Source organism: Pangasianodon hypophthalmus, chromosome 13 (assembly GCF_027358585.1).
Source record: "Pangasianodon hypophthalmus isolate fPanHyp1 chromosome 13, fPanHyp1.pri, whole genome shotgun sequence".
Lineage (NCBI taxonomy): Eukaryota > Metazoa > Chordata > Actinopteri > Siluriformes > Pangasiidae > Pangasianodon > Pangasianodon hypophthalmus.
Window position 1 is genome coordinate 19821576 of NC_069722.1, and position 138435 is coordinate 19960010.

Genomic DNA, 138435 nt, shown 5'->3' on the forward strand with positions numbered 1-138435 from the left:
TTTACATACGCCTGATTCTTAATACTGTGTGTTATCTGGATGATCAACGACCGTTTTTATGTTTTGTGATAGTTGTTCATGAGTCCTTTGTTTGTCCTGAGCAGTTAAACTGCCCACTGTCCTTCAGAAAAATCCTCCAGGTCCTGCACATTCTTTGCTTTTCCAGGATCTTCTGCATATTTGACACCTTTCCTACAGCAGCTATATGATGTTGAGATCCATATTTTCGCACTTAGAACAACTGAGGGACTCATTCACAACTATTACAAAAGGTGCAAACATTCACTGATGCTCAAGAAGGCAACATGATACATTAAGAGCTAGGGGGGTGTAAACTTTTGAACAAGATAATCGGTGTAAATTGTTCTTATTTTGTCTTCTGGGAAACATGTAAATACCTTATGTAGCTTCTGAAGGGCAGTACTAAATGAAAAAAATAAAATCTTTAAACAAAATAATAATAATTTACACCAATCATCCTGTTCAAAAGTTTACATCCCTCCGGCTCTTAATGTATAGTGTTACCTTCTTGAGCATCAGTGAATGTTTGCACCTTTTGTACTAGTTGTGTACGAGTCCCTCAGTTCCACTGATGGAAAGGGGTCAAATATGCTAATAGGTGGGACTTGGCAATGACTAAATTGGGATAAATACGGACCACTTGTAATTAGATTAGCTTTTGTGATACGCAAGACAAAAAGGCATAGAACCACCCTCATCGGTGCATCATGGGTATTGGTGTCACACACCAATCTCAACGTTTTTTTAGGCCACTGTCATGAAAAATGTGTAAATTATTCGGTGCTGCAAAACAGAGAGATTTGTTTCTTCATGTTTGTACAAATTTAAACACTTTTTTGCCACTTCTCATACAGCGGTTTGTCTTTTGGTTGAGCCATAAAAGATAAATGAGAAATACACAGATCAGCCATGACATTAAAACCACCTGCCTAATATTGTGTGGGTCTCCCTTGTGCCACCAAAACAGCTCTGACTTGTCAAGGCACAGACTCCACAAGACCTCTGAATGTGTGCTGTGGTATCTGGCACCAAAATGTTAGCAGCAGATCCTTTAAGTCCTGTAAGTTGTGAGGTGGGGCCTCCATGGATCGGACTTGTTTGTCCAGCACATCCCACAGATGCTCGATCGGATTGAGATCTGGGGAATTTGGAGGCCAAGTCAACACCTTCAACTCTTTGTCATGTTCCTCAAACCATTCCTGAACAATTTTTGCAGTGTGGCAGGGCGCATTATCCTGCTGAAAGAGGCCACTGCCATTAGGGAATACTGTTGCCATGAAGGGGTGTACTTGGTCTGAAACAATGTTTAGGTAGGTGGTACACGTCAAAGTAACATCCACATGAATGCCAGGCTCCAAGGTTTCCCAGCAGAACATTGCCCAGAGCATTACACTGCCTCCACCAGCTTGCCTTCCTCCCATAGTGCATCCTGGTGCCATCTCTTCCCCAGGTAAGCGACGCACACACCCAGCTGTCCAACATGATACAGTGTTGGTATGGTAAGGCATTGTTATCTAGTTAAACATGCCATAAGTTACCTCACCACCTCACGTGGATGTTGTGAAATTAAATTGAGTTTTCATGTGGAATTTTGATGGCATACGCAGAGTTTAAAGTGTGAGCGTATGTCATACCGTGTAGCACACTGCGCATCTACACATCTATAGAACAACTGAAAATTCAATCCTGCACATATCACATTTATATTGTATTATATTTTTAATACAGTTATGGGAAAAAGAAAGTACACCCTCCTTCAATTCTATGGTTTTATTTATCAGGGCCTAAATAACAATTGTGTGGCCCTCACCAACTTCTATATACAAACAAATCACCTCAGGTGACAACAAAAAAACACAACAGATTTCAATATGTAGTTATTATTTTTCCCAAAATGTATCCCAACATTCAGAAACCAGGTGGGAAAAAATAAGTACACCCCTGTAAATCAGTAACATACGTAGAATCACCTTGCAACAATAACTTGAAGTACATGTCTTCTACAGGAATTTATCAGTCTCTCACATCGATTTGGAGAAATGTTTCATTGATGTTTGAGGCTATTCGTTTATGCAATTAAGCTCAATTAAGCTCAATTAAGATCCCACCACAGCATCTCAATGGGGCTATGACTTGGCTGTTCCAACGCCTTGATTTTGTTCTTCTTTAGCCATTCAGATGTCAAATTGCTTGGTGTGCTTGGGATCACTGTCTTGTTGCACGACCCAGAGTTCACGGGATAGGCTCCAGATCCACTATGATCCCGATAAAGCAGGTAAAAATTTGAATGAATGAATTTTCATATATCAAAGATTCACATTTTGAATTTGAACACATCCTGTACATCAGCACCCATTATTACCAGAATTGTTATTAGAGTCTCTGGCAGGAGGTAAAGGCAATTCCAACAATATGAGCGTGAGAGAAAACCAAAATAAACAATAAGCTCTGTAGTGATGGACCACAGGAACTAGAGAAAAGCAGTGACTGTAATTCTCTCTTATAGAATAATCAGAGAGGGAAACATCATTAATTATTTTAAACAGGAAGTTGTTTAATCAGTGATTGAACTTTTTGGAGTGCGTGTGTGTGGGTGTGTGTGGGTGTGTGTGTGTGTGCATTTTATGCTCTGATTACAAGCACAAGAGTTACAGTTCCGAAACCACAACACAATCTCCGAACAAAGGCTGAGGCTATAATTATACTGTGAGTAATGTCCACTCTCTCTCATTCTACTCACTGTGTGTCACTGGCAGGCACAAATAATCGAGCCCAGAGTTCTTGCTCATTGTTCCTGTCTTATGGGATTTGCTCCTGATTTATGTGCTCTTTTAATACTCTCAGACCCCCCTATACTCCAACACCTTCTGCTCAATCCCCCTCAACTGCTATAAAACCCCACCCCTGTGGAGCTTTAACAGGAAGTAGATCAGAAGGAAGTGAGGGCGGTGATTGTGTTCATGTTTCCTGTGCTGTTCTGAATCAATGGACTGTTAAAAAAAAATCCCTGCCAAACTTCATTAACTGCCACACACACACTACAAACACATACACACAACACAGAGTGTGTGCATGTGTGGCCTATTCTATGGCACTATTTCATATCAAATATTAAATAATATTGCTACTAATGTAGTATGCTAATGCTTATATTATACAATCAGTGTTTTAGAAGGCAGCGCTTAGACATCTGTTGTATGCTAAGAGTCAACAACACCAATGCGTTAGTATGTGAATACACCAGCTATTCCTCGCTATAAATAAAATGGCAAGTCAAAAACAATTGCAAATAATTTGTGTCCTCTCTTCCCCATTGTTGCCCACCACCTTTTTTCAGACTGTCGCACAGGAATATGGGATATACACGACAGGGAGGGACGTCCTATGGAAGCCCTGAAGCCTTTAAATAAGTCATTATTCAGATTATTTCGATGTACTATCTAGGAAAAAGCACACAGAATAAGAGTTCTAAGAGAATATTGAATAAATTAGTCTCATTTACAGATTGTATGCTTTTAAATATTAAGTCAAAGGAGCAAGATATGTCAAAAGAGATGGAAATAATGAGAAATTAAAATAATGACATACTATTTAAGGAATAAAACATGCCGTTTTACAAAAATAATCCATGCCACGATGGCATTACTGTCCCAAAGTAATTTATTTTTGTATAACAGCAAGGCCTGAAGTGTGTTATTTACTGACAGTTCCAAAGCACTGACAGTGGAGACTCCTTCCATAAATGTTCATGAAACATCCAATAATCTTTATGGTAGGGTGTCCACTATATAATTCCGTGTGTATGAGCTGTTACTATAGAAACGATAACATATTAGAATGACTGCATTAATATTGGAACATAGGGATCAATGAGGCATCTGCAGGAAGTGTATTAACTGATATGGAAAATTCAAAACACCAGAAATGGTTAATAAAGGTTAATAAAGGTCAATTCATCTCAAACTGGATTGGTTGCCCTTAAACTTAACCTACTCTGAAATCTTAGCAGCTATTGGGCCACTGTATGCATTGGCTTTCATTTTATTGGTTACACTTGGTGGTCATTTTATTGGTTACAGGGTGCTGAATAGAACAAAAATATATTATTAGTAACACATTAAATGTGTAATCCAATGTCTAAAAAAATGTTTTTTAAAGAATAGTTTAATTGTTACCTTTTATAACTTCTGGGTCAGCATTAACAAAACTACTCCTACACAACTCCTGCAGAAGGTGTGTATTCACGGCTTGGTTGTGAGGAGAATTTACCCTGTAAAGAGGAGAACTCAGAAGATGATTATGTGAAATATTGGTATTTAGTGCACGATACCAAAATGTCATTACATAATATTTGTATAAACAGTCTTAACTAGTTCGTGGATCATATTTGTGAGGGATGGTTTCTGAATTGTGGCTTTACCAACTTCTCTAGCTCAAGAGAACTCAGTGAACAGCAACATCTGTTAGCATTTTCCTTTTGGGATTACCACACTCCATCACCTTACTTTTTTTCATATTAAGTTGAATATACTGCAATGGTGATATTATGTGCCCTTTTGAGCCTTTTTGGGTTATTTGTGGACACTTCCTGTGTCCTCTGTTGCAGCATCTCCACTTTTCTTTCGAGCGCCTCTAGACGCTGCAGAGTCTCTTGCTGAAGAGTGGAAAACGCATCCAGCTTGGAAGTCAACTGGTGAAGCATTCTGACCTGAAATCAGTTGCTTTATCAAGTCGTTTGTGCTTATTGAACTCACTGTAGGTTGTTGGTTGTTGGTCCATGTTACCCAGTGGTGTAGAAAATCTATTTCTTCTGCCATTCTAATCTGCTATTGATAACAAAATGAGGAAAAGAGATTTCACACAATGGAGCACAGCGGTGTTTGAAAATGACATCTTTGAAAAAAGAGTTAGAGCATGTTCCATGTGCTGAAGAACCTGCAACTTGACAGTCTTTTCATGGAGTGTAAGTCAAGTGTGATAGCTTCAATTTGTTCGAGGCTGTGTTGTTATTAACGTCATCCTGCCCTGCTACAATCTATGCTCACGTGCTGCTGGTGTAGTTTAATGCATGTGTGATTTGCATGTGTGATGTATGTATGTATGTATATGTGTGTGTTGAACAGATTTTACTCTTAATCATTCTAATTCATAGCAAAAAGTCTGTGTATTTATCACACTACCATATTCATGCTTGTCTAGCGATTTGAATTATGGAATTGTCCTCTGAAAAGGACACCAGAGACACTATGAGTAGTGACAGGCGACTGCTTGAAATATGAACATGGCAGCTGTATTATTAAGTACAGCACCTCAGTTAAAAAAAAAAAAAAAGAGGCAATCACCTTGCTGGTAGAAACCTTAGCCTGGTCTCTCTCTCTCTCTCTCTCTCTCTCACACACACACACACACACACACACACACTTCATTTTCTGCCATTTGTCCAGTATTTTTGTCTTGTGTGACTTTGATCTTTGCAGCCATTTAACTCCCAGAAGACTTTGCTGTCCAGTAATTACCCCTATCAGACACACACACATACACGCACACAGTGTTTTAATGTATGTGACAGAGGTGATGTTCAGCTCTTTTTTCATCTCAGAAGAAAAGTAGAACAAACATGTGAACCCGTGAACCTTACATGCTTATTATGAAATTGTTCATGTTAGCATATGTGAAGAAGAAAGAGGATGTTTGTGGTGTACCATTTTCCACACACACACATACACACACTGGTCATTGAACACCCAAACTTAAAACAGTTAGTGACATTAGTAACATAAAGGAGACAGAGTCAGGTTTTCTGTTTTTATTCAAACCAATATGACAGATAAACCAAAGGGCTAGGCAATACTCAGCGACATGAGGCAGGCAAATGGTCAGGTGATCGTTAAACAGGCATAAAGTAAATGTGAAGCAGGCTATGGTCAAAAAAAAAGAGTCCAGGTTATAGAAAGGGAGGCGCATGATCGTAAACAAGTGAGTTCTATTAGTATTCAGGTGATGTTGGCCCGGGGTTCGGGATTCAGGGGTCGAATCCCATCTCTGCACTTTGTGCGTGGAGTTTGCATGTGCTTCGGGGTTTCCTCCGGTTACTCCAGTTTTCTCCCCCCAGTCCAAAGATATGTGTTGTAGGCTGATTGCCATTTCCAAATTGCCTGTAGTGTGTGAGTGTGTATGCGACCCTGTGTAAGGTACGGAAGCTTGGAGCTTGAGTGGAGGTCATGTGACAGGGTTGTGTGCTGAGGATCATTGATGTTTGAGTCTAACATGAGGGAGGGAGGTTTTGGGACATTAAAGGTAGGGTCAGTGATTTTGGTGGAAGCTTATTGGTTACTCAAATACCACATACAACCCACTAGGACACCTAAATGCATTTTCCTCTGAGCTGACTTTCAAAAAAAAAAATCCCTGACACTGTGCTCATGTACATGTGCAGTACACACAGCCCCATGAAGACGGTTTGTTTTGTTGTCCTGTAGTGTTATCAGTGTAACTGTGAATTAGTGTAAGCTCAAGTCCAGCCAAATGTTCCTGATGATGATGTGATGAATCACGTGATGAACGGCACAGTGATATCGGCAAGCTGTTTGTTTTAGGTAATTACCAGATTGAGGAATGCGGATATGCTGGTGATTACGGACAACAGGAAGTGCATAATCAGATTAGTTTGTGAACAGAGAACAGAAAGTTTAACAAGCAGAAGAGATGGAGAAGGACACTAGTGCACATTCATACCGTGTTTATTATTACATACACACACTTGTTCCCGGGTTAAAAGATGAGCTGGCAGGTGAAAAGAGGGGGGGATCCATAATCATAGAGCAGGTAAACAGAAAAACACTATACCTAGAGAATATGTCCCAGAATCATCAAGCCTTATCACAATCCTCAAATTATTAATTAAATTAAATACAATTTTTCTTCATATAGCACTTTTAATAATATACATTACCACAAATCAGCTTTACTCAAATCTGAGAAAACAAACAAACAAAAAAAAAGCATTAAACCTTTAGTTTTCACTGAGTTAAAAAGGTTCTACTTTACTGATATTTTTGAAAACATATTTTTCATCAACTTCTTTTTTTTATTAATTATTGTCTACATGAACAGCGTTTTCAAAAATACCTCTCAAAAAAAGACAAAAATGATGTGAAAATGCTCACACCAGCACACCAGCCCAGTGATAGTATGTCATAAACTGTTAAGTCGGAGTCGTCGCACATTCATAACACATGCAACACTGAAATTGTCACCTGGAGTTTCACACTCTGACAGTAAACTTTGAAAACCCGGAAACAGTTTTCAGAAACGAGAAATTCAGATGTATCCTGTCTCAATTGTTAATCGCCTGCCAAGCTGCCACTGCTGGGCCCTTGAACAAGGCCCTTAACCCTCAGTTGCTCAGTTGTATAAATGAAATAAATGTACGTTTCTCTGGATAAGGATGTCTGCCATATGCTGTAAATGTAAACGTTGTTTTAAATGTTGTTTTAAATCAAAAAGCAATGACTAAAATATGACTAATGACTAAAATAATCATCACATTTCATAGATCACTGCATTTTTTAAATTATTTTAAAGGCGTAGAACTTTTCCTATATTAATTTAAATTTTTACTACTACTACTATATCTACTATAAAATGACATATTTAAGCTAGAACTACTATATTCTGTACTGTGTATCTAATTAGTGTGAGGAAATACTGCACATTATGATCAACTTTGTGCTAATATAACAGAAAATCCCATGAACACAATAGTCACAATGACTATTATTGGATATAATAGGAGTAACTGGACAAATCAAATCTGCTTATACATATACTGTATACTCATGCTTTACTCTTCAGTGCTAATGAAGGTGTTGTGAGAATTTTTTTTTTTAAATAGTCTTTGCATGCATGGTGTGTAGCAGACTTGAGTGGCAGGAAATGGTCACTGCACAAGGAGACTGCACACATTCACATCATCAGCATTTCTGCAAGAATAGCCTAGATAATGCATCAGACAAACCACGGCGTGTGAAAAAAACCCACACAGCTACATGAGAAATTGCACACAAACACACACACACACACACACACACATTTTTATACGCATGCAATATTACTACATATACAGTATTAATGTTTGTCAGTTTACAATCCCAACACCCTGTGTTTAAATTTCCTAACTTTAGTTCATGACTGTCACAGTTACTAGGTGAACTAAGATTCAGCTGTGAAGCAGGTGTGTGTAGAGGAAACAGAGAACTGAAAACAGCGCACCAGCGTTTGAATCCGGAAAGTACTTTTGGTCAACTAAATTCTGTCTGAACCATATAATAAAAAAAAGTGGTGAATGGTGAATGGCAGTGGCTTTTGCATCCATTGTTTTACAGAGTCTGTTTTGCTATCCAAAAGCAAAGAGGACAATGAGAGACTCTAGTCACCTAAACCACAATCTGTTCTCACTACTGCTCTCAGGCAAACACTACAACAGCCTGAGAACCAACGCTGAGCATTTCATGAACATTTCACAACCTAATACACATGATTAGGGCTCTGAATGAAGCAGCCGTAATTTCCTTTATCTCCGTTTTATGGACACACTCTCACTAACCCATCTGCATCTACACCCATCTGTGTCTTGTGCTTTATGTGCCTTATTTGCACTTTGTGATGTTTGCACAGCTTGGCAACTCGCAATTAAGACTTTCATTGCAAGAATTATGCACCGTATAGCTCTGTGAACGTGACAAATAAAGAACTGAACTTGACCTTGAGCTGTCTTTGAAATTGAGTTTGTCTCTGTCTTATAGCGCTTTTTTCCACAAATTTCTCTGATTAATACCTCCGGCTGAAATTGCTTCCCTGCCAGCACAAAAATCTTTGGAAGGGTAGGGTCAATCTGCAGGGTCTGTCAAAGTTTCTCAAAAGTGTTGGGTATTTTAAATAATGTAATCTGTTTTAAACAGCAATTTAGTTATTGTATAGTTCTTATTATTGCTGTTTAGATTGATTTTACATTTCCTCCCCATGATACATGTAAAATTCTCTATCTTCTAGTCAGGGTAAGTCCTAAATAAATTCCTGTTTATCATCATTATCATCATCATTATTATTATTATTATTGCCCCTTAGTGCCTTTTATGAATAGTGTAGAAATACATTCAGCCTCAAAAAAATGCATGACAGCATTTCTGCTTTTTTTTTTTTTTAAAAAAAACTCCTCTGTATTTTCCCTAAAGATTAACCTATTGTCACGCTTCTGTTTGGTTGATCATTTGGTGAAGAAGCACTATTAGTTATCACTTATAATTAGAATCTCTACTTCATGATAGTGTGCCAGTCAGCCACTTTTAACCTAATTATAACAGCATACTGGTTGCTCTGAATGACTCGTATTAAACTAACATGAGTCTAACAGACATGTGGTAAGTTGGCTAGATGATTTAATTAACACCAGTCACTGTGAGGGCTGTGAAACACGATAACATTTGACATGCAAAGACTAATTTATTCTTGTGTTATTGATGGCTAACATGAGTTTACTAATTATATAGTGTCATTGCTCGTGACTGGTTGCTATATTAGCAACTGGTAAGGCTTAGACACTATATGGCCAAAAGGATGTGGACACCTGACCATAACATTCATATGAGGTTTGGGTCAAATTCATGTCTTTGTATGCTGTAAGTTTACAATTTCTTTCCACTGGAACTGCTGTAAGTGGCCTACTAATGTCCCTGTGCAATAAGTGAGGTCCATAAAGACATGATTTTCCAAGGATGGTGTGGAACTTGAGTGGCCTGCACAGAACCCTGTCCTCAACCCCACTAAACACCTTTGGGGTGAATTGTTATGCGAACATTATACCAGGCCTTCTTGCCAGACATCAATGGGCAAATCCCTACAACCATTGTCCAAAATCTAGCGCAAAGTCTTCTGAGAAGCATGGAGGCAGTTACAGCAGTGAAGGAGGAACAACTCAATATTAATGCAGATGGTTTTGGAATGGGGCGTGCAATGATCAGGTGTTCACATACTTTTGGCCATATAGCGTATCAACATAATGTCCGTGGGCTGGTTTGGGCCCAATAAATATCCTGTGGGCTATAATAATGAAAGAATCGGAAAACAAATACAGCATTTGGCCAGAAGTATGTGGACACCTGACCATGACCCCCATATCTGGGCCTTCCCCAAACATTTGGAGTTGGAGGCATATGATTGTCTTTGTATGCTTTAGCATTATGATTTCACTTCACTGCAGCTAGAGGGCCTACCTCGAACCTGTTCCAGCATAACGATATCCCAAAGCAAGATCCATAAAGACATGGTTTGCCAAGGTTGGTGTGGAATATTGGTCTGTGGCCTGCACAGAGGACTGACTTCAACCCCACTGAACACCTTCGGGATGAGCTGCGTGCTAGGCTTCCTCTCCCGACATCACTGCCTGACCTCACTAATGCTCTTGTGGCTGAATGGACAAATTCCCACAGTCACGTTCCAAAATCTTGTGGAAAGCCTTCCCAGAAGAGTGGAGGCTGTTACAGCAGTAAAGGGGGCATGCGGGGGACGACGATCCATGTTAAAGTAATAGGATGTTCAACATACACATACAGGTGTAATGGTCAGGTGTCCACATACTTTTGGCCACATAGTGTAGCTACATAAATAAACTCATGGCCTCTACTGACAAAACTTATTAATGCTAAGTAATTCTTCTAAAACTGTTTTTTGTTTTGTTTTGTTTGTTTGGCTCACTTGACTAATTCTAATGTGGCTTTTAACCTAAAATGACCCCTGGATTATATTCTGCATCCATAAAAAGAGACTTGTATACAGACACAATCCACTGTTTCAATGCAACAGAAAGAAAACCAAGGGTTTGCTTGACCATCATGTAAGCATTGTTGTATGTACGTATATGATTTGTGTGTGTGGTTGTGTGTGTGGTTGTGTATTGTAGGCTGCACTGAGAAGAAGGGTGCAGACCGAGGGTGAGACTGTGTGACACATGAGCAGAGGCGTCTCTGCTGCCAGGGAAGAGAGTGTTTGTCCTAAGCCTGTATTACATCACACACACACACACACACACACACACACACAGTGTAAAATAAAATAAAACGTGAGATATGGGTGCATGTAATTCAGACAGACAAGAGTAAGCAGTTGCAGAGACAGTGCGTCCACTCACTAACATCCCTAATGGATTCTAGTCGAGGCCATGTCCCTACAGTAATGATGTCACTACCATTCTCTCTGTTTGTGTGTGTGTTTGTGTGTGTGTGTGTGTGCCATTTGAGAGTCCATTATAAGGGGATGTGTTGAATAAGTAAATAAGAGCTGAGCATACAGACTCAAACTTTGTTTCGTAGTTAATCTATCTATAAATAAAAATAGCATTTTTAATAATATATACTGATTAAAGATTGTTCAATTTAACAGCCAGCTGATGATGTCATAAAGGACACTGACCAATCAGGAGCTTCAATTTAACACATATTCCATGGAACTACACACATTAAAACCTACTATATTACTCACATTAATCAAACTCTTTCTTTCTTTCTTTCTTTTCTTTTGCACTATTATTGGACACTGCCTTGCTGCAGTGCATTGTGGGAATGACCACATTGTGTGTGGTCTATGAGAATTTTGAAAGAATGAGCCACATTTCTCTAATAAACTTACCAAAACTGTGTATCTGGCTCCACCTAATGGATACCAGGGGGCATAACACTTGCTGAGGTAATTCAGTACACTGAAATTCCAGGTGTCTTATTATATTAGGACTTTATTAGGAGATTGATATGATATGATATGTGATATGGATCACATAATTGGTGCAGATTTGTCAGCTGCACATTCATGCCACAAATCTCCCATTCTTCCATAGAAGGAAACTGAAATGGTTGTTTGAAATGACTTGTGTGTTGTGACATGGTGCAGGATCATGCTGGAAGTAGCCATTATAAGATGGGTAAACTGTGCCCATAAAGGGATAGGTATTAAGGGGAACAGTGTGTGCCATGAAAGTATTCCCCACACCATTACGCCACCACCACCAGCCTGAACTCTTGACAAGGCAGGTTGGGTCCATGGTGATGTTCTTGATGCCAAATTCTGACCATGTCATCTGCATGTTGCAACAGAAATCAAGATTCATTAGACCAGGCGACACTTTTCCAGTCTTCAACTGTCCAGTTCCAGTAAACTCGTGCATACTGTAGCCTCAGATTCCTGTTCTTCATGGAGCATCCTTAAGGTTTGATGTTGTGTGTTCTGCTCACCACAGCTACAAAGAGTGATTATTTGATTTATTGTACCATTCCTTGTCAGCTTTGAACTAGTCTGGTTCTTTTCCTCTGACCTCTCTCATTAACAAGGCTTTTCCTCCAGCAGAACTGCCACTCACTAGATGTTTTTTTTTTTTTTTTTGCAACTTACTTTACCTTTTGCTGCACGCACAAACATCCCATGGTCAAAATCCCTGAGATCGCATTTTCCCCCATTTTGATGATTGATGTGATTAACTCGAGCTCTCGACCCGTATCTGCATGATTTCATGCATTGTGCTACTGCCACCTGATTGGCCGTGTATATGCGCACACAGACACACAAACGTTAACAATGCTGTGAAACCCTTGGTTTAATCCCTCAACCTGGAGAAGCATATAGGTCACATGAGGCCATTTTGATGCAATGTCTGGAGTGCAGGATTTACATTAAAGCCTTGTGGTTGAATTGATTTCTGCCCAAGGTCAAATCATTGTTGTAAATTGGTCGATATCAGAGTTCTGTGAACCCCAGGGGTCAGATCTCCCCATGGCCACTGGGCAATACGAGTACACTGTGATGCCTTATGGACTGGCCAATGTCCCAGCTGTGTTCCAGTTCCTGTACACCAAGTCTGAGGTGTACCAATTTCACCTCTCAGGTTGAGTGCTGTCACATGCGGTTGCATATGTGTGGAGGAGCTTTAAGTGCATTTACCATCTTCACTGACTGTCTTCACGTACTGTATTTATTCTCTGTGTTCATTACCAGTTTTTCTTCATTCGCGGAGTTCATTCAGTGTGCTTGTTTGCTGTGTTTATTCACTGTTGATTCACTATGTTTATTCACTATCTTTGTTCACTGTGTTGGCTCACTGTGTTTATTCACTCCGTCATCACTGTTTTATACTTTGCAATAACCCTTAACCTTAATGTGCCCTTAGAATTCGGTCCTTAAACAGAATTCCAGCATACACAGTATCTGTCCTACCTAGGCAGCGAATGGACTCGTGTAGAATAGTGCATTTCAAAGCATCCATGATCATAACAATATGGTGCATGTCGAATAACTCATTTTATCAGGGCATGATTATGCTGCCCAAACATGTTGCCTACCTAGTTAACCTTCCACCCAATGGAACACAAGTGCAGCGGCGCCATTTTGAAGTGCTTCCAATAACAATGCATGTATAATGTATGAGTTGTTATACATGTAACAATATATGTGTTAGATTTTGTGATGTGTCATGTGACTGAGCGACACGGCTAACACGCTATTCTGACTTGATTTGTGATAATGATATGGATTCCCATTCAGTTTGTGATTCAAATTCAGGTCTATAATCAGTTGATGATTCAGATTATAATTCATACTATAACTCACACACTTCATTTTGACAGATTTGCACACACACACAAAATTGTGCAAAATAATGACAGTTTAATGACACTTTAATTAAAACACCCAATGAACTAAACACTGTTCACCCGAATGGTATAAAAATATAAAACTATCATTTATGCAATAAAATACTGCTGCAGTTTATTCTTGTCTGATCACGACCATAACTATTTTAATAACCAATACTACAAATAAATTATTAACAAAAGGACTAAAAGTGCTTTAAATGTGACATTTGTTAAATAAAACACAGTTAAAACACAGTTTCATTCATAATAATCATAATAATACTTCACTAAGTATTTCTGGAAAGGTGCCTGTGTGTTGAGAAGTTTGAGGAAAGGTGGTGATTTGAGAAACTACTCCATAGATGCATCTGGTATTAATCAATGCTGGCAGCTTCAGAGTGTCTTCAGCCTTACACACGCGCACGCACACACCACACGCACACACACACACAAACACAGCATGGAGTTTATCGATCAAGAGGTACTCTCTCCCCTTCCCCTCTCTGACTCTCGCTCTTCAGGTCAGCGAAGACCTGTGTGAAGTAGCGTGGGTCAGCATTTAGCTTTAGCATGTTAGCGCTGGTGCAGTGGATGATCTGCAGACACCTATCCCAGAATGCTTCTTTGTCCTGCTGCAACAGAAAGGGCTTGAGTGGGTAGGAGATCTCGCTGCCCATGTAAGAGTAGCTCAAGTATAGGCAGGTGAGCAGTTCTAGGCGCAGCTCGCGTTCACTCCCCACCTCGGCAGAGACCACTGCGCGGCACAGCATGTAGAGGAAGACCACACTTGGCGGCGAGATAAAGGCCTGCTCCTGCCAGCCCTGCAGCAAGAGGGCGCGGTCCACGCCACGCAGCCACAGTGCCGGGTCGCCTGGCGATAGACGCTTAAGTCGGTAACACCGACGGCACAGGAACTCTCCCAGACTGCGCAGCAGCTCGCTGGTTGATGCCTGTACCAAGATCCGCTTCGATGATCTGGAACCTTCTGACCCATCCTGATCCTCGAGGGCGGCGCTCGCAGCAATGTCACTGGTGGTTTTGGAATTTGGAACATTTAGCCCTCCCTCTTGTGCGAACACTGACAGGTTAGCGTAGGACTGGGACTTCTTGAGGTTTAGGTTGCCATCGAGGCTGACACTAACCCTAACGGCGCGCTCCTCCTGACTCCCTCCTCCTGCAGGGAGCTTCTTCGACCCTTTCCGTCTTGCTGAAACAGCTACGATGCGTTTCCATGGTAACACGCCTATCACTGATGAGCGTTTGGTGTTCCTGCTGTTCTGTGCTGCCTCGTCGCACAGCGCCGCCTTCCGGTAGCCTGGTGACACTGACAGCGTCGTTCCCATGATACTCAGCGCTCATACAGTGATGCAGGGGAGTAATATTGTCCCTCACTCCAAGTCACAATGTGACTGCTGAACTCAGTCTGCACCTTAACACGCAAACAAAGGCTGATTAAATTAACTCCCACTGGTCATTAACATTCCAGCAGAAAAATATAGTGCAAAAATATTAATATTAACATTTTTAAAATCAGCAAAGACAAAGAGTAAATATCACCACCTGAAATCCCTGATCCCACTGAATGCTTTCATGTCATTCTTTTAGACTATATTATTTATTATGCAGTCAGTTATAAATAAGTTTGGACTGACTAAACAGTGTGAGACGAACTCAGAATGCACTCCATGACGTCAGTAGCAGTTTTATATAAAGACACGGGCTTTCACGTAAAGTTTCGAAGGAGTGAATTTGCTAAATATGTTAGCAGACTGGACTTGGACCAGAAGTTTGTATCATGTTATGATATAAAAATGATACATACCTAGGGGTGTGTTTGGCACAGAGTGCACCTAAATGCACCAACTGCTACTAGTTTAATCACATTGTAACAAAGCTCCTTCAGTAATATTGAATCTACAAGCGTATTTGTGTATACTTATGAACAGGCAGGGGTGTCGCAAGTGTCACAATAAGACGGCATATGTAACATCTCAATTATACAACTGTAAACTAATTGATGCTTTTAGCTAACATTAGCTATTTTTCCATATGGCATAAAAAAAATGCTGGATGGAAACACCAACCAAAGTAATTCAAATAAAATCTCCAAAATGCGCATAAAAAACGGATGCGCTCAACTGAGGTGGATCATTTTTTTGTTCGATAAGAAGATATGCGCATAAACTACAATGGAAACACATTTACCAAATAAATTCCTTGATGCGCATCAGAAAAGTCATGTGACTTTGCCTCAACAAATCATGTGATTGGATAATTGGCTCTGAAAAGTAAAAATGGCGGTGAGCGAGAGGTATGTTTGGATAGATGACAATTTCAGAACATTTTTGAGCACAATTTTTGAAAACAAAACTGACTTCAATTCGTGATAGAAATCATCAACGTGAATTGTGCAGATTTTCCAAGAAGTGCGAGCAGACATGATCCTTAAAGGATACGAGGAACCTTGGACTATTTTATGAAATAAATGGACAGCCTTAAGTAGTGATATATGACAGATATGTGACGATTTTGTTCTCTTGAACACGTGGGATGGAAATGGTGCTTTATTCGCGTATGTTTTATGCGCTATTCCAAATTTTTGCATAAGTTAAATTCGTAACTTGGATGGAAACATAGCTATTGAAGCTCCTTTACCATACGCTCTGGATGATGCAATTCAAGATACAATCATAAAGCTGTAGACTCTATGTTTGATGACAGACATTTCAATCATCCAACTTGATAGCCACTATGATATATATAAAATCTATCAGCGATTCCCGATACTATCGTCGATCATCTGCAGCCTAATATCGGCACTACTGACAACAATGGCTGTGATCTATCTACTGGCCGAAGTGTAAAGTTGTAGCGTAGGTGAAATATATTAAAGAAAGTAGTAATGGACACAAATAAATTAATAATGTATAAACAAATTTTACTGGATGTACAGTTACTGCATTCCTACCAGTATACTGAGAATACACAAATATAGTTTATATTCCTGTGGGCTAATCTACTTGGTATGAGCTGAATTCATAAATTCAGGGACACACTGAAGGACAGTTGTCCATGTTTGTTTGAAGTGTGTTAGATCCTTAAGGTTGGTAGTGTGATGAATTTGATCCTTGTGAGAGTTAGGGTCTGGGTGTAGCCTCCCCAGGGTGGTGGGGTCTGGATGTGGGGGGTTGAGAGTCACTTACTGACAGCTGCGTCCCCCTGATTTTTTAAAATGGCTGCCACAGCACTGCTAGAAACATTATACTCATAACTATCTTAACTGTGGAAGCCACTGCCAGTTTTACAGTCAGGTGTTTTTATATATATAATTTGACACAATGTGTCAAATCTAAACTTTTGGAAAGTTTAGGGTACAAGTGATAATTACAAGTAAGATTAGCTCTTCCCGCTTTACACACAGGGAGAGAGTGTCATGAAGTAGGCCTGTGGAGATTGAGACACTGAAATTTTGTATCATCAGTTATTTTGTATCACAGACTGTAGCAACAAAACCAAATATTTTTAGGCTTCTTAGGAGAAAGGCTTCATAAGACATGTATAAAATTATAAAACTTCATTCATGGCTAAGCTCAAGTCCCTGATCTGTTAGAGCTAGGCCATATATATACATTACAACAACAACAAAATAATAATAATAATAATAATAATAATAATAGGAAGTGTTGGTAGTATATCAGTCAAGGCTGTCTATTTATACACTAATAACTACAGTAACATCTTTATTTTAAAATATAAATCTGTTAAAACTGTCAGTGATGTGCTAACTTTGCATTCTAGCTAAACAAAACAGCGCTCGCCACTAGCTTAGCTCGCTAGTGCTAACTGGATTTTTTCCACCGAATACTCAAAAATAGAAAGACTTTCATAAACCATTTGTAATAAACACACTGTAAAACAAAAGAAAACAAAGTTAGCTACCGAAACTGTTGCTGCTGCAGCTAGTTAGCATAACCTTGCCTAGCTTATTTGCATTAGCTCGTTTGCTAAACTGATGAAAAACAGCCATGTTGGATTGTAATTATAAGGATAAATGGGATATTAGGTACACTAACATAATATTATTATTATTATTATTATTATTATTAATAATATTAATAATAATAATAGTATCTATACAAACAGTAAACGTCATTGTGGCTATTCTGCACCAGTGGCATTATTTGTACATGACATAGGAATATTAATGCTAGAAAATTATAACACACAATTTCTCTGAATTAAAAAATGAAATCTAATAAGGAAATGTAAATATAACATAATGATTTTAGGCACATGGTGGTTTATTTTCTGACCTACAAACACAAAACAAGCCTAAGTGCATGAACGCTAGCATCGTTGCGCGATTCTTCTCAAAACTTTCGTATATCTACTAATATCCATTATATCTACTAATAATATATTTCTGTACTATCTACTGTATATTTATATACTAATTATTAGTCTACTAAAGTAACTTATAATTGTACTGTAAAACAAACAAAGAAAGAGTTTGCTATCAAAACTGTTGCTGCTGCAGCTAATTAGCATAGCCTTGCCTTGCTCATTTACATTAGCTCGTTTGCTAAACTGATGAAAAACAGCCATGTTGGATTGTAATTATAAGGATAAATGGGATATTAGGTACAACTTATTATTATTATTATTATTATTATGAATAATGGTATCTATACCAACAGTAAACTGCATTATGGCTATTCTGCACCAGCTGCATTATTTGGACTCTAATCTATGGCAGTGTAACACAGGAGCATTAACCCTAGAAAATAATAAAACAGAATTGCTCTGAATTTAAAAGAAAAAAAGTCTTGGGAAATGTAAACATCATATAATGACTTTGGGCACATGGTGGTTTCTTTTCTGACCTACAAACACAAAATGAGCCTAAGTGCATGAACGCTAGCATCATGAATAATTCATAACTTTAATATTGAGGTTTAATCCTACATGGCACACTGTATATGATGCTGAGCAAAACAACAGCAATGATGCAGAAACTCACACTCACCATGCAGGGGGGATTTCCGCGTGCCGTCGATAATATTCACAGTTTACTGCGCGTGCATGTTCCCGGTTGCGTTAAAGCCTCCTCTCAGTGCAGTGCAGCGTCAAATCAGCGATCTGAAACCAGCAAAGCCGTGTGTTAACGTGTGTGTGTATGTGTCTATGTGTGTGTGTGTCCACCGATTGCATTCTGCATTAAAGCTCTGCATGCACGTGTCTCTATTTCTATGCTCTAATACAGGCTATGTTTTTACCTCAGCACGCGCAGGATGCACAAGCATAAATTGTGCATAAAAGCATAAATAAATCCTGCGCACCGTTTACCCATTACCCATCTACATAATGACGACGATGGTGGTGGTGATGATCATCATGCTGTTGATGATGATGATGTTGATGATGATGATTCTGGGGAAAAAAAAAATCCAGAATGCACGCGCTAATAGATAGAGTACTAGAAAGGAGTGAAGGATGTGACTAACAGAGAGAGAGAAAGAGAGAGGGAGATGAGACAGGGAGCAGAGGCAGGGGAGGGAGGAGAGAAAGAGAGGTGATGGAAGGATAGAGAAAAGGGGAGAGGAATAGAGGAAGGGAAACAGGGAAATAAAGCCAGGTGATGTTATGATATGATATTTATGACCAACTACTGTAACAGTTTGTGTATTAATCTCCAAGTTTAAATTCAAATGTGATGCCTCATCATACAACCCCATTGTTGATTATTTTCCTATAACAGCACATCTCTGTGTTTTATTGCTCTTATACCATAGCAGTTTGCCTATCATTACAATTCCTCATTTATTAATGAACAATTCATCATATTTTTTTTCCATTTTTAGTTACATTTAATGTTGTAGTTAGTAGTTAGTTCCTTTGAATGTAAAAAGAAGAAAAAAAAAAACCTAACTACTGTGATATTATATGTAACTAAAAATGGGGGGAAAATACTATATATATATGTGTGTGTGTGTGTGTGTGTATTTTTGTGTACTTACTGTATTTGTAAAAAAAAATACAAATTCAATAAAAAAAGATTTTACATTCAAGAGAACACTCATTCCATCAGCTTCCTCTATTTTTTCTCTCTTTCGAAATGAATAAGACAAAAGAAATTGCAGTGCAGCTTGTCATGTTATTGAGAAAATGCAAATCGCTCAGTTCTCCATACAGAAGTCTCTCCTGCGGTGTAAATCGTACTCACATTATAGCTCTGACTCCTTTCATGAATGTTAAGTAAACTTCTCCTTACAGATCCCCCCATCCCCCCCAATAAAAGTCCCTGAGAATGAGTTGTTACTATAGGTTACTATAGAAGCAATAACATATTAGAACATGTACATTAATATAAACCTGCAATTTCAATTACAGCTGGAACTACTGTCCGAGCTGTAGTTATGTAAAGAATAACACGCAGTAGACAGTGCAGTTATATGAAAATAATCCGCCCCAGGGTGGTGTGATATGGCTCGACACAAAGTGGATTATTTTTGAACCAGACAGCAAGAGACCCATTAAAGTGAATGACAGAATTATATTCATGGTCTGACTGAATGTAGCTCATGATTAAACCCTGATGTAAAAAAGTAACACACACATGCATTTGAGACCAAAGATTTATATCTACACTAAAGACATTTAAACTCAATTTTTCAACTCCACACATTTCATGTTACCATAGATTTCCTGTGTTAAGTCAGTTAGGTTATCGACTTTATTTCCATAAGAGGTCATTTCACAATAATAGCTACGAGACTGATTTATTTCAACTTTTATTTACTATATTAGATTTTCAGTGGGTCAAAGATTTACATACGCTTTGTTAGTATTTAGTGGCGTTGCCTTTAAATTACGTGAACTTGAATCAAATGGTCAGGGTATGCTTCCACAAGCTTCTCACAATATCTTGCCAGAATTTTGCCCATTCATCCTGACAGCACTGGTTTGTGGGCCTCCTTGTTCAGACAAGCTTTTCTAGTTCAGTCCGCAAATTTTCACTTTGTTGTCTTTAAGCCATTTTGTTACAACTTTGGAGGTATGCATAGGCTCGTTGTCCTGATGCAGCCCCAATTACCACCAACTTTCTGGCTGATATCTTGAGGTGTTGCTTCAGTATTTCTAGATAATCCTCCATCATCTGTTTTCTGAAGGGCACCAGTCCCCTTTCCAGCAAGACACACTCACAACATGCTGCCACCCCCATGCTTCACCATTGGGATAGTGATCTTTAGATTAAAAGCCTCATGCTTTTTTCACCATTATGGCCAAACAGATCAATTTTTGTTTCATCTGACCAGAGACTACTCTAAAAGGCTAGGTCTTTGTCCTAGTAATAACCTGCAAACTTCTGTCTGGAGTATGGGGTTCTTCCTTTCAGGCTATGGTGCTATGGGACTCTCTTAATGGTGGATGTACGTACTTTGGTACCTGATGCCTCCAACTCCTTCAACAGGTCCTTTGTTGTTGTCTTGGGGTTCAGTTGAACCTTTCAGACCAAAGTCTGTTCATTTCTGGGAGTTAACTTGTGCCTGCTTCCTGAACAATGTAGTGATTTTTAGATTTGCAAACAATTGTTTGTACAGATGCTTGTCGTACCTTAGCCTAGTATGTAACGTACAGTAAATCAAACATAAATACATTTTTAAAAAAGTGATATGTATAAATCGTACAACTGCTTGTAAGCTATATATTTTGGGTACGACTGTTTCTAATCAGAACTTTTAAAAAAGAGCGAGACAGTGAACCTCATAACCGACTACAGTATTGGTCACTCTGCCCACAGGAGACACAAACGACTTGTCGTGTGCTAGTGAGAATGTAGTGTGATGCTGAAACAGCATCCACAGGACTTGGAAGTGGTGAAATCCTACAGGCAGCTTGAATGGCACCTAGACAACAGACTGGATTGGACACTTAACACTGAGGCAGTCTACAAGAAGGGACAGAGCAGACTCTTTCTTGAGGAAGCTCAAGCCCTTCAATGTACGCAACAGGACGCTATGCATGTTCTACCAGTCAGATGTGGCCGGCACCATCGTAGGCTGGGGTAGTGGCATCAAAGCACTCCGTGGAATCAGTTTTGCAGGACAGGATGCTGGCTAAACTGCTGCTCATCATGAACCTTGTCTCTCACCCCCTCCACAAATACCTAGTCAAGCAGCAGAGCACGTTCAGCTCCAGACTGATCCAGCCACGTTGCAGCAAAGAACGTTACAGGAGGTCCTTCATACCCACAGCTATCAGATTGTACCTCATCCACTCATCCATCCAACTCATCCACTCTGTGTTAGCTGTGTTATCTGCACTCTATTCATTATCATTTACTCTTTTTCTTATGGACATATTCTAATAATGATTCTAATTACCTTATGATCATAAGCTGTTCAGCAACCACTTTAACTTCTTTTGTTCCTACATAGCATTTTATTTTATTCCTATTTACTTAGTTTACTGACGTATGAGCACTGTCATCTGTGTTCGTACAATGTCTGTGTCCTTGTAATTTGTTGCTTATTGCACTGCTGCAACTAAAAATTTCCCTCAGGGATCAATAAAGTACTCTATCTGTCTATCTATCTATCTATCAAAGGGAGTCATGCAATGGACCATGGATGAGGGTTAGCACTAAAAATGGAAATATTCATCTGCTGTATTCATCTAAAGTTTAGACCTTGTAATTTCCAACCTTCTGACCTACTAGGAAAAAACGAAAATGCCCCTCAACTCTGAATTCCTACTCTGGGACTCAGGATGGTCTCCTCAACTTCGAGTTCAGCAAGTGACGTCAAATCAACATGGCTGCTCCCAGCATCAGCAGTAAACAAAGCAGCACTTCTTACCTTTAAATGAGCTGTGTTGTATATACAAATATTTCCTTGAGATCAATCAACATATAGACATATCAGCTTGTTAAAGTGATAACACTGAACATACAGTTCAGCGGAGAGAATGAAGGCACAGATTTAGTGTTATGTACAGTATTTGTGTGTGTGTGTGTGTGTGTGTGTGTGTGTGTGAGAGAGAGAGAGAGAAACCAGTTTTTTACAGTGCCAGATTCACACCTCCTGCTTTGTGCATGCATACTGACCACTCAGATCATTCTGAAGCTGTCTGTGCACGTGCTATCCTGAGAGGACGCCTTCATGACCCCATGACCCGGAAATGCATCGAAGTCCGCCATCTTTAAGGACGTATCAGTTGTCTAAATGAACTCAGACGAATATTAGAGAGTGAGGAAGCACCTGGGTGTCATACATCTAAGTCTTTTTTTTTATTTTAGTGTGTGACGTAAGGACAGCCCCAGGAAACACTCCTAATAAATAATACGATTAAAAAAAAGAAAAACATTGGTCTGTTATATTTTATCTGGCCATATGAGAGAGATATTGTACAATAATGTTTTTATTCAGTGTTAGCGCTCATGCTCCGTGTCCTAGGCTGTTGTTCTGTGATGTTTCACTCTCACTTCCGGGTTTTGTGACGTCATTACGCACCGTCGACTTCTTTCAATGGACTTCAACAACATTCAAACAGTAAAAAAAAAAAACACAGACACACAACACAGCCTTATTTATAACAATTGCCAGGGGGCTAACAAAATAATAATAATAATAATAATAATAATAAATTAAATAATTAATTAAAAAATAATTTATTATTATTATTATTATTTACAGATATGGTAAGATGTCATCAGCAGAAGCACAATTCTATTTGCTTTAGGATGTATGGAATATATTATGGTACTATAAAATTGTTATAGAAATAAAGAAATACATGGTTTTGAATGACCAAATTTACATTTATGAATGTGATACTTTTACTAATAAAAATAAAAGATTAATTATACAATACTTATTTGCTGTCTTTTCTTTCACGGTTATGGAAACCAAATAGCACATGCTGATAAGGAAAAATAAAATCAGATTGTATGCTGGTCTTAATGATATTACAGAGATCATACCAAAAGATTAAAGTGTGATTGTAATTGCGAAATAAATGAAGAGCTGTTTCTGATGAATTGTTACCAAAACAGCATTATTGTCTGTCATTTTTTAATTTTTGAATGAAAATCTTAAAAGAAACCTCTCTTTCTTTGTTAGATAGAAGATACGTCAATGGTAAGGTTCACACCTTTTCCCAGGAGATACTCTCAACCGGTCCTTTTCAATAAGAAATATATGGGACTATGATAAACTGTTCTTGTAATAAAGCCCAAATTGCTCTATTATTTTTGTCTAGGAATGGGCGAGAAGCAAATGTTCATTATAAAAATATTTAAGGAGTGTATCCCAGACAAAGTCAGGGTTCCATTAGTGTGTTTCTTAAAAGCATGCCAGCACCTGAAGGTATAGAATTAAAGACTGCTGAGAAGCGTGGTGTGTTTAGGTGTGGTGTATATTTCAGATTTTGTCAGGAATTCCTTGTAAGACAAAAGAAGCTCTTCAGAATTAAAAAGTTGACTTACCAGTAAAATATCACCCAAATTTCAACCCTGAGACTTTTCTTAATTTATACTTTTTTATTGTGGAATTGATTTACTGTGACTTTAAACTTTATTGGATGAATATTATACTTGGCTTTACTAGCTACTCATTCTGGTGAGCTAAAAAAATGAATACTGTGTGTGTAATGTAATCATATTATTAGCCAAGTATTACATTCACAAATGCAGGGTAGTAAACCTTAAATCCAGGTTTGGTTCTTTTAAAAATGGACTTGGAGTGTTGCTTTAATACAGTGTCTACCTGCACTAATAGGAAGGCTACCAAAACGTGGAACATATACTCCATTTTTGGCATTTGTGCATAAATCTGTGTGATGTTTATTTACTTCAACACCTGGTTAAGTTGACTTGTGCGCCCCCTGGTGTTAGTTAGAAGTATTGTTAGATTGTGTATTGTTATATATGCTTTTATTTTATTTATTCATTTATTTTTCTGCATGTTTATTTGATTAGTAACGATGTTTGTATCATTTTTTATTGCATTTAAAACTAAAATAAAATGAATGGGCTGCTGGAGTGGGTGCAGCTTCATGACTCCTTCTGTTGCTTTTGCATTCTGTGGGTTTATTTATTCCTGCTGTTCATGCTTCCCTCGCCTTTCTTTCCTCAGAGGGAGGAGCTAGGAATCGAGGAAGGTTCGGCGAGGCAAGGAAATGATTACAGAAACGAGACAGAGTGATAAAAATGGCGCATGGGTGACGTCAGCGCCTGTGCTTGCTGAGCGCGTGCAAAGGGAAAGCCTTCTCAGTCTCTCTCTCTCTCTCTCTGTCTCTCATACGCATACACACACACACACACACACCCTCATAAACAATGCATTAAAACAGTGCAGGTCAGGGCAGCACGCACGCTTGTGTCTTGATAAACGGGGCTCGCGCGTGCAGAGGCAGCCTTGGCATCCCGCCTCGCGCTGCAGTTTTGTGTCGCTGTCCGCTCTGCTGGTGCTGAAGAGGCGCGCGCCGCTTCTCCAGCAGAGGCCCCGCCCCTCTCCGCACGCGCCGTGCTCTGATTGGTGAATGTCAGTGTCCTCGTGCGGGAACAGACAGAGCTCGCGCTGGTCTAAATGAAACAGTGTATTCTATTTAGTATATTATATTTACTTTTATATTATAAATCGTGTCAAATATTTAGTGTTAGATTTAATAAATAGACTGCAGTAATGTGAGAAAGTGTATTAAACTGTTTTAAACAAAGTTTAAACAAAAAGAATATGCATATAATAAATCAAATTCTAAACTAATAATAATAATAATAATAAAAACACTCATGCTTCTGTTGTGCTTAATTAATTTCGATGAATAAAGAATCTTTTACGTATATATATAAAACAAAATGCATTTTTATGAATGTAATTGAAAATGATCTGTAATCACATGCTTTGTGTTTTGTGTTTTTTTTTTTTTTTCCAAATACCAAAAAAATCTTTACAAAATCAAACTGGCACTCTATTTTTTCTACCTTAACCTTTTTTTCTTTTTTTTTTTTTTGTATTTACTTTCGACACATTTATATTTGTGTATTATGTAAATACGGTTTCATGCATTTCTGGCCATTCCTCAAACTTGTGTTTTATGAACCTGAGTGAAAGCAATATTTTTGTATTTTTGTATTTTATTTTTTAATATTTTTGTATTTTTAATGATTGTAATTTTTAAATAAATAGAAAAATCAGTATCTTGAGTATTTCAGTCCTGCGTTTAAAATAAATAAATAGATAAATAAAGAAAGAAAGAAAGAAATAATCATATCAGAACAAAAACAGCAAATGAATCCTGACAGCTCAGGGTGACATTCTGCTGCCTCGCGTGCCGCCGCTAACCAATCAGAGCGCCGAGGTGGGCGGGCTGGGGGCGGAGCTATGTCTGAGAAGCGGTGGGAAGTGAAATAGCGCAGTGGCAGCAGAAGCAGCAGCAGCAGAGTCACCAAGCGGAAAGATGGCGACCCGGGTAAGACAGAGCTCACCTCGAAATGTAACAGTCATCACTGTGTGGGTGAAATGTGTTTACACTAATATACTTAGTGTGAGTGTGAGGGGAAGGTCAGTCCTGAGCGCGCAGATGTAGAGGAACGAGATGAGGTGTCATTGTGCAGCTCGGATGATAGTAGCGGAAGTGCGGTCATTAAGTGCACATCAGCACTGTTTGCATGAATGACCTTTTAAAATGGTGTTACTTTGGTGTGGTCATGCTGATAATGCTTAGTGTGTGTGTGTGTGTGTGTGTGTGTCCATCTGCAGCCTAAATCAGGCGATCACACTGCTGCATTATCGTGGCGCGCGCTTGCCATTTTGTGCTGATAACGTCACGTGTTAAGCCTAATTAATAATCATCTATTAGTGATCAATTATTCATTCACAGCTTTGTATTTGATCTGGTTAAATGCATGGCTCTGTCCCAAACTAACGCCCTAAAGTGTGTGTGTCACCTATGATGCACACTATCAGTGGGATTGGGACACAATCTGAGTAAACAAATCCCTCTTATGTAATCATGTTTTACTGAACACTGCTGGTGTGTGTGTGTGTGTGTGTGTGTGTGGGTGTTTAGTAACAGATCAGTAAGTGTGTGTAAGTGTTAAGTGGATTTACCCATCACAGGATTCGAGCCTGTGATTCAAGTCGGTCCCCGGGGACAGAAACTGCCACATAAACACCGATTATTCCTTCATTTCTGAAGGATTTCCATCCATCCATCTATCTATCCATCCGTTCTCTGTACCGCTTATCCTACACGGGGTGATGGTAACCTGGAGGCTTTCCCCCAGGGGGACTCAGGGCACAAGGTGTGGGACACTCTGGAGGGGGTGCCGGCCCATCTCAGGGCACAATTGCACACACACTCACACACTACGGACAATCTGTAGGTCAATTAGCCCACAACGCATGTTTTAGGACTGGGAAGGAAACCGGAGTACCTGGAGGAATCGAGCCCCCAATCCCAGAGGTGTGGCAACAGTGCTAACCCCTTTTGCATTTACATTCTAATTGTAAAATTGGTTTCATTAAATCCTGTGTTACACTGTGCTATTTCACTGTGCAGTTTTTTTTTTTACTTGTCATACTGTATGAGAGCCCAATAAAATTCTATAAGACACTGTGCGATAACGTGCTCACAATGTCAGACTGTGCAGTGAAGATCCTCTGACGATAGACTTACGATTAAAGGAAATGACTACAGTCTCTTTATGTCATCAGTCAGTGTGATCCGGGGTCGCATAAAAAGAAACATTTTTCTGTCCAATAGCATGTTTCGTTTACATGTTGCTATTGTCACATAGTTGTCTTGTGAGTTTTGCATAATTCTACGCTGTCCTCCTATTGGTGGCTTTTAGATGAGTGCTGTAGCAGCGGTCAAATTCTAAGATTTTAGTAAAAAAAAATAAAAGTTGCCTTGCATGCATTGCATCAAACAAAAGGCAAATAAATATAAGTATATCTGAGTTTACACTGTACAACCTTTGGACAAAAATCTCATATTATTAATGAATTCTTTGGTCTTGATTTGTGTTGTGATGTGCTGGTTAATCATAGGTCTATCGTAAGAGGATCTTCCTCGTATAATCTGACATGGAGAACACGCATTATCATTGAGTCTCTTATAGAATTGGGCCAAGATTTTTTTTTTTCTGGGATCAACCCTTACACTGTGACAAATAATAATGTTAGACTGCTGTAATTACACAGTGTAAAATTGGCTTAAAACAATGTCAGGCACCAGATTTAAAGGAATAAAAATGAATTAAAAAAACAGCCTTAAAGAAATCACTGCTTGTGCTCATTGCAAGCCCATGGCTGTTTATGTAGCAATGTGCGTGGGCTGGATGTTTGGACAGCTTGTCAATCAAATAAGCCCTGCCTCTAATTAATGGTGATGTCATGGCACAGGACTTAAGACCAAAGCCATCACACAACTTTTTTTTTTTTTTTTGGGAGATATACTGTTAAAGGAACTTTTGTCTAGACGTAGACATCATCATTTTTTTTTTCAATGGAAAGCCTCCTCCAAATAATTGTGTGTTTGTGTGTGTGTTACAGTAAAAAGCCAAATCATTTCTTTCATACAAACTCTTGGGTTTGTCTCAGCTGATCGATGCACTGTTTCCCATTTCAGCACTTTGTGTGTGTGTGAGTGTGTGTGTGTGTTTGTGTCTGTGTGTGTGTGATAGTCTGGAGAAAGCTGCATGGTGGTTTTTGGAAAAATGCCAAAGCTGTCAGCATTTCTCCTACAGCTCAGACTACGGAATATACACAACAACTATGCAACAACAGAACCATGCAATTACAAAACTGTACAGTTATACAAATTCCCTACTACACAAACACAGAACTACACCAGTACACAAATATAAACTATGCAGCTACACAACCTTCTAGACAATATGGCCAGAAGTATGTTGACACCTGACTATCACACCCATATGTGTTTGTTAAATATCCCATTACAAAACCTTGTGCATTAATATGGAGCTGGTCTCCTTTTGCTGTTGTATTAACCTCCACTCTTCTGCGAAGTCTTTCCACTAGGTTTTGGAGCGTAGCTGTGGGGATTTACCCATTCAGCCACAAGAGCATTAGTGAGGTCGGGTACTGATGTTGGGTGAGGAAGCCTGGAGTGCAGTCAGTGTTCCATTTCATCCCAGAAGTGTTCAGTGAGGTTGAGGTCAGGACTTTGTGCAGGCCACTCGAGTTCTTTCTCACCAACCTTGGCAAAACCATGTCCTTATGGAGCTCGCTTTGTGCACAGGGGCATTGTCATGCTGGTTCTTAGTTCCAGTGAAGGGAAATTGTGATGCTACAGCATACAAAGACATTCTATACAATTATGTGCATCCAATATTTTGGCAAAGGCCACATATGGGTGTGATTTTCAGGTGTCCACAGACTTTTGGCCATATAGTGCATCTACACAACAGTGCAGCTACAGTTCTGTAAGTGAACCTCGACAGTGTCTCTTTTAAAACATAGCTTCATTATACATAATTTTTTTTTACTTGCATTTGCTCACTTGTGTCTCTGTTTCTCTGTTTAGATACACACAGTTTGGCATTTTAGACACATTTACCATTTCATACACATTTAGCTCTTACCGATAAGAACAGTTGTAACTAACGTTTGCTAGATACATTAGATCATTCATAATAACTAGATGTTTTACTTGAATATCACAATATATCATCTTATAAGTTGCATGTTGTGGTCTTTTGAACGTCTTATCTTTTAACAGCACTACATGCTTAATATTATGTATATTATATATTTTAACATATATAATATTAAGCACTACATGCTTAATATTAAATCTATTAAAATAGTCACACTTATTCAGCTATAAAATTAACTAAGTCCCAAATCCTATCCAAAATCTAAATTCTAACCACATATCCTAAACCCTAATTTCAACCCCATCAAAAAATCAACCCCAAACTCAAACACTTGCTCTAAACCAAAATCCTGAAACTAAAACCTAAGCCTAAATTCCTAAAAATCCTAAAATCCTGATCCTAAACTCTCATCTTAACCTCTTACTTTAGAAGATCATAAATTGCAGCCCTTTGGATTGTTTTAGTCCTACAAGACTACAAGTCTGCTTTGGGTTTTTTTTCTGTAAATCCATAGTTCAGTGCGAGAGCAGATGATGTTAAACGATTCAGTCTTATTTAGTGAACAGATACTTCTCATCCCGCATAAATTTCATATGTTCGCACACACACTGTCTATTTCAATCAGATTTACAGTTTTATCACTAAGTTAAGAGCTGCAAGGGAATATTTTATCTTTTAGATCTTTATTACACACATTTATTTAACCATTATAATAGTGACATTTATAAGGATGCATGCTTACAAAACACAGAACTGAATCTGTCATTCTCTGTTCCTCTGGTTTGTTTGCGTTGGTCCTTGAGGTGGTTATATTTTTTAAGGTAAGTATGATTAATTAGGCATTAGTGCTAGTGTTTGAGAATGTAGTGCGTAAACCCAGTTAGCTTGAACCCTGTAGAGACCTGTCCACTGCTGGATTTATCATCTGTTACTGCTGAGAGAGAGAGAGAGAGAGAGAGAGAGGCAGTGTGGGACTTAAATTGTAGTGCATGGGAGTGATAGTGTTATATAGGGATGATAAGGTGGGAGGTGGGTGGAGCTAATAGTGTGGAGCATGGAGTTGATGGGATGGCGTATGGTGCTGATAGGATGACTTGAAATATGTAGCTTATAGGTTGGAGTATGGAGGTGAAAGGAGGGAGTGTAGAAATGATAAGACGGACTATAGGGATGATAGGGAAGGGTATGGCTCTAGTAAGGAGATATGTGGAGCTGATTGGGTGGTGTATAGATCTAATGCGCAAGTCTGGTGCTGATGGGATGGAGTATGGACGTGATGGGGAGGAGTATTGAGCTGATACCTCAGAGTATGGGACTGATAGCATGGACTGTGGAGACGAGTGTGGAGTATGTAAATGACGAGGCAGAATGTGTGACCTGAAATATGTAGCTTGTAGGTTGGCGTATGGAGGAGATAGGATGGAGTGTGATGAAAATAGGGTGGAGTATGGATGTGTTAGAGCAAGAATATGGTGCTGATAGGCTGGAGTAGACTGGGTAAACTGTTGTGGTGATATCACATTGCCAATTTGCAATTGATTGATCAAAATGAGCCTAAATTCGACCCTTGTTGGCCAGCGAAGGCCTGTAAGTCTGGAAACTGGAACGTGTATGAAGTGAGATTTAATGGAGAGATTGGCTGGTTGCCAGTACTGCAGTAATTCCCTCTTCTGGGATTTCTGGCATTGCTGAATTAATGACTTTCGTCTATCTCAGCTCACAAAATATATTTCCATCCATCCAAATGTCACTTGATAAAATAGAGTATATCTAGAGGTGATGAAAGTGCATTTCCATCAACAAGATGGAATCATTAAAAGAGCAACAATCAGACTCAGCCATCACACTCATGTCAAAAACAGTTTCCTTAGAAATTGCTCATTTAGATAAGTTTTCAGACCCTTTATTCAGTACTTTGTAGAAGCACCTTTTGGCAGCAGTTACAGCTTTGAGTCTTCTTGGATCAGTTCCTACAAGCTTTGCATATCTGGATTTGGGCAGATTCTTTCAGTCTTCCTGGCAGATCCTCTCAAGCTCAATCAGGTATCTTCAGGTCTCTCCACAGGGGTTCTATAGGGTTCAAGTCCGAGCTTTGGCTGGGCCACACAGGGACATTCAGGGACTTGACCCAAAGCTAAACCAGCATTGTCTTGGCTGTATGCTTTGTGTTGTTGGTGTGGGGAATGTTGAACCTTCACCCCAGTCTGAGGTTGTGTGCACTCTGGAGCAGGTTTTCTTCAAGGGCCTCTCTGTATTTGACTGCATTTATCCATTCCTGAAATTCTGACCAGTCTCCCTGTCCCTGCCACTGAGAAGCGCCCAAATAGCATGATGCTGCCACCACCATGCTTCACCATAGGGATGGTATTAACAAGTTGCTGAGCAGAACTTGGCATTTGCCAGACATAGCACTTGAAGTTCAGCCCAAAGAGTTACATTTTTGTCTTATCAGTCCAGAGAATCATTTTCCTCATGCACTCACAGTCCTTTAATTGCCTGACTTTTAATCAGCAGTAGTTTCTGTCTAACCACTCTACCACAAAAGTCTGATTGATTGAGTATTTCTGGTTGTCCTTCCAGCATGGTCTTCCATCTCTGCAGAGAACTTCTGAAGCTCTGTTAGAGTGACCATTGGGTTCTTGGTCATTTTTCCACAGGTGGACTCCAGTCAAGTTCTAGAGACGTCTCAAGATAATCAAAGCAGACCGATGCACCTTAGTTCAGTTTGGCATAGCTAAGGATCTGGCTCTCTGGGATTGTTACATTCCAGAAAGTGAGAACTGTTTCCTGAGAAGGTTTTCTACTACAAAGCTGGAATGCAGTGCTGCCACTTGTAAAAATAGGGTCCTTTAAGCAGCATTTCATTATAATGCCTTTGCACAGCACATGGTCTGCATGGGCCATATGGAGTGATGGTTCTATTAATAAAAGCATATTTCTTTTGTGAATTTATGGCCAGTTTGTATAATAATGTAGCTCTTTATATAGAAATATGGTTTTAATTTGTAGCTCAGGAAGGCAGTGTTTAGGTCTGCTACTGGACCAAACCACTGATGACAGACATAGAAAAAATTAAGAGTATGCCTATGATGCTTCCTCGTGGCACAATATTTGTGAGTGGGAGCTAAGAGAAAAAAATTACCTGTGCTATCTGGGTGGGAAAGACGACACACTTTGTCCCCTGTCAGTCACAGTGATACTAGCCAATCGTGAACTAATGTATTCAGAAGAGGGTAGATAGCTCTTTCCTCTGAGTGTGTTACACTGCATGAGAAGTCTCTATAAGTTTGGAGGAAGATGCAGGTTAGCTGTCACCCTCCCCAGTTGTCAGATGATAGGAGAGTAACCAAATTGGGGAGAAGATGGGAGAAAACAGTGCATACCTCCTATTTGTATCTAAGATTCTGTCACATCCCTAGCTTACATGCATAGCAACAAAATGGTGCAGTGTGCTATTTAGTAAACAGGGTGGGGTTTTGGACAGAGCATCAGTTTTGATTTGAATAACAATGAGCCCCTTTTTGCTCATTGAATTAATATTCAATAAAGATAATTACGGTGTGTGGGAAAGTGATGACATTATTATTTTATTACAGATAAAAGATCACCTTCTCACCCCTGCACATCACTCAGTCTCTCTCTTTGTGTCTCTCTCAGACGATGCAAGCGGCTCGATGCCCCACTGATGAGCTGTCATTAACAAACTGCGCAGTGGTGAGTGAGAAGGACCTGCAGTCTGGACAGTGAGTATTACTGTTATATAACATACCATATTTTATTAAACAGAAGACTGATACAGTATTTGGACTGAAGAAGGCATTTAAAAAAATGCCTCATAAAAATGCTGAATTGCATAAGGTTTGAAGAGTCAGACAGTTTATTAAATTTTGAAATTGTTATTCCTAATGACACTGGAAACGCCTTTTAAAAATGCTAAATAAACGTCTCCTTACAGAAGGCTTCACCATATCACTTAAACACATCTATTTAGGTGGAGCACCTGCCAAACTAATCCCTGTGTATGTTGTTACTACAGAAATGAAACATATTTGAATGAGTGAATTAATGCATAAACCAGTGATTTGCCTTACAGCCGAAACTTTTGTCAGAGCATTAACTTTTGTAGAAAGTTAATCAACACCTTCTGACCAATCAGAATTGAGAATGCACCAGCACTGTAGTATAACTGACTTTAATCGTAATCCTGAGCTCATGTCTGTGAATTTTCTGTGCATGTTCTCCACGTGCACATGTGGGTTTCCTCTGGGTTCTCCAGGTTTCCTCCCACATCCCAAAAACATGCCATAGGTGGACTAGTTACGCCAAATTGTTTTTAGGTGTGTGCATGGTGCCAAGGTGTATTCCCGCTTCGTGCCCAGTGTTCCCAGGATCGTCTCTGGATCCACCGCGACCCTGACCGTGAGCAGTTACTAAAGATGAATGAATGAATTAGTGATTGTATAATTCTCATTCTTCTGCAGGCATGTGAGTGTTAAAACCACTCCAAACCACAAGTTTGTGTTCACAGTGAAGAGTCATCACACCGTAACACCTGGAACTATAGCATTCAGCTTACCACAGGTATAAATAAACACACACACTAACATATATTTCCTACAAAACACTCGAATCCACTGGATTCTAGATCACAAGCGTCTGTCAGACAGACAAGCGTCTGTCAGTGGGGTCAACACTTTACTATTGTGCCACTCAAGAGCCCTAGAACGTCATTTATTTTGAGGCTACTTGCCAAATGCTAGGCTTTATCCTTAGTTAGTGTTCTTACTAGTTAATCAGCCATTCTGAGACTCTGTCTTAGATGCTAGACTTCATTCACAGACAGCATTTTCACAAGAATATTAGTCATTTTAAGCCTATGTCCCAATTTTACCTCTAGTTAGTGTTTATTGGCCATTTTAAGTAAGGCTCTGTTCTAAATGCTGACTTCCTTCCTGTCAGATTACAAATGTAACATTCAGATGTTTGTGTAACGAAATAAAGAATAAGAATAATTCTGTGATAACAATCCAAAACATGCTATTACAGTAGAAACGTTATGGTGGTCTCTTTTCAAGCAGCTGTTCTATGTGATAGAGTATGTATGTACACTTAATCACAGCTACACAGGAAACAGCAAGTAGCTGATTAACTCAGACAGTAAATTATGTTCCCGGGGTTGTATTCAGAGTTGATTTTAACATGTATATAGAGGATTTAAATCTGAAATTGAGCATATTCACATTCAGACCTCATTCATAACTACACACAATTAAGCATTATTCAGAACTTACGTAAAAGTTACTCATGTGGGGCGGAGTTTTCCTTAAACAGAGGTGTGTCTCAGTTACACGCAATTCTGACCTTCTGACATTTTTATTGTGCGATATTTGCTTGAGCGGAGCACAGTGTTAAGACCAGCGCCACTGTCTGACAGTTTAATGTAACTACACTATGTCAAAGTAAAACTTATGTTTTAGCCTATATAAGTAAATACACTCAAAAAACTATGAAGTGTTGTTCAAGGCCAACATTAAATACATAAATATGATAATTCATTAATATCATCATCTCTGTAAAGTCCACGAAAAGGACATCAGAGGAGACAGCATCTTAATCAGAGACATATTTCTTTTATTAAAACTATAAACAACACTTGTAAGTGTTGCAGATGAATGCTTGGTCAGCACATCCTTCAAACCGTGGGCACTTTTTCTCTGAGGTGTGAACTACACACAGGTGATTTGCATAATCTGAATGGGGCGCCCAGAAAATTGACTTAAGCAGCTGCATAACCCGACTCTGAATACGAGTAACTTTCCTCACATATTGACTTAACTATTGGACTGAAGTCACTGAACTCTGAATACGGCCCTCACTGTAAACTTTTTACTCTGTTTATATTAAAGCCAAGGGCAGTTACACTGTGCTTTATCTCTCTGACAGAGGAAATGGGCCGGACTCTCAATTGGTCAGGAAGTGGAAGGTATGAATAATAAGAGTGCTAATTTTTCTGCATAATTTATTGAAAGATTCTTGGTTTAGAGCACCTTACATCCATTGATTACATCCATTAAAAGTGATCATTTCTCCCCTGTTTTTAGTATCAAACTATAATTTTGACAAATCGAAGCAGTGTATCGGCGCAATGATGATCGAGATCGACTTCCTGCAAAAGAAAAGCACTGACTCATCCCCATATGATTCAGATAAAATGGCCAGTGAATTCATTCAGCAGTTCAATAACCAGGCCTTCACCGTGGGACAGCAGGTACAAAATATTTTATACAGTATATTTATTATTTTACATAATAAATTCATTATTATATATTTATATATTTAACTCAAATTAGATTATGGTCAAACAGATTTTTGATTGTTTTGAAAAGGATTTTGAATAGTTTCTGTCTCCAAAAACTATATATTATAGCATTTAATTATACCTTTATATTTTTATTCTTATTCTAATAGTTATTTTAATGATTACGATCCATTATTGAGTCACCTTTCAGACTTTAGATTAATTGTTCTAGTGAACATGTGAGTAAATGGGTATCAATTGGACATAATCTCACGGACTCCTTATTAGTTCATATCTGAACTAATAAGACAATAATGAGAAGAAGATGTAAACCATAATCAGAGGAGGACTTTTGGCTCAGATCAATATAGCAACAGTTATCAAGGGCATGTTTAGTGCAGAGCTGTAAATGAAACAGGAAGGTCCTGTGACAGTAATTTCTGGGTGTAGTTTTATTGGACGTACTGTCAAGCATGTAGATTTATTTAAAAATAAATAAGCTGTATGAAGTCATTATTATTATATATTATTATGGGAATGCTTAATGTTAAAGGTGCCTTAACCAACATTATATACTGCATTAGGTAATATCAACAAATTAACAGAGTATCATATGTACTAATTATTGTTTGTTTAAATGGTAATGAAATGCACCTGCATTGACTCGTGTTAATTGCATTCATGACAAAAAAAGCATCAGTTAGCAAAAATTAAATTACAGTAAGTTCCAAAATGTTGATAACTTACTGAACTCTGGTCTCCAGGTGTAAATATTGAAACTTTGCCAGTTAACATTTTGGTTCAGGTTGGTCAATGTGGATTTAATACAATTCACTGATGGTATGAATGATTACTTAACGTAAGTGTTGATTTTTTTTGGTTATTTGGTTAATGGTTTAAAAAAAATCAATTAATACAAGTGTTAATTACTTTGTTAATGTTATTTATAGTGTATTAATGTTGAAGGTCATGGTTTGTTTTTGTTAAGTAATGTGTCAAATAATGTCAGTTAAGGGAACCTCAAAATAAACCAATATATTTACTATTATTATTAGTTTTATTATTATTACAGTTACGTGAACATAAGTCTTTCAGTATTGGACATGCTAATTTGTGTGTGTGTGTGTGTGTGTGTGTGTGTGTGTAGTTGGTGTTTAGTTTCTGTGATAAACTCTTTGGCCTTGTGGTGAAGGACACTGAGGCAATGGATGCGAGCATACTGAAGGGAGAGACAGCCAGTGGAAAAAAACAAAAGGTGTATCTATCTGTCTACTTGTCTGTTTATCACAGTTATAATTTTAACTCTTTGTGTTTTTTGTTGTGTAATAAATAGAAATAAAATATTTAAAAACTCTTAAGTTTCTTACCCTTTAATTTTAAATTTAACAATTTAATAAAACCAGCTATATTATGATATTTGTTAAACCTGAGCAGCAACCTGTTTGTTTAAACCCAGCACAATCACTTCACACCTTTATTTCTGTTTTTTTTTTTTTTTCGTATCTGTACAGATTGAGATTGGTCTGTTGGTGGGAAACAGTCAGGTGATCTTTGAGAAAGCAGAGAATTCCTCCCTTACACTTGTTGGTAGGTTTTGCTTAATGAAAAGGGTTTTAAATGTGTGATTGAATCTCACACACACACTGAAATATTTCTGATTTCTCCATTTCTTGTACATCAGGAAAAGCCAAAACCAAAGAGGCACGTCAGACGATTATTAATCCGGACTGGAACTTTGAGCGCATGGGCATCGGCGGATTGGATAAAGAGTTCTCAGACATCTTCCGGAGAGCATTCGCCTCGCGAGTCTTTCCTCCTGACATAGTGGAACAGATGGGTACAGTCAGTCTTATTACACTCCAGCTCCTCCTGTAGTCTTCACCACATTGCAGCATTCTGTCCCAGTAAGCCTAATAGACAGAACCACTAAAACAGTCATGTCCTGAATCAGTTATTACTTTTCTATGGATTTTTAAAGGTCAGCTAATACAAGTGAAAGCCCTAGTGTAGATACTTTCTTATGAGACGACGAGAAACAGTGATCAGAAGGGTCACGAGTAAGCCATACACCAAAACAACAAAAGATCGGCTCATGGCAATTTTCCCCACGTTGTTTATGTTAGTGAGTAGTGAGTGTGCTTTCTCGGTCTCACTCTCTGCAGGTTGTAAGCATGTTAAAGGCATTCTCCTCTTTGGTCCCCCTGGTTGTGGTAAGACTCTGATGGCGAGACAGATCGGTAAGATGCTGAACGCCCGTGAGCCGAAAGTCGTAAACGGACCAGAGATTCTCAATAAGTATGTCGGCGAGTCTGAGGCCAACATCAGGAAACTGTTCGCTGATGCTGAGGAGGAGCAGAAGAGGGTAAGTAAAAAAAATCATAAACAAATAAACACAAATAAATCACACTCACTCAGTTAACATCCAAGGTTATATCACTGATGGAAGTGTTCTTATTAGAGTTGTTATTTGGGGAAATTTGGAATGGAGCCTTAATCTTTATTCCTTGTCTTTTTGTATTAATAAATCTCTCTCTCTCTTTCTTTCTCTGTGTGTGTGTGTGTGTGTGTGTGTGGTAGTTGGGTGCTAATAGTGGGCTGCACATTATCATTTTTGATGAGTTGGATGCCATCTGTAAGCAGCGTGGTACAGGAGCAAGCAGCACCGGAGTCCATGACACGGTCGTCAATCAATTGCTATCCAAAATTGACGGTGTGGAGCAGCTCAACAATATCCTCGTTATAGGTATACAACACTACACACACCCAGACATACAAACAAACACTACACTACACTACACTACACTACACAACACACCAGTATGTAACAGTGAGCCGCACTCTGATTGTACTCATTCTGTTCCTTGACTTCATTGTACACTGAAGGCAATAAAGGAGCTTTATGTCTGTCTGTACTTTATTGTATGTTATTTTGCAGGATATAACGTCACTGTAGATTAAAACTGATTACGTTTCGCACTTCTCATTTGCGTCTGTTGTTCTTGTACAGGAATGACTAACAGACCTGATCTAATCGACGATGCTCTGATGAGACCTGGCAGATTTGAAGTGAAAATGGAGATTGGTAAGATAAGATAAAATAATAACATCTTTATAATAGTTCCAACGTTTATTATCAGGTAGAACAATTAAAAAAAACAACACACTTTTTCCTTCTGTGATGAATCGCAACAGTTGTCTTTCCTTTGCGGGACCGAGGAACTTCAGATCAATAGCCGGTCACACCATAATCTTAACTAAGGTGGTCTTGACAGTTAAATAGTACACAAGAGAAAAAATTTAGACAGAACTTTACATCCATTTCATCAACCAAGATCATTCCAGGGTGCAACTAGTCCAGGCTGAGGTCAAAAGAAAGGTTTGACTCATTGACCAGTGATGACATGTTGACCTATGTTGACCAAGGGTGTTGGAGATGTGATGCGATATCTTAAGGCCCAAATGTCAGTCAGATCTCTGCAGAGTTGTGTTTTCATCCCCTGGCTAATAAACAGCAAGAAAGCCTGCCTTAGAGACTGACCAGTCTAATCTGTCCCTCCCATAGCGTTTGATTGACAGACTCACTGATGGTGTAAATGGAAATTCGAATGTGCTTCATTTCAGTTAAAGCATGACGATGAAGAAGTGCAATAGCAAATGGAGGGATTGCTATTGCTTTTTAAATATGGCAGAACCATGTTAAATACTGAAAATTCTGATTCAAACACTGTGACTTCACATTCTAATTTTGTTGTTCATGAAAATGCATTTGTAAACATACGTGTTGCAGTTGAATTTGAATTATGTCGTAAATTACGCACACTCACAGGGTGAATGCATGCTTGAATCAGCATTATCTAATTAGCTTTTAAATTTGAACGAAATCCAGAATACTTTTGACTTGGTTATGTTAGGAGATTACTTACAAACCACTCTTCCATACTTCCATCGTATAATCCTACTCACTGCGTCTCCTTCTCTCGTTCCGGTAGGTCTGCCGGATGAGAAGGGTCGTGTCCAGATCCTCAGCATTCACACGGCTAAAATGCGAGAGTTCAACTTGCTCTCGTTGGATGTGGATCTGAAGGAACTGGCAACCGAAACAAAGAACTACAGTGGTGCTGAACTGGAGGGATTAGTGAGAGCTGCGCAATCAACCGCCATGAACCGACACATTAAGGTGAATAACACAGCACAGAGGAACACAACACAGTAACACAATAACATACACAAAGCAAAAACGGAAGCAAAAACAAAGAACTGGAGGGATTAGTAAGAACAGCACGTCTCACAAGAAAGGAATAAAACATGATAAGGTGATGTGATGTGATGTGATGTCAAAGGCCACCCCAACGTTAATTATTTCTCTATAAGAGCACATCCTGAAGTGTTTTATTCTTCTTTTATCACAGGAAACATTTGCCAACACCAATATGTTGTTTAATTACTAAAAAAAAAAGACATGTTGTACACTTTATCCATTTATAGTTACATTTAATTATGTGGAACATCCTTGAAAAAAGTTAGTTCCTGTTTCACTTACATTATAGTGGCTATAAAAGTCATTCCCTCACCAGCCTCTCTTTTTTTCCCCTCTCTTGATGTTAATAAGACTTTCCCTCACTGGAACATTTACCTCTGGCTGTTACAAAGCTCTGACACTGGAGACTCCTTCTAAAAATGCTAAATAAACATCTCCTCACAGAAGAATTCACCATATCAACAATTACACATGTATTTAAAAACCTGTTTACGTGGCATGCCTGACCATACAAGTCCTTGTTCAAGCTGCTACTATAGAAATGATCATATATTCAAACGAATTAATATAAATCTCTCATTTGTCTTGCACCCATAACCGTGGATGGTTGTTTTTGGGAATTTTGGGAATATGTGGCTGCTTACATTTGGGACACATTTGGGCCACAACACTGTATATTGCCATAACTGTTATTTTTTATGTCCAAGCTAAATATTTGCCCAGCAATTGTCTGAAGTGTGAGCCACATTTAAGAGTTGCAAGGCATTTGGGAAAATGTGCAACCAACTATTACCATATGTGCAACAATTCTGGCCCATGCTATGCCTGAGATAATTACTCAGCCGTTGTGGCTGTGTTCATGCCAAAGCTGTACAGTATGCAGGTCAGCTCTGTCTTTCTCAGCTGGTTTCTGGAGTATGTAAAATCTCTGATGAGTCTATATGTGGGTGTGTTTAGGCCACAGCCACAGTGGAAGTAGACCTGGAGAAAGCTGAGAAGCTGCAGGTGTGCAGAGGGGATTTTATGGGAGCGCTAAACAACGATATCAAACCTGTGAGTATGATGTAGCATTACGGCGCCCGCATTTCATCTACATCTGTTTTCCTGTACTCACTGAGCGCATTGTGTTTGTGCGTCTTTTGTGCGATGTTGATTTTGTTTGTTCCAGGCGTTTGGTACGAATCAGGAGGATTACGCGAGCTACATTATGAACGGCATTATTAAATGGGGCGATCCAGTGAGTCACGTGCTGGATGACGGAGAGCTGCTTGTTCAACAAACCAAGAACAGCGACAGAACTCCGCTGGTGGCCGTGCTGCTTGAAGGTTAGATCACATAAATAAAAATATATATATTAAACATATATAGTTAGAAATATTTTTAAAAATCGGATCAGCTAGTATTATTATATGGTCTGTGGAAGAGTTTCGAGTCAAAGTTTCAACAAGACAGTCATTAGCTAGCATTAACTCCTCAGTACAACAAAACAAGCATGGCTCAGTGGTTAAGGTTCCCGCTTACTGTTCAGTAGATTTTGAGTTCAAATTACAAACTGCGAATTGAAAAGCCCTTAACCGACTTTGCTTCATCACCATAGCTTCATCATAGCTGATTGTGCACTCTGACTTCAGCTTGGTAATGAGCTAGGATATGCAAAGATCATCATTTTCCTTCTGCTATACTTAAATGTGATAATAAAGACTGTCTTTCTTTCTTTCTTTCAGATTAGTTCAAGGTAAAGTTCACCCTGAAACACATTAAATATATTTATATTGAAATATTTGTGATCATTTTGGTGATCATTTGTCGGTTGGTGCTGTATTTTCATTATTCACATGGGAAGTTAGTGGTTGTCTGACATGCTGACGATACAGGGCAACGTTGCTAGTGCACTTACAATGCCATTTGATAGAAGAAAAAATTTCAACGATCTCAAACATTTATAATGGTCAGGGGTGTTGTTTTTCTCATGCTACAGAAAAAGAGCTTCTTTTCTCACTCACCATTTTCCAGCAATGTTTAATGTCATATTAATGAGAAATCCAACAGTGAAGTAATGGAGATATTGGTGCAAACGCTGGACTCTGGAGGTTAATGGCGGGATTGGCATGAAAGTTGAAGCTCTGTAATCCTATCTGTCAGATGGCATTGTGGGTAATATAGGAAACCGTTAACCAAAGCGAAATAGACCAATATGTCTATAATTAAGAAAAGTCAACTCAGACTTTGATTAATTCTAAAGATCAATATGCAAATCATTCAGGGTGTATTATCACCTTAGGTAGTGGTTCTTATCCCAGAGGTCTCCCTTGTATATTTTGGAGCTTGACTCGACTCACCGTTCAGGTGTACACCCCATGCACGGAAGGACTACTTTCCCCAGTGATGGACTATTTTTAATTCTGAGACCATGTGTTAGACACACCAGACACAACATGCTGAGACTGACCTCTTCCTTGTATATAAACTCACGATAATAGCTGATCCCAACCACTAACCGTGATTGACACGTGACCTTAATGACATTAAAACTGACAAGCAAAAAATTAAATAAATAAATAAATATAAAACAGCCAATAATGTTTGTTTTAAAGACATGCAGTTCAATATTTTATTTAGTCAACATTTATGCCCTGTACAGATTCACTACTAGACAAAATATTCACAGAAACGTTTGTGTCTGTTGATCTTCAGGTCCTCCTCACAGCGGGAAAACGGCGTTAGCTGCTAAAATCGCCGAAGATTCACAGTTTCCCTTCATTAAGATCTGCAGCCCTGATAAAATGCTCGGCCACTCCGAGATTTCAAAATGTCAAGCCATCAAAAAGGTCTGTTATTATCAGCAATATAATAACTAATATTCAATCATTTAATATACAATTCTTATTGTAGCAAGGAGCTGAAAGTGATTTAGGGATAACATTTATTATTTTTTAAAGGGAGAGAAGGAAAGGTGGAAAGAAAGGGAGAATGTAAGTGCGAAAGTGGGATAAAAAGAAAAAGAATAAAAAAGAAAAGTGTATAGAAGAAGAGAATGAAAGAATTTGAGTTTAGTTTGGCCTATGTCAACTTTTACATGCCTTTATTAAAAGATTAAACACAATTTATTTAATTAGATAAATAAAAAAAATTAAAAAATGAGGCCAAATATCTACAAAACAAAGTTAAACAAAAAAAAAAAACACTTTAGGATTGACACATCACAGAAGTGGTGTCATCTCACACACACAGTTAACACAATCTCAGTCAGGTCCTCACTTCCTACATGGGAACATCAGATCATTCTTTACTGTGTGTGTGTGTGCGTGTGTGTGTGTGTGTGCTTGACTACACAGATTTTTGATGATGCTTATAAGTCCCAGCTCAGCTGTGTGGTGGTGGACGACATTGAGCGCCTGCTGGGTGAGTCTCACACACACTCTGCATGTGTTTGTGTTGCAGTGTTCGTTGCTGAATCATCACAAGTATCTAATTTTCTATACAATGATCCACAGATTACGTTCCCATTGGCCCAAGATTCTCTAACCTCGTCCTCCAAGCACTGCTGGTTTTACTGAAGAAAGCACCACCTCATGTGTGTATCACACTGCTCTTTAATATTTCGTGTGTGTAAGTGTGTATAGGGGGGTCTATAATGTGTATGTGTCCATGTGAATAATGTGTGCAGGGCCGTAAGCTGCTCATCATCGGCACTACGAGTCGTAAAGACGTCCTGCAGGAGATGGAGATGCTCGACGCCTTCAGCACCACCATACACATCCCTAATATCAGCACCGGAGATCACCTGGTGGAGGCGCTAGAGGTCTGTCACTAACCATATCCTGCTCTCTGGGTGGGAGGGATGTGACACTAGCCAGTTGAGGGCATCCGTGAGCGCATGTATATCCAAGAGAGCAAGTCTTCAAAGTCTGTCATGTTGCATGAACACTAGAAAAAAGAGTAGGAGCTGGAATTACCTAGTGGGTGGGAACTGACTAACAGGTATACCAGGTAGGATGATATATAACATGACAATTACATATTAAGTCATTTTGGTGTAAATAATAGTAATAAAATAATATTAATAAATAATAATAATAAATGATCACATCATTTCCAGGTGTAAGCTGCTCCAGGAATTGTAAAGCACTTTACACTTCACAAAGGTGAATCCAATTTAAACAAAACTAAATAAAACAATCCAAAACCAACTAATCCAATTTATTAATCAAAAAATAAATATATCCATTTAACCACTGCTATTGAATCCAATGAATTAACCCCCAATTAATAACCCAATTAAACCCAATTATTCCAATTATTTAAAAAAAATAATCAATTAACCCCAAAACCATTCTAAGCAAAACAATTAACACACAGGAATATTAAAAACACTAATTAACCAAATGAATTAGAGCAATCCACACACACCTTTCTTCAGTGTATTTAATTTTGCACTTTTTCCACTAGTTTTTTGGAATCGGAGTGTGTGTACATGTATTTAACCCTAAAGGATTAACCCTAAGACCCTAAAGGATTAAACAAACTCATAATAGAATTTTGTCAAAAATGTCCTCATAATGATCAAAATAAATCCTGTTTTTTACAAAAACTGCAGCTTTTACTTTAAAAAAAATGAAAAGAGCCATCATACTGAGGTTAAGGTTAGTATTTAGGTGGAAGTATAGCATTGATTTGCTGCACTCTCAGAAAAAAGGGTACTAAAAAGGCTACCATTCCTTGTTACTGGGCTCAAGGATACACCTTTTGTACCTTCAGTGTGTATCTTTTACCTGAATAAGTATATACAGGTGCTGGTCATATAATTAGAATATCATCAAAAAGTTGATTTATTTCACTAATTCCATTCAAAAAGTCAAACTTGTATAATGTATACATTCATTACACACAGACTGATATATTTTAATTGTTTATTTCTTTTCATTTTGATGATTATAACTGACAACTAATGAAAACCCCCAAATTCAGTATCTCAGAAAATTAGAATATTGTGAAAAGGTTCAATATTGAAGACACCCGGTGCCACACTCTAATCAGCTAATTAACTCAAAACACCTGCAAAGACCTTTAAATGGTCTCTCAGTCTAGTTCTGTAGGCTACCCAATCATGGGGAAGACTGCTGACTTGACAGTTGTCCAAAAGACGACCATTGACACCTTGCACAAGGAGGGCAAGACACAAAAGCTCATTGCAAAAGAGGCTGGCTGTTCACAGAGCTCTGTGTCCAAGCACATTAATAGAGAGGCGAAGGGAAGGAAAAGATGTGGTAGAAAAAAGTGTACAAGCAATAGGGATAACCGCACCCTGGAGAGGATTGTGAAACAAAACCCATTCAAAAATGTGGGGGAGATTCACAAAGAGCGGACTGCAGCTGGAGTCAGCGCTTCAAGAACCACTACGCACAGACGTATGCAAGACATGGGTTTCAGCTGTCGCATTCCTTGTGTCAAGCCACTCTTGAACAACAGACAGCGTCAGAAGCGTCTCGCCTGGGCTAAAGACAAAAAGGACTGGACTGCTGCTGAGTGGTCCAAAGTTATGTTCGCTGATGAAAGTAAATTTTGCATTTCCTTTGGAAATCAGGGTCCCAGAGTCTGGAGGAAGAGAGGAGAGGCACAGAATCCACGTTGCTTGAGGTCCAGTGTAAAGTTTCCACAGTCAGTGATGGTTTGGGGTGCCATGTCATCTGCTGGTGTTGCTCCACTGTGTTTTCTGAGGTCCAAGGTCAACGCAGCCGTATACCAGGAAGTTTTAGAGCACTTCATGCTTCCTGCTGCTGACCAACTGTATGGAGATGCAGATTTCATTTTCCAACAGGACTTGGCACCTGCACACTGTGCCAAAGCTACCAGTACCTGGTTTAAGGACCATGGTATCCCTGTACTTAATTGGCCAGCAAACTCGCCTGACCTTAACCCCATAGAAAATGTATGTTGTATTGTGAAGAGGAAGATGCGATATGCCAGACCCAACAATGCAGAAGAGCTGAAGGCCACTATCAGAGCAACCTGGGCTCTCGTAACACCTGAGCAGTGCCACAGACTGATCGACTCCATGCCACGCCGCATTGCTGCAGTAATTCAGGCAAAAGGAGCCCCAGCTAAGTATTGAGTGCTGTACATGCTCATACTTTTCATGTTCATACTTCTCAGTTGGCCAAGATTTCTAAAAATCCTTTCTTTGTATTGGTCTTAAGTAATATTCTAATTTTCTGAGATACTGAATTTGGGGGTTTCATTAGTTGTCAGTTATAATCATCAAAATTAAAAGAAATAAACACTTGAAATATATCAGTCTGTGTGGAATGAATGTATACATTATACAAGTTTGACTTTTTGAATGGAATTAGTGAAATAAATCAACTTTTTGATGATATTCTAATTATATGACCAGCACCTGTATATATACACTACTGTGCAAAAGTCTTAAGCACCATATTTTTTTACAAAGTACACACTTTGTTATAGATTTTTATTTTATGACTTCTACGTTATTGATTCAGTACAAAACATTGCAGATTTCCAAACATTAGTTTTCCAGCACAAAATTAAATGTTATAGAAAAGTGTTTGTATGGCAGTAAAGAAAGCAGCAGATTACACAAGAGACACTTTTCAGACAATAAAACATAATGAAGGCTGCTGCATTTTGCTGTAAAAATAAGAAGCAAGTGCGACAGTCAAAGTCTCCAGAAGAACTGTGGCTGCTTCTGCAAGATGCTCAGTAACACTTACAGCTCATTTCCTTATAAAACTGCACTAATTCTACCTGAGACTACTATTTTTTTTATTTAAAAGCGAAGGATCGTCACACCAAATATTGACTTTGTTTCATTTATTGCTGTTTACTGCTCTTTATAGTATTTTTTAAATGTAGAAACATTTAATTTCATTATTTTTGAAGACATCTTTGCTCTAAAGCATTTCATTGAATGTGCCTAAGACTTTTGCACAGTACTGTATATTGCACCTTTTAAGATATAATTACGGCCCATTCATGTAATGTAATGATTTTTAAAGATGCACTATATCCACATTTCCATTTCCAGAGCAAAAGACATAGAAAGATATAGTTAATATCCTTTTTTTCTGAGAGTGTACAGTAATAGTTATGTCAGTGGAAGATCCTAAGAAGAAAGGTGGTAAAACCACTGTATGTATGTATCTCTGTGTGTGTGTGTGTGTGTGTGTGTGTGTGTGTGTGTGTGTGTGTGTGTGTGTGTGTGTGGGTGTGTGTAGCTGTTGGGCAGTTTCACAGATGCCGAGAGAGCGACTATCGCCCAGCACGTGAAAGGAAAGAGAGTGTGGATTGGAATTAAGAAACTCCTCATGCTCATTGAGATGTCACTGCAGGTAAAATCATCTCTTTATGAATCTTTGATAAACTTGAGTAAGCTGGTATTAATATCCGACAAGCAAACGTTAAGAGCTGAGACTGTACAGAGTTGAAGCTGCAGTGTATCGATAATATACGTGTTTATCTGCAGATGGAACAGGAGTATCGTGTCAGCAAATTCCTCACTCTGCTACGGGATGAGGGAGCGTGAGTACTCTAAACATTTCTATTTCTATATTATTTCAATATAATCCTCTACAGTGTGACCTGAAGAAATGAAGCTACCGTCTCACACACACTCTTATTGTTACATACATAGATTTGGCTTTGACTCTCAGCAGCACAGGAACATCATGTTCTAGAGGATTTTTTTCTCCCCTTGTTTTTTGTTTTTCATTGTTTAAAAAAACCTCAAAAATTGTAGCTTTAAATTTATACCATAATAATCTTAAAGAGAATATTTAAGTAACATTTATTTTTAGAAAAACTGTCATTCGCATTATTGCCATTCAGTGGATCTTCATGTAGTTTCTTCATGTAAGGCTTGTTTAAATTTTTCTGGCCCAGAAATTAGCTCCGCCCCCAGACAGTACAGAGCTCCTCAGCTCTGTCCAGCATTTTTTTTGAAAAAATGACAAACTAGTCCTTTAATGTTGTTGGTTTGTTTTTTTTTTGTAAATGGCATAATCATCAGGCTGGATGAGAGCAATCACATCCGAATTTAACATCTCCATGCCTTCTGGTAAGACATCTAATCACGGAAAAGCTGTGCTTTTAGAGTAGATATACTAGAAATAGAAATAGTAATTAGGTAATAATCTGATTAGTTCTTTTATGCCTGATAAATACTGAACACACTGAGCACTAACTGTAGTGCGATCTGGTAGCTGATTGGCCCGTGTTGCACAGCAGAGGTTTTCAAACTGTGGGAACTGCAGGGGAAGTGCAGGTGAGGAGTGAGATGGAAAATACCAAAATATTGTAAAGGCTGTACCTGCCAATCTGTACGCATTTTGCATGGGAGCTCTCTCCGTCATAACGTGATCCAAAATACGCCAAAAAGCTGTCTTTTTTTCAGAAAAAAAAAGAAAAAAAACATTGAGCCAATCAACATTTGTAAAGGTGTTTTGAACTCTTTGATATTAAGTGACACTCTATGCAAGCCCCGCCCCCTCCCCTCCCCTCCATTTCAGACTAGTAATGTTTTTGACTGTGCTCACGGTGCATGAAGGATGCACTGATGCAGCGCCCTTGCTTTTTGTCAAGGTGAATGGAGAATGTTTTGAAAATTTTGTCCAAAACAGTTTATATAGGCCTGCAACAAAGTGTTAAATGCAACACTGTACAAATGACGTCGATGCAAATGATAACTGGACAGTGAGTTGCTCTCCTGCGATGGTTGGAGAGAAGGTGTAAGCTCTCCAAAAACTGGGAAGTGAACCTCATGAGGGAAAGGTTGAATTTGTCTGGTGTACAAGTTTTTTTTTTTTTTTTTTCAGACCAGCTTGTTGCTTAGATAATCCTTGACTACAGGGTGTCCCAAGAGTCTCCATCCATAGGGGACTATGTATTCCAGCACCACGTCGGTTGTGCCTTCATCAGTGGATGTTCAAAGACGTCCACGTCTCAGCTGGGCTACAAACACTTCCAGTCTTTTTGAATTTGTTAATAAGTTTGGCAATAGTGTCGTGTGTGACGTGCTTGCCATGTTTCCTGTTAAAGTCCATCTCAACCTTGAGACAGCTTCCCAGTCCAGCCATGAGAATGATTTCCATACGTTCTTCTTTTGTCAAAGGCATTCTTAAAGGCTTTTTGATATAAACTAACTATGAAAAATTTTTGGAGGACATTTTGCTAAAAAGTGTTCATTACCCCTACGTATGGAGACTTTTGGGACACCCTGTAGATCAGCAGCTGTTACTGTTACCACCCTGACACTGATTATGTTTCAAAAAGAGCAAAGCGTTTTATTCCTCTTACACCACAGCAATTTGCCAATGTTTACATTTTTAAATTTACAGGACGACATGTCATACCTTTATTCGTTTATAGTTACGTTTAACATTGTGGAATGTCTGCGAAACAAGTTAGGTCTCGCTACAAGTTTCTTTCTAACAGCTAGAAACAGTCGTTTCCTCACCAGCCATTTTTTCTCTCTCTCTTGAAGTGCAGTCCTCTGTCCTGCAGCAGATATAAAACCATAAAACGCCGGCGCTGTCTGAAGTCTTCTTGCATAAGCGGTTAAACGAACGTCACACCAGAGCAACGTCCGTACGTGTTATATTGTTAATCAGAAATAGTTTTTTAATCCACTTATTGTTGTGACCATCCATCCTACAAGTCACTTCAGCAACTTTGTATAGAAACAATAACTGGTGTTGGTGTACACAAGAAATGGCTGGTTATTACCAAGTTGGACAAACACACACTGCTTTGTTTGTAGCCTCACAGCTGTAGTAAACACTGCTAGTCGTGTCTGCAGTAGCACACAATCATGATTTTCGTTAAACAGCTATAAACAAGGACGAACTCAGGAACACAGGAGCCAAAGACACGTTTGATAATGTGTAAATGCGTACGGATAAAATGTAACCCGTGTAGAAATGTGGTCGCACGGGATGACGATTTTTCTTTCTCACACTCTTTCTCTTCAGAGATCGCGGCTTCTAAGAGGAACGGATGGAGCTCCGACTCGCACCTCGTCATTCTGTACCCTTCGTCGTAACCCCCTCACATACACACACGCCACAGTGTGTGTAGCGTCTTGTGTTTTGTGAGCTACTGTTCTGGATATTAAAAAAATAAATAAAACAAAAGATATAAAGATGTACAAACTTATCACTATACACACTATTCTGTATTGTGTGTGAATGTGTCATATATATTTAGAGCTTCTATATCATGCAGGTGTGTGATACGTGAGAAAAATCTTGCAATCTAAGTGAGTAGTCGTGTTGTAACACACACCGACGATGTACTATTACATTTATGACTGAGTGGAGTACAAGTTGTGGTGTACAGTTACAGTGTGATGTGTGTGTGTATGGGTGTGTATGGGTCTGTGTATGTTAGAGCTTTAATCAAGAATGAAATGTTGAACGTGATAACATTCTAGTCACCCCAACCTGGCCTACCACACCAGAGACCGATCTAAACTGATCTTATCTGATCTAATCGGCATAACGAGTCATCCAAAATTGAATTTTAAAATCAAACGCTAGTGTTACAGGAGCACCTCTTAGCATTGACTCCTTCTTCTCATCTTTTACCAGTGTGTGAACCCCCTTGTTCACACATTCAAAATGTTTAATGTACATCTAAAAAAAAATTCACAGATGTTAGTTTGCGCTTTTATTGTTAGTTACTGAAAGAATCATGTGCTAAGCCAGCTAGCCAATTTAGAATCATTAGGTATTCACTAGCTAGCTAATTTTCTCTGCAGACTCTAGCTAGCGATGTTAGTGCACTACATTTGGCTGTTTTATGTGACAAGGTTAATTAGTCTCAGCTCTCTAAACCGTCATGTAACTGAGTAACTGTGTAAACGATGTCGATGTGAAGCGCTAGAGCACATTTCTAGTTAGACTAGACTGAGTAGCGCTTTTAAACAACATTGTCGACCCTCAACAGCTCGCATGGGATAAAGTTATATATGATTTAAATGCATGATTTAAACTCAAATGTGCTCTCTGAGCTTTATTATGGAGCAATCTGTGGGATGTAAAGGATAAAATGCAAGTCAAAATCTGTTAAATCTGTGTGTGTGTTGGTGGTGGGATGGAAAACTTTCAACCTGACAAGTATTTGACGAACGAATGGCTTGAACAGCCAGCTCAAGCTCTAGTGTGTGTGTCCTGAAGCCAGTCTTTATCACCCCAGCATTTTGATGAGTGTATAAAATGAACAATCTGAAGTATAATCTCTCTCTCCAATGTCTTGCTCTATGTCTTTCACTCTAAATCCACTGTTTGTGTGTGTGTGTGTGTGTGTGTGAGTGGGACTGTATGTTGTTTGGTGTGCATTAATATTGTTTAGTAATGATCAATGATGAGATTTATTTGGCTTGTGTACTGCACGGTGATTAGTGCTTGATGTTCACATATGTGATGTCATGAATATTAATGCTGTTTGTGAATATTAATGAGGTATTACTGCAATAAACACACACACACAGACAGAAACCATGGCTCGACTCAGTTATTCTGAAAAATGGATTATCGTGGCCTTTAGGTTATTAAACTTTGAGTGTGTTGGTTAGGAATTCTCCAGATGTAATCTGGGATTAAATAACAGGGTTTATGCCAGGAATGCTGTATTGCCATGTCATGTCCAGTGTTCCAAGGACAGGCACTGGATCCACCACAACCCTGACCAGGATCAAGCGGTTACTGAAGATAAAGGAATGTCTTTTATCCAGTAAAATGTATGGGGAAGTAAGAGTAGGTGTTTAGGGTTACATAAATGAAGTGCTTTATTAATACCAAAAGTCAGAAACCTACAGGAGAAAGAAAGCCATTGCCAAACAGAGACATTATAATATATAATTATAATTATTCATTCAGCGCTTTATCCTGGTCAGGTTCGAGGTGGATCTGGATCCCGGGATCACTGAGTGTGAGGCAGGAATACACTCTGGTCCATCGCAGTCCATTGACACCATTCATTCACATTTAAGGGCAATTTAGCATAGCCAGTACACCTTCTACCATTTTTGGGTAATGGGAAAAACTGGAGAACCCAGAAGGAAACCCACACGAACAATGAGGGGAAAAATGCAAAACTCCACACAGGCAGTAATCTGACCTGAGGATCCACCTGGAACCCTGGAGCTATGACGCAGCAATGCAACCAGCTACGCCGCTGTACCACCCATCCAACAAATAACATTTAAAATATAGCTTTATTTATTACATATTTTAGCTTTTTAAGTTTCCTGGTTGGTTTTATTCTATTTTATCATTTTTTTATTTAAAAAAAAAAAAATCTGGTTGCACCATGATCCTGACCAGGATAAGACTGTGTATGTCTCTTTATGGTATTTACAGTCATTTGAATTTGAATTATTGCTATAGCAAATATAGCATCACAAGGTGAATACGCATGGTATAAAACAGTAAATAAAGTGTAGTTGAAGTCTCTATCAGCCAACCCTTACATGCAGTGTTGATCTGTAAGTTTGATTTTTGGCTAACCTGTAAGCAGACACCTTGTGCTCATTATTACTGAGAGCGATTTACAGTAAACAGCAACAGTCGGGGGAAAAAACATGAACAGACACAACTAGGACATAAATACAAAACACTGACAAAATGTTATAGTTTATTTGTAATTTTTACACTCACACTGAGAGATCAGATTATTATATATATATGAAATCTCAAAGGTGCTCTTTTGTTAATGAGCCCATTTTATAAATGGGCCAGTATAAAAGTCCTGGTGTGCACAATGCCCCACACACACACGCTTGTGTATTAAAGTTCTGAACACGTTTAGTCCGATTTAGCGTCTTAATGGTGTTACAGTCCCATCTGACATCACATCCTGGTGGGAGATGATGTATTTTCAGTTATTAGCTGTCATACCAGTCCAGGAAGAGCAGAGAGAAGGAGCACATGACCAGGAAGAAGAGGATCCAAACACGGAAACCTGCGTTATTCTTAATTGCCTGAAGGACGAAGGGGCAAATTTCATATTAATATACAATACTTCAGAATTGTAATTGGGGCTTTATGTTTATGAAAGTCTAACAAGTGTGTAAGGGTTTATATATAGTATCTTGAATTGAGAGTTTAAGGATGTGAGAAAACAGAGCAATATCCAATAAAATCAAACATTAAGGGCTGTGGAGCGATATCTTAATTATGGAAAGCATGTTCTGTGAAAACTGGTTGAAAATATGGCACTTGCAGTCTGTTACTAACAGAAATTTGCTATGTATTTGAATATGTATGTAACTGTGTGGGAATGTAGCATACTGTAGGGTCTACTAATGTGGCTAGATTTTTTTATTATGTCACATACATATAATCTTTATTCTCACAAATACTAGGTTTAGAATGAATCCTAAACTGTGTTAAGTAGCAGTTAAACTGTGTTAAGTAGCAGATGTGAAAGTGACTAGTCATTTTCTATCAAGTCCCCCACTCATAAAGTCTCAAAAATCAACCTGCTCTGCGTGCAGGGCTTTGACTCTGGTAAGCACGGAAATGTGCTTAGTTTTTTGTATGTTGTTTAACAAGTCCAAGATAACATGATGTATGCCAGATTTACTGGTCACAATAATTCCAAACGCACTAATTCATCTCTTTCTAATTTGTCACCTGTGGACTTCATTCATATAGCCGGACTGAGGTGTATAAGTTGACAGCACTTTCATATTTTGCCCGAAAAGGGCAGAAAAATGGAGATTTGAAATCATAATCAGTCAGTGATTGGCTAATGAACCCTGGAGAAGCCATTAAAAGGTTTCTCTTTTTTTTTTCTTACAAATACTGTTGTGAAGCATGCACAGTTCAGAATAAAGTGGCCATGCGATACTAAATCAGAATAATGAAATCATAATGCTTATGCATTATTTAGCTACTTTATTCATGCTCAATTTGATATTTCACACTAATCTACAATTATGCTTTTGCAATGGTAGGAATTTATCTCACACCCCCATTCTAACACTTTAATTAGAAAATTAAAAATCTCTATCCAAAAGTAGTGGAGACTGCAGCAGTAGATCCTTCTTCAAATAGTGGGCACTTTTGTTTTAGGCTGCAGAACATTTTTAAATTAATTCACAGACTCGCAATAGCAGTTACATGACCTTGACTTAGTAATTGCACAATATATTTACTAACATATCACATGCATGATTTTCTGTATTTAGATAACAATCCTAAAGACATAACTATGTAGTCCTGGTAACAAATCCGACAACAGCTTTGAGGAACGGATCAGGATCAAATCAGCAACAATCAAATCAAGTTAACTCGAGAATCCCAGTACGAAGAACGGGCCCTGTTTTCACACAGCAGGGTTCATCTAGCTACATCTACAGGGTTCAAAGTGCATTGGACAAGTAAGATGGAGTATAACTATTGTTAAGAAAACTGCTTTGTGTCTATATGCTGAGTTTGTGTGTATGAGTGTTTCTCACCTCTCGAATGTCTTCATTGCCTTCTTTAACGTTTTCTGTGGCTCCAACAACCAGCTGATGAATATTATCAATTTCTGTCTCCTACATCACACACAAAAGACACCTTAATTCTAGTACCGTACAACTCATGCACCCACACATGGATACACATACACACACACACACACACCTGCTGCAGAACTTTCTCCGAAAAAATCTCCTGCAGCCGAGAGATCTCCACCACCTTACCTTCAATCTGCCTGTAAACACATACATGTACACACAAGGATTTACTGAGTCTCAGTAAAATATATACTCTTATTCTACACATGCCTTCAATGACATTTGTTTTGGTAACAATTAAGACCTTATATAGAGTTTACCTTAATAAGTCTCTCACTGTTTAGTTTAACATAGCTATCTATTTTATTCACAGCAGGATCAGTGACTGCTCAGCTCAGGCTAGCTATACCTTTCTGAACAAAACAGGAATCTGTGTGGGTAGATTAACCTGGCTCTTGTTCAGATCCTACTCTTGCCATCCTGAGCCTTCAATCCAGATACTACTCTTGCCATCCTGAGCCTTCCATATGGACTCCTGCCATCCAGAATCTACTGCTGCCATTCTGAGTAGTCAATGCAGATCCTACTGCTGCCATCCTGAGCCTTCCTTCCAGATCCTACTGCTGCCATCCTGAGCCTTCCTTCCAGATCCTACTGATGCCATCCTGAGCCTTCCCTTCAGATCCTACTCCTGCCATCCTGAGCCTTCCTTCCAGATCATACTCCTGCAATCCTGAGCCTTCCTTCCAGATCCTACTCCTGCCATCCTGAGCCTTCAATCCAGATTCTACTCTTGCCATCCTGAGCCTTCCTTCCAGATCCTACCCCTGCCATCCTGAGCTTTCAATCCAGATACTACTCCTGCCATAATAAGTCTTCCATATGGACTGTTCAGATCCTGCTTCTACTATCCAGATCTTACTCCTGCTGTCTTGCATCTTTCACACAGTTCCAATTTCTGCCATCCTGAGCCTTCAATCCAGATCCTACTCCTGCCATCCTGAGGCTTCAATCCAGATACTACTCTTACCATCCTGAGCCTTCCATATGGATTGTCCTCCTCCCTAACCTAACTAATGTATGTAAGCCTGCTTTGAAATCATCTGTATAACAAAATGTGCTATAATGGAATATATTCAATTCTTTCATAATAAAATTACTTGGCGCTTCCGCACATTAGCATGTGTGTGTGTCTTACCTTACTTCATCCACCAGACTATTCATCTCACTCACCAGCCTCTGATTCTCCTGCTCAAACTGAACACAGATACAAACATCAATGAACAGGATGAGAGTGACATAAACTGTGTATGTGTGTGTATATATGTGCACGTATACCATCTGAATTTCCTCAGGTGAGAGCTCGTCCTCCACTCTGCTGTCCTCCCACAGATCAACACCACTATCACACGTTGGCTTCTCTACAACCATGAATATTCAAACACACATTATATATTTTAATGCTTTTATTTGGATTTATACCACAGAACTGTTGAATTCTTTATTCTGATTGGTCAGAAGGTGTTGATTAATTTTCTATAACAGCAGAAGCAGCTGTAAATAACAGATTTATATTAATGCACTTGTTCTAATACATTATCATTTCTTTAATAACAGCTAATTGACAGGGAAGCTCTTCATACTCTAAGGCTAATATTCAACAGATTTTTTTTTAAATGCAGTTTTATTCAACAAAGAAAAACATAATCGTAGACTTGGTGGAGCTCTCTCATAGGAGAAGTTTATTAATGTTTATGGAAGGAGTCTCCAGTGTCAGCGCTTTGTAACAGTCAGTAAGTTTTCCACCATGGGAAAGTCTTCTGGGCTTTAGCATCAAAAAGATGCACATTTGTTTTAAATGGATGTGTGCACCTTACCACTGCTTTCCTCTGGTACAGCTTTCTCTGTATCTTCACTCTGAGGTTTTTCCACTTTCATTTTCTGTTCTGGTTCCAGCCGAGACCTGAACACACAAGCGTGAACACACAAGGTTGCAGAATGGTCTCCCCGCCACACAGTATATACAGTAAAGCTGTCGTGAGTGTTACTCACAGTCTCTTCTTATCCACCACTCTCTTCACACGGATCGCTCTTTGCTCCGAGTACACCTTACACACACCTGCAGAAACACACAAACCCACACGCTCATACACAGGATGAAGCTGTGTAAAATGAATAGTTATTCAAAATTTAAAAAAAAAAACAAAGTCTATTACCATATATTACAATAGTAATATAATGTCAAGACTATAAATCATTCTGTAGTGTGTAGGTAAAATATTATATTATACTACATTTTAAAATAATATTGTTATTATTCTTTTTATTCATAGCATTAGTACTGAAATTGAAGGCCACAGAAATAACAGGCTTTTCTTACAGACTATTAAGCAGAGACCATGTGACTGAATACACAGACCAAAGCTTGTGAGCCACAAACGACGGCCCAAGGATAAGAAGTACGAGATATAGTACCCACAGCTGAAAGGCTCAAACAGATAGATTAAGTGCAAACCATATAAACTCCCCAAGGCTGAAAAGAAATTGTTAACCCTAGCCATTCCATAAACAAATTATATGGTGGTTCTGCTGGAGGCTGGGATGGAAGACAAGGACAGGTCCCTGACACCTGATACCTGTTATTTACACTTTCCAATTACTGCATGCCTTAGCTCATGTGTAGTCTTAGAAATACTGTAGTAGATTGTTTAAATGCTATCTTACACTGTGTTGTGGGGACCCCTGGAGGAGAGAACAAGTAAAGGAAGGGGGCAGAGGCCATGATCTCGGAGCCTAATCAAACTAGTAACACATGGACGCTCTGTAAAGTCTCTAAAAAAAACAGCTAACCAATATAAATTTGCTGAGTATTCTTTATGTAACTATGCATGCTGGATAGGCACATGAAGGGGAGGAGCCTCCTCAAATATCTTGGCAATTTCACCTTGGCAATAACTTGCCTAAAACACAAGATGTTCTTCAATAGTGTCACAAATAGCACTTTAGACTTCAGAGGACAAGGAATCCCACAGAAACCTGTGGACATAACTCTGTGCAAAGAAAGACCGCCTGGGTGAGTAATACTTGATGCTTATGGATCCGTAATAGATTAGATTAGGATTTGCTAGTAGGGTACTCTGCCATGTGCTTAAATCTCACATGAACAGGATCCAGGTGGCAACACAACACACACACCCAGAAGGTAAAATTTCCACCCGAGAGGATGAAAGCCTCTCGGCCTCTGAGAACAAGCAACGATGGAAGGCTGAAGGAAGGGACTGCAAAAAATTTGAGAACCAGCAAGGAAGAACATTAGATTGGACAATATCGGGATATACTTAGGTGCAGGAGAGGACACCTACACTGCCATGGGCCCCAACATGGCAGGGAGTGTCGGGCCAGGCTCTAGAGCAGAATGCCTATACCCACCTGAACAATCACAGGGAAGACAAAACACAGAGACTCCCCCAAACAAAAGCCAAATGGGAGAAAGCAACAAGTTTGAACTGTGTTGTGTATCCTCTCCACAAACCCAAGGGTAAGCATCAACCAACCTCTACAGTCAATGAACAACAAGGCGGAGAGGGCTTACACCCAATACATGGAAGCTAAGGCAGACTTGGTGAGGCAAGGTATCTGGAAAACAGCCTGCAGAATAACAGACGCCATTGTCAGGTCAGCCAGGCTGATGGACCTTTGGAATCACAGTGGCCCAGTACATAGTACTGGCCCTTGGGAAACACCTCTGGGTAGAAGTAGGACTAGCGACTGGGCCAAGTCTCTCCAAGACTCTACAGTAGAAAGCAGGCTCAGAAAGGAAAAGTAACAAGGTCTGATACTGACACTGATACTACCCCCAATTACCCAACAAGACTACTTGGACTTGGCGAGTCTACCAATATGAAGGGTACCTTACAACCCAGAACAATTCTACCGCCAGAGAATGCACAAAGACCCAACATGTCAAACTATGACAAATATGGGTTGGCCTCGAGGGGAAGTCCCTCATGACAAAATATCGAGAAGCCCACTAAGATGGGCAGAGACTTTTACAACTACTGCCCCACCACTATGAAAATAGTGCAAATGGGATACGAGAGATGGAGAATACTCCCCTGTGGTAGCCTCAGACTCCCACAGCTAGGTCACTTGGGAAGAGATCCAGGGACATTGGGACGAAGGAACACTACAGCAGCAAATCTTGACCAATCTTAATTAATAACCACTCAAGGTGCCCTAGATGAACCTATGGAGGAAAAATGAGTCTGTGTGGAAGTTGGGCTGACTAACGTGGGACAAGGGTTCACGAGCAGTCTCTCTGGAACTTGGGCAGGCGTGCAGACGTCAGCACAGAGTTTTTCTCCCAACTCAATGAATATTTTAACAATCAAATCCTGTGCACTGTACAGGCTAACATTGGGTCAGACAGGTTTGAGTTCAACACTGGCAATTATGGGCAGGCATGTGAGTGGGTTTGTGCCCACTAATGCATTAGTATTTCATTATATGCATTACATTTCATTTTGTGCCAGAAACAGAGGAGCACGTTATGTTGGAATGACACAAATATAGTATAGTATAGTACAAACTTAGCAGGTTGTTGGAATGTGTTAAAAGCCTACGATTACTCTGCGCTGAAAAAGTTGAAAAGCTCTAAGCGGATGGTGAGGATGCTAAAATAATAATGTATGCAGTAGGTGGCAGTAATGCTCCTAAAGAGTAAGCTGCCATTAAAACAAAGAAGAAGAAGAAGAAGAAAATCTGCTCTGTGTCTATGTTTGTACCTTTAAGGTAGACTTCTATCAGGTCCAGCACAGCCCCACGATGCTCCTTCATCTGAGCAGAGATCACCGTCTTCTCTGCTATAAACACACAAACACACACACACAAAAGACCCCTTTCAATATAAAATAGATATTTACGATTTGAAATGACAAATTAGTGCACTGGCATGTGTGTCTGTGTGTACATGTTTACCTTCAGTTCTCAGCTGTCTGATGGCATCCGAACACGTTCTCATGAAGATCTGAGCATCCTGATCTATCTGGTCTCTCTCACAGTCTGTCATACGAGTCACATCTGAGGAGAGTAAACTACTCACACACACACACACACACACTTTTGTCAATTCTAAATTCCAGACTATGTTGATGCATAGTGTTTTTATCCACACTTCTATTTCACACTTCTGTCTCACTGTGCAGACCCATTTGGTGGCGCCATTCCTGCCATTCCTCTTTGATGCAAGTTCATTTGGGGGAGGAGGGTGGGTATGTTATGAGGAGATTTTCAAGGACTTTAGTGTGCAAAATACACACCAGCCTCAAAGTGCTTGTGTGTTAAATAACTTAATAGGGCACCTAATCGCTAGGGATCATAACTGCTTGAATAATACAATTAACGGGGGGGATGAGGGGGTTAGGGGGAGACAGGGGTGGCATTTGATTGCCTGCGCTGTGTTTCTGATAGCTCTGATGGCGACTTGTGCTGTGTATTTTCAGAAGACGTGCTCTTGAGGAATAACAAATCAGTTACAGGAAGTTCACACCTGCACCTCAAATTTCAGGCTCACCTGCCAGCGTTCACATAGTCCTTTCTGTGCTGCAACAGGAAATCCTTTAGCTTGGTGATGTTGGAGATCTGAAGACAGAGAAAAGGAATGATTAAGTGTTACACTTGAACAAGCCAGTGTTTTAACTTTAAGACTCGATTTTTTTTGTGCTGATAAGGAAAAAAAGCCGCTAACGCAACGCACACACTGTACATACAATGCTCTAGCTCAAATCAGCTATCTAACTAACCTAGTATTCTGTCTAGATTAGATTTATTATTATCAGTAATATAGATGAAATGAATTTGGTTTAACTCTAAAGATGAGGAGGTTGTTTGTCTTCACTGTAGTTTTGCAGGCAGAAAATCTGCATGCAGTCACAGTTAAAGTGTGACGTCACATCGCATACCGTTGAATGTCCCAGTTTAGTCAAGTTGTTATTGGTACTTATATTGCAACATTGGAGCGATGGCAATGAAAATTTTCGATTCATTGCTATTAAGTGTCCCACAACAAGCAGGAAAAACAATGAAGGTGAAATAAGAGTCTGACACTGTTATATGAAAAGATGAAATTGTGATGTAAATCATAGAAAAAAAATCACACAACTGATTCTCCACCCTTGCATAGTGTGCAGTGAAGGTTTATTCAGCTTCCACTGTTGCACACTCACTCACACAAACACACACAAACTCACTCACACAAACACACACACACACACAGATCTATGTTCAGTGAGACCCAGTTTGACAGCTGACAGCAGGATTATTTACAGAGCTCAGCGTGTCAGTGTTTAACAGCCGTAATCACACCGTTTACTGAATTACGGCACCACCTCGATGACTCCAATTACACACTAACACTGAGACTGTGTGTGTGTGTGTGTGTGTGTGTGTGCGTGCGTGCGTGTGTGTGCGTGCGTGTGTCACTCTATATGTCAGCATTCTTAAGGCTTTAAGGTATGTTCTTACAATATCACATTCTCTAACACCTCTAACTAACAATTTTTACAGATTACAGATTCACAATATGGACAAAAAAAATACTGCAATTATATTACACACATTGCAATTGCTACATTTCTCACAACATAGTAAAACAAGCCGCTGAACCTGTGTGACTGTTCAAAGATATATGTTCAACCTATATTCATTTTTTTTTAATAATGCCAATGTCGTCACTTACTTCATTATCTCCATGTCCAATATTGTGATAACGTTTAATAAGTGATATATTATGCAGCTCTGTTAAAGTTTATCACTGAATACAATAATTGTTTACCACACCGCTGCTGAATTCTCAATTCTGATTGGTCTGATTGCTGAAGTACAGTGGATATGAAATACACACCCCTGTTAATAATTGTGGGTTTTTTGTGGTGTAAAAAAAATTTAAACCAGTAATGTGATATAGCATTCAACACAAATGAAGTGACAAAAAAATTTTAGGGGGAAAAAAAATAAAATAAATTTACAGTTACCTGGTTGCATAAGTGTGCACCCCTTAACTAATACTTTGTTAAAGCACCTTTTGCTTGTAATACAGCATTCACTCTTTTAGAGAAAGAGTCAACCAACTCAACACATCTTGATTAGGCAATTTTATTCCACTCTTCCTTGCAAAAAAAGGCTCCAGATCTATCAGATTGCGAGGGGATCCTCTGTGCAAGTCAGTCCACAGGTTTTTTTGATCAGATTTAGATCTGGACTCTGACTGGGCCTTTCTAAAATGTAGTTCTCTTTCTTCTGAAGCCAATCCTTTGTTGACTTGGATTTGTGCTTTAAGTCATTATTGTACTGGAAGGTGAAATCTTTCATCTTCAGCTGTTTAGCAGTTCTAGCTGAAGAGAAGCAGTGTCATACCATGATGCTGCCACCACCATGCTTCACCACGGGTATGGTGATCTTTGGGTGATAAGATGACTTGTCTTTGCACCAATATATGAATTATGTTTAAAAAAAAAAGTTCAGCTATGTCTCATCAGACCATACCACATTTTGCCACATGGTTTGGAGTAAATCAAGCAAACCTGGATGTTCTTTTTTTTTTTTTTGTGAGAAAGGGCTTTTTTCTAGCCAGCATACCTCATAGCCTAGACATGTGAAGAATATAAGATATTGCTGTCACATGCTGCGAGGGAGCAACACTTGCCAGATCTTCCTGCAGTTCATTTAATGTTCCTGTAGGTCTCTTGGCAGTCTCCCTGATCAGTTTTCTTCTTGTTCTTTAATATTGTTGGTTGTCATTTCACACTAAAGGTGGAAAAAGTTCTGACATGATTTCTTTTGGGGGTTTTTTTTGGACTAAAACCTTCTATTTAACAGGTGTGTGTAGATCTTTTATATACACGGTATATAAAAGGTCAATAGGTTTTGCACCTGGACAACTGTAACTGAGAATATAATAATAGGAGTTTTTGTCAAAAAAAGGAGGAGACAATGGAAAGATGTTAGGGAAGAAGGAACAAGAAGGAACAGCGGAACAAGGGTGTGAGACAGCAAGCTAAGAAAGGCAGCAAAAAGGAAAAGAGCAAGGGAATGAGGGAATAAGAAGGCAAAGACGAAAGGCAGACAGAGAGGGTAAGGAGGCAGAAAGGAAAGGAGGTAGAGACTTAAAAACACAGACTCAGAAAATGGTTGTGTGTTAAATAACTAAACATGGGGTCTAATCGCTAGGGGCTCTAACTGCTTCAATAACACAATTAGAGAGAATAATCTTAGTGTTAATTGTGCGCACAGACACACAGGATTAAAAAAAACAATATTAAATGTTCATATTACAATAATTGCCTTTTTCATCACAGCTTATGATGGGGAGTCATGGGATTTTAATCCTGTGACAGCACCCCATGTTTCCCACAATCTCAGTGAACAATATTATGGGATTGCATTCTGTGAAAAGACCACATTTCTTCACATTTGTCCAAAATAAGATACACACTTGTCTTTATGTTTCCTTCTGAATGTGACAGATTTGAGCTCTCCCCACATTGGCAGCCTCGTCCTGAATGGAAGGGAGAGTGAGGGCATTTCATAACATCCACAAGAAGAATACTGTGTGTGTCACATACAGCAACATGTCATACAAACCATTTACTAGCTCTTTTAGTACTGTCTAAACTTATAGAACAATCCTGACAGAAAAGTGCATCTCTCTCTCTCTCTCTCTCTCACACACACACACACACACACACACACACACACACTTGTCTTACCGTCCTAATGAGGACTTTTCATAATTATTAATACAAGTAATTAATGCTATGCTACACCCAAATCTAACCCTAACATTAACCTCAGTAACCAAAAAAAACTTTTCTGGCTTTTAGTTGTTTCTTTTTAATTAAAAAATAAAAAGCAGTTTTCCTGTAAATCAACTAAATGTCTCCACAAGGTCAAAACTGTTAATCTTGTGGGGACATTTGGTTGACAAAAACATGCCCACACACACAAACACACAGAGTGTGGCAGCTCAGACTCGTGGGCGTCTTGTCCCCTGTGTCTGTGTGTGTGTGTGTGTGTGTGTGTGTGTCTGATTCCCACAGCTCAGCGTGAGGTCATAGGGATCAATTGCACCAGTAATTTAAGTCTCTAAAGAGCAAAGTAATACTAAACAGACTGTGTGTGTGTGTGTGTGCGCGTGTGTGTGTGTGTGTGTGTGTGTGTGTGTGTTGGGGGGCCGAAGGAGACAGTCTGCCTGGCTGCATTTAATCTCATCATCAGGGACCCCCACTTTACCTCTCGGCCTCTCTCTCTCTCACACTCACACACACACACACACACACACACACACAAGATTTTATCTTTACATGAAAAACAAATGTGCTGAAACAATTTTGCTTGACAGACAGGAGGTTTTACACACAAACACACAGCCTCTCTCTGTTTCTGTCTCTCTCTCAATTCAAATTTAGTGATTTAGTTATTAGCTTATTTACTACAGAATCTCTTTGTGTCTCTCTGTCTGTATTTTTTCCTCCACTTGTTTCTATACAACTGTGTCTCTCTGTCTGTCTTTCCCCAACTGTCTCCCTCTCTGTCTCTCTCCAGATGTCTCAGAAACAGAAGGCAGATGCCCCCGATGCCTTGCTGCCTATGCTGTCTCATTAATCCGCTGTCCCAGAAGGCAGTGTTGTGATAGCGTTGAGCAGTGACGGGAGAGTTACAATCAAAAAAATAAATAAATATATATATCACGACAATGAAACTATTAGGGTTGCTGATGGCATAATATGAATGACCACTTCTCTCTCTCACACACGCACACACACACACACACACACACACCCCCACACACCCCCACACACTCGTCAAGGCAGACTGATCGGCAACTGCATTCGTGATATCACTAATGTCGCGTCTCCTCTGAATACCAAACATGTTAAACACTGGCTTGAATGGTTTCATTCAATCCAAACAAAAAAATTTATGGCTCCGTCATCTGTCATTCTGCGGAATTTGTACCTTGACTGCACAATGTGTGCATAGTCTATCTACATCTACTTTCTCCTCCAAAGGCATTTTAGAGGGAAAAAAAAAAAAAAGATGACAGAGTAAATAATCCACTTCATTCAGGTTCAATACACTAACGACTAGGGTTTCACGATACCACAATTCTGACTTTGATACCAAACCTTTAGTATCACGAGGTTTGATATTACTATGATACTATTTTCAAAAATGATGCTTTACAAGTTTCCAGCTCTTTATCTGTTTATTGCACTGGTTAGATATACAACTGAACATTTCTAGGAGGAAAAAATTACAACTTAAAATTATTCATTTAATTATGTAATTCAACCATTCATACTTTTGTCCACCCCATCAGTGTCTCCCAGAGTCTCGCTTTCTCCAAGTCAAGTCAAGTGGCTTTTATTGTCATTTACCATAAACAGCTAGTTAGTACACAGTGAAACGAAACAACGTTCCTCCAGGACCATGGTGCTATGTAATACAACACAGAACTACAGGAGCCTACATATATTTACATAAAGTGCATGTGCAGACGTGTAAACAGAACAAGACAGTACAAAACTACCAAAACAAGACAATGGGCACAGTAAGAGACAGTGCAGCACCAACACGTACACAGTTCTGGTATAAAGTGAATCAGATGACACTAGTGCAAAAGAATAACAATATAAGTTGCTGTAAATGTAAATATAAGGAGTAGCAGCCAGGTAGACAGTAGCAGAAATTGAATACGGAGATGTTTTAAGATTGCAAGGAGGATGGGGTGATGTTCAGTTGTGTGTGTGTGTGTGTTTTCAGTCCAGTTTCTGTCCACCTGACACTCTCTCTACATGAATCTCCATCTCTCTGTCTCCTTTCTCAATCTGTCTCCATTTAACTCCTTCTTTTTCCTCTGTCTGATTCTCTCTTTCCACCTGTCTCTGTCTCTATCTCTCTCTCTCTCTGTGTGTAATTTATTAGCCTGTTCTTTAAACACAGAAGAAATGAGAAAGGAAGAAAATAAAAGAAAGAAATAACACATGCGACTCATTATGTGTCCGTGGAAGTCCCCTGGTGCGATTTATATCATGGTATAGAATAAAACTATAACAAAACAAAAAGCAGTCATACAAAAGCACACATTGTGGAATATAAATTGAAATAAAATTCAGAGCATATATAGAAAGTGTGTGATTTTGTACAGTTTAATTGGAAAACACTAATGACAATAATAACACATGCACTTAGTTAGTGTACTGGAACACACACTAAAGGTGTTTTCTCATTCATGAAGTGGTATCTCATTTATGATTCAGCATTATTTGTGCATTATTTGTGCAAATGAACTCAGAACCTTCTCAAATGTCCCACAAGCAAACCGTCCACCTCTAGAGACACTCAGTTCATAGAGCGCAGATCATTTGGGGGTCACGTTTTGGGAAAACAAAGTGGTCCCTGTCTGCATCATGTCTTGTTAAATGGTTAAACAGCGTGTAGTCTATATGCAGGTGCGGTTTCCTGTCACCTTGCAGATGAAAACCAAATGGGAAAAAATGACTGTAATGGCTGTCCGTGGGGGCGTTTTGTCCAACAATACAGTAAGCAGTGCTGGGTTGGAGCAGGACAGATTATTCCAGGCTAGAAATTATGCTTGTGAGCCTAGTAAGGTAGTTCAGCATCAGTAATAATAATAATAAGAAGAAGAAGAAGAAGAGTTTCTGTACATTAATATTTTAATATCTGTCATGTATGCATGTATTTCGTCTTTGCCAACTATTTACATGTGAGTCAAAAGCAGATCTACGGCATGAAGCATGAGACCTTCATCCCTGTGCAACAAAATCCCTTCTCCTGGTTCCTTTCTTTTTTCCAGGATGCTTTTATTATTTCAGTTCAATTCTGCTTTTTTTAATCATTTGAATGCTATTAGCTACATTCATTATGTAGGGTTTGAGGTTTAAAGAAGCTGTGGTGTGGACATCAAGTGGTGTGTGAGCTCACAACTGGGAAATGCTCCATTTTAGAGCTAGTGTCCTTGCAAATGCACTTTAACATGACTGTGTGTTTCATTTAAGAGCTATGAAAGATGAAAACACCTTTAGAAGTCACACTTAGCTCATGTTTTTGCGTGTAGTACTAAACGTCAAGCAAGCAAACACAAATAAACAACAATAAAAGGCATAAATAAAGAGAAGCACTGTCATGCTGTCATTATTTCAGACCAGGGTTAATGCTGTTCTGGCTTCCTCCAGCAAGGCTAAGCTAGTTAGCATTTAGCACAACAAACTCCTCACCACTTCCTTGGCTTTGCTGGAGAAGCTGTTTTTTGGTCTGTTTCTCCGCACGAGCTCATCCTTTGCACTCTCTGGTCCCACACCGATCGCCTTGTTGCGCGTCTTCACCGTTTTCACGCTCGCCTTGAACAGTAGAGTGATATCCACCGCCATTACTGCTCCACACATCAACACAGACACGTCATCCGCGCCGACACGTCGCTGCGCTTACGTCATACTGCTGCGACAAGCAGGCAGCTCTGCGCTGATAATAGACCGGGCTAAAGAATAAGGTAAGCAAAAGAATTGCGGAAACTAAAGATATAATAATAATTAACACATAATTCATTATTTTTTATTGTTGTAGATGACATTATAAAGCCGCAGTGAGTACAACAGATATATGGATATGTTTCCTAAATGCAATGTCAACAAGCGGCCACTAGAGGTCGCATTTCAACCCTGTCTTTACCCTCGTTGAGGCCCCTTAAAAAGCCACAGCAATTAAAATGGAACAAAAACTGAAACTTTATCTCTTATTTTGATTATGTCTATACTATTTCTTTACCAGACAATGTCCCAAAAAAAAGGTTGAGCTAGTGTTAGTCTTAAAGGAAAGCTCCACACATCAAATACGTTTATTTATTTATGACTACATCCGTAAAGTGCTTAGTGATCTCAGTGCTAATTTGTTAGCTGATGCTGCATTGTCTTTATTCTTGTGAGAAGTTAGAGATTGTGTCCCGTCGTGACGTCACAGGGGGATGTTGTTAGCACAGAGAGAATAGCATTTAATCATTTCAAACAAGCGTAACAGTCAAGTCCAAGAGCTACTTTTCTCACTCGCCATTTTCAGTGTCAAATTGCTGAGAAATCTGATGTAGAAATAGTGGAGAAAGTAAAGGTTGGGCTTGAAGTTCCAGAATGCAATGCAGCTATACAACACTAGCAGCTAGTTAGCGAGCTACGAGATGCCAAGCACAATGGCGTTGATGATTGATTAGCATGAAATTTGAAGCTTTGGTAGCTGATCTGGTCAAGAAGAAATCTATGGCAGTTGAACAGCATTGTGGGTAATTAAGCCAACTGCTAGCTAATGTGAAAATAGACCAACATGTTGATGAAAGAAGTTTAATCCCAAAAAAGTAGACTCAGAATTTCATTACAAAATAGTTTTTCTTTTAAGTTTTGTCAAAGGACACAAACAATTAGCTATCGAGGTTGAGGTAAAATCCCTTACTTTGGATTTTCAGTACTCAAGTACTTGCTCATTTTCTCTTGATTTAAAATAATGATACTCTAGTAATAACTCATCCATCAATCCATCCATTTTCTGTACTGCTTATCCTACACAGGGTTGCTTTGGCCTGGAGCCTATCACAGGGGCTCGGGGCACAAGACAGGGGACACCCTGGACGGGGTGCCAATCTATCACAGGTCACAATCGCACACACACTCGCTACGGACAATTTAGAGATGCCAATCAGCCTATAACGCATGTCTTTGGACTAGGGGAGGAAACCGGAGGACCCGGAGGAAACCCCTAAAGCACAGGGATAGCATGCAAAATCCACGCACGCAGGGCGAAGGCAGGATTCGAACCCACAACCCCATAGATGCGAAGCAACTGTGCTAATCACGAAGCCACCGTGCCCCCTGAGTAATAATTCACTTGAGTAAAAATGAAAGTAGTGATCAAGAAAATTAAAAGTAAGAGTAAACAAGTCGTCTTGTGAAAAAAAAGTTCTTACGTAATTCCTTTACAAATGACTTTTATTTGCGTCTACAATTCACTCAACAAATCCAAAAACGTTCTATTTCTAAGGAATGCATTTTTGAGAAATTACATTAACTAACCAAGTGAGCTATGCTGAACTGAACACCATCTCAATTATCAATAGCATATATATATATATCACAGGGGCTCGGGGCACAAGACAGGGGACACCCTGGACGGGGTGTTTTTAAGGCTTAATTACCCACAATGCTGTTCAACTGCCATAGATTTCTTCTTGACCAGATCAGCTACTAAAGCTTCAAATTTCACGCTAATCAATCATCAACGCCATTGTGCTTGGCATCTCGTAGCTCGCTAACTAGCTGCTAGTGTTGTATAGCTGCATTGCATTCTGGAACTTCAAGCCCAACCTTTACTTTCTCCATATATATATATATATATATATATATATATATATATATATATATTACACTTCTGTTGGTGGCATGTTATGTCTAGTGGATACCATTAAGGACCAATATTGGTAATGGTTTTAATGGTTAGCTGATGGTTTTTAATGGTATCTATAGTGGAAACCATTAGAATTTCTGTGATGGTTTCCATTGGTATCCAAGTAACATCTTAAGTTTAATCCAGAGCTTTCATACTGCAAAACACCAAAAGATCTGGTTAGCTAGTCTAGCTAGTCACGCCGCTAGCTAATGGCTTGCCTGTACATGTTTCCATAGCTGTGAAATGCTGATTTGTCCACTGGGTTTGGATGGCTGTTTCCTTTGAAGCGTTTAAAACTGAAGAAACCTGATTGGGCCAGGTATGTGTATCTGTCTTCACTGTCTCAGACATTGCTGCTTCACACTAAGCATTTGGCGCATGTAGACTTTCAGCAGGAAATGGTTTTGTTTTTATTCTGCCTTGAATTATTGAATTATTTCAGATGTGCACATACTGTCTTTTAATTGTCTTTCCAGGATTCAGTGCATTATTATGTATATTATTTTCTCTGTAAGGTATAAAAATATAAAAAGAGCATGAACCAGGTACTCAAGTAGCATAACAAGAGTACATTTCATTACTTTTCAAAGAATTATGACCAATGGGGCATGATAACAGGTCGCTGGAGTTCCTCTTAATTTGCTCCTGTGTAGAGGAGACAGTATACAATCTGTACACCACACACACACACACACACACACACACACACACACACACACACTGTGTCTCTCAGTCTCTAGTGAATTCTGAAAGGCCTGTTTAACAAGGTACTGTCACAGACCGTGTGTTTATGTTTACACACACACACACACACACACACACTTAACATGCCGTTGAAATGGAGTTGGAGCAGATCAGATTTCACTGATAAACCATCAATACACTCATTCAGGCCTCACACACAAATACACACATGACAAGGGTTTCTGCTTCTACCTCAGAGCAGGCCTGTCCATAATCTAATCAAACACCGTGTGTGTGTGCGTGCGTGTGTGTGCGTGTGTGTGCCTGTGTTAATGAAGTGTACCTGAAGTGTTTTTTAAAAGTTTGCTGCCTCATTAGCGTGTCACGGCAGTGAGTAGAAAAACATTTACACAGCCACCCACTAAGTCAGCACACGTACACACACACACACACACACACACAGGCTGTTGTTACAATAATTAGGCTAAATCCAGCAGGTTGACTTTTGGACACAAGTGTGTTAGCGTTAGCATTAGTGTGAATTAGCACGGCGCTGTTTCAAAGTCGGCTGAACATCTGACACAACGTCAAATAATGTGTTCTTTTATAATCCGGATCAGCTGATGAAGAGGTCTTGTTAGAACAGATTCTGTGTGTTGTAGTACTTGGAATGACCTAGAAAGAATGCTAACTATTATTATTATTCTTCATTTGTTTTTAAATTATTTTACAAGATCAGTATTACTATTATTTTAAATATTATTATTAAATAGTAGTATTAAATATTAAATTAAATATGTTGTTTATTAAATATGTTATTTATTAATAACATATTACTATACATCATTACTATTTTATATATAACTACACCCATAACTACACATGAATATACATCCCTGCTTACATGTTTTCACATCCATACCCAAAAAAGGGAAATGTGTCCTTGTGTGTGTGTGTGTGTGTGTTTGTAAGGAGAGGACTAGAATTTGAGTCTCATTGCTCTCTCTCATTAAATCGGAGTCTGTTTCTAGTCTAAAATTTCCTTAAAACTCACATACACTTCAGTAAGAACAAAAGAATCAGCTATTATTTCTTTATACCATTCTCAAATCTGATTGGTCAGAAGGTGTTGATGATTTTTTTTTAACCGCAGTTGTTATAGTATAGTAGTTCTGGCTGTAAGGCAGATCACAGGTTTATATTAATGCCTTATCGTTTCTATAGTAACAGCTCATTCACAGGGATGTGTGTTTTTTTTTTACAAATGGATAAAAAAAACGTTATTTAAAAAAGAAAAACGTTATATAATATAATCGTTGATGTGGTAGTTTTTGTAAGGAGAAACATTGAGTGAGCGACAGGTTTTTTTAAGTTGTTCAAGCTGCCAGGAAGGATATAGTAACTCAAATAATCACTCTTTACAACCGTGGTGAGCAGAAAAGCATCTCAATGCACAAAACATCGAACCTTGAGGTGGATGAGCTACAACAATACATTTATATTCCAAATCCTCTGTCTGAATAATAACTTAAAATACGTATATAAAATAGTTACTTACTAGTTAATGCTTAAAAATGTAGCGTTACACTACTGACTCAATTGCTCAGTTTAGAAGTTAGTGTTACACTGCACTTCATTTTAGTAGACTCTGAGTTTCTGAGCAGCATTTATGAAATATATTTGTGATGGCTCCATGGAATCGAAGCATTAATTTTTTTTTTCTCTGTCACATAAATTATTTCATTTAAATGAAAGCCTAAAAAGTACATGAGAAAATGTCATGGTCTCTGGTGATGTCAAAATACTTCTAGGATTCTAGGATAAATGCCATATTATCAGGACATTAATTGCTATGGTATTTTGAAAATCCCACATATTCTGAATAGATTAAAGAAGGAATAAAACACAGCGGAGCATGCTGTTATAGGAAAATAAGCAACGACATGGTGGAGTGATACAGCCCAATGTTGACTATTATGTATTATGTCGTATAACAGCACACCCCAAAGTGGTTTATTCCTCAAATTCCGATTATAATTTTTTTATTCAATCGATTATATATTTTTATTAATTAAAGAAGAACACGTCATACATCATTTTATCAGTTTATAGTTACATTTAATATGTGCCTTATGGTATAGCCAGGTGTGAAGGATACTAGAGTAATTGTACTTTCCTATACTTAGGTATTATTTGGAGGATATTTATACTTTACTAGAATATTATACAAATTGAATACTTGTACTCTTACTTAATTATATTTTCAAGAAAAATCATACTTTTTACTCCTTACATTTGTATTTAGATCTTTAAAAGTAATCATAATTGGCTGTGGGCGGCATGTCAAATTCTATCTAAGGGTAAATATTGGTCATTTACAGCTTATTTTACTTCTGATTAATTTCTGTATCAGGAGGATTAGAGGCAGTGATGGTTTCCTCCACCTCCTTGTCAATTTCTAAATGTCTAATCCCACAATAAAAGTTACTTTTCATATGAAAACATGACATTACTCAAGTTCATCAGTTAAAAACATTCACTTTTTAATAGTTCAGTACCTTTCACTTTCACTTGAGTCCACCTTTGGCTAGATTTTTTCCACTTCCACATGCACAGTGAATAATTTTCCAGCTAAATGTTATTAGCTGGGGTTTAAGAATCTTACAATATTTACTGCTGAAGTCCTTCAGCAAACTTTCCACAGCCATTAAACATAAAAAAACAAGCAAGGCAGTTGGCCTACCTAATATGCTGCTTATGTTGTGTATCATGCTGTAATATTTAATGTAGGTCATCTTCCCATGCTTGTTTTATTCCACAATCTGGCATACAAACATCAGCATCCATTTAATCCTGAGTAGAAGCGCAGCAACACACTGAGATCCGAAACACAATTCTGTACAAAATGGAGACGAATGGAATTCCATCAGTGGATTTAAATGACTAAGTTTAATGCGAAACATGCAGTACGATTTTGACATGTTGTCTATACTTTCATTTAAATATAATTTCTCAGTACTTTTTCCACTCCTGGTTATAGCAGCCGTTCCCTCACTAGCCTCTGTTTGTTTTTTTTTTTCCTTTCTTTCGAAGTTAGTAAGTTTAAAAAAAATGCATCTTGTCATATTACCAAGAAACCATAAAATGCAAAATCCTGTGTCCTGAAGTCTTTCCTGTGGTGGAAAAATGACTGAGGGGAAAATTCCTAGTACGATAATTGTCCGACCCAAAATGGTGGTCTTCAGTACATTATGGTATTTGCTTATATTTTTCCATCTGACACAGGAGACCATTAAACACTGTATAACACTGCAGTTTTCTACGCTGCTTCAGCCCAATATTAAGCATAGAACTATTTAAATATCACTACAGATATATCATCACAGACAGACTAATCGCCAGCGACTCTGTGTGTGTGTGTGTGTGTGTGTGTGTCTGTCTTATGGTCATTACTGATGGCGCTAATAGGAGTGTTTACGGCAGATTAAACTGCCATGTCCGTGATGAAAGCTCTGTCCAAACATACAGGACGCTTCACTGCTGGTTCCCATTTACATGTTCCCCTACCTTCAACACACACACACACACACACACACACATACACACTCGCACACAGATGTAAATCATATGAAGGGGTAGTGGTGTGTTTGGCGCCAGCTGGGACTGCACTGAGTAACCAGATCCACTTTATCACAGTGCTGCATGTCACTGCTGACAGAGAAACAAAGAGATGGAGAGACCAAGAGAGAGAGAGAGAGAGAAAGAGAGAGTGTTTAAAATAGTGCTTTATGCCCTATTCCCTGCAAATGGGAAAAGTGCGTCTGTAACCACTCGGCTGCATGGTTTAGATGAGCTGCTTTGGGCCCACAGTCATACAGGGAGTCCCAGGAAGCAGACATCAAACTGAAATTGATATAAAGTTGTTTTACAGTTGAAGTTGTTGTAGAGTCTATACTATTAATAGCCCAATAAATCATTTTTATTCCACAGTTCTTCAGAAGGTGTTGATTAATTTTCTATAATAGCAGCTCTGACCGTAGTTCCAGCTGCAAGGTAAATCACACGTTTATATTAACATGCTCATTCTAAAATGTTATCATTTCTATAAAAACAACTAATACAGAGATTGTATGGTGAACGCTCCACATAAAAATGATTTTTAAGTGTTTAATTGTGATATGTTGAATATTTTAGAACAGCTAAGACTCACACTTATTGGAATATTCTAGAACTGAGGATCACACTTATTGCAACTTTCTATAACAACAGAGTCTTACCTACTGGAACATTCTAGAAGAGCTGAGCCTCACAATTATTGGTGCATCTTGGAACCAAGACTCACACTTATTTGAACATTCTAGTACAGCTGAGCCTCACATTTATTAAAGCATTCTAGAACAGCTGAGCCTCACACTTATTAAAACATTCTAGAACAGCTGAGCCTCATACTTGTTAGAGCATTCTAGAACAGCTGAGCCTCATATTTATTAAAGCATTCTAGAACAGCTGAGCCTCACACTTATTATAGCATTCTAGAACAGCTGAGCCTCACACTTATTATAGCATTCTAGAACAGCTGAGCCTCACACTTATTAAAGCATTCTAGAACAGCTGAGCCTCACACTTATTAAAGCATTCTAGAACAGCTGAGCCTCACACTTATTAAAACATTCTAGAACAGCTGAGCCTCACACTTATTAAAGCATTCTAGAACAGCTGAGCCTCACACTTATTAAAGCATTCTAGAACAGCTGAGCCTCACATTTATTAGAGCATTCTAGAACAGCTGAGCCTCACACTTATTAAAGCATTCTAGAACAGCTGAGCCTCACACTTATTATAGCATTCTAGAACAGCTGAGCCTCACACTTATTAAAGCATTCTAGAACAGCTGAGCCTCACACTTATTAAAACATTCTAGAACAGCTGAGCCTCACATTTATTAAAGCATTCTAGAACAGCTGAGCCTCACATTTATTAAAGCATTCTAGAACAGCTGAGCCTCACACTTATTAAAACATTCTAGAACAGCTGAGCCTCACATTTATTAGAGCATTCTAGAACAGCTGAGCCTCACACTTATTAAAGCATTCTAGAACAGCTGAGCCTCACACTTATTAAAGCATTCTAGAACAGCTGAGCCTCACATTTATTAAAGCATTCTAGAACAGCTGAGCCTCACACTTATTATAGCATTCTAGAACAGCTGAGCCTCACATTTATTAGAGCATTCTAGAACAGTTGAGCCTCACATTTATTAAAGCATTCTAGAACAGCTGAGCCTCACACTTATTATAGCATTCTAGAACAGCTGAGCCTCACATTTATTAAAGCATTCTAGAACAGCTGAGCCTCACACTTATTATAGCATTCTAGAACAGTTGAGCCTCACATTTATTAAAGCATTCTAGAACAGCTGGGCCTCACACTTATTAAAGCATTCTAGAACAGTTGAGCCTCACATTTATTAAAGCATTCTAGTACAGCTGAGCCTCACACTTATTAAAGCATTCTAGAACAGTTGAGCCTCACATTTATTAAAGCATTCTAGAACAGCTGAGCCTCACACTTATTAAAACATTCTAGAACAGCTGAGCCTCACATTTATTAAAGCATTCTAGAACAGCTGAGCCTCACATTTATTAAAGCATTCTAGAACAGCTGAGCCTCACACTTATTAAAGCATTCTAGAACAGCTGAGCCTCACACTTATTAAAGCATTCTAGAACAGCTGAGCCTCACATTTATTAAAGCATTCTAGAACAGCTGAGCCTCACATTTATTAAAGCATTCTAGAACAGCTGAGCCTCACACTTATTAAAGCATTCTAGAACAGCTGAGCCTCACACTTATTAAAGCATTCTAGAACAGCTGAGCCTCACATTTATTAGAGCATTCTAGAACAGTTGAGCCTCACATTTATTAAAGCATTCTAGAACTGAGACTCACATTTATTGCAATATTCTAGAACACTTGAGACAAACTTGGGACAGCTGAGCATCACCCTTATTGGACATTCTAGAACAACTGAGACTCACACACTGTTCGAAATGTTTCTCTCTAAATGCTCCCTACACTGGATAACCAACAGCACACACCCTATTCACTGTATAGGACACATAAACACAATTACATAATAATTGTCTCACAGTCATCAGTCCACTATGGATCTGTCCCAAACCACACACTAATTACAGTATAAGCTACACAAATATTATCACAGATGCCCAACTGTCATCAGTTCACAATCTTATTGTGTTTTTGTGTGTGTGTGTTATCCATAGTAATTTTCAGCTGTATGAAATTCTGCAGAAACACTGGCAAAATCACCACACACACACACACACACACACTTCTCTCCAGCTTATCTCAGCTCTTCATATGGCCTCATATGAGTCCACCAATCAAGGCAAACTGTAAATCTGTCCCTGTATCTCACACACCCTCCCACACAGTTGTGTGTGGTTTCTATCATAAAGCTCAGTAATCCTACTGCAGACTAATAAAAATCACACACACACATACAGAATATATTCAACACACAATATTATAGTCATGGACCCCTCATTTCATCTCCTGTGTTCCCTAGGTAGGCAGCATGTTTAAAAGATAACTTCAGCCATCTTCTAAGGGTCCTTACTTTGGATGAATGTAAACCTCCTACTGCATTATTTCAGCAGGTAAGTTGTGCTTAAATCCTGTTATATAGTAGTAGTGCTAAGTAAGTTGATAACATGGATGGGATAAAAGCAAATAGCACTGCGTCAACAACTAAGTAAGAATAAAACACAAGGGGGCGTCCTGTTATATGGAAATAATCAGTGATGGGGTGGTGTGATAGCATTTTCATCATGTGACTACCCTGAAGTTTGTTGTCCTATAACAGCATGTCATGAACTCTTTTATTCCTCTTATACTACATTGATTTGCAAACAATAACAATTTTTATTTTGTAAACAAGAATTCCTACTTTTTTTTTAATCAATTTATAGTTACATTTATCATTGTGGAATGTCCACGAAACAAATTCGAATGGTAATACCACTTTCATTCTTTTTTCTCTCTCTCTCTGTGGAATGTTAATAAGAGAATAATAATAATTGTCACATAACTGAGAAACCTCATATGCAAAGTCTTCCACCCTGAAGACTTTGCCTGTGGCAGAAACCTTAAAAGAACAGCTTTACTCTTAAAGTCTTCACCCTGGCTGAAGTCCTGTTTCAAAAATGTTTAATAAATGTCTTGACCTATAAGACAACAATACTTTTTTAAAGTGTAAATTATGCGAGCATCGCCATAGACATATTAAAACGAGCAAATTAATATAATCCTGTAATTTGCAGCTAAGGGTCCCTGGAGGACTAGTGGTTAGGCCACAGTGCTCTCACCACTGTGGCCCAGGTTCGATTCGCGGCCAGGAAACCAACCTCAGCCACTGGGGTTGCGTGCAACAGTGCGCTCTCAGTGCTGGTCCCAAGCCCAGATAAAATTGGGGAGGGTTGCATCAGGAAAGGCATCTGGCGTAAAAGCTGTGCCAAATCAAATACACAGACCAACGATCCACTGTGGCGACCCCTAACAAGAGCAGCCGAAAGAGAAACAACAATTTATTTGCAACTGGCAGTACATCATAGCCATGTGATTATAGAAAATTAATCAACACTTTCTGACTAATTTGAGAATTCAACATTGCTGTGGTATAAACTGGATTAAAGCCTGTGGTAGCAAACTATTGTAAAGTTAACTGCTAACAGGACTGGGATTACAATTCAAGCTAACATAACACTGGTATGTTAACAGGTTGACTGAATTAATGTTTAGTCTGCATATGTGGGTTACTGAGTTAACTGGATTAACTGAAACCTGCCCAGGAACAGCTTTATTCAAAAAAGCAGTTTTAGAGTTGGTCTGTGTTAAAGCCTCAGTCTCTCCATTCCTTTATGAGCAACGAAAATAATTATGCATTCTATATATCTGCTACTTGAGAAGAAGTATACTTTCTTTCTCAATTATCATTATCCATGTTATTGACTTGATGTCTTGTTTTTTGAGGCTATACAACTTAACACAGCTGCGATAAGTTCTCACAGGAGTTTGAAGAAGGAAATAAGCCCATTTGGAATGATCGTGATTAGTAAATCTAACATATTTTTATTTCTGATTTGTTAAGTGACATAGAAAGAATAGTGCCTTAATTGTAATTCAACACAAAGCTAGTATTAACACTATGCTATGTCAGCAGTTATACTGAAATTAAATTCTGAACTAGCATAGTGCAAGTGCTAATTCAACAGCTATACTGAAATTAAACTCTGAGCTAGCATAGTGCTGGTGCTTAGTCCACAGCTACACTGAAATTAAACCCAGTGATAACATAGCATGAGTGCTAAATGAACCACTAACCAGGTTCTAACCAGGTATTAAACTCATTCCTAGCATAACAGTAGTGTTAATGACCACTATGTAGGTGCAGCTTCCCTGCTGCAGCGATGAAAACGCTGTTCTTTTCATTGAAATACCATCATCATTACTGTTTCATCAATCAGTTTTATACACAATAGAACAATACAGCTCCTTATTCTACATACAAAGCTGTCTGTCTCACTCTGTCTCTCTTTCTGTCTCTCTCTCCCTTCCTTTTGTCACCTGTCTTTTCACCTGATTATTCACATTTACCTTTCACCCTGCTCTTATTCCTTTTTCATGGTCGTTCTGTTCTTCTCTATGTGTGTCCCCTGCTTTTTGTTCCTCCTCTTTCTCCCTAACACTGGTAATGATGCAGAAACCTGAAGAGAATGATGTGTGTGTGTGTGTGTATGTGTGTGTGTGTGTATGTGTGGGTGGGTGGGTGTATGGGTGCATGCTTTATGTCAGGTGTAGCAGACTCAAGTATGTCCTCACAACCTTATATGCACACACACATAGTGCAAGTGATGCATGCTAGTGACTTGTCTAGACTAATTTTAGAAGGGGGCCACAAGAGTGGTCCTGGACTATCAATAAATTATAAAATTTGGATTTCCATATTGGTTATATGACAAGGTTACATAACTTTTCAAGCAGTCTGAAATACAGAATTCATGATCTGCACCGTAGCATTGGACAAGATGCAGCCAATGCATCCATCAGGACAATCGTCATCAGGGACAAAATCAGAAGGATATATTAACTGCATATAAGTTCCAGAGTGTTGGCTTTACATTGGTTGGGAGGAATACAGCATTGCTTTACCAAAAAAACCCAGGTAATGTTTGTCCTGTCCCTGTTCTTGTTAGTATTCCATGGTACCATTGGTATTCTATTGTGGCCTTTTCTATGGTCTCCTGCCAAAACCAAATCAAAACCAAGTATTGGCAGAGTTTAAAATGCAGAGCAAAATATATAGATGACATTTAAAAAGACTTCTGGTGGCTTTATGCAAGTTACTGACTTCCTAGAACAGGTGTAGTCTACATATTATTGGCATCCATTAATGATCAAGCACAACTCGCATGGCCACAAGCCCTAGAACCCCTAGAACAAGGGGTAATAATAAAGGGCAAAGCAATCAGTTTACATTAAAGATTTATTCATACATTCATTTTCCTTCCACTTTTCCTTGTGGGGTTTCGCAGTGGCAACAGGCTGAGAAGATCAGTCCCATCTATCTCCAGCCACAGACTGCAGCTCTTCCTGGGGATCCCCAGACATTCCCAAGCCAACTGTGAGATAAAGTCTCTCAAGCAGGTCCTGGGTCTGCCATGTGGGTCTTCATCCAATGGGGCAGGCTTTATACATCTCTAATATGAGCTGACCAGGGGACAGCCTTGTAAGGTACCCAAACCCCCTCAACTGATTCCTCTCAATTCAGAAAATCAGCAGCTCTACTGTGAATTATGAAGCTCCTCATCCTATCACAGAGAATAGGCCCAGCAATTGTATGCTGTCATTTTCCATCATTCATGAATAAGATCCCAAGAACCTCCTCTGCCAGGGGCAAGATCTCTCCTCTCACCTGAACGGTGCACCCCGCCTTTTTCTGAAAGAGAACCGAAGCACATGGAATTAGCCATAATTCAAACATCATATCCCATCTGAATAGTACTTAACTTTCACACTACCAAACATTACCAAAAAGTTTAAAAATAAAGAGACAAAACAGAAAATTCCCAATCCAATAACCTTGTCACAATGTCATCGCCCCAGCCTTTCTGGGAGTGGACACCCACCCTTACGTGATCCTGTTATACCAGTCTTCACATTTTATCATATTTCTGCCTATGCTAATCCAGTGTCTTACTCTTCAACTCTTATTTCAGAAGCTTTATTTTCCCTCTCATCTCAGTCTCCATTTTTATCCTCCCAAACCCCCCTTCACACATCCCAACCCTTCCATCACTCATCACAATTCCTTCACTTTTCATCCAAACTTCTTTCCTTTCATCCCAACCTCTCCCATTCAATTCTAACCCCTCCACTATTCATCCCATCAACATCTCCCCATTAATCCCAACCCCTCCCCCTTCAGCCTCATCTTGCACTCATTCATCCTGCATCCTTGGCATGAGTCCTTCCACAACCAGCCTCTAAAGAAGCCAAGTTCACCCTCTCCACCACTTGGCCACAAGTCTCAACCAGCATTGCTTCCTCTAGTACTCTTTTGCCTAGAAGACAGGGTAATGTCTTCTGAGGTGCAGACATTACCCTCCCCTCTCTATACCACCCCTCTACTGGCCCTGTCACTCCTCACACTTACTTCAGCAGCTTCTTGTATCAAGAAAGTGGACCAAGCACTGAACCTTGTGGGACACCAAAGAGAGTCCTTATAGAGCTGATGTGGACCTATATACCCAGGTAGGAATTGAATCACCACCATGCTTGGCTAATTCTCTGCTCTACTGGCTGTAGGCTAAACATGGCACAATAATTTCTGTTTTACTATTTAAGTGCTTCAATAAAGAGGTAGACCCTAATTAATCTCATATCTCTGTGCCTCGGCATATCTTATTATTAGTGTATGAGTTAGGGGTTGCATAGACTAGTCAGCTGATACATTCACTAGTTGCCGGTGTGTTAGGGGGAAAAAACAGACAAATGCTAAAGAAATGCAGCAAAGTGTACTTTGTTATTCTAAAAATTTTGTGTCAGTCCCATCCATTCCCAAAGGAATTCTTCTACCAGTTATATTTGCTGTCCTTTTAAGCTAAATAAAATTTAAATAAAATCGACTGAAATAAATTGCACTACTGAATAGTGAATTCCATCATCAACTGCGCTGTGTGAAAGACCACAGTCGTTGCCGCAGGTTTAATGTCACTATCCAATCCTATTCGGCTAGTTTAAAGCCTGTCAGCCAATTCAGAATTGTTTTTTTGGACTGCAGCCGGGGAGGTGAAAATGGTGGTTCTACTCATGAGACATTATCAGCCTGGAAAAACCTTCCAGATGCTGCTCTAGGCATACCATAGCATCCTCCATCCAAGGAATGCCGCTGATCTATAAAGAGGGCTTATAGCTGACAGACATGAGCTCGCTGTACATGCTGCACAGATCCAGAATCAATGATTTTAGCTTCCAGGGCATCCACCACAGTGCATTAAACAGTGTCATATGATACACAGACTTATTATTTTGCAAACTTATTGCTCTGATTCATTTTCATCATTAACACTATAGCTGTTAAACTGTGTAAACTGGTTGTTTCCTCCTCTGACCAGAGATTCATGGTTACTTTTAATTTAGTAATTTTGTTCACTTTGCGCCTGTCAGATTGTGCACAATTGTTGTCTATGGCAATGTGTTTGTGCTGTGTATAAATGCTGTGTGTATAAAAGATTCATCTATTTCACCCCATATGTTCGGAAACAGCACATTTACCCTCAGACTGGTGAAAACGTAATGAATTGCCAAAGAAAACTGATCTCAGAGAGTATGCACACATATCTGAGTGAACACACACATCAGCAAACTGAGTGTGACAGAGGTCAGAGGTCACTGTGACTGTGGGTGAAGCAGTAGGGGGGATCAGTGGGAGAGCTGAAAACACTGCAGCAGTAATCAAGCAGAGCAGAGCCCGAAGCCATGACATCATGACATCACACATCATGCTGTGGGGCATGCTAAAGAGTTTCAAAGAACAGAAACGCTACACACAAACAGCTTTTTCTCTGTCTGTGTGTGTGTGTGTGTGTGTGTGTGTGTGTGTGTGCATGTGTACAAAACAGAATCGCACTCAGCACAATGACATTATGACATCATACATCATGTTTCACTATGAGGCAAAACATCTAAAATGCATACATGTGTTCACATAAAAGCCTTGGACAACAAGATGCATGCATTAGCAAAAAGCAATTTTTTTTAAAAAATTCAAAAAGCAAAAAATAAATAAATAAAAAGCAATTTAATAGAAAAACTTGTGCAAAGGTGTTTGATGATCGTAAAAAAAATTGTGGTAAAAGAATCATTTTTATGGCACCGATCCTTGGAAAAAGCAAGCAGAAATTCCATAGATAAGTTTGTATTTATTTTAATGCTAGAAAGACAGTGGAAGTGAAATCACTCCATGTACGAGCCAAACCAAAACCCAGACTCACTCACAGGTCACAAAGCTGCGGCTCACACTCAGTTCAGTCTGACTGTCTCTGACTATTATACGGATGGTTCTTTGTGTCTTTGCTGTAAATACATGACTACTAGACCCAAACCTGAGAATAACTAATGTCATTTGCTCAGTTAATGCCCATGTTAGTCCATACTGTTGAAAGTAATTGTTAGTATCCTTACACAAGGGGAAATCTCTGGTGTTTAAAGTATTTTATTTGACTAACAACCTAAATACTACACACTAGGGACCTGTCAACAAAATATTATCTACATTGTGTTATTTACCTTGCACTCAGAATTTTCCTATGCTACCATCTCTCCCTCTTTCATTCACAGCTATCCTCCTTCTTGGATGCATGATTTGGACTGGCAAAGTTCTGCCTGCCTGAACTTTTGCTTACAAAAGACTTTATAAGGATGCAGATTTTCATTTCTCTCTGATATTAGCCTTACTTTTTGAATCATTTTTCCAATTAGTAACAATCATATCTTTTTTTGTTTTGCTTGATGGATAGCTTGCTAAACTAGGCAACTAGCTAGAAAAACATTTCCCAATATTAGCAAGGTTATTAAATTACCCATGAACAGTGATATATGTTAATTTTACTTTTAGTTAGCTAGCTACCACTGAGCTGATGTACTTTAACAAGTACATCTAATACCATATTATTAGCTTAGTGAACTGCTATGCTAATAATATGGTGCTATTTAGCCAAATGGGGGCAGTAAGGTAGCATATATACTTGCAGGATGACATGAAGATACCTCTATGCTTCATCAAGTCCGTTTCAATAATTGTTCCTCAGAGTTCGTTGACTGAACTATTATCCACATATTTAACAAATTTAAACAGACAGTTTTTCTCTTTCAACATACGGCTAGAAAATACTGTAGGTTTGGTAGCCTATATGTGCTGAGGTACATTGTGTTTTCTCGAAATTCAATTTAAATTCTGAGCCAATATGTTCTCTTGCTTATTAAAAATTGGTCAGAAGCACTGCCATCCCATCAGCATTGTTTATTTTATTTCAGTATGTGTGAGTTATATTTTTATTTTCTTAGGCATGATTTGCAATGTATCTTATGAAGTCCAAGATATCGTCCTGGAACACAGTGGATTTTGATAGTCTTTTTAGGGGGCCAAGCACTCTCCTAGGGATTCCAAGCACAAGGAATATATATATATATATATATATATATATATATATATATATATATATATATATATATATATATATACATACAAACACAGACACACACACACACACATACATATATATATATATATATATGTGTGTGTGTGTGTGTGTTTTGTTTTGTTTTTTGTATTCCACATTTGTAGTGTATGTGTTGGACAATAATTTCAGATTTTATATGTGCTTACCAAGAATTCCACAAGAAACTGGTTTCGTGCATGCACTAGTCTGTATTTCTGCTTAGCTTATGGATATGTTAAATAGTTGCAATTGTTGCAGTATTATTGAAAATAAGAGTTAAGGGTATTACAAATGAAAACAATAATTGTAAAACTGGCCTAATTAGTGTAGAACTAGACCTAATTGTCTTTTTTATTGCTATAATATAACTTATTTGCTGTGTTGTGATAATAATTAGAATGGCAATAACTTACTTATGCAGTATGCTGTTAAATGTTACACAATGTAAGTTACTATGTAATATTTGTTATTGTTTCCTAGAGTTTATCCATGTCAGTGTACCACCTGGTAAATTGCTGTAGAATAATATTAATTGTTGCTGTTTTTAACAGTGAAGTTGCTGTGTGTGTGTGTGTGTGTGCGTGTGTGTTGCATGTGCAGTTTCAAGCTTCACTTCAGTAAGAGCCATGAACATCAGCACAGTTCAACAAGCTCAACTCTAATTGGTCAAGAGACACATCTCACGTGCAGTCACGCACAGAGTGGGTGAGGTCGCGCGCGCGCCAGCTGAAATGTCAGTGCAATATATAACAATAAGAATTTGTCCCAATGACTTTCACCATTAGGTCGTAATAGTAATCTACGGCCGAGCGCGAGGCCCTATCATGGTCGCACTGGGACCGGGAAAGCGCGCGGTTTAAATCCTGGCGTGATAAATCTGTCGCACAAATTAAACAATAAAGAGCTGTCCGATCAGGGGTTAATTATGAGGCGCGCGGGGCCGGAGGGGCGGGGCGGCACAGCCATCCGTCAGCGCGCGAGGCGGGACGAAGCGGCGCGCGCCACATGTGCTGAGCGACTGATAAGAGCGCTCGCGCCGATCAGCAGATTCTCGCGCCTCATAAATCTGATCTAGTAACACGCTGAACCGAAATCAATAGAGCCTTAACGGACTAATTAACTCACATTCACTCTGTGTGTGTGTGTGTGTGCGTGTGTGTGTATGAGAGAGAGAGAGAGAGGTGTGCTTTTTCTAAAGTAAGTTGAGGGGCGTGGTCAGCATCTTAGACGCTAGTAGTTTTCCTTACAGCAATGTTATTCAGTCAGCAAGCCTGGTTTATAACCTACTTCCGGGTGCACGTATTTGCTCTTTTAAGAGGAAAGTATGCATGCCTATAAAGTAGCTATTAGTCTCCGGATTACGTCATAATATAATTAGCATATTCTTTCAATCGTCATAATTATTTGCATATCAAACCATGTTACATGAAGAATAGAATAGAGATTTATTAGAATAGGTGATAATAATAGATTATTGCCTCACACCTCTGGGGTTGGGGGTTCGATTGCCGGCTCCGCCCTGTGTGCACAGAGTTTGCATGTTCTCCATGTGCTTCAGGGGTTTCCTCCAGGTACTCTGGTTTCCTCCCCCAGTCCAAAGACATGCATTGTAGGCTGACTGGCATTTCCCAAATGTCCATAGTGTGTGTGATTGTGCCCTGCGATGTGTTGGCACCTTGTCCAAAGTGTCCCCAGCCTTGTGCCCCGAGTCCCCTGGGACAGGCTCCAGGCTCCCCGTGACCCTGTGTAGGAAAAGCAGTACAGAAAATGGATGGATGGATGGATGAAGGTCTTACGTTTCACTGCAGAATGGATGGAGCAGCAGAAGCTGATCAATACTACGCACTTCCAGGTTCTAAATCACAGATTAGGATTGTGCTGCATTATTGGAAAATTCCATTTTGTAAGGGTTCATTTTTTTCCGTGCTACAAACACCTTCAGGCACACTGAGAGAGCGTAAAAAGATGTTTTATTGTGTTTTTTGGATTTAGGATGCTTAAATGCAATTCAAAGGAGAAGGGGTTGTATGCTAAGCAAGTTGTTAAAAGTTGATGGTGTGGATAGAGACAAACTACCAACAGAGTGGAGACATCAGGATAAGCCTGATTTACATTTCCAGACATCATTTCATATCTGGTATGTGGCTTGAGTACCTATACTTTGAAGCAATTAAAAAGTTTCAAGTCGCCTGAAGCCTATGTACAGTGTACAGAGCACAGGACCTGTAGAGCTACAAGAAGCCAAAATGGGATAACTAGTCAATTTCGACCAGTGTATGCAGCTAAAGTTACACGTCTCCACAGCCATTTTATTAATGTTTGCATTACACATGATATGCTGTTAGGATTTTGGAAGTGTGCATTTCAGCCTGTCCATGCTACACTTACCCATAAACCCCCTGTCTGTGTCAAAGCACGAGCCAGCCCTTAATCAGCATTCAAGCTTCATATCTGGCAGCATGAGAGTAAAACCTCCTGCTCCCACACTTTGTTGGATCCCAGTACTGACGCACTGCTCTAATTCACGGTGCTGCTCAAGTGTGTGTGTGTGTGTGTGAGATTTGTTACTATTGCTCATTAAGTTCTATTCAGCACACGAGGCTATAACGGCACTCCCTTATTGAGCAGATATAAACCCTATATTTTCCCCCCGACTTCACTTAATTAGTGTAATTAGATTAATGACAAAGTGTGAGCTGCAAAATTAAGATAATTCAGCGTTCGGACTCCTCTAATTTAAAAAAAAAATCCTGGAGTGTCAAACAGAGGTCAGTTCCCTCCGGTGTAAAGGCGTGCAGCGACTTCCTGCAAGGTTTAAAGACACACACACACACACACACACACACACACACACAGTGCCAAATATAATCTTTAGAATGACTTTAATGTTACATACATACATGCATGTATATATACATGTACATTTATTGTACATTTATATATATCATAAATCATAAAGCTGGGCAAGCTTAAAGGCTTATTATTATTATTATTATTATTATTATTATTATTATTAGGCAGTAATTCACCCCTCATAACAATCATCACAAGTCATCAGATATAAATATTTGTTTATACACTTTAATGAATACAAATTTAGTTTAGTCTCCAGAACCTCCACAGTTGCTTTTTAATAATTTTTTTTTTTTTTTTTTTTTACACTTTTTTTACACTTTTTTTACATTACATTTGCTGCCTTTGCGCACATGTAAAATCCTTGTCACCATTCACGAGCTTTCAGTTCAGTAGACACAGGTTGTTGTCGGGTAAGGGATATAAAGATTAAAATATACTATGAATCACAATCAGGGCAATAATAAGAAAGTTTAAAAAATTTTATGCATCTGCATACTGCCTCTTCAACCTTGTAACACACATGATGCCATGTCTGTATATACAGTATAACTCTAAATCAAGAGATTAAAATATTCTATATCTATACATCCTCCCTACTTAGACAGCTTCTTCATGAATGATACGCAGGAAGACTAAGGACATGATGAAGTGACTTTAATAACGGTAGTCTATAGGCTAGCCACACACTGACATGCGCTTCTGAATTCAAAACTATCTATCTATCAGTCACTGATGTCTTCTTACGTGAGAGAAGAAGCTCTACAGCTAGATCTGTAATGAAAAAGCAATATAATAAATAAACATGTCTGGAATGTCAGAGTGCACAAGATTCACATCAACCCAGAACGTTCAGTGTAGGCTTATATTAAAAGGCCATATATAGCAGTAAGTGTGTGTGTGTGTGTGTGTGTGTGTGTGTTAAATAGCCGCAAGGACTACGTAAAAGTGGCTCTTTACGCCTGATTGAGCTAACTGCTTTGAAATAGGAGACATTATCCGTAATTACAGAGATCTTCGGGACGGGCCTTTCATCTGAAGCGCGCGCATCAGAGACGCTGCTATCACATTAATTAGGGCCGCTACATTCCACCCATTAGACACACACACACACACACACACACACCCATACACACACACAAAACAGTTGAGTTTTAAACCTAAATGTTGTCCTAGCTCATAATCACAGAAACAAAGACTGGTATTGTACACACACACGCAGACACACACACACACACACACACACACACATCCGCACACACTTTAATCGGAGCCATGTGTCCTGGGACGCTGAATCATTCCCGTTTTACTACACTACCGAGGGCAAACAGTTCCCAGCAGCGGTCTTTGATATCCGGGCGCTCTTTTAAAGTCCGAATGGAGGGACTTGTGCGTGAAAAGGGTTAAGACAGCTCGGCGCGAGGACGACAAAGGGTCTTTGTCACTGCTGTCCCTAGCCTCCTTTCCCCGATTAAAGGAGGAGTTTAGAAAGTCAAACAAAGCCTGAATTAGTCATTTATGGTGGTTATTGTGCAGCAGTTCAGCCCTCATTTGTCGCTTTGAGATTAAAAAAAAATGCACCACCACAGTAATAGCCAATGACTCTGAGTTTCTGACATCACAACACTTAAAAAAATAGAATATGTAGTCTAGAAAGCATACTTTTACTGGACTAGAATGCCTCAGACAGCGTACTCTGAGCTGGAGAAACTTCAAAACAGTCATGCAGATCCCATCACTTCAAAGTGCTACACACACACACACACACACACACACACACACACTCATTTTGCTCTAATGGGCCTGCAGTGTCCCCACACAATGTAATTGCAGATTTTATCCCCCTTAAGTACCGGATGTGAGGTGGAGGAAATGCTAAATTAAGCGCTTTGCGTGTAATTTTATCAGCTACAAGTGATTAGTGTTTATTGGGAAAAAACTGCAGCCTGGAGTCACAGCGCGAGATTCCCAGTGGAAGTGTATGATACCCAAGATACCCCATCTGCAGTAGTTAAAACCACACGGGGTGGGAATTTTGGGAAATGTACAGCTTCATTAAAGCAGCTGGTTTGTACATTTGCTCTGTAGAGCTCTTTGAGTTGTGTACTACAGATAAAAAAAAAAACCAAAATGAGAAAAAGATGATAAACATGGACTCAATCTGAAAATGGCTTATTTACAAATTAAATTACGTAGCCTAACAGTGTTGTTTGTTGCAAGTAAATAAAGATCTGAGATTCTGGGCAAGATAGACCTCCATTACTTGGTAGTAGAGGTGGGCAATATGGCAAAAATATCATATGACAATATTTGCGGATTTCAATGCATGAATATTTCCGTGATGCATGATATGTATCAGTGTGTATAATTTTGCTGTGGTTTTGCAAACAAAATGCCAACAAGCGCCACTGTAATAGTTTCTAATGGCCAGTCCATTAGTTGTTACTCAGACTTTGGCATACGGGAGAATAAATGCTCCTCTGTGTACACAGAAGAGCTAAGATCATTAACCAGCGCTAACAAGATTTTAGCAAAACTTCTTACCCAACCACATCCCCCACAAAAGACCTGAAATCAGCCTAAAAAATGACGCACGAGAAAAGGTAGACATAATCTACCATCTTCTTCTTTTTCTCAGGCTTTGCATGGGAACCATGGTGCGCACGCATTTCTGATTTACAGACGTTACCCACTCCATAATCCCCTTTCCCTTTTCCCAATCTTTGCACTATACCTTACAATAGTAATGGTTCTGTACATCATAGACACCCTGGCTGCACATACACTTTGCCTCTATTTGTGTGAATTCATTAGATTTAATTCCAATTATTCATTATTTTAAAACTAGATCTATGAAGCTACTGAGGATTTTTAATCTAGCCCAATTTGGTGCAAAAACGCAAACCTGGCAACCCTGTCATTAACTGTCCAGACCGCTGCTCCTACTCCATTGTAAATTTTCATTGCACGAACATGAGGCAGCATGATTCCTGCCCCAATGGGCCTCTACTTCCTGTTTTTGAGCGCTACATGTCTTCACTACTGTAATAGCTCTCAGTAACAATGACACTCACACACACAAAACTCTTCTTCACCTCTAAACACTAATTTTAGTATAAACTCTCATGCCATATTTTTGGAATACTAAGATATAAAATATATACATTTGCAAATCAAATATATACATTTGCAAATCAGTGATTGAAGTGACTGATGATGCAGAGGGTTGGAGGAAACTGTTTTTTTTTGTTTTGTTTTTTTAATCTCACTGAACAAAAATGAAAGGAAGGATCATGAACAGACATTCATATTTTTTTACAAATGGACCAATTCTATTTATCTTATATTCTGTCATATTCTGTTATATCTTAAATATTAGTGTCACTATGTGTATGTTATATAAACTCATTTTCATTCATTCATACATTTATATCAATACTTGGTATATATTTTTGTGGCCAATTATAGTTTGGGGATTTTTTTTTTTCACTTGCAAATGACAAATTACATTGATACACGAAATACATCATGGCACTGTGAATTTGTATGCACTCACACTCCCGTCTCAGTGTGGCATAAAATAACACGGATGGTTGTTGATGTTCATATAGTAAGTACATGCTCTATTTTGAATATTTCAGTTTCTGGGGAAGATTCAGTGTTTTTGTTCATTTTTTGCTCACAGTACACAGATACTGGAAAGAAGGTCTATCATTGTTACAATAAAATACTGTGCTCTGTATGATATGAGAAATATGGGAAAATATTTACTATATTAATATACGTCCTGTAATATTTATTTATACTGTATCTTACCGTACCTTACCATATAGCTAGAGTAACACTGGCATGGTCAGCATAGTAAAACACTCAGTACTCTTATCTTTACTGTAAAACTAAGCATTACAGCAAGCAAAACTCAAGCACAGTAATCTAGTTACAGTTCAACAATTATGATAATAATTATAAGTTGTTTTAAACAAGATCTTTCACCTTGAGATTCAATTTAAAAAGATTTAGCAGTATATGTATATTCAAATCCATAAGATCATATTCTACCTGTTTTTGTAATCTTTTATTGGAGCAGTTTTTTACTGTGTAACTTGATTGTCCAATAGCAAGTTCTTGGGCAATTTGTTATCTTATGTTTATTCTTATGTGAACTGAACTGAAATGATTATTATGCTTTAATAATAATTTAAGCCATTATATAAAGTTCTTTTGTTAGGATTTTGAATCTTTTATATTTATTTAACGTATGGGTTTGGAACAAATGTAAAATTTGCAGGGGTGGTTTTTCAAAGTAATATTAATATATATTAATATATAAATATTAAGCTTTTAATGGTCAAAACAACAAATCATTGGTCAGAAAATGAGCAGGAATTAAACAGATGCGCTCCTGAGAGCTCCTGTGCCACCATTTACTCGTTTGCTTTTGCTGCAGTGAACTGTTTGGGGAAAAGCTAGAAACAGGGGAATTCACTTATATAGACTTCTTGTACAAAAAAGGTAAAATCATGCTAATGATTAAAATGTTTGATGTAAAATTCAAACTAACACATGTCTATGTGTTTCCAAAAAATATCTTCTGGGATGTTTTTTTTTTCTTAAAAGATTAGTCATTTTTTGGTTATATGCCACATATGATGCAGCCCATCAAGGGCCACAAGGCTTAAACATTTAAAGAAATCAAACTGAAAAGCTCCTTTACCTATTTGCCAGGACATTCTTGCTAATTTCCTGTCCACTGATTTGTTGTTAAGATCATTAAAAGCTTAATATTTTGCCATTTTGGACTTGACTAGGAGGGTTTTTTTTTTGTCTAAGAGTGTAGTCAGGTTTGCACTCTTGGCCTATGTAAACATTTCCATAAGAACTGTAAATATTAATTACAGTAACTATGTGGCAGAACTATCAAAGAGTGTCCAGGAACCTTGTCGCAAAGTTTCTTGAAACATTAATTGTTCCTAAAATAATTATAATTTTAAAAAGGTTGCCATGTAAAACTTTTTTTAAAACTTAAAATGCAAAAATGTGCATGCAAAGGGAAATTTAAATGCTCCCTCCCGTGTGATTTTCAGTTCAATTGGATCCTAAATGTGTGTCTTCCGGCCAGTTGCCGCCCCGCCTGTCTGTCTGCCTGCTTGTCTGTCTCTCCCTCACATCATTTTTTACTTTAATTGGTCAGTTAGAGGGGAAACCCGCCGGCCCTGCATGATTACCGTGGTTTCTACACACACACACACACACACACACACACAAATGCTGTGATCTGCTATTTTACTGCTTCCAAACCATGAGCACTGTCCTCCAAATGAAATAATCAGATCAGAATGCCAAAAATATCTGCCATATAAATTTCTAGAATATTTGTTTTTCCACAATTATTCTATCTGACAATTCTATAATTTTAGGATATTAAGCCTAAAAGGTTTCTGATTTTTTTTAACCCTCAATAAGGTCAAAGCAGATACAACTTTTGTGTATATTCATATGCTTTGTAGAAATTTTTTAATACTTATAAGCAATGTTTTGATGTACAACTGATATACTTAGTGGCATATTTATAACTTTAACTCGAAAAAAAAAAAAATAGATAGAACCAACTTAAAGGTCTTACTTTTTTATGGTATGTTCTGGTATCATGGTTGTAGACATCCACCTACTAGTGAAAACCTAAACTACACTTTCAATGGACCCAAATCAGTGAGTGAATGAATGAATGAATGAATGAATGAATTTATCTTCACTTATGCACTAATCCTGGTTGATGATGTGGTTAGGTGTAGCCTGAATTTCATTTGAAACTTTTTAAATCCTTGGCCTAGGCTTCCTCCTACTTATCCTCATCCTTTACCTCTACCTAAACTCTCTATCTCAGCCTCCTTGCATTATATTACTTATAAATTCCATTCTGAAATTTCATTATAGGGGACAGAGAATGAAGGATGCAAAACTGTGCAGAAAATTTCCAGATTTCCAATTGTGCAAGCAGTTGGTTAAAAAAAAAGAAGTGATCTCTGCAACAAAGCATCAAGTATTGTATTGTATTGTTATTGTGTAGTTATTGTTATTGTACTGCACGCTCTCAGACTCTCAGAAACAAAGGTACTAAACCGTATCTTTCTTGTCACTGGGGGTGTATGCTCAAGGGGGCATCTTTTATTTGGAATCTTGCATGTAGTGTAACTTTAAAATATTATTTTAAAAGCTAATTAAAGGCGCAGGACTTGTCCTTAAGGTGCAGTTATGTACATTAAATCGTTTTTAAGTAAAGGCTACATTTGCATTACCGTGTAGTAGTACTGAATGTACAAAAGGTGTATCCTTGAGTAAGAAGCAAAAGTCCTTTTTTGGGGGGGAAGCTATTACTGTCAAAGGGCACGAGCTTTATTGCTGATCCAAAAATGCGACGCACTAATTTACTTTGCTCGGGAGAGTAAATAACACTCCCGCTCGAAATGTCAGTCTGGAGAAGATTCCTGGGAAGATGTAAACCACGCCTACTGCCTCTAAACCACGCCTACCCTCGCGCTACAACTTTCTGAAAGTCTTAAACTCCTCCCACGGCTTAACAAGCTATTCTGCACGCGAGACTGATGGAGGGGAACGGCTGAAGCCACGCCCACGCGCGCTCTGATTGGACGGTTTTGGTTTTTAACTTTAGCCGTCCGGGCGCGCGTGGCTGAAATGAAACCTGGGCGATGCGCTCGCGCTAGGCTCGCGTTCGTACAGAGCGACTGCAACTTTATGGAGCCCCGACCGGCTCGAGCATGAAACGCGAGGACGTCACTTCTTCGCATGACGACATGCAGCGCGTGAAGCCCGGAGCCGCCGTGCTGCCGTTTAGCGTGGAGGCGCTGATGGCGGAGCGGACACCGAGCCGGGCTGACAAAAGCGCCGGGGCGCGCGCGCGCTGCTGCTGCGAGGACGGATCCTCCTTCTCCTTCTCCTGCTCGGTTGCGCGCGACGGAGACGCGTCACTGCAGGCGGAGAGCCCTGAGCGCGCGGACCGGAGCTCGTGGACAGAGAATTCCCGTTTCTCCCCTCCTCCTCTTCCTCCTCCTCCTCCTCCTCCTCCAAGTAAGTCAGAAGAGGAGGTGACCAAGACAGTAAAGCAAGTTAAAAGAAAAAGAGTTAAAATAGTTTTGTCGCAACCAGAGAACATACTAATAATAATAATAATAATACTAGTAATAATAGTAGTAATAATAGTAAGGTGTTTAGTAACTATAACATGAGCACTAGCAGTGTTGATTAAGCTGTACACAGTGCAGCAGTGCTCAGAAACACTTACAGTGACTGTTACTGGGTTATTGCCTGCAGTGTTATGAGCTCTTACAGTGTGTGTTTGTTTTGGCTGGGAGATCCAGCTGTGCACTGTGACAGTAAATCAGATCTGTAGAACTGATTAAAACCCCGGATGTTGTCATTACCATGCGTAGTTATAATTTCGGGTTTGTCCCTTCATCCCTTCATCTGTATCATCTTTAGGGCGCCTCAGTCCTCCTGCATGTCCCCTGAGGAAACACAAGACCAACCGGAAGCCTCGCACCCCGTTCACCACGTCACAGCTGCTGGCGCTGGAGCGGAAGTTCCGGCAGAAGCAGTACCTGTCGATCGCGGAGCGCGCGGAGTTCTCCAGCTCGCTCAGCCTGACGGAGACGCAGGTAAAGATCTGGTTCCAGAACCGGCGCGCGAAGGCCAAGAGGCTGCAGGAGGCTGAGCTCGAGAAGCTGAAGATGGCCGCCAAGCCCATGCTGCCCCCGGGCACTTTCGGGATTTCCTTTCCGCTTGGAGCGCACGTGCCGGCATCGTACGGAGGAGGCGGCGGCGCGCACGCGTTTCAGAGACCTTCCGTGCCCGTTTCACCCGTCGGACTGTACGCAGCCGCGCACATGGGATACAGCATGTATCACCTAGCATGAGGCGCGCGAGGAACTCTCCTTTTCACCCAGGGATTTAGAGGCACGAGCAGAAACACTTCCACTCATGCTCATGCGCCACCGAGGTGCCATTTTTATTCACATAAATCACTGAGCGTGTGGCCATGAAGCACCTAAACACACACACACACACACACACACACACACACACTATTTGTATGCATTCATTGCAATGCGCTAGGAAGATCCAGAGCGGTTTGAGCACGTGCTTTCAACAATGCTACCCTTCGGAAGGGATATGGTGAACTGTAAAATATTGTATATTAGGGGAAAAAAGTTTTTATAATATGATTATATTTGTTGAATAAATTAACAATAAATTGTTTATTACAGCATTTATTTATTTTTATTTTTTAAAGGATTTGCTCTTCTTCGTATATATATATATATATATATATATATATATATATATATATATATATATATATATATATAAACCAAAGGGTCAATGATTTTTTTAATTTAGTTACAGTGGTGGAAGTCACAGGCCACAGTTATTAAAGCTATTATATTATAGGCTATATATTATTTATTTATTATGAGCCTGTTTGACTGGTCACTTGAAAAAGGGTTTAATCCAAACCTCAATATCTGAAACACAACTGGCCTGTAAATAAGTTTGGAAATTTCCAGTAAATACTCCAATACTCCATACTAGTAATTTTATACATTTAAATAATGAGCCAAATATTTTAATATGGATTATTTTCTTTTAAAAAAATCTGTAATGAAGGGGGGCATGGGAGAAAAAAACCCTGCTTTAGAGGATCTAGAAAATATGGAACATAATTGGACCTTAAAGATTCCTCCTTTACATTACTGACGCCTTTAATAAGGACTGTATAAAGTGCACTAGGGTGAATGCTATAGCTGTGTGGAAACTGATGTAATAGATCTTGCATAATACAGCAAATCAGCTCCACCATGCAGAATATGAACACTCATGAGATTTGTCTTTTTCTGATCGAATCTGATCTAATAGCATCATGGAGGTGTCCGACTTCTAGCCTTAAACACGTCATTAAAAGTGTGCCATTTATTTTTGCACAATTTAGTTGCTACTCAGTTGCAGTCAGAAAAAAAATTCGTACTAAACTTTTCCTTGTCACTGAGGTGTTAGGCCTACCTTTAATGCTACATCTTTATGTGCATTCAATATTTTTCATATGCTGGGAAATAAAATTAATTTAGGTACATAAACTGAATAAAGCTTTAAATGTAGGTCTACGCTATATGCACTTACCTTTCTATATAAAGGACAGTGAGATTGAAGTAATCCGTAAAATAACATCAGGTAATTTTAATAAAGAAGATATAAACATCTGGACACACAATAAGCACCTTTCCAAACTGACAGAGAAGAAACTGAGTGTTGAGCAGCCGTGCATTTGAAATTCCAGATGTTTCACAAGTCTCATCTGGCATGCTTGTTGTTATAAACCACTCAGAAGGAGTTATAGTACATAATAATCATTTCATTTGATAAATAAATAACAAATAAATAACAAATAAATAAATAAAAAAATTGATCTGCAAATGAATTGATGGATGAATCGGTTAAATGTTTAAATGCATATCACTGGTTCTTCTTTGGATGGGTTCTATCTATCTATCTATCTATCTATCTATCTATCTATCTATCTATCTATCTATCTATCTATTATTATTATTATTATTATTATTAAGAAATCACTCAATCAGCATTGCTATCTACACTGCTGGTTGCTCAAAAAGTCAAAAATATTATGCATAAAAATCAAAACAATAATTTAAAAAAAAAGGAGAGATTTTTTTTTTAAGGCCCAACATTAGTTAGTCAGTGGATATAAGTGTAAAGAGCTGGAGTGTGTCTTGTCGCGTGACAAATCTGAAAATATTACTACTAAAGAGCTACTGAGAGCTCTTAAGAATTTTTTTTAAACAAATTCTTTTTTTCATTTTTGCTATCACAAATAAAAAAAAATCGCAGACATTGCATATCATATACTGAGAGTATTTCCACGTGTGATTATGGAAATAATATGGGATCACATGCAGAGGTGCATTTCAGCCTGGGAAAACTGCACGTGAATTCAGGTAAACATGTGAATAATATGGGATCACGTGAGATAATAAAAGAATCTGAAAAAAATGATACCACGCATGCAAAATAAATGAATCATCTACGTTTAAAAAAAATCAGAAGTGAAATTAAAAAAAGGCAGTGTGTGTGGAAAAAAATGCACATGTGAAGAAATAAAACATGAAAATAAATGATGCGCGTGAAAATAAAAGAATGGTGTAAAATCACAGGAGGAAATAAACACACTTGTAGTACATGTGGAAAATGTGTGAAACAGAACATGAGAATTGTCTAAGAACCATGTATGCAATTGTTTTTTTTTTTATTTTTATTTTTTTGCATGATTCATTTGTGCAGTTCTTTTGCGGTAAGCTTTGTAGATCAAGCATTAATGTTACTCAGAGTTGCCAGATGAGGAATAAAACAGCTTTAGCTTCTCCAGTCAGCTAGAGTTTATACCCTGCAGCGAGGGAGGTGAATATTTAATCTAGCTACCATTTAAAGCTGCATTATAGATAATGCATCCATACTTACCCTATGTCTGTGTTTTAATTTGCACAAATTTAATTTAATACGCACAAACATTTAATTTGCACAAATATGTGTTCTTGCATTGGTTATGTTATATTTTAGAGCTTATTTGTGTGCACACACTACACACAGGACACACTCCCTCAGCCTGGGTTCTGCACAACGCTTGAGTCGCACTCCAGCTGTGCATGCTCTGTTCAGTGTGGTGTCGCGCGCTTTATGACAAAAACTCCTGTTCATGTTTTCACACCTAATAGAGGAGATTGTAGGATTTGTTCATGGGAGATGAGGGAGGCATTAACAGGGTGGTCTTGTTCAGGCATGAACACGGGATTTGCCAAGCTGTGCATGTGTGATAGGCTCATGCAAATTTTAATATACGAATTAAAGCAGATTTATAATAAGAATTTTTTTAAAAAAAAAAAAGTGCAACCCAGGAATCTGGAAGATCTAACAGTTGTATAATCATTGCCTCTCAAGTTTGTATTTTAAAGGAATGCTTATGCATTCATCATTAAACCAGACTACTTTGAAAAGAATGAAATAAAGTCCTTAGAAACAAAAGCATTATTTTAGGGACAATGCAGCTCTGAGTTTAAAATGTTAATTTGTATTGAATTTTAAATGGATTTTTCTTTTTGCATTAATACTGTTTTGCAAGATTTTTTTCACCTGCTCTCTCTCTCTCTCTCTCTCTCTCTCTCTCTCTCTCTCTGTTTCTTTCAGAGCATGCTGCAGAATCACTCATTAAAAAAAAAAAAAACATGCATCCTGGACTGTAGCATTCATAAAAATTAGTCGTGGACATGAATGAACAATAATTCCTTCATTCTGACTTTATCAAAGCATTTATTCTGTTCCTTTTTTTCTTGACTTCAGAATTGTATTCCTTAGTGTGGCCTCTCTGTGCTTGCTTTAACTCTTTGGGACTGGGAGCTTTGCCAGTGAAGTTTGGCAAGATTAGATATTAGATATTAGATATTGTCATCACTGCATACAATACTGTAACTGAGTGTTGAATTTCCAGTGTACACGTGTGTGACTGATGTGAGTGTGGGTTAATCAGGCCAAAAGACAGCTTGTGTCTTACTGCAGAATCACTCAGTGACGAATCATCCACAATTCATCCACCTCAGAAGATGTCATGCCTCTGTATCTCTCTGCACTCTAGGTAATATAGTCTGCTGATTGCACGTGAGCCTCCCAGAAATTCTCAGAATGAACTGATTTGTGTATTTAAACCTGGCTTGCTTGAACTTGCATAAACACTTCTTGTTTAAGTGCTCTTAAAATACCAGAGGGGCCAGTCACATTTTAAGATTCCTCAGAAATGTAATGGTTCATAAAGGTTGGTTTACCTCTTCATGTGCATTTGTATAGAGAAAAGATATTATACTATATAGATTAATAATGTTTAATAGTTTGATTTGCACTTATAGAGCTGCTTTAGAGCAATTTATAAAACTGCCAAAGACAACTTCTGAGGTTTCTACAGGCAGACATGGAGCCATTTTAGCCCAATTTTTATTGTTCATTGAAATAGATCACAATAGTCCTTAAATAGTCATCTAAATGAAAACAAGTGCGTGTGTGCTGATCTACATGTGCTGTACATAGTATAAGGACTGTAAGACATGCTCTGTTTTTCAGCATTAATATAAAAAACTATGGGCTGTTAAAGCCTAAACATCATAGTCTGAGCTCGTGCTGGAGCAAATCGTGCAGGAGGCTTGGTACATCTCATGTCATACAGCTACAGAATGTTCTCATGTCTCCCAAAAGCATTGCAAACAAATGAGCATTGAATAGCATGAGCATTGCATAATATTTTCTCCAACAGTTATGATCAGGTTTGGATTTTTTTTTGGATATTGAAGGTTCCAATCTTGAAGGGGTTCTACTTGGGCAACAAATCTGCAACAATTATCCCCCCCCCACCCCCCCACCACACACACACACACACACACACACACACACACACACACACACACACACACACACACACACACACGTGAACAGATGTAAAAGGAAAAGGCCTTGACGCCCCCTGGTGGCTGAACAGCAGTAGTGCACACAACACCACCCTTAGAAAATGACAGTGCATCTAATACTAATGGTCATGTAATGAAAGTGAAAATTCATGTCATTTATGGTATATGACATCCATTGAAGAGGTTACTGGCTCCAAACAGACAAATCTATCAGCAAAGCTTCTTTTGATTAGTGACATCAATCAGGATGCAGCTCTGGTGTAGTTAGCTACTTTATCCATGTAGCTTGTAATGTAACTAGCTAGCTATACCTAGCTAAACTTTTCACTTAGCATTGCCTTTTTACATTATTAAGTTCATTGAGATGTGGCCTATGTGTAAATAGATATGTACAAACTCACAATATTGATCTCTTTAACTCAAATCAGATTTATTATAAGTATAAGTATTTACTCTACTTCAGGTTTATATCATCTTTACTTACATCATGACTGTGCATCTAGACATTACATGTAGACTTGCTCCTGGAGTGAGCCAAAGAGAGAAAGAAAGACTAGGAGAGGAAGGTTCCTGTCCTTTGACATTAAACCTGAGCTTCCTATTATTGTACACCTTTCTGGACACAAGCTTCAGAATCTTAAAGGCTGCAGTGTCATAGTGCTGTTCGCTGTATGTGCAGATATGAGCTCCATCTTCTATACAACACTTGAACACTGTGATTCAATGAGCTTTGTGGAGCTAGAGCATCAGACAAAAGTTATACAAGAGGTTTGTTTGAAGAATTTAATGGTTAATGACACAACTGCCCTTAACAGGGCCACTATGACTCGACCAAGGGAGAAGTGGACAAGGGGAAGTTTGGAAAACATCAATGAAACACAGGAAGGTATTAGTGATCACTGTAAAAAAAATGTAAAAAAAAATGTTTTTTTTAAGTGCAATGTTGTATTCCTCCAACAGAGGGCAGCAGTGTATAACATGAGAAACCACCAACTGTGCAGTGTGCATGCTAGTCTGACTGAAATCTGAAATGTAGCAAAAAAAAAACAAAAACAAAAAAAACAAAAATAAAGTTGTTTTTAAAACTGAACTTCACTTCATTCCTGCATTTTACCAAGGCCACATTCAATGCTTCCAACATTTTAACTTTAACTTTATCACTGAAAAAAGACAGAAAAACAGTCTTGATTTTTCCAAATGTACCCATGTGTGAACAATATGAGTATGGGTTATAAAAAAGCAGCTTGTGTCTTACTGCAAAAGTGCTGAGTGATGAATCATTCACCAATTCAGCCACCTCAATAGATGTCATATGTGTATTTTCCTGTAATGTAATATAGTCTTGTGATCGCAGAAGATTTTAGCTTTTTTCTATTCATCTTTTTCAAAAAATCCGAGAGTCTGTCTGTCTGTAAAGACAATAAATACTTCCAGAAAAAGAAAATAGATCTGTGAGCTTAGGTGGGTGTGACTCATGGTGCAGAAAAATCACACAGCCAAAGTTTGCAGAGAATACACTCAGTTTAATACAGCTTACAGCTACAGTAAGTGTACAAATACATGACAGGAGCAATTATTGGTCCATCCATCCATCCATCCATCCATTCTCTGTACCGCTTATCCTACACAGGGTCGCAGGGTAACCTGGAGCCTATCCCAGGGGACTGGGGATGCAAGGTGGGGGACACCCCGGATGGGGTGTGAACCCACTGCAGGGCACAATCGCACACACACTCATTCACACATTATGGACAATTTGGAAATGCCACTCAGCCTACAGCGCATGTCTTTGGACTGGGGGAATAAACCGGAGAACCCAGAGGAAACCCCCAACCATGCACACAGAGGGGGGCAGAAATCAAACCCCCAACCCCGAAGGTACGAGGCAACAGTGTTAACCACTAAGCCACCGTGCCCCCACCCCAATCATTGATCTTATACATAATATACATTATACATATATTTTAAATTACATTATATTAGTGGTGCTCATTTTTACTGAGGGGTCTGAGCATAAGGTCTGCTATCTCCTGCTGTTTAGTTAGCTCTCCAATCTTTTTCCAGTTTTCAATATTTTTAAATTTGAAAAATGTGCAAAACCCAGTAACCACCTAGAGCAAGTCACATTCTGTATGCCGACCCTGTTTCAGTTCATTAGTAACAAACTAAAACATGAACCAGCTTTACAGTAAACAGGATAACATATGTACTAGCATTATATCAAGCAGAGTAACTGATAAACTAGTATTAAACGAGCGAACCAATTAACTACCATTATAGTAAACAGGTTAACTCACAAACTAGATGTATGGTAAACATGCTAAAACATGACCTAGCATTATACTAAACATGCTAACACATCAATGCCTGACTTACATTGGCCCAGTAAATGTATATGTCGTAGGTATACTTTTGGTCTTTTTGGTCAACCCTGCTTTGGTTAATTAATATACATAGTTTTTTTGTTTTTTATTCAGTTTAACATCTTGTATATGACTAAAAAAGAGCTAGCATTGTGGTAAACAGCCTACTGAGATGAACTGTCATCACTATAATTAAACTAAAACCCATAAATAATAAACAGGCTAACACATGAACTACCGTTGAAATGAAACCATTGAAAACCCGTAAAGAAATCACCCATGTTTCTTTTATTTAATAATGTTAATGTGATTGTTGGCAACAAGCCAGAGCAAATTTACAAATCAGCATTAGAGTAAACCTTTAATTTGGTGGTCGTTGTAACTATGAATTAGATTAAAATTAACTTCTTGGTAACAAACTGAAAAAAAACTTTTTTTTGTCCGCCTGCCAAAAAAATTACTACTACTAAAATAACTGTCCATTACAGTTAGCTATAGCTAGCTACAGCGGGCTGGTTAGCATTACACAACAGGGCTGTTATTGGTGTAGTCTACAATCAATAGCTCGAAAGTTAGCATTTTTTTGTAGTTACCTACTGTACATTCATGCTATCAAATAAAGATAAGGTATTAAATAAGCTTGTTATACTGAAAGACTATTCTGGTACAAGTGAAAGTTAAACTGAAGTGTATATGACGAGTGCCTGACCCCTCAGACGAAATGGCGCATGACCTCTGTGGTAAACAAGTAAACAAGGGAAGTAAGCAGCATCGTTATGAAGAGTAAAGCTACATAGGAAAAAAAGAACTCGGAGTGTTCATAACACGGTCTCTGAGGACTGTTACACCATGTACACACAAGCAAGTATGTGAAGTGTGTGTGTGTGTGTGTGTGTGTGTGTGTGTGTGTGCGGCGTTACGGTAAATAAGCCACGCTTTGTGTAAGCGCTCAGCGGCTATTTAAACTGTTTCCTGTGGAAAGTTTTCCTTCGGCTGCTGGAATGTAGTCCCACTCACACACACATACACACAAACTTGCTTTTGTGTGTATAATGGTGTGTGTCTGTGTGTGTGTTGTGTTTACATGTGTATTTGCACATATTTTTGGCTTAAAAGAATTTGCCAATTAACATTTTTTGATTAAAAGTGTATGCGTGTATATGTGTGTGTGTGTGTGTGTGTGTGTGTGGATGTGTGTGTGCCTGTCTGTCTGTCTGTCTTTTTGTCTCAGCTTGTCTCCTCCAGTAGCTGCAGTGTGTATTCTGTGTAGTGTGGGTGCTTGATTCCTGTATCCAGAGCCTCACAGTCATTTGTCAGGTACACCATATCCTAAACACACACACACACACACACACACACACACACCATCTTACGTTAATGGTGGTTTTGTGGTATGAATGATACAGGATAAACCATAAACAAGGCTCGAATTTGTAACAGAGCACTCCTCAGTCTAGGTTAAAAAAAAAAAAAAGAAGAAGGTGGCTTTCCTACTGCTCCACTAGCATGCACTCATTTATTTACATTCAGCATGCACACATCAACACCTTTGCTCTCTGCAGCACAAATTCACGTTGTATAAAAAGCCAAACTGTGTTGCGCTAGCAGTGAGAATGGAATCTGTAATGAGACACAGCTGATCACTGACAACAGCTGCATGTAAACACAATAAAAAAAACTCTTGTGGTAATAAGATTGTGATAATGTAGTCCAAACAGGGTGATCATATCATGCATGATGATATGGCGGTTATAAGCCAATATTACTGTGATGTGGTGATAAAATGGTAATGATTTTGTGATAATGTAATGATAAGGTGGTGATAATTGGGGTGGAAAGAATACAAAACACAATGACTTGATTAAAAGTTCCGCTACTGTAGTAATAATTTACACTAATAAAAGTAATGCTCAAGAAATCACTCAGGTAAGAGAGAATAAATCATCTAGTGAAAAACTACAACTGTTTACAACTGACACAACTAACCCGAAAGTGTTCTATTTTCTATTTTCTTCTTCTGTTAACTAACCAAGTGAGCTATGCTGAAGTGAACACCACCTTGATGATCAACAGTGTATACAGAAAATTAAAGATAGCTGGCTACCTAACCACGCCAAATGCTCTGGAGTTTCAGAAACTTGCTAGGTTCTTCTAGGTTAGCTAGCTACCTAGCTCATGTTAATTCATAAATGTTTCTAGCTTCGTAGTTAGCAAGCCATCATATATGCCACTTACACATTAGCCTGAGTGTTACATATAGGCTGTTGCCTCACTTAAGATATATTTAACACAAGAGGCAATCGTTACCAATGTAACACTGAAGCAACATCTAAAGTTTAGTACACAGCTTTCATACTGAAAAATGATTAAAAAAACCAATGTTATTTATATAAGCACATTCGTTTTCATATATTTATAATGCAGCTCAAAGTGCTTTATAGAGATCCATCCATCCATCCACTGTACCACTTTTCCTACACAGGGTCACGGCGTAACCTGGAGCCTGTCCCAGGGGAGGTGGGGGACACCTCTGGACTCATCGCAGGGCACAATCACACACACACTCCCACATTACGGACAATTTAGAGATGCCAATCAGCCTACGACGCATGTCTTTGGACTGGGGGAGGAAACCGGAGTACCTGGAGGAAACCCCCGAGGCACGGCGAGAACATGCAAACCCCATACACACAGTGCGGAGATGGGACTCGAACCCTCAACCCTGGAGGTGCGAGGCAACAGTGCTAACCACTACACTCTATAGAGATAATGAAACTAAAGGTAGTCAAAAAATAAATGAAATAGTACAATAGGTAGGTAATAATGCAATACATAATAGCAGTGACAGAAAAAAGAATAAATGAACAATAATTAAAATAATAATTAAACTAATGTAAAAGTAAGGCAAATAATAAGAGCTAGTTAAAAGCTGATGTGAAAAAAATGTTTTTAGCTGTTTTTTTAATCAGATATAGATGGAACTTATCAAATATTTAATAGTAACATGCACCCGATCTTTTAGACCATAAAAATAAAAGGCTGTTTCACCACTCTTTGTAATTTCCATACATGGAATACAGAGAAGGGTAGCACAAGATGATCATAAGGCACAATTTTGAACGTAGTCTATCAGGCATTTTCGAAATGCACAAAGGTGCTTTTAAAACCATTAAAAACAAGTAATAAAAATTTTATATGCATTTCTAAAGGAAACAGTGGAGGCAGCCAGTGGAGTGATGCTAAAACTGGTCCAATATGATCTCATTTTCTAGTATGTGTTAATATCCCTGCTGCTGCGTTTTGCACAAGTTGTAGTTTTTTGTTGTTGTTGTTGTTGTTGTTTAGCAGGAGGAGTTGTAGTTGTAGGGTTGTAGGATCAAAAGATCTGGCTAAGTAGTCCAGCTCACTCACTTAGCTAATGCCTTACCCATACATGTTTCCACAGTTTGATGATCAGTTGTGAAATGCTGGTATCTCCACAGGCTTTGGCCCGTAGTATGTGCAGATCATTATCACGCATTATCTGTTGAAGCACTTAAAACTCTCCACTGCTGCTGTCTAAACAGTCTGCTCCTGAAGTGTAGTGTTTCGGCATGGAACTTAAAAGTCTTCTGTAAATACTTTTTTTTTTAAAACTCTGTAACTGTGATTAAAAATAGGCTAAATGTAGCAAAGTTGACTACATTATTTTTAAAAAGCTGAGGTAAAAGTACTATGATTTAATTTGAATGATTTAATTGTACCATTACAGTGAAACATGTAATCAAGTACAGTAACAAAACTACATGTACACTACTGTGCAAAAGTCTTAGCCACCCTGTTTTTTTGTAGTACAAACTTTTATTTTGTAAGATTTTTAGTTTATGACTTCTACATTATTGATTCAGTACAAAAACCTTTCAGATTTCCAAACATTAGTTTTCCAGCACAAAATTAAATGTTACAGAAAAATGTTCCTTATAAAACTGCACACACTGTACCTGAGACTACTATTTTTTTTTTTAAAAGCAAAGGATCGTCACACCAAATATTGACTTTGTTTCATTTATTACTGTTTACTGCTCTTTATAGTATTTTTTTAAATGTAGAAACATTTAATTTCATTATTTTTGAAGGCATCTTTGCTCTAAAGCATTTCATTGAATGTGCCTAAGACTTTTGCACAGTACTGTAGTTTGTTACTTTCCATCCCAGTGACAATACGAACACAATATGCTGACTTTACTGTGATAATATAGGTATAATATGTGCACATAGGTATAATATGTTAACTATACTAGGATTATACTGTATGGTGATAATAGAGTGGTAATGTGATGACAGTGAGGTGTGATAAAAGTACCATACCCGGTAGCACACACGGCCTATGATGTAGTAGAGTGTTTGGATTTTGCGTTTCAACGAGACGATACGAGGTCGCACCCTGCAATGTTCCACTGGTAGATTCTCCAGCACATACAGGAAGTCTCGCAGTTTAGCCGTCACACAGGAATTCTGGGTAAAATATTCACATAAAGCATTCTGTGATAATAACATACTAGATGGACACTTGCAGAAAGAAAAACTCTGCTCTGGCAAATTGTTAAAGCTTTTGTGTTAAAAGCAGAAGGGTTTGAGAATTTAAAAATGAATCTAAAAATATATATAGCCTGGGGACCTGTTTCTACAATTCCTATGGAGCATATATAGTCAGGTCTATTATTATTTGGACATTGAAAAGGTTATTGTTATTTTAGCTGTTCTACCACAGTATATTGGAGTTGAACTAAAATAATGAATGCGTGAACATTTTTTTAGCTTTAATTTAATTACAGCACTTTTCATATGTGGTCTTCCTCTTCCTATTTTCTTCCTCTAACCAAATCCTGCAGGTTTTTGTGCCAAAATAGTCTGGTATTTGGAGCTTTCCATGATTCCATGATCTTGACTAGATCCCCAGTCCCAGCTATAGAGAAGCAGCCCCATAGATGCTGCCACCACCATGCTTCACCACAGGTATAGTGTTGTTTGGGTATTGAGCTGTTTTGTTTTTGCTCCAAACATATCTTTTAGAATTATGCCCAAAATGTTCTACATTGGTCTCATCAGACCATTTTGCCACATGGTTTGGGGTGATTTAGGTGGACTTGGATGTCTTTTTTTTGTGAGAAAAGGCTTCTGTGTAGCCAGCATACCCCATAGCCTGGATATGTGAAGAATACGAGAGATTCTTGTCACATGCAGGGAGTGACCAGTACTTGCCAGAAGTTCCTGCAGCTCTTTTAATGTTGCCATAGGTTTCTTGGCAGCCTCCCTGATAAATATTATTCTTGTCCTTTCATCAACTTTAGAGGAATGTGCTGTTCTTGGTAATGTCACTGTGGTGCGCCATTTTTCCCACCTGTTGACAATGGCCTTGACAGTGTTCCATGGTACAGCTAATGTTTTGGAAATTCTCCTGATCGAAACGTTTCCACAGTGAGATTCCGTACATTCTTTGTAAGCTCTTTGTGGACCACGGCTTCAGCAGTAGGATGAAACCAAGAAGATGTTAAGAAAATCCTATGGAAAATGCTGTTCTTTGGGGTTGTTTGGGGTTAATCAGAATCACTTAATACATGACAGGTGTATGACAATTACTTTTGAACACTAAAATGTGACTGGTTAATTCTGAGCACAGTTTATCACACCAGGTTACTGTACTGTAAGTGTTGTTTCCCCCCAAACTATTTGAATTTTCTATTTGTTTCTATTTGAATTTTGTCAGTTGTTATATCACATTAAAGATCTGATTTATCACATTATAGAACTGATTTATTATTTTCATCCCCAAAAACCTGCAACATACATGTATAATATTAGATAGATGTATGTTGCAGGTTTTTGGGGATGAAAATAATAAATCAGTTCTTTAATGTGATAAATGTGATAGAGCTTTCCTGGGTTATAGAGCATTATTGACTTTGAGTGACAAAAATATTAGAATGGCATATAGTCTTCATTTTTTCCAATATTTTTCAGACATAAAAGGTTTTTTAAAATTCTGAGACCCTTCCTGTAATGTCTAACATCAGTTTTCACAAGAACCCCACAACCACTAGCTGCAAAACAGCCCAGTGTATCTCTGCCAGAATTTGCAATGGGTGTTAGTGTTTGTTTGTTTTTTTCCCATGTAGTCCCCTTTCCCCTGAATGTGTCAGTGGTGTGCATGGCCAAAACACACAATCCCAATTGTAGTTCTAATGACATCTGATGAAATTCAGGCCATGTGCTTTGTGATATGCTGCCAGGACGAATAGCTTAGATCATGTGGTTTTTTTATGGTTTGGAACAAAGTGGGAAAGAGTTTTGGGAGGAATAATAACAATAATTCATCCATTCTCTGTACTGCTTATCCTACACAGGGTCACAGGGGAGCCTGGAGCCTATCCCAGGGGACTTGGGGCACAAGGTGGGGGACACCCTGGACAGGGTGCCAATCCATCGCACGGCACAATCGCACACTACAGACAATTTGGAAATGCCAATCAGCCTGCATGTTTTTGGACTGGGGAGGAAACCCGAGTACCCGGAGGAAACCCCTGAAGCACAGGGAGAACATGGAAGCTTCATGCACATAGGGTGGAGGTGGGATTCGAACCCTCAACCCTGGAGGTGCCAGGTAACAGTGCCAACCACTAAAACAATAAAGCCCCCCTCATAAGAATAATTGCAATATGTTATTATTATTATTATTATTATTTAAATATTATAAAAGCTTATTTTAAATGATGTAATTGCTGGGTATGACATACTTACGTGAACGTCCAGAAACATTTTTGGGAAAATCTTGGCGCATTCGTTCTGTAAACACAAAATGAAAAACAAACAACAGGAGTGTGAGACGTGTGTGTATGTGTGTATGTCTGTGTGTGTGTGTGTGTGTGTGTGTGTGTCGCTCACCGTGCGCGGAGACCTGTGCGTCTTCTCCAACACGTCCATGATCTCCTTACTGAGTTGGAGAGCGCGTGAGTAACAGGTCGGGGGCGTGCATTTTCCCACCCGCACTACACTCCAGAAGACGAGTACAAAGAAGATGAAAAAGCAGCGAGCGCGTGCCGAGCTCATTGCAGCGGGGTTTTCAGTGTGCGCGCGCGCTGGACCTTTGCGCAAGCAGCTTCAGTCTGCAGGAAAAATGCGCCGCTTTGGTTTATAAGGGACCGTTCTGACGTCACACGACGGAGGCGCGTGCATCTAAAACCTCTGAAGCCAAACACCATGAATACCAAAACACTAGCACCTCATTAATGTTTAGTGGTGAAGTGTGCATTAATGTTTAGTGGTGAAGTGTGCACTTCTTTTGGCCCCCCTTGCTAGTTCTAATAGTTAGCTTAATCGAATTTTTTTATCTTCTCTAAGTTCACACCACCATGTGAAATGCAATGCATGAAATTCCTGCAGAGCTACAAGATTTGGCACAATCACAGCAATTACACACTGTCACACCTACATGACTGATGTATGCCTAATAATTCCCGACAGTGTGTGTGTGTGTGTGTGTGTGTGTGTGTGTTGCCATCTAGCGGCAATTCAGCACAAACTCTCTCTCTCTCCCCAAATTTGTGTGGGTGGAGAGAGAGAGAGAGAGAGAGAGAGAGAGAGAGAGAGAGATTTCTGCAATATAGAGAGCACTGGTTTCAAGACTCAGGGGAGAATCCTTAGGTGAATAAAATCCTGCAAATACAGGTCTTCAGTTAATGTTCACATGGGTTGTTGGTTGTTAGTGCCAGAAGTGTTGATCTGAGTATTTCAGAAACAGCTCATCTCCATGTTGTGGGATTTTCACACGCAACAGATTCACAACAGTTTACCCAGAATAATGTGAAAAACATGCGGTGAGCAGCAGTTCTGCTTTCAGGAATGCCTTGCTCATGAGAGTAGGTCAGTGGAGAATGGCCGGACTGCTCAGAGCTGACAGGAAGTCTACAGTACCTCAAATAACTACTCTTTACATCTGTGGTGTGCTGAAAAGCATCTCAGAATAGAGAACGCACTGAACCTTAAGGCAGATGGGCTACAGCAGAAGAAGACCACGTCAGGGTTCCACTTCTGTCAGCCAAGCACAGGAATCCGAGGCTAAAGTGGGTACAGGCTCACCAAACACTGGATAGCTATAGCTGTTAAGGGAGATTCGTTAGTGTGGCATGGAAGGGTGAGGTGGGTTGTTCCTTGACTACATAGTTTTGAGCTGTGAGAACCCGACAGATTTCACTGAAACCTTCTGATTCCAAGTTATTAACAAAGTCTTCTGTTATGAAGACAGATTGGGGAATGTAGGTGCAGATTTTGGCTTTTATTTAAAAAAAATAGCCAAGGTAAACAAACCAAAAGGGCTAGGTAATACTCAAAATGATAAACAGGCAATGAATCAGGTGTTCAGCAATATAGGTATGAATCAGTCTTGGGTAAGTGGGTAAACAAACTAGCTTAGAAAGAAATGAACAAAAGGCTTAGTAATGTCAAAAAGCCAGAAATGCAGGAGCACTACTAAGAAGAACATGGAAGTGTTTGTGCAATGAGCCCTTTGGAGTTCGCTTGACAGGATGTTAGAGGCGCAAAAATGACTGTAATCAAATAATCTCATCTCTAGAAACCTGAATATTTCTCATAAAAATTAAGTTAATGTTTAACTGTATAACAAAGATTTCCGTTTAAATGCTCGTCCTATATTCACTAGTTCTATGAGTAATGTATTTGATGTATTTAATGGAATATAGCACTTTGTTTTTAAAAAATGATATGCAGTGAGGGAAAACTTGACATGTGACATAACATGCAGTAACAAAAGATTTTAGTATGTGAACAAGTGATGGTGTTATGGGTCATGAAGCATGTGCAGAAAACCAAGCTCTAGTCATAAAAGCTAATAAAGATAATTGTTTATATGCTCCTGGCATATATATATACTCACTCCCTTCCCCCTTCCTTTCTGTTTCTCTAGTCTTTCCCCACCCCTGGCTCTTCCTCTTTCTGACTCATCCTGTAAACCCTCTCTCTCTCTCTCTCTCTCTCTCTCTCTCTCTCTGAGTGAAGGCAGGTTTCTCTCAGAGTGTAAATGTCCAGTGCAAGCAGCAGTTCGCTCTGTAATGGATCTATAATGGATGTGTGATGGCTGTATGATGACTGTATGATGAAAGTATGATGGCTGTATGACTGATGTGTGAATACGATGCAGATGTGATGTAAATGTTGTCCTGCACCGTGGGATGTTGGTTCCCACCGTAAGGGAAGTCCTGCGCATGGGCTGAATGCACCAGAATATGGGCGTGAGTCAGACACGCGAGTTGCCGGTGTTTGATCAAGATGAAGACGGTAAGGAGCTAGACTGACCACATGCACATACATACACACACACACACACACATCACTACTAATTTGAGGAGGTACTGTGATGTGACTGTAATGTTAGAGCAGCATCACTCTGTAGGGAGCCTGAGTGGAGTCAGTTAAGTTATAGGAACCAGTTACAACTGTTTGTGTTTGTGTGTGTGTGTGTGTGTGTGTGTGTCACAGAGAGAGAGAGAGAGAGAGAGAGAGAGAGATTCACTGTACATGTTTTCTCTGTTATTGTAGTCTCTGACTTGTTTATTTTCCTTTAATATTTCAGATACAGAGTTAGAAAAATAAATAGAGAATTAGAAAGAGAAACATATATAACATAAACATATATAAATTGTATTTCCCCATTGTGAATGCAAAAGTGTATGCCCACTGAGTGAGCATGTGTGTGTGTGTGTGTGTGTGTGTGTGTGTGTGTGTGTGTGTGAGGGCTGACTGGCTCTGACTGAAAGCTGATGAACCACGCTCTACCTTGATTTTGTCATACCAGCTCTCATGCCCTGACATTTACTTGCACCCAAACACAAACACACACACACACACACACACAGAGCTTTCCACTTTTCCACGCATCCGTGTGTCCAACTGAATAGATCAGTGTGACCTGATGACAATAGTTACAGGGATACAAACTCCAATTCTGCTCAACTTCCCTGGGGCTCAGAGATTTGTCAGTATTACACATCAACCAGGTTGTCACTCTGATACAAAATGTTTGTTACTCCTTACGGCTACCTTTCAGGAGCCTTTAACAAAGTCAGTCACAAGACGCTGTCCATCCTCATGAGGCTTGGTATTAGTGGTAGAGCATGGCAGTGATTTGCTACATCTGCTCCATGCAGACTCTCCACTGGTGGCCCAAAAGGATCAGTACTGGGCTTTCTTCTGTTCTCTCTCTATACCCACTCTTTCAGTGAGGTAATATCTTTTGAAAATATCTTTTAAAATCCCCATATCTTTTGATTTTTTGATCCGGACAACTCTTGGCTCACACCATCTGGCAACACACGCAACCTTGGGGTAGTTCTGGACAACCAGCTATACTTCTCTCCTCATACTGCTAACCTCACTAGGTCATATTATACAACATCAGGAGGATCCAGCCATTTCTAGCTAACGTGGCCACTGAGGCACTTGTTAAGTCTGTGGTCATTTTGAGATTGGACTACTGCAACTCACTCCTGGCTGGTCTGCCCCTGCCTGCCATCTGACCCTCCATAATCTAACTGCACCTCCCCAGGTCCTCCCAAACCACCCCATTGCAATGCTTGCTCCACTGGCTTCCTGTAGCCCACATTAGATTTAAAACACTGATGTGAACCAGCACCAACTTACCTTAATGCACCTATCACACCCCATTATGCACAACATGCCCTCCGACCCTCTAGCATGGCTCAACTAGAAACACTATTTCACAAGGTAAGGAAGAGATGCATCAAGGCTCTTCTCTGTCATGGCACCCAGGTGGTGGAATGAACTCCCCTGGTTTTCTGAACAGCTGAGTCACTGGCTGTTTTCAAACGAAGACTAAAGACCACTTCACCAAGCACTTGAATTAGCTCTATGTTAATCTATTTTTTTAATCATCCTTGTCTCGTGTTGTCTTTTTATACTATACTAACCTCCCCAATTCAGATTTATTTAGGCTGATGGTACACGTAGTCCCTGACCTAGTGAACTAGCCTGAGGATCTGTTTTTGCTAGAGACTACAAAGCACTTCTGTAAGTCACTCTGGATAAGGACATCTGCTAAATGCTATAAATGTAAATGTTTATTCCCTCTTGGATAGAAGTATGGTAAATGTAAACCCAATGGTTCAGAACGAAGGGTTCTACTTACTTTACATACTTTCTTGTTCAGACGGACAGAAGTTTCTGCCTAAGTCTAGGACTAAATTGGTTCCTAAAAGCCTTCTCTTTCCATATACTAAGCCACAGAACTAGATCACGTCCACTGATCTGGGCAACTCCTACTTCCATGTGAATCAATCAAAAAATAGAAGACTGCAAGCTAGCAGTCCAGGAAACACTACTGAATGCAAGAGTGGGTCTTATATGCCATTTGGTGTATTTGGTTGCTGACTGGACATGATACACTGCTCAGTTCCCAAAATACTAACTTCCTGGTAGCATCCTACTGTACTATATAGATTGGACAGCAGTCATCCTCAGACATACTATTCTGCTGACAGGGAGGAAAGATATGAGAGGCTGTCTTATCCAAACAGAGATTGGCCAGCTAGGTGGTGGATGCCCAGCCCCTACTGTGGCATACCACTCTACAAAGAGTGTCCCCTCCTCGTGGGCATTACTTAGAGGTATGCCACACCAGGTTGTTACTTCACCACTGCTACCAGGGTATCACCATGCAGGTTCTTCAGGTTCCACAAAATTAACCTCACCCCTATGGACATCATCTCTGCATACCATTCCAGCTTGCCCTAAGATGTGTCAGTTCCTCATATAATTGTGCCATGTATATAATTGTGGCATGATTCTCATGATCACACTGGCAGTTAGAAAGGGTGAAACTGAATGCTAGTGCTGTATGTAACTGTTGAACCTGGTGAGAGAGGTTTGTAGGGAAATATCATACATGACTTTGTGACTTTGTTGGACAGTCTTGGCATGCTTGCGTATGTGCACAAGAAGGTATCTCTGTGAATTGTGCCGCTCCTGGTGGTTATCCGACATTCATAGAACCACAGTTATATATGTAACTAGCTTTCCTCCAGTTTGAGAGGCCACAACCCACTCTTTTGTTTCTGTAGGAAAAGAAATTTCTTTTTTGCCTAGAGCTTCTTTTCAGATTCACTGAACTGAACTGACTTTTTCACCTAGCACCTTTTTATTTGCTTTTTTTCTGACTGCTGCTTTAATCATTTCTGCATGGCTGCGTGTCAGACAGACCATCACCACCCATGCAGGCAAACAAGAACCACTCACTCTCCAACATTATCAACCGCTGCAAGCTTGCCTGGTAACCTTCCATAACTCTCTGGCCAAGATCATCCTCCAAGGCACAGTAGAGGGAAAGTGCTGCAGGGGCTGCCAGCACAAATACTGGCAGGACAATACCAAAGAATGGACTGGCCAAAGTCCAACTGCCCTTCTACCAGCTGCCAAAGACAGGGTACATCAGAGAGTCTTGATTGCCACTTCCATCCTGGCACACCCACAACAACGGTCAACTGACTGATGATGATGATGATGATGATGATGGCTGCATGATATGAAATATTAACTAAAATATTGTTTTGTGATTTTTTTACTAAAAAATTTTGTGATAATTTTTGCTGCATCTAGCAATTATTTTTGGTTTTTTTGTGCTCCGTAGTATTCAGATTTTATTTATTTTATTATTTTTTAAATTATTCATTTATTTTAATGACTATATTTAAACTTTAACAGTTTTGTTAATTGTAATAAGGAACATTTTTATATGTACATAATAATGTGCCCATTGTTATGTTAATACGTTTTGATTATTTTTATTGTGATACATATTATCACATATACACAAATGAAAGAAAAAATATATATATATGAATTGTCTTACTAAGGTGTTCGGCCAACACAAGCCACCAGAAGAGCTTCAATGCACCTTGGCATTGATTTTACAAGCCTCTGTAACCATATTGGAGGAACGAACTCCATCGTTCCTCAAACATCATTGATGATGATGAAGTTGGTGGTGGTGGTGATGGTGGTGGTCTAACACATTACTCCAAACTCTCCCATAGGTGTTCAGTTTGGTTGAGCCCTGGTGACTGTAGAGACTATAGCACCAGATTTACATCATTTCCTTCCTCATCAAACCATCCAGTGTGCCCTCATGCCCTGTAGATGGGGGCTGGGTCATCCTGGAAGAGACCACTTCCATCAGAATAGAAATCTTTCATTATAGGATAAAGATGATCAGTCAGAAATGTATTGCAATGATATTCAGTGACCCTTCCCTTTAACAAGTGTACCTGAACCATGCCAGCAAAATGTCCCCTACAGAATAACAGAGCCACCTTTATTTCTTTCATTTGTCATACGTCTGTATGTGTTAATGGTGTGGTCTTTGTTATTTGGAGCAAGACTGAGAGCATGTTTTGGGACTGGTTAAAGGTTCATTGCATCTTACATGTAGAATATTTATACATTTGCATATTAATTTTGTCTTCTGCCTGATCAGGCTGTCAGATATCATGATTAATAAAAATTCATTTTTATTGTGTTGGTTACTCACCGTCTCTCTTCAAGCTGCCCCTCCCTGTATCTCTCTCTCTCTCTCTCTCTCTCTCTCTCTCACGCACACACACACCCTCTGTCTTTCCCTCTCTGTGTCTGTCTTTCTCATTTTGTTACTTAGTGTCACTCTTTTCCTCTCGCTCTATCCTGTTCCTTCTCTCTTGCTTATCTCGGTCTCTTTCTCTCCTGCTTTTTTGTCCTTTTTGGTGTGCTCCTTTCATCCTGTCTCAGGGGTTGGAGCTTTTGTGCTGAACTGCTCACAGAGCACATCTAAGCTTAAATCACATTAATTATTCACACACACACACACACGCACGCACACACACACGGACAAGGAGCTGTTTATCGTTCATAAATATTAGATTTCCATTTTCCTTTTTCTCTCTGACCTTTGGACTGTTTAATAATGTATACAGTATATTCTTATGTAAAACATATGCGTGCCTGTCCCATCATAGTGGGGTGTGTTCCAAAAGCATGTGCTGAAGGGTTTGTCCACAAAGTCTTATCTTGTTATTTTATTATTTGTTTAACTGTGAGCCTGCTGGTCTATGACTGGACACTATAATTGAAAGTGCTGGACACTAAAATATATTACAGTGTATCATTATTATTATTATTATTATTATTATTATTATTATTATTATTATTATTAAGGTACAGTTTAGTATCCTTTTCACTGAGAATGTAGAGTCTTAGAGAGTGTCCCACCCTCTCCACCAACAGACACAATCCCTGGAAAACCTTGAATGGAATAAATGGGAAGAATCGGCTTTCCAGATATGAACTATAGTGCTCAGCAGACTGGTCCAGAGGTTAATGACCACTTTCTACTTCATCAGACCTGAGGAAATATGTTTTTGAGAGGTTCTGACTTGTCAACCGATGGCATGGGCAAGCTGCCAGACAAAACCTGGTTGACCCAAACATGCAGGATGACTCTGTCTGGAATCATTTCAGCTCCCACTTCTAAGAAAGCTTCTCTCGTGTCTTGGAGGAGAGAAGATACATGGAGTCCGAACAGAGCGGAAAAAAAAGAAGACCCAAGCTAGTGAAACTCTTGACTAGAAACCCTACATTCCAGAAGAAAATGCAAAATCCAGAATAGTGGACCATAGGGAGCATGAATGGTTGCTAATCCAGTGTACTGAGCTTGGAGAGGGTTCATAATCATGTCTGCCAAAGTATTCAGTTGGAGGTGCTTCAGGAATAAGAGGTGTCAGGGCCACAACTTCAAGGATGTACACTTAATAATGTGGATTACATATGGCCAAAATATTTTTTTTCTGTAGGGTGGCTGGAAATATTCTCTGTGATACAGGGAGGAGCTCAACAATCCTGAAGGAGCTCAGGTAGAGCTTGTGGTTCTCTGCAATGATAGGAGCCAAGTGAGGCATCTGATAAGCATGGGTGTCATTAAGGGTATAAGGTGTTGGCTGCTAGATAAGTGTGAACTAAATGATAAGCGTGAAATAAATGATGAGGGTATATATTTACCAGTGCTTTAGCTAAATCTAGCTATCTAAATGCAGCGCAGTATCATCAATTCACTGCATAAAACATTAATGTTGAAAATGTGATTGTGTAAACCCCCTGCCAGTGCAGAGACGAGGCTGCATGAAGTGTATAACAAACACTATAACAAGCCTTTAACTTTAGCTGGATAAAGATAGGGGCTGCTTCTGCATGTTCAAGAATGTGAATTTGTCAGGGTTATGTAGTGAATTTGTGGGACTCACTTAAGAAATGATACCACTGCAAATAAGGATTGCACCTACAGCTAGAGATTTACCTGTCAGGACAGGACACTGGTAGGAGACCCTGGTATCAGCCCAGGATTTGCTGTAGGGGTTATATCTCCTGGCTGACCTGGGAATGCCCAGCGATCCACAGAAAGAGCTGGAAGAAGTAGATAGGGACAGATGGCTGGGCTTCCGTGGCTCTCGCTGTTGCCACGGCAGTCCTGAGATCTAAGATCTAAATATTTAGATTATAATATTAATAATATTATCTGTGATGTTCTTCTTTTTCACAGTGAACTTTGACCACTTCCAGATTCTCAGGGCCATCGGGAAAGGGAGTTTTGGTAAGGTAAGAACACATGCACACACAAGCACAAGCACACACACACACACACACACACACACACATGACAGGCTGTAACATTAAAATGCCCATGTGCGCCTTTCTCAGTTTCTGGCTGACATTTAATAGAAATGTCAAACTTAATTGCAGACAATTAACGCCATTATCTTCTTACACCAACCGTTTCTCTCTCCTTTTTCTATTACTGTAAACGAATGAACCTGAAGTTCAAGTCTCCATCTGAAAAAGATAAAAACTTAAGTCATCAGACAACACACACTCAGGCTGCTTTGTTTCCACAATCACATTCTACTCCAGTGAAAACGTCCTGCCTTACATATGTATTCACTCCCTTGAACTTTTCCACATATCGTACTCTTATAACCTGGAAATGAATTGGATTTAATTCAGATTTTATCATTTGATTTACAAAATATTGTGCAAATATTGTTTTATTGTGACACAAAGGTTAATTAAACAAAATGCATATATTTGTATTCACCCCTCTGGATCAACTGCACTTTGACTGAATTTAAAGCTGCATACATACGGCTCCATCCATCTTGCCCTCAACCCTGACCAGTTTCTCAGTCACTGCTGATGAGAAGCATTACTACATGATGGTACCACCACCATACTTCGCCACAATTCACTTTTTTTTTTTTTTCCAAATCCTCTGGTTGCCATGTGAATAGCTTCTCCTATCTGAGCTGTGGATCTCTCCAGCTCCTTCAGAGTTACCCTTGGTCTCTTGGTTGCTTTTTTGACTAATGCCCTCCTTACCCAGTCACTGACCATTGGTAGATGGCCTCTTCTAGGCAGACTCATGATTGTGCCATATTCTTTCCATTTTTTAATAATGGACTTAATGGTGCTCCATGGGATGTTCAAAGTTTTTTATAACCAATCCCTGAGTGATACTTTTCCAGAACGTCTTGGACTTGTCTTAATTATTTGTTTGGGAATAAACTGAATTGAATATTCTCTACCAATTTCTGGGGCCTTCCAGGAACTGGTTTAATTGCACAAAGCTGGACTCCATTCAACTCCATTCAACTAATTATGTGACTTCTGATGGCAACTGGTTGAATCAGAGCTAATTCAGGGGTTTCACAACAATGGGAGTGAATAATTATGCAGTCTTACCTTTCATGTTTTTATTTTTATAAATACTTTTACAAACTATATTGATTTTCCCCCACTAAAATATTATGGGCTATATCATGTAGTTTCATGGTATATAATCCCAATTAAGTCCAATTCAGTTGCAGGTTGTAACACTACAAAATGTGGAAAAGTTCAAGCAGGTGAGTACTTATGCAGGACACTATAAGTCTCTGAAGTGAACACACTCACAAGGATAATTTCCGTCAATCAAGGTCTACACCAACAGCTATTATTTTGTCTGTAGAAAGTTGTACAGACAGATAAATATCTGGAAATATCTGTCTCTGTGTACATCATCAATAAAGAACCTGTTCATCAATCTGTGCTGCAGGTGTGTATAGTGCAGAAGCGTGACACAAGGAAGCTGTACGCGATGAAGTACATGAATAAATACGCGTGTGTGGAGCGTGACGAGGTGAGGCACGTATGCAGGGAGCTGCAAATCCTGCAGGAGATACAGCACCCATTTCTTGTCAACCTGTGGTGAGTGATGCACACATACACACTTAAATACACTCTCTACACACAAACAGACCTAAAAGTAGGACAGCATATTATATTCGGCACTTATATAAGAACACATATGAGTGTTTGTGCAGCAGAGCAGTCTGTGTGTGTAGTGTGCTCTTTAGACAAGCACAATGTCCTTATGCACATTAGACAGCAGCTGCAGCAGTCTGTGTGTGTGTGTGTGTGTGTGTGTGTTTAGCCCTGCAGGAGTAATTGGTCTTCTTTTTTTGGAACCAAGACAGAATAATACAGAGTGAGTCACTTTACCCCCTTGTGTCAGTTTATGTGTGTGTGTGTGTGTGTGTGTGTGTGTGTAAAGCCTGAACTGCACAAAATAAAAGATTACTGGTGTATTTCTGGAAGGATTCATTTTCACTGTTTGGTGCTGTTTGGTTTATTTGATATTAAAAGTGTTTTTTTTTTTTTGCATTCAATGCCAAAACTTACTACTTCTGTATTCTGTTTGCTGTTAGATTTAAAACTCCCCATTTTCTTCTCCAGTCATTTATAGCTTACCCTTAAACCTCACTACTAGCAGGTCCTTTAAAACTACACATTTACAAGGCCAGATTTCTGTGAACTCTCACTATTGTAGGGTAGACGAGTGGGCTTGTGTGAGACAGACCGGCACATAGATGCGTTTTGACAGCGTGTAAATCTAATAAGCCCATGCACCCATTGCATATAGATGACACGGCTCACATCTAAGGCCAGCCCACAACTTTTAAAGAACATGCTAGTAATAGAACATTACTTTTGTTATGTTACAGAAATGATCAAAATAGGTGGTAATGCTGATTAAGACTGCTGATTATTTTTCTCATCTTTCTCTATCCACTTCTCCTCTTAAATCATTGTCTCCACTGTAACACGCACAGACACACCCACACCCACATGCTGGGTTTTAGAGGGGCTTGATAGCCTGTATTGATGCTCTTGGAGGTTCCCGGGAGGTGCTGCCATGGCAACACATGACCATCTCTGCCAAAGAGCATGATGGGATGTTTTCCTTATTGCACACAAAGTGTGTGTGTGTGTGTGTGTGTGTTTAAGAGCAATGACAGAAATAGCGACATGAAGCTTCTCTGACCTGCTTAGTGACCTCTATTGTCTCTGATGTATAAGAAGCAAAAATCAAGTAAAATTAGAATAAAATTTGTTGAGAAGGAGCGTGTGATAATTAGAGGAAGTGTGTGATGGTGAGAGTGAGTATGTGATGGTCAAAATGCTCAGAAATCAGTTTTTTTTTTGTATAGCCTAGCGCTTTTAACGATCGATGTGTTTAATAGATGCTTTTAACAGAAGAAGTGTGTACCAGTGTAGAATAGGATCTGAAAGAAGCATGATTTTCATTTGTGTAATTTTGTGAAACACTGCATTCCAAGTCACATTTAGAAATTAGACCTACAATTTGACACTATTTTGCATTATCCGTACAATTATCAATGTTATTTTGTGTTTTTTATGATGTTATACTACTGTATTTACTCTATTTGTTATAATTACTGATTATAGTGATAATCAATCTTTTTTTTTTGCAAAATTTATGCACACTCTGACCAGATGTGAGTTTAATTGTACAGATACGTCAAAATGAAATGACAATGAATAAAGAATGGTAGAATTTGAAGAAAGATGGTACAATTTGCATATGCTTGTTTTCTCATCAAATTTGACCATACAGGACATCAATGAATAAGGGCAATTGCCTCTAGCATGAGGATTTATGTCACATTAGTACAAACCAGTGAGGACTGTTGCATGTCATCTTTTGATGATGTTTCTGGAACACTAACATGAATTCTGTTTCTGGATGGAGCCATAAAATGGCCAAAATTTTAGATTTGTTTAGAAGAAACACAGCTCTGAATTTATGACTTCACACTGCACTATGTGTGAAGTCGAAATGTAAGGTTTGTGTAACTTTTCTGTAAGGGTGTCTCTGTCCATGCACAGGTACTCATTCCAGGATGAAGAGGACATGTTTATGGTAGTGGATCTGTTACTGGGTGGAGATCTGCGCTACCACCTGCAGCAGAATGTCCAGTTTAAAGAGGAGATAGTAAAACTATACATCTGTGAGCTAGCATTGGCACTCGGCTACCTACAGTCCTGCCACATCATCCACCGGTGAGTCCCATATCACAGACACAAAAATCAGCAATGACATCATCGCTGTGCTTATTTTATCGCGACCCAGTCGCAGATATGATTTAACTTACTATCATAAACTCCATCTCAGCATCACACATTGCCTCTTGCCTTCATACTCTCTCTCTCAGAAAAATCACACACAGGTTGGAGGAATAAATGCAACATAGATCACTTAAGTGTGTTTTATCCTGACTGTGTGGTTGAATACTAATCCTAACACTCTATTCTTCATCTGCAGTGACATAAAACCAGATAACATTCTGCTGGATGAGCATGGTAGGCCTTCAACCCTTAACCCTTAAACTCTAACCTTAAACCCTTAACCTTTAACCTATAATTCATGCCACAATGTGAACACTGTAGTTTTTTTTTTCACTCTAATTCCTAATTTAAAATGGAAGCATATCTGCTTCCATTATGCTAGCATTGTTGTTTTGATTTGCCTAATAATGACTCTTTTAGCTTAGTTTCAGTGCTTAGCTAAACACTGTTTACCTTAGCTTCATCTGGTTGATTAGCTTCATCTTTTCGGTTAGCCTGTTTTTTTTATTTGAACATCACTGTTTAGGTTAGCCTGAACTTTTGAGGTTAGTTTGTTTTGATTTTAAGTTTGCTTGATCACAGATAGCAAACTGACATTGGGCCAACATCAGCCATTCTGTTGGGCCAACACTGGTGGCCCAATGTAATTTTGTCTATTGGGCCAACACTGGGACACCAAAACCGACAGATTTCAGCTACTTTTAAATCCACCTTGCCAACGTTGGCACAATGTCAACCATTCCTTTGGGTCAATGTTGGGTGTTAACAATGGCCCAATATTAGCAAGGTTGTTATGAAAAATATGCCTTTGCTAATGTTTAGCCATCATCGGAATCTTTTAAGTTAGCTTCATCTTAGATTAACCTGATGTTTTGGGCTACTGTTAAATCCCCCTTGCCAATGTTGGCACAGTGTCAGCCATTCCTTTGGGTCAACATTGGGATCTTTTAAGTTAGCTTCATCTTAGGTTAACCCGATGTTTCGGGCTAGCCTGTTATTTTAGGTTAGCTTTAGTGGCTGCCATAATGGTTAGCATTTATTCACCCTATTTTGCATTATTGGAGTTGAACTTTTTTTTTGTTTTTATCTCCCCTTTTAACATTTTCTGTGTGTGTGTGTGTGTGTGTATATATGTAGGTCATGTCCACATCACAGATTTTAACGTTGCCACATTACTAAAGGACTCAGCAAGGGCTTCATCTATGGCAGGAACCAAACCGTATATGGGTGAAGATCACCTCTCACACTGGGTTGTGTTTATCACACAGGGTCTCGCCACTTATCACTTACCAGTGTTTGCATTTTTTACAGCCCCAGAGATGTTCCAGTCATTTGTAGATGGTGGTCCTGGTTACTCTTATTCTGTGGACTGGTGGGCTTTGGGCATCACGGCATATGAGCTCTTACGAGGATGGGTACTGTATGTTTAATACTGCACCACACATTTTAACGCATTATGTTAAAATGGGTGTAGTGGAACCTGGGGTTGTAACCAATATTCAATAAATTCAATAATCAAAAGATGACATCACTGGTGTAATTGATTCTGTTACTGCATGTGATTTTCTGTGAACTCTACACACTCAACTCGCTATCATCATACTACCCACCGCTGTGTGTTACATCTGCTTTATCAGCACAGCATAATCAGTAAATCTCATTTCTCACAGCAGGTTTTTGTCTGGCTGATTAATCTCTCTGTCTTTGTTGCTCTCTCCAGATGCAGATATAGCTCTTTATCTATAATCTCCATGTCTATAGATCTAATTGTATATATACACTGACAAATAGAGAGAGTGTTCTATGCCAAGGTGCATTGAAGCTGTTCAGCTGTTCAACTAAGAAGTCTCTCTCTCTCTCTCTCTCCCTCTCTCTCTCTCTCTCTCTCTCAGAGGCCATATGATATCCACTCCAGCACAACCACTGAGGATGTCATCAGCATGTTCCGCTGTGAACGTGTACGGTATTCATCCTCCTGGTCTAATGCCACGGTGGCTTTGCTGCGCCTGGTGAGGGGCATTATGGAAAATGGAGATATGTAAGAAGGTCTTCACTTATTTAGTACAGCTATAAACATTTGTGTGTATATTTGCGTAGCTGCTCAATAAAGACCCAGAGATTCGGCTGTCGTGTGTATCGGACCTTCAGCGCCTTCCGTACCTGGCGGATATGAACTGGGATGCTGTGCTGGAGAAAAGGGTTTCACCAGGATTTATCCCCAACGTGAGACACCACACATACACACACAACTCTCATTAAAGGGGACAAGTGCCTTTTTAGTATGTGGATGGGAGCTCAATCAATTTTTCACTAACCACCTCTTCCAAATCCTCAGTCACCTAAGTAGCCTAATACATTTTTACATTATTATTGCAGTAACTAATATGATCAATAAAGTTACATTTTGAAATGCTAACATAATGTGGAAGTGATTTCACACACTGACCTACAACACACATCCTAGCAAGCTTTGTGTGTAAACCTAAAGTGCCTGGAGTGCCTGGAATGATCTTTCCTTATTAAAATGCACATCTCTGTCTGTCTTTTTTTTCTGTTTCTCTCCCCCTGTCTGTCTCTTAGAGAGGACGTCTGAACTGTGACCCGGTGTTTGAGTTAGAAGAAATGATTCTGGAGTCTAAGCCACTGCACAAAAAGAAAAAACGACTGGCCAAGAGCAAACACACCAACAAATCACTGGTATATATATATATATACACACACACTTATACAAATATCTAATCACAGTGTCATAATTGTGTGTGTGTGTGTGTGTGTGTGTGTGTCCAGCCACCCCACATGCAGCAGCGTCTAGAAACCGTCAGAAAGGAGTTTGTCATCTTCAACAGAGACAAGTGAGTACTGACAGAGACTTTATAAGTTGAGACAGTCCACTGCTTAAAATATGCATGAGGCAGATGCAATGCTCAATATACCAGGTCTATTATGTAAATAAATTTTAATCACTCTATATCAATTTCCGTCTCTCTCTCTCTCTCTCTCTCTCTCTCTCTCTCTCTCTGTCTGTCTGTTTCTTTCTCCCTGTCTCAGGTTGCAGAAGCAGAGTGACAGTGCAAAGAAAGGATCTTCACTAAAAAGACAGGACAAACTGCAGGAAGGGCATAGCAACAACGACAACAGCCACACTGTCAAAGCAAAATGAAAACACACGCAGACTTGGTGAAAACATTGAGTCCAGATTCACTCTGAACAACACCTTGACGTCCTTCTACAGCACCATCCTTCATACACACCCACTTAGCAGAACACGCAGCACAAAACCAGACCCTTTGCCTTACTACAATGACTGTGTATGTGTGTGTTTTTATTTTTTAAAAATGACTGAACGATTGCTATTTGGTAGCTTTCAGCCGAATAGCATTAGCAACTATTAGCATTTATTAGTGTCCTGCAGCATTCCGTCTGATTATGCAGTTCATGTCTCTGTTACTGTGTAAATGATGTGTTTATAATACATTATAATATGTATGTATAATTGCATTTTTTTTTGCATGTTCCCATGTTTACGTTTTTTAAAGAATGAAATCACTTGTCTAGAGGCAAAACCATTTGATTACTACCTGTTTTGATTCATTTTAGCCTTCCAAAAAACAACATTAATTATGTATTATAAAATGATCGTGTTTTGACTTTAAACATGGATAGAGAATTTTGAAGAGAATAAGTGGGGAAATAACCACTGAAATTGATAATTAGTGCTATCAGTGGCCAAAACCATACCTTAAGCTTCCATTTCCCATTTTTATTTTTGACATAATATGTTCACAAGGGGACACTATCAGTGTTTACAATATAGCTTTGAAATCGGTATGAAAACCAGACGTTGATATCACCAGCACTACTCCTGATTCAACGTTACCAAGCTAACATTACGTTAAATGGGCAACTCAACCGGCAGGTACACGTCCATAGCTACTAATACAAAGGGTGAATTTGAAAAACATCAATGAAATTTGTTGAATGCAATCCAATTAGTAAGAACTAACATAAAAATATTTTTTTACTATTTAAGTATTTCCTTGTGTTCCTGGTAAAGGGTTAAGAGTCCTAATGCTATGCATTAAAAAGCTGCCAGTCCCTCATCTCCTAGGCTGAATGTTGGTTTCAAGAAACAAACTTTCAACTATTACCTTACTATGTCCAACTGCCAGTCATGAGCACTACCCAGTACTGAAGACTATGCCAGTGAGCGGGCTGACCCTGCAAGTGACTGCCTTCCGAACTGCTGGACACAAGTGCTTAACATGGAAAGCAAGACACAAAGTGATCATCCACTCCTGGCAAAGTGTTTCCTCAGATGTGGTGGCCACCTATACTATCCTGTCAGGCAATGAGAATGCAATAATCCAACTGCTGCATACCCATTAGCTGCGTGGACATCCAACAACATCATCTCACAAACCTGGGACCCCTTCCATTGGCCTGGCCTTGGCATGCAAGTATGGAACTTCTGTAAACAATGCCCTGTCTACCAGTACACCTTGTCCCAGAAATAACCACCGGCTCCCCTTATGCCTTTCCCAGGGGCCTTACAGACTGCTGGATATGGCTAAAGAGGCTTGGGAACAGTGGCCTTCCTCCTCCTGATGGGTGATTTAATCACACTCAGCAGATGCAGAAACACACAGGCAACATCATGCCAGATCACAGCCGGGAGACCCAGTGCACACAAAAGCAGACCTACAACCTTGATGCCCAGCCTTGAAGTTGAGGACCCTGAGGTTCTGTAACAATTTCAAGAGGCACAATAAGAACTCAGAGTTGGCATCTACCCAATGCCACTGGTGAATGAATAAATCAGAAGGCTGGGGTGGTACACTTCTAACATGGACCTTACCCTTGGCTATTGCCATATCCCCTTGTGCCAAAATCTAACCCCAAAACAGGTTTTTCCATGCCCAGTGGATTCTGACAGTACTGGGTTCTGCCAGAAAGAGCAGAGAGGGCTGGGACAGGTTCAGTCCACTTTTTAAGGAGTTGACATGATAAACTTCTGCAACCTTCCAGCAGTTCCTGGACATTGTGCTGTATCCCAACCACTGCTGTAGTGCAGCCTACCTTGTTGTTGCTGCCAGTCAATCAAAGACCTGGGCAGAGCATCTCATGTACCTCCAGAAAGATGCCCTGTGTGTGTGGCTATACTATAAATGAAAGAAGTGTCACTTAGGGCTGGCTGAAGCACAGTACCTCAGACACAGTGGAGAGCACTGTCTAACACATTGGTGCAAAGTCGTCCATAGGTGTTCAATTTTGTTGAGAGAGGCCATACTCATCAAACCAATCAGTGACTCCTCATGCCCTGTGGATGGGGGCATTTGTTTCCATTTTTTTTAGTTTTGTTAGTTTTTGGGATTTCATTATTATCTACATTCTCTTCCTAGCTCCAGTGCAAACTGGAGACATGGTATACATATTGATTTTTTCCCCAAACTGTTCGTCAAATAATTTTTGATGATGACATTTTGAAAGCAACTGGATCAATAAAATTAGTGGGGAAGAGGTGATGTGGTTAAGGTGAAAAGCAGATCTGTTTCAACTTAAACCAATGGCTAAAATTACACATTAAATTGTAACCTACAAAATCTGTCTCTCTTTTCATCTGTTTCTTGTTTCCTACAATAATTTTTAAAACTAACACAATCTGGGTACAGGGTTCAAAAAACATATATGGCTGTGATGGTCAGGTTTCCACAAACTTTTGGCCATATAGTGTACTTCCACTAGATATATTAGGTATTGATATGTGTTATGATATTTAAGGCAGACTTTACCTGAAGCAAGAGTGTAGCTTGAGTTTAAAATGAAGGGTACATGGACTAACATTAGAGAACAGGCTGTAGTTTATTAGGAGTTTCCATACAAAATTTCATTGTAAAAAACAAAAATCGGATAGTTTTTTTCTAAAAACGTGTATAAACGTGTACAGCTCTGATCCTGAACACTGCTGAGAGACATATGAACTTTGCACCATTTTAACAAATAAATAAATAAATAAATAAATAAACGATCACAGTCTGCAGCCACCTCAGAGATCAAACTAGTTTCAACTGTAATCCTAAACCTTACTCTAAAATGGAGTCCTACCATGTGGTTATGCAGAACAAACATTCAGCTTTAACATTCACTAAGGCTTACTGGAGCTGAACAGTGACTTCCACTTTCTCAGTAGTCTTTGTTCCAGAAGTATCCTTCCCATTCATAACCTCCAAAGACATTCCAGAAAATTCTTACATAAATGTTTAAAGCATCAAACCGAACAAGCAAGCTATCAGATAAATCATCACCTTATATAAAACTTTTTCTTGAAGGGGAAAAAAACAGAAAAAAAGATACATGATTACTTTATATATATAATTGATAAAGCATTGCAAAAGACGTAATTGAAATAGGCCTAGTGAATTTGTGCTTATAGATTTTAAATATTTTGTGTGCATATCATATTTTATATAAGTCGATCTTTGTTGTCCTTTACAACATGTTGTTTTAGCCTGACTAATTTGATAGCTAACTTAGCTAGGGCCTTACGATTCACACTATAGTGTTGCAGTCTTGGAGCAGTGTTTCCCCTTGGAAACTTCTGGAACTGAGTCTGCTGAAACAGTAGCAGAAGATCACTGTTTACCTTTGACTCCATGGTAACAGCAATGTTTTTAACTGATTGGTGAATGTCACTTTAAGATTGTGGGTAGTGGATTGGTTCACCAAAACTTTAAGTAACATCAGTATCAAATGCACTTTATTCATATTGAGTGTAAACAATCATCAATGCATTCACTAACATACAAAATACATACACACACACGCACACACACACACGCACAATAAATATACACAAAGTCAGTGTGAGATTATCAGCTACACCATCCTTCAGTCTCTCTCTCTCTCTCTCTCTCTCTCTCTCTCTCTCGTTTTTCTCCCTTTCTATCCGACTTTCAGTCTGTCTCTTCATCTGTCGGGCTCTCAGTCTGTCTGCACTCTCTGTCTGTCTGTGGAAATTAACTTTAGATTAACTTTAATGTAAACTGCAGTAACTTAGTATCTCCACTGGGGAATGAGAGAGAGCAGCAGAGAGAGGCAGAGAGAGAAGGAAAGAGGTGATGCTCTCTGGACGGCTGATCTGACCGAACCATTGACTCTACTCCTGTCTCGAGGGCGGGGTTTGTAAGGGTGGGCAGGGCTTCGTGGTGAATTGGGCCAATCATTCCTGTAGAGCTCCTCCCCTTCAACCAATCCAGATCCACTGCCATCCTCATCATCACCTAGACATACACATACACATGTTACGGACAGAGTGAATGATAGAAATAATGAGAGAAACAATGAGTTACTCAACCTCAATTAGACACACTCACTGTGCACTGTGTCCGTGTCCACTCCTTGGTGTGCGAGTGTGAGACGGTGTATTGCCACTCGAAGCTCCATGAGGATTTGACGGGTTCTGATGTCCGGAGAACTTTCAACATCCACTTCTGGATTGTTCAGCTGATTCACCAAACCATCAGCTGTGACACTCATCAGATACCTACATACACACACACACACACACACACACACAAACAGAGAGAAACAGAAACATTGACTTTGTCGGTTTTATACTTTCTAAACAGGGGTTAGCAAGAAGCAGACAAAGAAGGAGAAGATGTAGGCAAAGCTTCATTTTCATAAATTAATGACTCCACGTATTGCCTATGCAAGGAATAAAATACAATGGGGCGTGCTGTTATAGGAAAATAATCAATGACGTGGTAGTGTGATGCGCACTGATGTCAAACAGACTTATTCATACAATCCTGAAATTGATTATGTTTTGTTACGAAGTGCTTTGTTCCTCTTATACTACAGCAACTTGCCAATGCTAATAATCATCATTTATTTTAGCCATTTACAATTAGATTTAATTTTGTGGAACAGCCGTGAAACAAGCTTGTTCCTGTAATTACTTATGTTATAATAGCTATAAAGACTTGTCCTTATTCTCACAGTGTTGGTTAACAAGACAAAATAATGCAACTTGTTATGTTATATGGAAATGATAGCAGCTTTGAGTGGGCGTATATCGAAAGATGGGGCATGGGTGTGTCTTTGAATCATATATGAAATTCTTCATGTAGAAAGAAGCCAGTGGTTTTCACACATGTACTATATATTCACATATAGTTAGCCAGGTAGCTACCATGAGCTAACCTGACATCATTTCTGATAGGATTTTTTAAAAATAAATAAGTGTTCGTAAATAGTCAATATTCATAAAAGGCTAGTCAGCTGACATCTTTGAGTGCAATAGAAAACTACTTTTGAGGGCAGTGTGTTACTCAGAAATATATGAAAAATAAGTCTTTGAGTTCATACAAGTGCACAAAGATACACTTAACAATGTGCAGTTTGTAGACTCTCCTCAGTGATTTACCCAGTTAGATAGTATACACACACACACACCTTCCACGTGTGTATCCATTCCAACAGCGCTCCTCATTGGTCACATCAGCAGCCATTTTGTCTTCGTTACAGAGAGAGTGGGGCAGCATTACCCAGAACTCCCTCATTGGCCTCAGACGCTGCTGCAGATCCAACACCTGAACACAGTAATGCATACTGTATATTAATACATTAACACCTGAGTCCAGAACATGAATAAGTTAACACCTCAATACAGTACGGTCCTAAATATTTTAAAACCTGAACCCAGAACATTAACATCTGAACCTGACCGTCGTATATGCATTAACACAACTTCTGTGCAAAAGTTCAATATTACAAATAAAATATAATATTTATATAAAATGTAAATAAGTCCCAGGTTGAATGAACCTCAACACGATCTCTTTGTCTTACCAGTCGGTCCATATTGGTTCCTGCAGCAGTCGTTGGCTTTTCCTCTGGACTGAATGTCCTGAATGTCTTCCTGCTGTCTCTCTCTCGGTCAGTCTTACGTTCTTTCTCTCGTTCTCTAGGTGAGCGTTTGGTTCTACTTGGGGCTGGACGGGGATTACCACAACCCTGAAACACCTGCACTCACACACACACAGACACTCTCACATACAATGAACATACTGTGATGATCGATAAGGGAGTGTGTGTGTGTGTGTGTGTGTGTGTGTTGTGTGTCTTACCTTGGTGGAGATGCTGATGCTGTTCTCCTGCATGTGCATGATGGCTTCAGAGATTTTCACAGCTACAGAATCAGCAGCCAGTTCCACATTAAATGGTCCATTGAGTCTCTCAGCCAGAGAGAGGAGAGAGTCTGGCAAAGACACAAAAATTGAAAGTACTTAATTATTATTATTACAAAGGAAAGAATAAAGCTTACCAAAAAAAATGTTGTCACTAATAGTAGTTCCATCACAGTGATCCCGCCCCTAAACCATGGCCCTCTAAACACCCTTAGCCACACACTAGGCACAATAGTTCTTAACCCAAAACCCTGCCCCTAATAGTGAATAGCCCTCATCCATGACCCTCAAATCACTTTCTTGTGACTTACTACAGTTACGAATCACACCATAGCCACCAATCATGGTCCCACTCCAACCATAGCCTCTGAATTGTATTCTTGCCCCAGTCATAGTGCCTGAAATATATACTGGCCCCAACCATAGTAATTATATCCCCGACCACACTACAGTGTCAGGATGATAATTTTGTCCCAACAACAGTTCCACAATAATAATTTCCCAGTAGTAAGTAATTGCCAGTAGTAATTAAACATGTTATATTAAAAGGAGTCCTAGGGTATGCTGTGTAGCTCCCTAATTATAGTCATACTACAAGCATAGTCATGGCTCAAACATATTCACATCCCTTAAAAAAGTCTCCTTAACAATCAGGCCCTAACCAAAACACTGACCCTTGTAGATGCTCACCAATGAAGCGATTCCACTCTGAGTTAAGCTCTGCATGATTGGCCAGACAGCCCTTCATGACGTTGAGGCATAGTGGGTGGCAGGACCGGAGCGAGGGACTCCCACCACATAGAGGACAGTACAACTGACGCATCAAAGCCTTACCACACTCTGCACTTACACTAAACTACAGACAAACAGAAAGAGAGAGAAACAGAGAGATTGAGACAGTTAGGAAAAGTAACTCTTTGAAAAAAAAAACATCTGAACATGCCACCCACCCTCACATCAATTGGCCACAGCAATTGGTAATATACAATTGGGCAGCTATTTAAAGGGAGTTAATTAGGAAGAAGTTGAAGCTTCAGGTACAGTCCTATTCCCAAACTTCAATGTGTTAACACTTAAACAGTTAATACTTACCTTAATGGCTTTGTTAACAATGTCCCTGCCTGCAGAGAGGCCCTGCACTAAGGCTCTTGCAGCAATTAATGCACGAGACAACTAAAAACAAGGGAGAGACAAAGAGAGAGAGAGAGAGAGACAGAGAGAGAGTTGTTAGCGCATAAATATTCACCCTCTGAATAAATGCTTGGTAGAACCACCACTGGCTGCAAGTCTTCTAGCATATGTCTCTATTTGCTTTGCACATCTGGATCCAGATACATTTTACCCATTTTTTTGCTCTGTCAGATTGGATGGACAACATTGGTGAGTTCAATTTTCAGGTCTTCACAACATGATGCTACCAGCACCATGTTTCACCGTGGAGACAGTGATGTAGCACTTTGTACCAAGGCCAAAAAGGAAAATTTTGAACTTATCAGCCAGAAAACTTTTTTTCCACATTTTTGCTGAGTCTCCAAAATCCAAATGTGATTTATTATTGCTTTTGTCAATTATTCAGTTACTTATCCAGCCTACATTTGTCCTGTGAAAGGTTTTTCCCATCTGAAGTGTGATGTTGTTTGTTAGCTATGTTCTATTTATTTATTTTGAAGTCACTTGACACTTGCACACGTTGACTCTATTCAACTAATTATGGGACTTCCGAGGCAACTGGTTGGACCAGAACTAATTTAGGCGCATTAGAACTAATTTAGTGGTAAATACTGAATGCAAACACAATTTCTATGCATTTTATTTGTAAATATTTAACAAATTCAACTCCCATTCAACAAATTTAATGTGAAGTCCATTTTGGTTCCAGGTTTTAACATTACAAATGTGGAAAAGTTCAAGGTGGTGAATATCTATGCAACGCACTGTAAACAAATACATTGAAAGCACTGTTCTATACACACTCCCTACATGCTTGTCATGTGTGGTGTGTGTTACCTGTGTGGTGAGTTTGCGTTGCAGTTCTCCGAATGGCTGAAGATGTTGTGTGTGTTTGCTTACACACTCCAGATAATCCACACTGAAGTGATAGTGAGGGTTCAGCAGAGTGAACACCCGCTCCACCAACTCAGTCCAGAAATCTGATACAGCTTCTGATACATACACACCACCATCTACACAAACACACACACACAAAACACACAGTGACTTCTTTCTAGATTTGTCTGCTTTATCCTGATTGCTCTACTCTGCTGTTCCTACTTCATCTCAGAGCTATCTGCACTTATGATAAACCTTTTGCTGCTGTTTACTGGATAATGTATACTTGCTGGATACTTTCCCATAACTGCTATGCCTTTCCGTTGAAGCGGATAAATTTACCTGGACACAGCAGAGACTTGCATTTCCTAAGAACATGCTCTGACTATAAAACTGTCCTAAACTAATCCCAGGACTTGTATTACAAGTATGCTCATGCCAAACATTCTGCACCTTTTTAATGTATTCAGTACTGTAATCCATACATAAATTTGCAGCAACTCACACCAGTTATATGATTTGAAGCCAATCAACTCACTTTAGTGAATCTCCTTATATATAAATAACTCAGGGATTCATAGGGTAGTAACTGAATTTTCATTAATGTGGTCCAAATTTCTTGTCTAAATGCTCCTGTGAACAATTTTATGAATAAATTTGTCCATATCCAGTTTGATTAAGTGTATCTATTTTCAAAGTTTTTCCAGTTGAGTACATGTAAATAGTGCGGCAGCCTGCCTTGAACCATTGGTCTGAATGTGACTGAAGACTGTAAAACACTTTGTGATTAGTACCTTACTATGTCTTATTATTAGAATTGCTTTGATTCACTGTAACTCATGTAACTTGTACTACACAGGCCTAATAAGAGGTCTAATAATGCCCCCTTGTGGGACCCTGGGGAATTTCTGTATAATTCAAATACAGCATGAAACACCACTTTTGGATTTTTTTTTTCAGTTTTTCTAAGGTGAATTGTATAAACAGAAACAAATTGACCAGTAGGAAGCAGTGTGTATGTGTAAGGTATATACACATACAATATATACACATGCTATATACCTACTGAAATAAATACATAGACATGGGACAAATTAACGGAAAGAGTGTGGTTGTTACGCTGTGGTACACATTGATTTTTGCGGCCATGGTTTGGGTCCATTTGTCCCTTTAGAAGGAAGCGTCACTGCAAATCAATACAAAGTTCTTCTGACTGATAACATTTATCCCCTTAGAGGGAAGAGTCCCCTTGTCCCCTTAGAGGGACGCGTCTGCACTTGGGCCCTTAGAGGGAAGCATCACGGAAAATCAATACAAAGTTCTTCTGACTGATAACCTTCCTATGATGATATCCCATGTTTGTATTCTGATGGGAGTGGTCTCTTCCAAGATGACTCCACCCCCATCCGAAGTGTAAAAAGGGGGGTCACTGAATGGTTTGATGAGAATCAGAATAATTTAAAATCATATGCAATGGCCTTCATGGCCATCAAATCTCAACCCAACTGAACACCTGTTGGAGATTTTGGAGTCACGTGGTGTCTCGTGGCCACAATCATCAACACACCAAATGAGGGAATGTCATTGGGAAGAATGGTGTTGATCCCTCCAGTACAGTCTCAGAGACTAACAGAATCACTGTACCTTACTAAGACACTTTCTGTTGTTTTTAATTTGTCACGTGTCAATAGTTTCCACAGATCTTACCTTTTGCTAGGTCAGGTGTTTGCAATATTTACAATATATTGGTATAAATCTGCTCATGTAAGAGCTGTAAAGGCAAGTTTACAGTAAATGTATACTGAGAGTGTATACACACACACACACACACACACATACAATACACAGACATACAGCAACGTCAGTATACACATACCTGTATAGTATTGTCTCAGCTGTGTGAACAGTTGTTGGAAGAGGCGTGTGTTCTGAGTGTACAGGCGTCCATATGTCTTAGTGAACATCTGATTCATTGACTTCTCTGATACACCAATTAGCTCACGGAAAAACTCTGACAACCCACACAGGAAGACAAGAAAAAAAGCAGACTGAAAGAGTTTCTCCAAAACTACACATGTAGCAAATCTACTTAGCATTGGCACCAAGACTTGTTACAATTAGTATTAGCATTAGCTGTGGCTAAGGATCCCAGTATGCTTTAATTGTCTTCTAGTCCTTAAAAAGTGTTTACATTCTGGTCATAGGACTAAAACTGGCTAGACATTTTGGACTATTCTCAAACAACAAGTGACATAAGTGGTCAAAAATATGGTCCTATGATGATATGAGGGAGAAAATAGAGTGAGGGTGATTGACAAATAGGGGCAGATCATGTATTATTGTACCTACAATAAGTATATGTACAAGGTAAGTGTACTTAATAAGCAGGCCACTGTGTATAGTTAAATAAGCAAGTAAACTCATTAAATATAACTTATATTGAGTATGTGCTCCTCCTCACCATCAAAGCGCCGGTGTGTGTGGGTGAAGCTTGTCAGCATGAATTGACTGGTTTCCTCAACAGTAGACAGGAAGTCAGCTTCACTCTGCCGTACCAGTGTTTCTTCCATCACACTTGTACAGCATGTGTAATCACGAGGACAGAAACGCAGGTGTTCACCTGCCAATTAGAGCACCGTATATTACACAATGTCCAATCAGAGCAAAATATGTTACACATCATCCAATGGGAACATAATATAGCACATGCTGACCAATACGAGCGAAGAATATTGCATACTAGCTAGTCAGAGTAAGATGTGTCACACACTGATCAATAAGAAAAGCAAAACACATCATACACCAGCCAGTAAGAGTAAACTTTATCAGACAACGGTCGATCAGAGCAAAATGAAGCGTATCACACAGCAGGCAATCATAAAATCACAAAATAATTCACCCTGAAAAATAAGAGCAAAATATTACAATTTAATTGTGACAGTTAATGGAGATAAAAAACAATGATATTGAATTTACATTATGTAACTTTCATTTGAACTACATAGTAATATTCTGGCCATCACATTATTAGCATGACACTATCATGTCCATTGAACTAACACTAGCTAGGAAAAACTCTCTAACTAATGTTAGCTATGTGAAACTAGAGAAGAGTTTAAGCATTTGCAGGGGAACTCTACCAAAGGGGAAATTCAGTGCTAAAATTTATGCAGGTTTTCTTCACAAGGGCAGCTAGAGACTACAGTGACTGCCAACTTTTAGGTAACTATCCAGTAGCTAGTCACAGCATAACCACTTCTTCAGGTTGGACTACACCACTGGACAACAGACAAAAGAAACACTGGACAAACTCATCTAGAATAGGACATACTAACTACCTTATTGGTCAAATGTTCAAACACACCAAAAGAAGCATTTTCTACATTTTTATTAATTTACAATTTTTGTTAGAATAATAATTAAGACATTCAATAGGACTATTCAATAACACATGTAGAAATATAGCTGCAAAGAGCGATTAAGGGGCCAAGTACTTTCTGGACCCACTCCTTAACAACAGAGGAAGTGCACAAGCCACTGGGACTATCAGCGCTTGTTCCCTAGATGATATACTAATTTCGGTGGCAAAGCAGCAAGCCATTGCTAAGATATTGCCTCACTTCCTGTTTTCAGTAGTTGCATATGAACTCGAAGCTAAACATATGTGCCAAGTTTGGTGTCAATACATGAACGCGTTGCTGAGAAATAGCTTCACTTCCTGTTTGGTGACTTTGTTGTCAAATTTGTTTGCACATTATGGACAAGCTGTCCAGCATATCAAAAATTTGAGAAACAAGTTTTGTTTGTTTTGGTCTTATAATGCTGTTAGAGGTGAATTTCGACTAAACTTCTTGGAGTCCCTTAGGTCCTGGTCGATCACTAATGTACTAAGTTTGGTCTGAATATGTCACACTGTTGCTGAGATATGCCCTCAGGAGCCAGTAACTCCACTATGAAGTAAAGTGTAATATTATTGATCATCATTATGCTTATGTTTCTGTGATCACAATGGTCTAATTCAGTTGAATTGTCTGTGTTACCCGTATTTACATATGGTATACATTATATGGCCAAATGTTTGTGGACATATGACAATCACACCAATATGTGCTTTTAGAACATCCCATTCCAGATTTAGTCCCCCTTTGCTGTTGTAATAACCTCCACTCTTCTGGGAAGGCTTTCCACTAGATTTTGGAGCACGGCTGTGGGGATTTGCCCATTTAGCCATGAGAGCATTAGTGAGGTCAAGCATGAGGAGTCGTGGTTCAGCATTCCAGATCCAAAGGTGTTTAGTTGGGTGTAATTTGGAGGCCAAGTCAACACCTTGAACTCTTTGTCATGTTCCTCAAACCATTCCTGAACAATTTTTGCAGCGTGGCAGAGCACATTATCCTGCTGAAAGAGGCCACTGACCAGGACACTTTCTTCCATTGATCCATGGTCCAGCTCTGATGCTCACCTGCCCATTGTAGGTGCCTTCGGTGGTGGACAGGGATCACCATGGACACTCTGACCAGTCTGCGGCTATGCAGCCCCATGTGCAGCAAGCTAAGATGCCCTGTGTGTTCAGACACCTTTCTATTATAGCAAGCATTAACTTTTTCAGTGCTACAGTAGCTCTTCTGTGGGATTGGACCAGACGGGCTAGCCTTCACTCCCCATGCACATCAATGAGCCTTGGGTGCCCATGACCCTGTCGCCAGTTCACCAGGTGTCCTTCCTTAGACCACTTTTGGTAGGTACTAACCACTGCATACAGGGAACACCACACAAGACCTGCTGTTTTTGAGATGCTCTGACCCAGTCATCTAGCCAGCACAATTTGGCCCTCCTCAGAATTGCTCGAATCCTTACACTTGCCCATTTTTCCTGCTTTCAACACATCAACTTTGAGAACTGACTGTTCATTTGCTGCCTAATATATCCCTCCCCGTGACAGGTATTATTGTAATGAGTTAATCAATGTTATTTACTTCCCTTTTCAGTGGTTTTAATGTTATGGCTGATCGTTTTGTGTGTGTCTCTATGTGTGTGTATATATATACACACACACATACACACAAATATATACATATATACATACTGTTATCTTGTTGCAATGCTGTCCAATATTTTGCATAATGTTTAAACATTACTATTGTTGCATTTGTTATTTTTTTATCCTTTACTTTCTGCAGCAGCATCCATTAGAATATACAAAATAAGAATTCCGTTCTTATTAGAATAAAGTTCTTGAATTTCTATATGTGTGTTTGGGGAGAAATGGCAGAAGCTTGATCAGCGCACAAGCTCAGTATTGATCTGCTTTCTCTCCATACACCCCCCCACCCCGTCTCTCTCTCTCTCTCTCTCTCTCTCTCACTCACACACACACACACACACACAAACACACAGATGTAAATCCTCCAGTCTCATCCCACATTCTCTTCACACCTTCAGTTCCCCCTTTTGTTCTCTCCTCCACTGCCATTAATGACTCTCATCATCCCTCTCTTCACCATCTGCTGCCCTGACCCACGGGACCTCACACACACACACACACACACACACACACACACCCCTAAAATCTCTGGGCAAAAATGTCTATGCAACTGTTTCCGATAAATGCACTCCAGAGAATTGGCTGTCCACACACACACACACACACACAGATTACACTCTTTGTTGAGTCCCCCAGCCAAGTAAATGTAAATGAACACAAACACACCAGTATTGATCTGCTCAAAGCACAAAGCATTCAGTAGTGCACACACACTCACACGTACACACACAGCTTTACAGATGCTAAAATGTTAAATGCTAATTCATCATTTCAGTCAGCTTTACAACAGTTTAACATTCAACATATTAATTTAATTTCATAGACCTTCCAGGAATCACATGCAGCTGTCCAGATGTCCAACTATGAGTTGAAACATGACTAAATCATAGTTACTTTAGCCATTGAACTCACACTACATTTACTATTATATGTTGTTGTATCACTTTAGACACATAATCACATGACGCTGATTTAAAACACTGACTTATGCTCATTTTAATTTCTTTTTATTAACACATACAGTACACACCACTGGTTCACAAAATGGACAAAACCCCCACGCTTTAGAATAAATATATAGAATAAAAGAAGGCTGCAAAATACACACACACACACACACAAAACTCCACAATGTCTGACTTTTAAACTGCGGAACAATATTAAAAAACCTAGTTGTTTTAAAATGGCAGTTTATCAGAATTATCTGTTACAAACATCATGTATTAATGTATAGACCATTGAGTTCTGTTTAAAGTGTTGGAGATAATGTTGTCATATGTAATACATAATTATAAATACATAATGTATGTTTTATTTGTATAAATAGTCAATACATATCGGATCGAAGTAAAACATTCTTTTCGCTGGAATAGATTCTCGGTCATTTTTGAAGCACAAAAATTCTTTTTAGGATTATTTCTGACAAACTGCAAGAAATTGTATTTATTTTGGGTGCTG

At 39.1% G+C, this 138435-nt stretch overlaps 7 protein-coding genes across 10 annotated transcripts in view; 3 read left to right on the plus strand and 4 right to left on the minus strand.

Moving 5' to 3' along the window:
• Window positions 1-13709: 13709 nt before the first annotated feature.
• Window positions 13710-22942, minus strand: cdk5r1a (cyclin-dependent kinase 5, regulatory subunit 1a (p35)). 4 transcript variants are annotated; one of them, XM_034309790.2, is made up of 3 exons: window positions 22804-22942; window positions 18724-18836; window positions 13710-15126 (listed from the first exon to the last, which is right to left on the minus strand). In XM_034309790.2, exon 3 carries the CDS (start codon window positions 15038-15040, stop codon window positions 14165-14167), a length of 876 nt encoding a protein of 291 aa, XP_034165681.1. In that variant the 5' UTR covers window positions 15041-15126; window positions 18724-18836; window positions 22804-22942; the 3' UTR covers window positions 13710-14164. The 4 variants fall into 4 exon arrangements, with proteins under 4 accessions (XP_034165681.1, XP_034165682.1, XP_034165683.1 ...); XM_034309791.2 differs by having other exon boundaries at window positions 22778-22859; XM_034309792.2 differs by lacking the exon at window positions 22804-22942 and adding an exon at window positions 22556-22754.
• Window positions 22943-26078: 3136 nt separating this feature from the next.
• On the plus strand, window positions 26079-51394 carry nsfa (N-ethylmaleimide-sensitive factor a). Its single transcript, XM_026917162.3, has 21 exons — window positions 26079-26168; window positions 32980-33065; window positions 33804-33903; window positions 35266-35305; window positions 35424-35590; window positions 36768-36875; window positions 37132-37207; window positions 37302-37457; window positions 37783-37982; window positions 38198-38363; window positions 38628-38702; window positions 39610-39797; window positions 40836-40931; window positions 41047-41203; window positions 42573-42706; window positions 43214-43280; window positions 43373-43452; window positions 43546-43680; window positions 47117-47230; window positions 47365-47420; window positions 49868-51394. The coding sequence occupies exons 1-21, from the start codon at window positions 26157-26159 to the stop codon at window positions 49881-49883; spliced, it is 2229 nt and encodes a 742-aa protein (XP_026772963.1). The 5' UTR covers window positions 26079-26156; the 3' UTR covers window positions 49884-51394.
• A 1118-nt stretch (window positions 51395-52512) lies between these two features.
• stx18 (syntaxin 18) lies at window positions 52513-66899 on the minus strand. Its single transcript, XM_026916013.3, has 11 exons — window positions 66699-66899; window positions 59975-60042; window positions 59380-59495; window positions 59187-59264; window positions 56455-56521; window positions 56280-56365; window positions 55741-55823; window positions 55601-55659; window positions 54530-54599; window positions 54361-54441; window positions 52513-52878 (listed from the first exon to the last, which is right to left on the minus strand). The coding sequence occupies exons 1-11, from the start codon at window positions 66864-66866 to the stop codon at window positions 52783-52785; spliced, it is 972 nt and encodes a 323-aa protein (XP_026771814.1). The 5' UTR covers window positions 66867-66899; the 3' UTR covers window positions 52513-52782.
• Window positions 66900-92234: 25335 nt separating this feature from the next.
• msx1a (muscle segment homeobox 1a) lies at window positions 92235-94524 on the plus strand. The gene is made up of 2 exons (XM_026916943.3): window positions 92235-93332; window positions 93744-94524. Exons 1-2 carry the CDS (start codon window positions 93023-93025, stop codon window positions 94175-94177), a joined length of 744 nt encoding a protein of 247 aa, XP_026772744.2. The 5' UTR covers window positions 92235-93022; the 3' UTR covers window positions 94178-94524.
• Window positions 94525-100281: 5757 nt separating this feature from the next.
• On the minus strand, window positions 100282-108296 carry LOC113528549 (cytokine-like protein 1). The gene is made up of 4 exons (XM_026917159.3): window positions 108064-108296; window positions 107920-107964; window positions 105490-105636; window positions 100282-102471 (listed from the first exon to the last, which is right to left on the minus strand). Exons 1-4 carry the CDS (start codon window positions 108226-108228, stop codon window positions 102370-102372), a joined length of 459 nt encoding a protein of 152 aa, XP_026772960.1. The 5' UTR covers window positions 108229-108296; the 3' UTR covers window positions 100282-102369.
• A 1903-nt stretch (window positions 108297-110199) lies between these two features.
• Window positions 110200-126274, plus strand: LOC113528548 (serine/threonine-protein kinase 32B). Its single transcript, XM_026917158.3, has 12 exons — window positions 110200-110472; window positions 116774-116829; window positions 118322-118473; window positions 120457-120630; window positions 120893-120930; window positions 121834-121923; window positions 122008-122111; window positions 122589-122705; window positions 122794-122919; window positions 123277-123393; window positions 123484-123548; window positions 123745-126274. Exons 1-12 carry the CDS (start codon window positions 110409-110411, stop codon window positions 123854-123856), a joined length of 1215 nt encoding a protein of 404 aa, XP_026772959.2. The 5' UTR covers window positions 110200-110408; the 3' UTR covers window positions 123857-126274.
• A 327-nt stretch (window positions 126275-126601) lies between these two features.
• The window catches only part of gpc2 (glypican 2), a 13292-nt gene continuing 1458 nt past the window's right edge, over window positions 126602-138435 (minus strand). Inside the window, exons 2-11 of the mRNA XM_026916215.3 lie at window positions 134395-134553; window positions 133810-133944; window positions 131892-132067; window positions 130977-131057; window positions 130575-130740; window positions 129825-129955; window positions 129547-129720; window positions 129151-129287; window positions 128067-128236; window positions 126602-127973 (exon numbers count right to left, since the gene is read on the minus strand). Coding sequence (XP_026772016.1) covers window positions 127747-127973; window positions 128067-128236; window positions 129151-129287; window positions 129547-129720; window positions 129825-129955; window positions 130575-130740; window positions 130977-131057; window positions 131892-132067; window positions 133810-133944; window positions 134395-134553 — 1556 coding nt within the window. The 3' untranslated portion in view covers window positions 126602-127746. The remainder of the gene's footprint in view (window positions 127974-128066; window positions 128237-129150; window positions 129288-129546; window positions 129721-129824; window positions 129956-130574; window positions 130741-130976; window positions 131058-131891; window positions 132068-133809; window positions 133945-134394; window positions 134554-138435) is intronic.

Bases quoted from the DNA above. Each gene is read 5' to 3' on its own strand.
- stx18 (XM_026916013.3), bottom strand. From the start codon at position 66,866: ATGTGTGGAGCAGTAATGGCGGTGGATATCACTCTACTGTTCAAGGCG. The intron at 59,265-59,379 runs GTAAACATGTAC...GTGTGTTTATAG, and splicing joins CAGACAGCTGAGAACTGAAG to CAGAGAAGACGGTGATCTCT. The intron at 52,879-54,360 runs GTGAGAAACACT...TTCGTCCTTCAG, and splicing joins GCAATGAAGACATTCGAGAG to GCAATTAAGAATAACGCAGG.
- LOC113528549 (XM_026917159.3), bottom strand. From the start codon at position 108,228: ATGAGCTCGGCACGCGCTCGCTGCTTTTTCATCTTCTTTGTACTCGTC. The intron at 105,637-107,919 runs GTAAGTATGTCA...TATTTTACCCAG, and splicing joins AAATGTTTCTGGACGTTCAC to AATTCCTGTGTGACGGCTAA. The intron at 102,472-105,489 runs GTATGGTACTTT...GTGTGTGTTTAG, and splicing joins TAGGCCGTGTGTGCTACCGG to GATATGGTGTACCTGACAAA.
- cdk5r1a (XM_034309790.2), bottom strand. From the start codon at position 15,040: ATGGGAACGACGCTGTCAGTGTCACCAGGCTACCGGAAGGCGGCGCTG.
- LOC113528548 (XM_026917158.3), top strand. From the start codon at position 110,409: ATGCACCAGAATATGGGCGTGAGTCAGACACGCGAGTTGCCGGTGTTT. The intron at 122,112-122,588 runs GTACTGTATGTT...TCTCTCTCTCAG, and splicing joins ATGAGCTCTTACGAGGATGG to AGGCCATATGATATCCACTC. The intron at 123,549-123,744 runs GTGAGTACTGAC...TCCCTGTCTCAG, and splicing joins GTCATCTTCAACAGAGACAA to GTTGCAGAAGCAGAGTGACA.
- nsfa (XM_026917162.3), top strand. The intron at 35,591-36,767 runs GTACAAAATATT...GTGTGTGTGTAG, and splicing joins CCTTCACCGTGGGACAGCAG to TTGGTGTTTAGTTTCTGTGA. The intron at 47,231-47,364 runs GTAAAATCATCT...GTTTATCTGCAG, and splicing joins TCATTGAGATGTCACTGCAG to ATGGAACAGGAGTATCGTGT.
- msx1a (XM_026916943.3), top strand. From the start codon at position 93,023: ATGAAACGCGAGGACGTCACTTCTTCGCATGACGACATGCAGCGCGTG. The intron at 93,333-93,743 runs GTAAGTCAGAAG...TATCATCTTTAG, and splicing joins TCCTCCTCCTCCTCCTCCAA to GGCGCCTCAGTCCTCCTGCA.